The following is a 137,724-nucleotide window of genomic DNA, read 5'->3' on the forward strand; positions in this document are numbered from 1 at the left end:
GGATAGGCTAATTTATACTTAGTATATAGTGTTATATAGTATATAGTGTATATAGCATATAGGTAACATTATATCATTGCCTTTGAAAAAAGAGAATTAGAACTTTCAGTTTCTAATCATTTGAGTCCCACCACAGTTTATATAACCACCTCTTCCATAAAAACCTTATATGCCACCCCCCTGGACATAAGTTACAATCTTTCCCCACACGTATATTAAATCTGAGTAGTTTGTCATCTGATTACCTTAATTAATTAATTACCTTAATTTGCACTTCAGAGCAAATTAAGATCTGTAGATCTGTTGAATGCTCCTGAGTTGAGTCGGTGATGTCTCATAGCAGGTATGAGCAGGACGGAATGTCCCACTCATACTTCCAGTCTTTCGTGGCCCACTCTTTATCCAGTGCCTTCTTGAATGCTTCGGGGGTGGGGTCTGAGACTGTTGCTTCACACAGTTCATTCCAGGGGTTGACGACTCTGTTGGTGAAGAAACTTTTTCTGGCCCTGGTTCTGACTGACTGCTTGAACAGCTTCTTTGAGTGTCCTCTGGTGCACTGTGGGGGGCCTGGGTGGATGGGCAGGATCTTGGCATATGATGAGTTCAGCAATTTGCGGGTCATCATCATATCGCTACGGTTGCGCCTGTACACGAGGGTAGGGAGGTTGAGAGCCCGTAAACGATCTTGATAAGGTTTGTCTCCAAGGTTTGTGATGGCCTTGGTTGCTCTCCTCTGGACTCCCTCAATTAGCCTGACATCTCCTTTGTATGTTGGGAAGGCAGCGCACATGCCAAAATCCAAAACGGGTCTGACTAGTGCCTTGTAAAGTTTCAGGAAAACTAGTGGGGATCTGCTGGTAACTGTTCTTTTGATCAGGCCTAAGTTTGTGTTGGCCTGGGACACGCTCTTTGTTCTAACGCTCGATTGTTAGAATATATTAAAGTTAATGGTTATCTAAAATTTTGATTGGGTGCATTTGGGTAAAAAAGGGTTTGGGGGGAGATGCCCTCTGATCACTTTTGATGATTCTTTAAAAGGTAACTAGAACTTTCAATTTCCAATCTGAAGTTTAGATGACCACCCATTATGTAAAACTTTACATGACCCTGGGGCATAACTTACAACACTTGTCTCCAGGCTCTCAGCAGGGGGGGGGGGGAGAGGGGTTTTGACCCCAAAGTTTTTGTCATTTGATCCTTAAACTATTTTGAACAAAATGTTTATATAAAACTGATTAGATTCATTTAATAGAATAGGGTACTGGAAGGGTGGGGGGGGGGGGGTTAGTTGCCCTCTGATCACTCTTGACTCTTAATAAGGATGCTAGAAATTCAGATTTATAATTGGATAATTCCCTCCAAGGTTTACATGACAATATCTTCCATAAAAACCTTATATGCCCATGGGGTATAATTTACAACACTTCCCCTTGGGTTCTGGGGGGCTGTGTTATCCCTTGAGTTTTCATTACATGATATTTGGTCTACTTTTGATAAAATTGCTACATAAAAAAAATTCAATTGAACATATTTGGAGAAAAGAGGGTAGAGGGAGGGGCTAGTTGCCACTGAATCACTTTTGGCTCTTAAAAAGGGAATTAGAAGTTTCAATTTCAAATCATTTAAATCCCCTTCAAAGTCTATGTGACCATCTCTTCCATAAAAACTCTATATGCCCCCAGGGCATAAGTTACAACCCTTGCCCAGGCTCTGGGAAGGGGGTATATTTACCCTGGTTTTTGTTATCTGATCATTGGACTCTTTCAAACAAACTGGCTATCTCAAAATTTTCATTGGATGCATTTGGGGAAAAGAGGGTGTGTGGTAGGTATCCTCATATAACTTTTGACTAAAGAAAAATAGCTAGAACTGTCCATTTCCAATAAAACAAGTCAACTCTGAAATCAACAAAAACACCCTTTACATAAAAACTTATATGCTCCCAGGGCATAGCTTAAACCATATGCCCTGGGGCTCTGGGGGGTTGTGTTGACCCTGAAGTTTTTGTTATCTGACCCTTCAAATAAGAACCATAAATGCCCTCAGGGCATACCTTACAAAGCCTGCCTCATGGGGGTTGTGTCAACCCTGGAATTTTTGCTTTCTGACACATCAACTACTTTTAACAAAATGGCTATCTCAAAATTTTTATTGGATGCATTAGGGGGAAAAGGCATGGGCAAGGTGCTAGTTGTCCTCTGATCACTTTTGATTCTTAAAGAGAGCACTAGAACTTCCAATTTCCAATCAAATGAGCCTCCCTCCAAAGCTTATATGACCATTCCTTTGATATAAAGTGCCTCTGGAAAGAAAAGAGAATAAAAAATAAAACATTGGAGACTTATGGCCTTTACTATAGACAATGCTGTAGTGTTGCCTCTGATATCTTTCATCATATAAGGTAAACAATTGCTTTTCTCATCAACTTTTTTTGTAGTTTAAAAGAGTTAAACAGATGGAACTTTCAGGGTTATTCAGGGTTTGATATTTGAGCTAATTCCTAAAAGTTTTATTCTCCTGTCTGCTACCTTTTATAAAATAACAAATAAAGCTTATCTGGAAAGCAGCTGTTTACATGGCAGACTATTAGATGAGGGGTTCTTTTCCTATCCTAGAAACTAGTTGAATTAGAAGAATTCAACTTTCAGGAAGGAAATTCAGACTAAATTGTATCAAAGGAAGGTTTTTTTAAGCTCATATCTTTACTCCTTCCCTGTTTCTGAAGCTTAGGAAATATCATAGAAGACATATCTAACAAAGCAATACCAGTCCTAACCTTAGAAAGTACCACATTTCCCTTAATTTTAGTTTTATTTGACTTTTCTTTGACTCTAGGTTTTGAAAAGATCATTCAATTGATTTGATTAGGATTTTCTGCTATAATTTTTTTTTTTTTTAATCGTAGACATGTTTTTCTATTTTTCAGAAATTCCTTTAAACCTTATATATTCAGGGTTTAAAAAGACATGAGGCACAAACTTTGTGTGTCCTTTGTGCATTATATTTGGTGCAAAAAGTTTCACTATTAGCCTACATCATTCAGTTTGCCAAACTAAGGTCAATGCCCGTTGGAGGGCTCAGTTAGAGGTAGATACTTCTCAAGACTTTCTCTTCATATGATTTAGGCTTTAGACCCATTTCAAAAACTTTCATTTACCTAGCTATGGTGCTTACCAAGACAACAAAAATCCCATCATCACAAATTTTGAACATCTCTGAAAGCCTTATTCATTTAGATGTGTGTGGTCAGCAAAGTTTGGATCTCAGTCCACATGCAACTCTTTAGCCCCTTAAACACAGTTCTGGGAGACAGATCCACAAGCAGACATTCAAGTAATGATGAGGATATCCATTGGTTTTCAAGTTTGGCTAGTGCTGGTGAGCAGCAGTGTTTCTTTGTCCCCAAATTTTTTGATTTTCTCTGAAAGACAAATTAGATACCTAATCCTCCCAAAAGTAACAGTATTTCTTAATATCTTCTGAAAATTAGATTTTGACCTTCCTTGAAATAATCCCTCTATAAGTATGCCTATTCATAGAACTGTTTTTGAGTTTGTTTTCTTACATCTGGTAATGATTTTATTTGTCCTGATATTTGGGCCTTGCTTGTGCTGCAGACCTATTTCTGAAATTTCATTTTTTTTTTTACTATAGGTTTTGGCTATCTTAAGCTTATTTTTTATATGGCCTAGTGGTCTTGTTTTCACCAAGCTTCTTCATCCTTTTGAGGACATTTTCCATGATTATAGGAGGGGAGATATAGATGTAAGAATCAGAGGTGATGATGCTGTGGGGGAATTTGGCATAGATAATTATAAAGACTACACTTTCTTTCCATAATAATACATAAAATTTCAGGTAGGCATAAATCCTTTTAATAGACAGTAATATTTTACAAAAATACTAGAAATTTTGGCCACATGTGTAGTGATCTTAATCAGCAGAAATACTAAAATAAAACAATTAAAAACAATAACTTATAAACAAAGTATAATAACTAGCCTATTGATTAATAGCCTTACTTTTTTCAAAGCAATACTGGAAGCAAGTCTCCTTGCCTTTCCTGGTTCTGGTTCATCTGTATTATTAGAACTAAGAATTGTACAGGGATTAATCACAGTGGGTGAAATGAATCTTCATTTATCTCACTTTAATAGATTATTCTAAAAAGAGGTCAACCTAAATTCACCTATGTCTCTATTGAAAGCCATGTTCTTGAACATATTTTCTTAATTTCAATTGTTTGCCAAAAATTTTGCTTTAAACCCTGGTTGCTAGAAATCAAAAGGACATTATTGAACAAGATAAAACAGTCTGAGAAATCAGAAATATGTTCTGAAGAGCTAAAGTGAAATATTCAGGTTTGTAATTTTGCTTTAAAGCCAACAAAATGAAGTTTTGATGCTGTAGCAGTCTCATTTCCTTTTTTTTTTTTTTTTTTTTTTTTTACTAAATCTTACACATGAGTATGTGCAAGTACATATGATCTGATAGATCCTATGCCCTAATGAAGTTAGATCTATCCCAGTCCTGCTTAAACTTAGTACAAGAAAAATGTTTTCAGCTTCAAAATTTGCTTAATAAATTTAGAAGGTTTCTAAAATCTCAAAATATATTTTCTGAACTGAGAGAAAATATATTGATATTGCTAACAACTCTACTCAAAGAACAGGAATTGCTACCTTGTCATAGTTGCATACTGATAGTTTGCTTTTATTTTTTCTCTTTGTAGGCTAATTCATAAAAACATGTAAATATAAGAGATATGACCTCTAAAACACATAGCCTAGGATACCAAAGGGCATAGCAAAACTTAGGCCCTGTATTCATTGCCATAGTAGGCTACAACTAGGCTAATCCAAAAAATGGTAAAAATTTTTGGAAAAATTCTAGTTAATTGACTTCTTGCTATCTGAGAAAGGGTTTAGGTTAGGAAAATGAAGCTTTCAGGGATGGGTCTACAGGCTAGAGTTTGTCTCGGGAAGGTATTTTAAAGTACACACCTCTACTCCTTCTCCCTCTAGAGGGCCCTGAAATATGCCTACATGACAGGTCTATACCTATTTAAATTTTGGCAAAACAACATTTTACCTTAATTTTCAGTTATTAGTTGCTTTTCCTCTGCCTTTAGTTCTGAAAATGCAATTCCTGTTATTCAAGTAGAATTTTGAGCCATATCAATATTTTTTTTTCAAAATTTAGGAAATGCATTTGCATATCTTTAAAACCTTATAAAATGGAATTGAGCAAAGTTATGAAGCTGAAAACAATTTTGTTGTACTTCAATTAAGCAGAAGATCTATTTTGCAGGGTTTCACTTTTATAACACTAATATTTTTAAAGATCATCAAAGGTCAGGGCCCTCTAGAGGGACATGGAGTGGAGGTAGTTGCTTCAAAATACCTTCCTGGGACATATTTTAGTCAGTAGATTCATCCCTGAAAGTTTCATTTTCCTAACCTAAACCCTTTCTGAGATAGCAAGAAGTCAATTAACTAGAATTTTACCAAATTTTCTCTTATCTAGAAGTTTATCCTTAGACGCAACATACCAGCAGGAAAAATAACCCTGACTTACTTTATCCTGACTTTAGTTATGCTCTAGAATTGCCTATCTTTAAGTTGAAAATGTTCTTCAGTTTCTTCAATAAAAACGTTGATTATTCCGTAGCCATAAAAAGGACTTGATCCAATCGTAGAAATAGTTCTCATTGCCTCGCATTGCTATGGTAACTTATTTGTTTATTATATGTTATATTGATGTAACACTGAATGTTAGTTGCTCTTAATCTTTCTAGCATATCTGCAGAATTGACTAGTGACCTTTCCACTAAGGTAATAGAGCTTTCAAACTGTAACTTAAAAATGGGATATGCTGAAGAAGATTCTAATAAGATTAGCTCACGTGAAAGGCGGCGGCAAAGAAAAAACAGACACGATAGTGAAGACGAAGTAAGTGAAATAGAAAGTGAAAGAGAAGAGAGAAGGTACAAAAAAAGCAAAAGAAAGAATGATGAAGACAAAGAATATTCTTCCCCTGATCGCAGGAAAGACAAAAGTAAAAGAGACAAAAAAAGAGATACAATTTATGGTGAAGAAAGAAAAAAGGCATATGATAATGACGGTTATGACGAAAACGATCGAGGAAAACCAAGAAAAAAGAAAAGACGAAGGCGTGATGAAGGAAAAGTGTCAACGATTGAGCTGAAGCATTTTAACGATTCTTCACTTAAATATGACGCTACAAAACAAGAAATGAATGGAGATTTGAGTCACTATTTTAAATCCTTCTTTGAACCTGAATACAGTGACGATGTGGCAGATCGCATTGCATATATAAAAAGAAGAGTCTCAACATCACATCAATGTTACAAATTCTTCTTAAAATTTTGTCGAGTTATCCAAGGTCTGCTTGCTGGGATATGTCTATGGGAAGTAGTTGTGGTAAGATAATAGTTTTATCATAAACCAAGGGAATTATTACTGAAACCAATTGGAAATGCAGAAATTAGAATGCGTTTTATGCACATTAACTATTAGTTGATAAATAGAGTTCTAAAATAAGACCCACGAATAGTTTAGCATAATTAAAAGAACAAACTTTACAGTATGATTTAAAATTAAAGCAAGCAGAAGATGGGCTTGTAACTATTCTACAGTAAATTTCATAACAAACTGTGCTGTTATTGTACTTTCAGAACATTTTAAAAACAACGTGAGATATCACAGTAAAGTCTCCAAATTTTAGAAACGAACAGTTGCGCGCAACATTCCCCTGACCCACTTTCACAGTTATATTTTTGGGTTATATGCATCAGCATAATTTGTATTTTTATTTTTGGAATCAGAGCCAATTTCATTCTCAGATTTCTATTCATCGGAAAGAGAGACAAAAAAATATTTTGGAAAAGAATTTTTTTTTTTTATTTCTAAGGTAATATTAAAATATAACAGTTAAGGTTTATCAGTGCTTTCTGTATTGACGAAAAAGATACCAAGCCACGAATAGATTTGTCCCTAGGGTTTATTTTCGGCTACCAGTGGCCCTTTTCTTTGGAATGTATATTAAGGTATAAATATAAGAGCTCTCCCCTTCAGAAGGTACTTAAGAGAAGCTACAGTACTAAGAGAAGAAAAATATTTTATGACGTCTTATAAAAACATTTAATGCTGTTTTTTTTGCAAGAAATTTAGCTTAGTAATGTGTGCGACAATAAGTATCAACTGTTTTTATCCCTTATGAATCTGTCCCTTGGAAAGTATTGAAAGTTGATAGCCAAAGAAATCGATCTGAAACATCAGTTATTAATACTTGAAATAACAAATTTAATTTTCAGTAAAGAACAAATGATGTTTTCTCCGCTAAAAGATTAAAAGAGGGCAATAGCCCTTTTGTGATTTGTGGTCATTCTTATTCATTTGATATCTTACATGCACTATTTTCAACCATATAAGTATTTTCAACCATAAGACAATAAGTATCAACTGTGTTTTATTCCTTACGAATCTGTACCTTGGAAAGTATTATTCAAAGTTGATAGCCAAAGAAATCGATCTGAAACATCAGTTATTAATACTTGAAATAACAAATTTAATTTTCAGTGAAGCTCAAATGATGCTTTTTCCGCTAAAAGATTGAAAGAGGGCAGTAGCCCTTTTGGGATTTGTGGTCATTCTTACTCATTTGATATCTTACATGCACTATTTTCAACCCGTTCTAAGGTTTTATTCCACCTTGAACTTTTTTGAACAGTTTTTTAATTTACTTTTAAAAAACAGATTATTACTTGAAAACATTCAAGTACTTCAAAAACCGAGTATTCTGAATTACTACATAGTTAAACATAATGCTGCATTTTTTACCAGATAATCATAAAAGTCCTCTACTATTTAAAGTCAGTGTAGTAAAAAGTCAAGTCTTTTGTAGTCAAAGTGCTTAAAGAATAGGACTATTATGCCAAAATAGTTTATGCTATGCATTTAGTTTTTGGTTTAACTTCAGTGTGTGATCAAGGAAAGCACCAGTGCTTAATGAAGGCTCATATCATTGACTGACGGAAAATTCAAAATAATGTTCTGTTCCTCTGAAGACTGACCACTGATCTGTTGACCAGAGACAAATATTTCTATCATAAAATTATTTTATCTGTAAGAAAATTCCCATTTATTAAAAAACTCTTGCTTTTTTTATGTTTTCACTGTGTTTACCGTCTTTACTGTAAATACAACCTAGGTAAGTATACACACACACACACACACACACACACACACACACACACACATATATGTGTGTGCATTAAGTCAAAATACTTATTACCATCCGTCACATGTTCACCCATATTTATAGCAATCGTCCTTGTCCCCAATTTAAGCGACATAGTTTTCTTTTTAGCAATGTTCAAGTTCCACTACATTGATCCATACAAGTGGAGACAAATCAAACCCTATTTAAATCCTGACTGAATAGCCTACCGAACCAAATACTAACCTCAACTTTTATGTAGCTACAGCACTATTATTTTCACAAATAGTCCTAATTACTTTAACGTACTCTTCTGGCTACTATATAAGAAATAAATAAAAAAAAACTATTTTCTTAACTGAAAGTAAGGAGCGACATTAAAACTTAAAACGAACAAAAATTACTCCATATATGAAAGGGGTTCTCCCCTCCGCATCGCCTCGCTCTTCACGATAAAGTTTGACTCTGTCACGACTCTACTTTTTTAAACAATAAAAAAAATTTAACGTAAAGAGCGAGGGGTTGCGGAACGGACAACCCCTTTCACATACGGAGTAATTTTTGTTCCTTTTAAGTTTTAATGTCGCTCCCTACTTTCAGTTAAAAAACCTTGTTTTTTTATTTTATTTCTGAACGTTTTTGAATTAATACATGTTCTGATTTCGGCTCACCGCACATGAATAATTAAAACGAAATTTGCATATTAATTTTTGTTTGCTAAATGGCTTTCTCATAGTTTTGGTCGGATGATTTTGATAAAAAAGGGTTGGGGGAGGAGGTCTATTTGCCCTCCAAATTTTTGTTACTTAAAATGCAACTAGATTTTTTATTTTTTTGCAAGAACATTTTTGTTAGTATAAACATACGTACCTTACGAATTAACTTACGTAACGAGCTTCTATATTTGAGTATTTTTATTACGTATATGAGGGGGTTTGCCCCCTTGTCAATGCCTCGCTCTTTACACTAAAGCTTGAATTTTATTCCAAATCTTTAAGAATTGCCTCTGAATCACATAGGCTGTAATATAAATAGATGAAATTGCTAAAAGTCCTTTAGCGTGAAGAGCAAGGTAGAGTGGAGCAGACGAACCCCCTTATAAACGTAATATTTTATGTTTGTTTTAAGTTTAAATGCTACTCATTACTTCCAGGAGAAAAAAAAATTATTTAGTTTTTCATTTTTTTAAATAATGCTAGAAAAAATTCTGCTTCATGGAAATTCTCTTCCCTCGTAATAAATGTCTCCATGGAAAGATCCTCCCACGCAACCCCCTCCTCCGACCCACTCCCACCCCAACACGAAAAAGTCCCCCTGAAAATGTCTGTACACTTCATAAGAACCATTACTATATGTAAACAATGGATACAATTTGTAACTTAAAGCCCCTCCCCTGGGGACTGTGGGGGATTAAGTCGCCCCCCAAGATATAATTATTTGGTTTTCGACTAATTTGAAAAGAATGGCAATCTCAAAATTTTGATCCGATGACGTTGGGGAAAAAATGTGCGTTGGAGGGGGCCTAGGTGCCCTCCAATTCTTTGGTCAATTAAAAGGGCACTAGAACTTTTAATTTCCGCTTGAATGAGCCCTCTCACAACATTCTAGGACGAATGGATCGATACGATCACCCATGGGAAAAAAACAACAAAAACAATAAATAAACACGCATCCGTGATCTGGCTTCTGGCAAAACTACAAAATTCCACATTTTTAAGGACAGGAGCTTGAGATTTTAACAATAGAGTTCTCTGATACGCTGGATCCTGCCTGAGGCTCTATGAGGCCGTAAGCCTAGGCCGCTTGTTTGGCTGCGAGTCCAAACAATCACGTGTCAACCCGAAAATCCGATCTTTCATCCCTTAGTCCTAAGACTATCTACCTTAGTTCTGCCTTAGGAATGATGCATGGACGGGTGGATGATAGGCTAAAAAGAGCTTATGCTCGATTTGCCTCTCGCCCTGACTACCTGTCTTGACTTTTTTTTTACAATTAGCCATGGTTTGATGCCCGCAGTTGCTGGATTTTAATAGGAAACCTATTAGGCTTAGGTTGCTTGTTCGCCTGTGATTCCAAGCAAATTCAGTCCCCCGCTTTGCATGAAAGTCCAGTGTACATCCCTTGTCATGAGTCAACCCACAAATTTTGGTCATCCCCATTGCATCTCCAGTAGACTTTCCCAGTAGACAAAGCTAATATAAAATGAACTATCTCAGTTGCCGAACTGCCTGCAAATCCTGTTGACATACTCAATCTTAGATTTTTTTTTTTTTAATGGGGACTCCAATTGCCCTCAAATGGCGCACAGAACTGATAGACTATCTAAATTATCCTTAATACATGCCTACGAACCTTTGTCTACCGTAGGATGGATAGACTCTGTATCAACAAGTGAAATGACATATTTTTATATAATTCTGAATAAGGTTTATGTCAGTTTTGCCTCTCACTCAGACTATCTGTCTTGGCTTTTTCCCCAATTTGCCATGGCTCTCAACTTTTTCATCAGAGTCCAATAAGTTAAATTTAACTCAACATATTTTAAATGAAAATGCCAAAAAGCGCCATTCTTTAATGAAACCATGAAAAGAGGATTTTTCGAAATCTAGGGATGTGCGTGTGAAAAATTCTTGGCAGGGGAGAGGGATTGCTCCCTTTAATTGATACCACTCTTCCATTTCCTCAGACTTTGACATTTTGAAAAAAAATTATAACAGGTTTGGTGTAATAAATACAATTCTGCTAATTATTTTTGCTTCATGCCAAAATCAATCTAATGCCTCTATACTTTGTAGAGGCATACTATAGTCTAGATATAGAGGAGTCATACTATAGACTCCTCTATAATCTTTCTATACTATACTCTATACTATTTCTATACTTTATAAACAAATTTATAAAGTTTACTAAGATATATTTGTTTAAAAATATACAGAGCTTGAAACAGAAATTTAGATTGAAAAAAACACAAAAGAAAAGTTAAACTAGGAATAATAAAACAGAAGTTCAGATTAGTCTACTTTTACCTTATTTCTAGAATCTTAATTATCCATTTCAAGATGGATGCTGACTAGATTACTATATCTTATTTTCATGGATTATTTTTAATTTTCTTTGAAGCAGGGAAAAAGAAGGTAGGTGTAAAAAATTTGACGTTGACTATTGACATTGTATTTTTAAGCTAAAACAGGTTTTTTTTTTTATAAAATAAGTTTCGTTTTGCTTATCAAACAGTTCGTGGTAACGAACTGTAATAAGGAGTTCTAAAAAACTCTAAGAAACGGAACTTTGATACTAATTGATAGATCAAAAGAATCAGATTTTTAGGCTGATTTTAGAAATATAAGTTACATCAAACTTAATCTTAACTATCAAAAGTGACGAGCCAGAAAAAATTTGCCTTATTTTGGAAAATAGGGGGAAACGCCCCCTAAAAGTCATAGAATCTTAACGAAAACCACACAATCGCGTTAAGCGTATCAGAGAATCCTACTGTAGAAGTTTCAAGCTCCTATCTACACAAATGTGGAATTTTGTAATTTTTGCCAGAAGACCGATCATGGATCCGTGTTTATTTTTTTATTATTTTATTTTTTTCCAGGGGTGATCGTATCGACCCAGCGGTCCTAAAATTTTGCTAGAGGGCTCATTCTAACGGAAATTAAAAGTTCTAGTGCCGTTTTTAAGTGACCAAAAAATTGGAGGCACCTAGGCCCCCTCCCACGCTCATTTTTTCCCAAAGTCAACGAGTCAAAATTTTGAGATAAAGATTTCGTTCAACATAGCCGAAAAACCTAAAAAATATGTATTTGGGGACGACTTACTCCATCACAGTCCCCGGGGGAGGGGATGCAAGTTACAAACTTTGACCGGTGTTTACCATATAGTAATCGTTATTGGGAAGTGTACAGACATTTTCAGGGGATTTTTTTTTGCTTTTTCGGGGGGGGGGGGGGGGTTGAGGAAGGGGATTATGTGGGAGGATCTTTCTATGGAGGAATTTTTCATGGGGAAAGAGAATTTCCATGAAAGGGGTCTAGGATTTTCTAGCATTATTTAAAGCAAAAACAGTGAAAAAATAAACATGAAAAGTTTTTTCAACTGAAAGTAAAAAAGTTATAACAAACAGAAATTATTACGCATATGAGGGGTTCATCTCTTCCTAAGAACCTCGCTCTTTACACTAAAGTATTTTTTAGTAATTTCAACTATTTATTCAGCTACCTTTATGATTCAAGGGTCATTATTAGGGAATTGGGACAAAATTTATCTTTAGTCTAAAGAGCGAGGTATTAACGAGGGAGCAAACCCTCTCATATAAGTAAAAAAATATACGAACATAGAAGTTCGTTACATAAGTTAATTCGCACGTTATATATACTTTTAACTAATGAAAACGTTCGTAAAAATTAAAAGTTCTAGTTGCCTTTTTAAGTAACCAAAAGATTGGAGGGTGACTAGTTCTCCTCCCCCTCCCCTTTTTTCGGAAAATTGTCAGATCGAAACTAAATGAAAGCCATTGAGCCACAAAAAAGATTAGTATGCAAATTTCGTTTTAGTTATTCATGTGTGGAGAGCCGAAATCAAAACATTCATTAATTCAAAAACGTTCAGAAATTAAATTAAAAAAACAAGTTTTTTTAACTGAAAGTAAGGAGCCACATTAAAACTTAAAACGAACGGAAATCACTCCGTATAAGAAAGGGGCTGTTCCATCCTCAGGGGCCCGCTCTTTACGCAAAATTTTTTACTATTTTAAAAAGTAGAGATGAGAGAAAGAGTCAAACTTTAACGTAAGGAGTGGGCCGTTGAGGAGGGAGCAGCCCCTTTCATATACGGAGTAATTTCTGTTCGTTTTATGTTTTATTGTGGCTCCTTACTTTCGGTTAAAAAACTTGTTTTTCATTTAATAAAAGCTAAAGAAGGACTGATAAGGCTGAAGTTGCGCTATTATCCCAAGATAATCTTTCAGCGATAGTCTTAGACTCCAAACTAATAATCTTGACTTTAAAAGTCGGCATTATGCTGCCAATTTGATTAGCAAAAGACTGTTAAAGTGGCAATTAAAAGTGTCTGTACGCTATGACAATATTCCTTCTGGTTTTTATCTTCGGAATCAAGATTGTGGTGTTTTATGATGGATATCCACCAATCTCATTGATTGGTGGATATCCCAGTTTTTATATACCGGGAAAATCAGTGTAAATACCTTCATTTTCATGAAATATCGATTTGGCGCAGACATTAAAAGTTGAGTATTGGTTAAATTTTGGGAAGATTTTGGCTTTTTCTGTATTTACGACAAAAATTTTTATGACGTATCATATTTTTTTACTCAACGGGAGCAAAACATGATTGAGCTCTAAAAATGATGTCTTTAAGAAATTTCAACTACTTTTAATCAATTTCCATCGTCGAGTAGAAATTTTTCATTTTTCATCGTATGTGACCTTAAAAATGAGGACATATTTGTAATAAACTCATATTCTCACTGGGAAAATTTAATAGATACTTCATACAAAGCCACTGTTTCCACGTCTTATCCTAACTTATAGTCTTGAACTTTATAATTTTATCAGAAATACCGAAATTTCTATATTTTAAGCTAGTTGGAATTTCTAAATTTTCTTGCCAAATAGAACTAATTTCAAAATTCAAGTAGAAAATACTGATTTTCTTTTATTGATTTATGGAGTTGAAATATTTCTTTTTTAGATTTATGGAGGAGGAATGCCCAGCCTTGAAAACTTTATAACGTTCTACAGCCCCATAGCCGTGGCTTTTCAAGCAACATACAGTGTTTTTATAGCACTCTGTTTGGTCTTTGTTGGAGATAGGTATTGTATTCTCAGTGCTATTCTTAGTACAAATTTCTCAGTACATATTGTATTCTCAGTACATACAATCTCAGTCAGATTGTATTCTCAGTACTATTCTCAGTACATATTTCTCAGTACATATTGTATTCTCAGTACATACAATCTCAGTCAGATTGTATTCTCAGTACATATTCTTAGTACATATTTCTCAGTACATATTGTATTCTCAGTACATACAATCTCAGTCAGATTGTATTCTCAGTACATACAATCTCAGTCAGATTGTATTCTCAGTACATATTTCCGATGGCTGGGGTTATCGGGTTCCGTTCAATCGAAAGCAAGTGCCCCCTTCTAGTCAATAAGAGAGGGTATTTGGCTGATCCTTCTGTATACTAAACATTTTATATAAGAATATAGCTTTACATATTTACATTTAAGACTGTGTGTACGTAAGAAAAGGATTTATCCAAGATTCTGTTCCAGGGGGGGGGGAGGACGTAAAAATCTAAAAAAAAAACATTAAAGTATGTTTATATTCATGTATAGTACGTTTTTACAAGTCGGACGAAAAATTCAGGGTGGGGGGGGGGTGATAATTCCGGAACCATCCTACTTGGATACCACCTTCATGTAAGGCCATTGGAGCGAATGAATTTAAGCATGTTGAATCAATATGCATTTTAGTTGGTAGCTACCGAGGCATACTTTTAACCATTCTTAAATGGGTAGCATATTTGTTAGAAAAAACACGCTTTCTACCTTGAAAAAAAAAATGCGTTTGGAGGTATTTTCATTCACATAAAAAGCAACATAATACAAAAAATATTCGTTTTAGTAAATTTATAGGTTCTACGGCGTTCATATCTTTATCTTTAAAATTATTATTGCTTGAGGCTCTAATCGTTCTGAAAGAGTTAGTACGTATTTGCTATTCAATTTTCTTTATTTTTTCTGTTTGAGGTAACCTTTAGAAAGTCCCCACCCACGGATTGAAATTAACTTGTTTTCTCCTCCAATCGCGCTCTTTAACATGTGATTCTAAGTTTCAGGCTTTTAAGACAGATTTAATTTGGCCAAATAAACACCCCATATGGTTGTTGAGCCCTTTCTACTTTTTATCTCGTATTTTATATACCGGACAATACTGCACACATTCAATGGATTTCAAGGCTTAATTTTTAAGTTCTGACATTCAGTATTTTTTTTTTGTCATTTAGGTTAACTACAAGTACGCTTCAACTCCCTCTTCTGTACGTTCCTATTTCCTATTTTTGATTTTTTAATTAGTGAGACTTCTTATTTCATAGTGGAAAGTTTTTTTGTGTCAGGAATCTTTATTTTTGACCTTTAATCTCGTAAAATTTCCAAATGAAAGTATTTTTAAGTCTTTTAAATTTTGCTTCTAGTGTGTTTTTTTAAACCAGGTTTTCTCGCGTTATAATTTTCTGATCTGTTTATACTTGTATTTTGACGCGGTCCTTTAATACAATATTTCTATGGATCCAGAAGGAGGGCTATGTGACACCAGGAGTGTTGGGATAAGACAAGAACAAGACTTGAGCCAGAAAACAGAAGACGTAAGAGACGAAAAAATGGTTTGACCTTCAAACCGTCAAGACAACCCCAAAAACAGCATAACAGAATATAACAAATCATAACTTTCAAACAACGCAGGATCGGAATAGCCAAAGTAAACACAAACAAGTCAAACCATGAAACTGTATATCTAAATATCGGATGTTTTTTTAAGGACATTTGCTTTTGCTTTGTTTTCATTTTCCCCTCTTCTATACGATTTAATTTTGAATCTTCTTGACTATTTTAAAAAGCTTGACCAAAAGGTCATTGTGGTTTTTCGTGCTCATAAGAAGGCGTGTTTCTTTTATATTTACTTCTTAGACTTAGACATTTTGGGTGAACTGACAATTAAATTCATAAAATTTAGAATATTACATTAATTACGTACGTTACATAAGTTTAAAAAAATTTCTGCAGATTCAGAGAGCAATGGCTTCCCCCCAGCCCAACATGACAGATGTATGTTAATTTAAAACCGATGAACAATCCATAAACACCTTGATGAGGAGGTAAATTAAATAACAAATTGCGACATTTCGCCTGGCTACTAAATTTGACACTTCTAAGGATGTCTCAATGGCCTGCTAGTGCGGCAAAAAGAATAGCAACTTGCAAAATCAGGATTTCAAGCTCTTTTCGTGAAAAGTTCTTGAAAATATTGTGTTTTTTTTTAATTTACTTTTACAGCTCAGATAAAAAACAAATAGTATTTATCACATATCTTGTATAAAATTTGAATTTGGGTGAAACATTTTTCACTAGACAGTTTATTTTCAAAATATTTTTATTTTTGTTTTCAATTACTAGAAGATTGAGGGAGGAAGTGTTCTAGAGGAAAATTTTTAGCAGCCATTTAAGGATATATGAACATTGAGATCTCAAGTATACAAGACAAAAAAGTCCTGTTTTTAGTGCTTTATGCCACTTTACGACGTTGTTTTCAATTCAAATCTATATTAGCTACATAGATGTAAAGCATTAGCTTTGAAATAAGCCTTAAGATGACTTTTTGCGATGTGTCAATGTTCTTATATTTTTGGGAAATCAAATAAAGGAGTGGGAGCGAGAGTATACAATTAGAGAGCGTTAAACCTCTACTTAGACGTTTTCGACGATGAATATTATAATAGTTGCTTTCTCATGCTTATTAGAAATGACACCGAAAGGCACTAATACCTAGTGCTAGAAAATTAAACAATAATTTAATGGGATTTGCTGGTACTTTCTTGACTACCGAGGAATACTTTTTAACAGTTCTTTAGTAGGTAGCATATTACTAAGAAAAGAGACATATTACTTATAAATTTACAATGAAAAAAAAGCGTGCGTAGATCTTTTAAATTCATATAAAAAACGGCATAGAACGAAAATATTTGTTTTGGCAAATTTATATGGTCTAAGGCTTCTAAACCTTTGTTTAAAAATTATTGTTGCTTAACGCTGTAACAGCCCCGAAAAAATTAGTCCATATTTGCCATTAAGTGAAAAAGTGGTTTTTCAAAGGGAAGTTAATAATGACATTGAAACTGAAAACGAATAAAAATTATTTTGCACATGAGGAGACCTGCACCCTCCAACTCGACCCAATCTTTAAGCTAAAATATAAAATTGTGCCTCCAATACCTTAAAAAAGACTACCATTGCACAAGGGAAATTAAAATGGAATAGACAATAGCTTTACTGATGTCAAAAGAATAAAAGAGCTTTTTGATAAGCATTCGCTTTAAGCAATAGAAAGTTTAAATATTAAAAGAGGAATAATATATATATATATATATATATATATATATATATATATATATATATATATATATATATATATATATATATATATATATATACATATATATAATAAATAATATACAATGTATATGACATCTTATATAATAGAAATAAGATATAAATATTTAATATATAAAGAAATGAATATATAAGGTATAATTTCAACTATGTAATAATCTAATTATGATACAAAAAAAACTCAAAACCTGAGTCATACATGTGATATGTCACATTGCCAAGGTCCATTTACAATACCATTTTTCAAAGACTTTATGGGATATTTAGTTTTTTGAAAAGGAAAATTGATTAAGTGTTTGCTGGAAAATATTATGTTAAAAAATAAAGTGAAGGGGCTGAAAGTAGGCATTGAACTTCCTCAGGCACAACAGCTGGTGGGGCACCATGGCTATGGGTTTGCCCGCTTTAATCAAAATTTTTGCTTTGATTCGCCTTATTGTGCTTATATTTGAGCTGTTTCATAATTAATTTTGCACCAGCTATAATTGGGGAAAGTGTTTCAGTTTCTCTATGTCAAAGACTGTCTAACAGTAACAAATATTGAAATTGTATTCAATCAACGCTGTCTAAAGAAGCACATTAGGAAGGTTTTTTAAGGATTAAATTTAAGGATATTGGTGTATTTCAGGCAAGCCCTTTAATATATACATATATTTCTTAGATTGGTTTGTAGATTTATGACCAAATCAGACATTGACCCGTTGCCTTTAGTATGGAGAATTTTTAGCTGGACCACATTAGCTGGACTGGTTTACTTTATTGGTTTCGTGCTGTCTCTTGTCCAAGCCCCTGTTGACTTGTCAATTCATCTCGCCGTAGAAAATGTTACTCACTGGCTAGAATATACGGTAAGTTTGGTAATTTAAAATTAGAAACAAATATAAATTTGGTAGAGCGACATGTTGCCTACTAATGTTGTCAAACTATTGTTGTCAAACTCACTGTTATGTTAATGTTACTCATTATGAAAGTGCTACTCAAAGGTTAGATTATACGGTAAGTTTGGTAATTTAAAGTTAGAAACAAATATAATTTGGTCGGTTTGAAATGTTGTCACTAATGTTGTCAAACAAATATATTTTGCTAGAGCGAAATGAAAAAATAATACTCTAGGTTTCTGCCCCTCCGAAGTTTTTCTGATTTGTTTACTAATTTTTCATTTACATTTCCCCTCTTCATTCATGTTAATTTGAGTTCGTTTTAGGCTTTATTTTCGCTCTATACTTTCTATGCGAAAATTTCGTTTTAGATTTTATTTTCTGTTGGTTCTTTTTATGTATATTAATATACCTTTGGTTTCTAATAAGAAATTATCAATCTTTTTTTCATTTTAATATCAGAATCACGGTTTCTTTAGTTGCATTAAGATTTGGCTATTAAAATAGTAGTTCCAGTAGGATAGTCGTCGTTGGAACTTTTGATAATAGCTGCAGATTCTTCATCAGGAGCCCCATAAATCCATTAATTAAATAAAGATTTATTTGTCGAATACGTACTTAATGAGTTTTGAATTTGGATATTTCAACTTCAGTTTGAAGTCAACTTCAGTTATAAGTTTTGATGAGAAGTTTTTAAAGATTTATGGCCATTCCCTTGACAATTTTCGAATGATTGTCAGCCGAAATACATTCAGCATGTACGCATATGTCATTTTCGAGCCGAAGAAGCTGGATTAGCCACAGACCCATGAGTCTCACGTTGTGGGCTTCCATCAATACCTTGGATATCCCTGTATGATACTGATTTTTGAAGCCTTTGTTTTACACGGGCCGTCTCTGCAGTTTGGAGCCCTTGTCTTCGGGGCTGCATAGATTAATGTCGAATGGAAAGCCCATTTCCATATATTTATATCTATTTTTATTAATGTGGCATCTTTGCAGGTGACTGGGATAAAAAGGGTGTTAAAAAGTGGCTGGATGCTTTCTGATCTGTTCTACCACTCAAAAAGGCACCAAAAGTCTTCATTTGAGATCGAATGAGTCTTGTCAATTGATGCAACGCTCTTTAGCAATTTAATGCTACTGGGCTGATTATGATCTGAAAATGTAGACTATTTGGAAAGCAAAGAAAACTTATCAGAAATCATTTCTGACCAAATGGATTTTTTGTTGTAACAACTTAAAATAGTGTAATGGATTTCTTGCATTAATAAATATCTATAAAGTTATGCTAGAAGTAAAAGTGTTCTGATGACACGGGTTGACTCGCAGTTCGGGAGTCTGTGTTCTAGACCGGCCACGAAAGCAGGATAATATTTCGAGATGGGAGGAATATCTCCCGGTGAGACGGGGTTTTGAAAGAAAACAAAAAATAGTTGATACACATGGAAAGTACAAGTAGTCCAATAGACAATTATAGAAACCTTAATGTTTTGGGAGAAGCAAGCGGTATTTTTCTGATGTAGTTGTTCCAGACTACCACGATTCAAAAAAAATCCCCACCCCATTAACAAAATTATTATACAACCTAAGAAAGGTTAGGTTGTAAGTTTATTACAACCCAAGAAAAAAGATAATGTTTTAAAATGATATAAACACTCACACGTTCACGCTCATATTATCAACACTCATTGCCCGTAATTTCAAAAATTAAAGGTGCGGGATTATGAGAAATCACTACATTCTTGTTTTTTTCCCAGGGATACTTCCAAAAAAACCCCAGGGCTAGCCCCTATTCACTCTTTGCGCGTAAAAACTTTGTTGGGTGTTTCACCCCTTAGGCGTTTTAAAATCCCTTCAGTAAAAAAAAAGGGAAAAATACGATGTTACATTGAGCTACCCTTGGTATAGGAGAAGTTCTGACAGCAGAATGTTTCAATTTTTTAATATTATTTTCTTTCACCTTATGTTTCTAATTAATGAAAACTCCTTTGGATGTTTTACTGAGGTCAGTGCTGCTATCTATTAGTAAAATGTTTCCACAAGCAGAGCCTTACCTGTTGAAAATACGCATCCACAGAGAGTCTTCTTTTTCTGTTTTCTTTTCTGTTCGCTCTTTTAACTCTGAGGCCTATAGTTAAATGTTAAAAAAGAAACAGAAATAAATAAATCTATTTTCACTCATCAAACAGTTCGTGGTAACGAACTGTAGTAAGGAGCGATCCGGCTCAATAGTAACCAAAACTCTAAAAAATGGAATTTTGATACCAATAGCTACATCAAAAGAATTGCATTTTAATGCTGATTTTAAATAAATAGGTTTCATCAAGTTTAGTCTTACCCATCAAAAGTTACAAGCCTGAGAATATTTGCCTTATTTAAAAACATAGGGGGAAACACCCCCTAAAAGTCATAGAATCTTAACGAGAATCACACCATCAGATTCAACGTATCAGAGAACCCTGTTGTAGAAATTTTAAGCCCCTTTCTACAAAAATGTGGAATTTTGTATTTTTGCCAGAAGGCAGATCACGGATGCGTATTTTTTTTTTTTTTTTCAAGGGGTGATCGTATCGACCCGGTAGTCCTAGAATATTGCGAGCGGGCTTATTCTAACGGAAATGAACAGTTCTAGTGCCCTTTTTAAGTGACCAAAAAATTGGAGGGCACCTAGGCCCCCTCCCACGCTAATTATTTTCCCAAAGTCGACAGATCAAAATTCTGAGATAGCCATTTTATTCAGCGTAGACGGAAAACCTTATAACTATGTCTTTGGGGACAACTTACTCCCTCACAGTCCCCGTGGGAGGGGCTACAAGTTACAAACTTTGACCAGTGCTTACATATAGTAATGGTTATTGGGAAGTATACAGACGTTTTCAGGGGGATTTTTTGATAGGGGGGAGGGACTGAGAAGAGGGGGATATTTAGGGAGAACTTTCCATCGAGGAATTTGCATGGGAGAAGAAAATTTTCATGAAGGGAGCGCAGGATTTTCTAACATCATTAAAAAAATGGAAAAACAAATATGAAGAAGTTTTCAACTGGAAGTAAGGATTAAAACTGCATTAAAAGCAGCATTAAAACTTAAAACGAACAGAAATTATTACGCTTATGAGGGGGTCACCTCCTCTTAATACCTCGGTCTTTACGCTTAAGTATTTTTAGTAATTTCAACTATTTATTCTATGGCTTTTGTGGTTCAGGGGTCATTCTTGATGAATTGGGACAAAATTCAAGCTTTAGTGTAAAGAGAGAGGTACTGACGAGGGGTTGAACCCCCTCATATCTATATATATATATATATAAATAAGTTGTCTGTGTCTGTCGAGTGACGTCATGTTTGTGTGTCGACTGACGTCATGTTTGTCGACTGACAAAATTACAGACCGGGACATCGGGACACAAATGACGACCGGGACACCGGGACATAGGGAATATAAATGACGACTGGGACACTCAAAGAGAAAGCGACCGGGACACAAGGAATGTTCGATTAGCAATCATCATCAACAAAGCACCGGGACACAAATGACTACCGGGACACAGGGAATATAAACGACGACCAGGACACTCAAAGAGAAATTACAGACCGGGACACCGGAACACAAATGACGACCGGGACAAAAATGACGACCGGGACACCGGGACACAGGGAATATAAATGACGACCGCGACACTCAAAGAGAAATTACAGCCTGGGACACCGGGACACAAATGACGACCGGGACATAGGGAAACAACTACAACGGGGACGCCGGGGGGCACAGGGGGATATATAAATGACGACGGGGACACAGGGAATGTTCGATTAGCAATCACCATCAACAAAGCTCAAGGGCAATCATTAGAATAATGAGGTATAGATCTGAATACAGATTGTTTTTCCCATGGACAATTATATGTTGCATGTTCAAGAGTCGGTAAACCTGACAATTTATTTATATGCACAGACAATGGGACAGCCAAGAATGTTGTATATTCGCAAGTTTTACGTAGTTAAAAAATATATATATATATATATATATATATATATATATATATATATATATATATATATATATATATATTCACAGGTGGGACACAGGGACACAACTACAATGGCGCGTAACTAATATGACGCGTAACGACTTACGCGCGCGGGGGGCTTGGGGGGGGGGCGAAGCGCCCCCACCAACTAGGTGTTGGGGTGGCGTGAAGCACCACCCCAACAGCTAGTATGTAATAAAACATGAGAATACAAAAGTTCTTTACGTAAGCTAATTTATAAGTTACGTATATCTTTTACTAATAAAAACATTCGTAAAAAATTAAATGCTCTAGTTGCCTTTTTAAGTAACCAAAAAATCGGAGGGCAACTAGGCTTCCTCCCCTGCTCTTTTTTTCTCAAAATCATTTGATCAAAACTATGAGAAAGCCATTTAGCCAAAAAAAAAAAAAAAAAAAAAAAAAAAAAAAAAAAAAAAATATGCAAGTTTCACTTTAATTATTCCTCTGCGGAGAGCCAAAATCAAAACATGCATTGATTCAAAAACGCTCAGAAACTAAATAAAAAAAAACAAATTTTTTAAGTGAAAGTATGGAGCGACATTAAAACTTAAAAATAACAGAAATTACTTCGTATATGAAAGGGGCTGCTTCCTCATCAACGCCCTGCTCTTTACACTAAAGGTTTCTACTGTTTTAGAAAGAAGAGTTTAGAGAGAGAGTCAATCAAAATTTCGTTTTAATTATTCATCTGCGGAAAGCCAAAATCAAAACATGCATTGATTCAAAAACGTTCAGAAATTAAATATAAAAAAAACAAGTTTTTTTTTAACGGAAAGTAAGGAGCGGCATTAAAACGAACAGAAATTACTTCGTATATGAAAGGGGCTGCTTCCTAATCAACAATTAAACTTTAGCGTAAAGAGCGGCGCGTTGATGAGGAAGCAGCCCCTTTCATATACGAAGTAATTTCTGTTCGTTTTAAGTTTTAATGTCGCTCCTTACTTTCACTTAAAAAAAACTTTTTTTTTTATTTAATCAAAGAAAAAAGAGACAGGAAAATAGTTCGAGGAAAAATTCGTATTTTTCAGTCTTCGCGATACATAAGACATTCTAATAAATTAGCAAAATTTAAACTTTTCCTTTCTTTATTTGTAACTTGAGAAAACAAGAAACTGGAAGCCATGTTTTTTTCTGGGAAAACGCCTTTCGGAGAGTTCCAAATGTGAAAAAATTCGGACTAAAGAGTTACATTTATTATTGCAGATTTTTTATTCCTTTGACGATGCAGAAACAAAAAAGAGGTCCCACAATCAAAAGTTTCATCGTAGCAATAAATCTACTGACAGGCAATCAAGCAATCCTTTCGAATCAGATAGTTCCTTGGGTATTGTCTGCTTTTTAGCACAACAGCGACTTACAAACCTTTCAAGAATCTTTTTTTAAATGTCGCCTGTGTTTTTTTTCATATTTTTCTAGAAAATGCATCAAAGTATTAGGAATGAATTCCTAAACTTGTGTGGATACCACAAAAAACTTGCACCATATTAAACTTATTTAAATCGTGCTTCAGAATTTAAAAAAAATGTCTTCAGTTAGAATATTCAATTTTGAAACGACGGATCTAAATTTCTTTGAATGAGATTGAGAAAATTAGACACCCTTTTATCGTCTAAATTAAATAAAAAAAACAAGTTTTTTGAAATGAAAGTAAGGAGCGACATTAAAACTTAAAACGAACAGAAATTACTCCGTATATGAAAGGGGTTTTTCTTCCTCGAGGCCCCGCTCCTTACGCTAAAGTTTTTTTTATTGTTTTAAAAAGTAGAGTTGCGTGAAAGAATCAAACTTTAGCGCAAGGAGCGGGGCGTCGAGGAGGAAAAACCCCTTTCATATACGGAGTAATTTCTGTTCGTTTTAAGTTTTAATGTCGCTCCTTACTTTCATTTCAAAAAACTTGTTTTTTTATTTAATTTCTGAAAGATTTTGAATTAATGCATGTCTGATTTTGGCTCTCCGTACATAAATTATTAAAATGAAATTTGCATATTAATTCTTTTTTTGGCTAAATGGCTTTCTCTTAGTTTTAATCAGACGATTTTGAAAAATAAGGGGTGGGGAAGGAGGCCTAATTGCCCTCCAATTTTTCGGTTACTTAAAAAGGCAACTAGATCTTTAAATTTTTAACGAACGTTTTAATTAGTAAAAAAAATACGTAACTTAAGAATTAACTTACGTAACAAACTTTTATATTCTTATATTATTGATTATATATATATGAGGGGGTTGGTCCCCTTGTTAATACCTCGCTCTTCACACTAAATCTTGTTTTGTCCCAATTCTTTAGGAATGACCCCTGAATCAGAAAGGCCGTAGAATAAATAGTTGAAATTACTTTAAAAATTTTTAGCATAAAGAGCGAAGTATTTATCTCCTCCTAAATACCTCGCTCTTTATGCTAAAGTGTTTTTAGAACCCCTCATATACGTAATAATCTCTGTTCGTTTTAAGTTTCAATGCTTCTCGTTACTTTCAATTGAAAAAACTTTTTCATGTTTATATTTTCATTGTTTTTTTTTTATAGTAATGCTAGAAAGTCCTGCGCCCTTTTCATTGAATTTCTCTTCCTCCATGAAATATTCCTCCAAGGAAAGATCCTCCCATTTAGCCCCCTCCCCTGAACTCCACACTCAAACCAAAAAATCCCCCTGATAACGTCGGTACACTCCCCAGTAACCATTGCTGTATGTAAACATTGGCCAAATTTTGTAACTTGCAGCCACTCCCCCAGGGACTGTGGGGGGATAAGTCATCCCCAAAGACATAGTTATTATGGTTTTCGACTATGCGGAACAAAATGGCTATCTCAAAATTTTGATCAGTTGACTTTGGGAAAAAAATGAGCATGCGAGGGGGCCTAGGTGCCCTCCAATTTTTTTGGTCACTTGAAAAGGGCACTAGAACTTTTCATTTCCGTTAAAATGAGCCCTCTTGCAACACTCTAGGACCAGTTGGTCGATACGATGACCCCTGGGAAAAAGAAAAAAGAAAAAAAAAAAAAACAAACAAACAAATAAACACGCACCCGTGATTTGTCTTCTGGCAAAAAATACAAAATTCCACATTTTTGTAGATAGGAGATTGAAACTTCTACAGTAGGGTTCTCTGATACGTTGAATGCGATGGTGCGATTTTCGTTAAAGATCCTATGACTTTTAGGGGGTGTTACCATATAAAAAACATATATAATATGTTTACATGTAACATACCATATAAAAAAACATATAAAAAAAGAAATACGTAAATCTGGTTCTGCATTAGTAGTTGCAATTGCAAACGCAGAACGCAATGCGATGGTGTGATTTTCTTTAAGATTTTATGACTTTTAGGGGGTGTTTCTCCCTATTTTCCAAAATAAGGTAAATTTTCTCAGGCTCGTATCTTTTGATGACAAAGACTAAATTTGATGAAACTTATATATTTAAAATCAGCATAAAAATCCAATTCTTTTGATATATCTTTTAGCATCGAAATTCCGTTTTTTAGAGTTTCGTTTACTATTGAGCCGGGTCGCTCCTTACTACAGTTCGTTACCACGAACTGTTTGACAAGTGGATCTCAAGCTGTGGTGCGTGTACCCCTGGGATTACGCAAAATTTTTTATTGGGTATCGGGCCGGCCAACAAAAAATAATTAACCCTTCAACTCTAAGAGTGCCATTGTATACTTAGTACCGGTTACTAAGAAGGGGCCCTAAAACGTTTTCTGGGTAAAAAGGGATATAGTGCCGAAATAAGTTTGAGAACCGCTATTCTAAACCACAAAACACTGAAAAACTAAATATTAATTCGGAAAGTCTACAAGAAGTTGTTCTTGTATTGACTCCGAAGTTAAGGATATTTATTAAAGAAAAACTTTTCCGGGTTTAAAGGTTCATTAGGGAAAATCTTCTCTTTTCAAGTGTTCTCTATATAATTTGTATTAGCTTCAAAATTATCAGTCTAAACAAATTGCGTTAGAAAATATTTTTGAAAAGCTAATTTCAGAAATTTTTCTGTAATTTAAATTTTTTTAGAGAAGTAAGAATCAAAAGCTGAAACTTAAACTATTTCCTTTATTCAGAAAAAAATAGTCAAAATATTTTTTTTAATATTTTTAAACCTGAAACCTGCTTTCGCAAAAGCAAACCCTATCCTAAGCTAAATATTTTAAATTCTCATATTCTTTCAGGTCGGATCAAACGGCATGCGAAAAATCGCAAAGGAGCATTACTTTTCCCTTTATCTCAAAATAAAGCTTTTTCGATACACCCTAGTGAGGGCTCATGACGTCAAAGTTGACATGATCTACCAAAGGAATTGGCATTTTATGCTGATTCCAAATATAAACAATTCATTATGTTTACCCATCAAAAGCTAGGAATCTCAAAAAAATTGTCTGATTTTTCAAAAGGGGGAAAATACCCCCAAAAGGCAATTGATCTTAATAAAAATGATACCGTCAGTTTCAACATATCTGAGAACCCTACTCTGGAGGTTTCAAGCTCATACCTACAAAAATGTGAAATTATGTACTTTCTGCCAGAAAAAAGATCATGGATGCGTGTTTGTTTGTTTCCTTTTTTCAGGGGTCATCCAAATAAACCCATAGTCCTAAAAGGTCGGGAAAGGGCTTATTCCAGCAGAGATTCTAGTGCCCTTTTAAAGTGACCATAAAGAATGGAGGGTAATTAGTACCCTCCCAGACCCTTCTTTTCCCCATTTGGTTCAACATAGTTGAAAGGTCTAGTAGCTATGCCGTTTTGGATGATATGATCCCATGTAGCCCTTGGGAAATGGCTTTAGGTTATGCAAATTGACCTCTGTTTACAAGTATATTTTGCTTGGAGTGGAGGGGGAATTTTATGAGGGGATATTTTATACAGGGAGTATTTTCCGTAGGAGCAAGGAGTTAAAGAGGCATTTTCACGGGGATTTCACATAGGGGAAGGGGGGACTTCTTCGCATGATTTAAACACGTTCAGAAATAAACTATAGGATTTTTTTTCTTCAACTAAACGTAAGGAGCAAAACTAAAATGAATGCGAACAGGAGCTCTTCCACACATGAGGAAGGGCGTTTCCCTCCTTCGTCCCTAGCCCTTTCCGCTATAGTTTGGGCTTTTGATCCAATTCTTTAAGAACAACTCCTGAAACAAAACGGCCGTAGTATTTGAATGAGAAGTATTTATAAAGAACTTTAAGACTTTAGTATAAAGAGTGAGGGATGAGGCAGGGGCAGCCCCCCTCACATACGGAATATTTTCAATAAATTTTAACGTTGCTCCATGCTTTCACTTGGTGAAACTAGAGAGTCTAAACTTTAAAAATGTAGGAGCTGGGTGGATTAATTTTATGAAAAGAGCTTGTGAAGTCACTGATGGGTGTCTTAGGGACGAAAGTTCGTAACACGAATAAGAATTTTTTTGAAAATGCTTTATGTTCGAAAGAGAGGAAGAAGGATTTTACAAAAATCATTTGAATGATAGATCATATGAAAATAAGAGGAACGTAAAGAAAGTGGAGAAAACATTAAAATATGAACTATGGAGATGTGAGATGGGGGCTATGGATAAAATTGCTAAATATCTGAAAGATGCAGCCAAATGGTAAAACAATAAAATATTGTACTGGCATGTTAATAAACGGACAGAAAGAAAGGAACGTGGCCACCGTTGACCCCCCCTCCCCTACTGCGGTTCTTGGGGAATATCCATAAAGAAAAGATTTACTCGAAAGGTTTACCAAGAAAAGCATGGAGGGATCGGCCCTATAGGTACATTTTCGTATTTCGGATCTATTTCCTAATAAGCATTTCGACCGTGGAATTTTTTTTCATGTTCTAAGAATTTCAAGTTCATTTTTTTCAATTCTAGAAGCATCTTTTACAAATATTAAACTTCAATACAAAACACGGCCTTAGGGTGAGATTAGTAGTCCTTCAACACATTTACGAGAGCAAGGGATCAAACAGTCCTTAGTAAAAAAAACAACAACTTGACATTCCTCAAAGATGAATTCAAATTCAAAGAAAAATTCCAAAGAAAAGGATTTTTTTGCTCGATTTCCATTTGATTTTAACTTCTTTAGTTTTTTGGTATGATTTTTTCGATTCATTTTCAGTTTTCTAAGATATGCACCTGCTTACTACGTAATAGAACCTGTTAAATTCCACTAGTCAAGCTGGAAATCCCCAGTTGTAACTGAAGAGGACACAAACGTGGATGTTATGTAATGACGGTGCACACGTTGGTGTGACGCAATCTTGAATGACATGATAGATTTATTTGGGGGTAACTTAATGCACAGAAAAAGTAATTAAAGCATTACAAATGAAAAAAAGTGAAAAAACTTATAAAGGATAAAATAAAAACAAAAAGAACCATGAATTAAAGAAAGGTAGGAACCCTAACAACCAACTCTAGAGGGGAGGTTTGATACTAGAGATACATTTAAGCCATGTTAAGAGAAACCCTGTGGAGGTCTAAATGAAAATGCACTACTTCTATTGCTCTATTAGACGCACCAGCAAGAAAAAGAAACACATTTTTCCATTCAGTTATTTCTGAGAGGTTATTTCTGTGAGGACATGCAACTTGTTTCACGAAGAAAAAATATCATGGTAAACTAAGTTTCACAAAAGAATAAATTAATATGCAGCAGATTTCAAAAAGAAAAATATTGAGATAAATTGAGCTTCACTAAGAATAATCACCACGCAACAATCTCCACGAATAAAACCGATTTCTCGAAGAGAAAAATCATTCATGAAGAGAAAAATCAACATGAAACAAGTTCCATGAAGAAGAAATGAAAAAAACAAGTTTCTCAGAGACATAAATCAAATAGATTAAGTTTTGGAAAAAATTACCCACATGTAGCAAGTTTCACGAACGAAAATCAGCACGCATCATGTTTTGATAAGAAAAGAAGAACATGCAACAAGTTTGACGAAGGAAAAATTTCATGGTGAATCATTTTTCACAAAAGAATAAATCAACATAGAATAAGTTTCACGAAGAAAAATATAAAGATAAATTAAGTTTCGCAGATAAAAACCAGCACGCAAAGACCCGCGAACAAACCCGATTTTACAAGGAGAAAAATCAATTTTAAAGTTTCACGAAGAAAATAATCATCGTGCAACAAGTTACAGGACGAAGGAATAAAATTATAACAAGTTTTTCGAAGATATTAATCAAGACACATTAAGTTTCTTGTGGGAATAATCCACGCGCAACATTTTTTCACAAACAAAAGTCAACATACGTCTTGTTTCACAAAATAAAATAATATGCGACACGTTTCAGGTCACTCCCCTCTTAATATTCAGTGTATCTAATAAATTCATTGCGTAGCATTCAGTGTGGTCTAAGAAATTATTTACAACAAATTTCATGACAAAAATTAACATGCAACAGGTTTCACGAAGAAATAATTAACATACCACATGTTTCAGGGGCAAGAAAAATCAATATGCAACTAGTTTCACGAAGGGAAAAACAAAATAACATGTAAAAAGTTTCCCGAAGAAAAAAAATCAATATGCAACATGTTTTGCATGTTTCATGTTTCACATATAAAAACTTTCATGAGTATAAATTAAAAATACAATCGGTTTCAAGAAAAATTAACACAATAAGTTTCACGAAGAAAAAATTGACATATATTGACCTTGTTTGAAAATTCTGGGTTAGTGAATTCATTCTAAAAAGTATAAGTATATTTTGCCTCCTGTTCCCGAGGCAGTAATGATGTACGGCAGGATATTCGTTTCTAAAGGTGTAGGTAGTCTTAAAAAATAAATGGTTCAAATAGTTAAAATTCTGATATAACTAATTGATTTAAAATTATCGAAAACTATACGCATATTTAGCCTCGAGCTTTAGAGGCAGTAACTCTCTATGGTAGCGTATCCGTGTCTAAGTCCTACAAAATAACGGTTAACGCAGATATTTATTTTCGAAAAAAAAGTCCCACAACGAAGCGGTGTGCTTACCCATTGTATGGTGCAAAACAACAATTCTTGAAGGCATAAAAAAGAAGGAAAAATGCTATTATGTGGAAATTTTAAGATAGTTAATTGATTCAGAATTACTGAAAATGTATACGCATATTAAGTTTTGGGTTTCAGAGGCAGTAATGCAACAAGGTTGCACATTTTTCCAAAGGTGCCGGTGTGCCTACAAAATAAATGGTTAACATAGACATCTATTTTAGCAAAAAGACTCTCCCCTAGCAAAGTGATGTTTTCAGCCATTTTGTGGTGCAAAACAACAATTATAGCCAAAAGGAGGCAAAAATACGATTGTGTAAAAATTCTGAGATAGTTAATTGATATAGAATTAACAAAAAACTATACGCATATTGAGCCTCAGGTTACAAAGGCAGCAATGCCATACGATAGTACATTCGTATCTAAAGGTTCAGGTAGTCCTACAAAATAAATGGTTAACATAGACATTTATTTTAGCCAAAATGACTGTACCACAGCCAAACGGCATTTTCAGCCATCTTCTGGTGTATGACAACAGTTAAATTATAAAAAAAAAGGCCAAAAAGCGATCGTATGAAAATTCTGAGATAGCAGAATGATTTAGAATCATCGAAAAACTATATGCATTTTTAGCCTCGGATTTCAGGTCCGGTAATACCGTACAGTAGTGCACTCGTATACTAAGTTCCAGGTAGTCCTGCAAAATAAATAGTTAATATAGACATTTATTTTAGCCAAAAAGACTGTCCCACAGCCAAGCGGTGTTTTCAGCCATTTTCTGGTGCAAAACAACAATTATATTCAAAAAAGGCCAAAAATCTATTGTATGAAATTTCTTAGATAGTCAAATGATTTAGAATTATCGCCAAACTATACGCATATTGAGCCTTGTGTTTCACACACAGTAATGCCGTACGGTAGCGAATTTGTTTCTAAATTTCCAGGTAGTACTACAAAATAAATGGTTATTAAAGACCTTCATTTTAACCATAAAGACTGTCCCACAGTAAACAGACATTTTAAGCCATCTTGTGGAGCAAAACAATAATTTTAGCCGAAAAATGCCAAAGACATATTGTGTGAAAATTCTGAGATAGTTAAATGATTTAAAATTGTGTAAAACTATGCGGCATATTAAGCCCCAGATTTCAAAGGCTGTAATACAATACGGTAGGACATTTGTTTCTATAGCTGCAGGTAATCTTACAAATAAACGGTTAACGGAGATATTTATTTTAGCCAAAACGACTGCCTTAAAGCAAAGCGGTGTTTTCACCCAGTTTTTGGTGCAAGACAATTTTAGTCAAAAGAAGGCCTAAAAGCTATTTTGTGACAAATCTAAGATATTTAATTGATTCAGAATTATCAAAAAAACTATACGCACATTAAGTTTGGGTTTCAGAGGCAGTAATGCCGCACAGTAGCACATTTATTTCTGGAGGTGTAGATGGTCCTACAAAATAAATGGTTAATTAAGACATCTATTTTAGCAAAAAGACTGTCCCCCAGCAAAGTGGCATTTTCAGCCATTTTGCGGCGTAAAACAACAATTCTAGCAAAAAAAGGCTAAAAAACCATTATGTGAAAATTGTGAGATAGTCAAAACATTTAGAATTATCATAAAACTATATGCATATTAAGTCCAGTTTTCAGAGGTGATGTCGTACGGCAGTGCATTCATTTCTAAGGGTAATCACACAATATTCTTGTTTAACATAGACAAACACTTTAGCCAAAAAACTAACCCACAGCAAAGCTTCGTTTTCAGCCGTTTTATGGTGCAAAATAACAATTCTAGCCAAAGAAGGCCAAAATGTTCTTTTCTCAAATTCTGAGATAGTTAATTGATTCGGAATTAACATAGCTTTGGGGGTAAAAGACGGTAATACCGTACGGAGCGCATTCTTTTTTGAAGGTACAGGTAGTCCCCACAGAACAAATGGTTAACATGCCCATATATTTTAGCCAAAGAGATTTCTCCCAAACAAAGTGGTGTTTTCAGCCATTTTTTGGTGCAAAACAACAATTCTGGTTAAAAAAAGTAGGCCAAAAAGCTGTTGTGTGAAAAGTTTGAGATAGTCAAATGATTTCAAATTATTGAAAAACTACAAGCATATTGAACGGCAGGTTTTAGAGGCAGTAATGCCGTATGGTAGCGCATTGATTTCTAAAGGTGTAGGTAATCCTACAAAATAATTAGTAGACAGAGACATCTATTTTAACGCAAAAGACTGTCCCACAGCAAAATAGCGTTTACTGCAATTTTGTGGTATTGAGTCTCCGGTCTCAGAGGCAGTAAGGCCGTATGGTAGTGTATTCAGTTTTAAAGGTGTAAGTAGTCCTAAAAAATAAAAACATATCATAGACATTTATTTTAGCCAAAAAAGACCGTCCCGCGTCAAAGTGGTCTTTTCAGCCATTTTGTGGTGCAAAACCACAATTCTAGCCATAAAGTCAAAAATGCTATTGTGCGAAAATTCTGAGGCTGTAAGCTCATTTAAAATCATCAAAATCTATACGCATATCGAGCTTCGAGTTTCAGAGGCAGTAATACCGTATGGTAGTGCATTCGTTTCTAAATATTTGGACAGTCCTACAAAATAATTGTTAACATACCCGTTTATTGTAGCCAAAAAGATATGTCCGAAGTAAAAATACATCTGTGATCTTTCTTCTAGTAAAACTCTTTATTTTTCCTTATAGGAGCTATGTATAACGTGAACTAAAGCGTAAATATTACTGTACCTCTAATAACAGCTCTCCCCCTCTGGAATTACTTGTTAAGATGGGCCAGCCCCTTATTATCACGGTGGTCTAAAATATGCATAGGTCTAAATAGGACCTATTTTTGGATTGAACCTGTAACTAATATTTGGTAAAGGATTATCGTCACTACCTGACCCGTAGCCAATATATTCATAATAACTAATTCAGTGACCAAATGAATTATAAATAAGCGGATTATTTTGAAACTTGAGTAAAAATTCCCTTGGGAACTGTGAATTCTCTTATTGATATTTTCATGGCTTATGTATCATATAGGTCAGGATTAATCAGTTGCGAAAATAATTATAATTTCTGATATTATAGACAATTATATTACGATAAAGGTGAGAGGTGAATAGAAAGGTGCTAAGAAGTAAAGAAGTCAAGATTATCTTGATCAGATCCATATCTACAACCAGCAATGTTTTTACTCTGATAGAGGAAAGTCTTGTCTTGTCTATTTTATAAAACCAAGAAACAAAGGCTAGTTTACTGTACTCATTATATTGTCCTTTTTCTTGTTAAACTCTCACAAAGTAAATTATAAAAATGACCCGAACAACCAGAATCAGGCAAGCAACAAATTCTTACAGTCCAGCCTTCAGTGCTACAAACAGGGGCAAAAATCCCTCAAATAGCACCACATCACACCAGACAGTGGATGGGAACCCAGTTGATTCGAGAAAGGACCCAGACCCCCCATCTACTTCACCTGGTAGACCGATACCCAAACTCTCTGCTGAGTCCCAGGTGCTGTATGATTTGATTACAAGAATTGATATTTCAGTCCGACAGATTTCATCTGAAATAGCTCTGCTACGAACTGAGCTTGCCCAGAAGCCTAGCTATGAAGAAATGCATAAATATGTAGATGGTGCATTTCTGGACCTTAACTCTCGGTTGCAGAAAATTGAAGAAAAATACACCCAGACTTCCCAGCAGACTGATGAGATACGAGAAATTGTAAGGGAAGAAACCTTCTGCCATCATGAAGCACAACGGAGAAAAATGAATATTATTGTAAAAAATTTACCGGAACAAGAAGGAGTTGATGATGTAACTCAAGTGAAGCAAATAATTCAAAAGCAGCTTCAACTTCCAGTACCAACAATATTAAAGGCAACCAGGCTGGGGGAGAAATTACCAACCACTCAGAACTCTGTTTCAAGATACCAGCCCCTTCTAATTCAGCTGCCAGAATCAGAAATTGCTCTGAAAAGACAGATTGTGCAAATGTCTTATGTGAAAAGAAAAAGCCTTCAAACATTCTTTCGCAATGATGTACCCAAACGGTTTAGAACAGCTGGCAGTATTAGTGAACCTCTCTCAAGATGACCAAAAAACTAATTGAGCATAAGACCATGAGCAGCAGCTCTATTGCTGACAAAGATAAAGTAAACCCGGCTAGGAAAGTGTTTGCCAATAACCCTGGTACGATACGTCACTCTTACTCATTTCCTAGAATCCTTCTTGCGAATGTAAGGTCACTAGTAAATAAAATGGAGGAACTACAAATTATTCTTGGCAAAAACCAGATTGATATTGCTTGCCTTACAGAAACATGGTCTGCTACAGAAGATTCTTGCTCGATTCCTAATTATGACTCCCATTTTAAGCCCAGATTGGACAAAGATGGTATTCCTCTATCTCATGGTGGAGGAGTTGCTTTTTTTTGTAAGTGTACCCTCCCAAATCGGATTCTATCATTTTCTGAAATAGAGAACAACTCCAAAACTGAAGTTTTATGGCTCTGGAACAGACCCAAAAACCTCCCAAAAGACGTATCTTGCATGATTTTTTGTATTATTTATTACCCTCCCCGTAGTGGATTTAAGAAGGAGCTGACGGCATATCTGCAACTTTATACTGACAGAATTCGCCACAAGTACCCCTATGCTGCAATTACATTATGTGGTGATTTTAATGAGCTAGACCAAAAGTGGCTTAGCGCTGCTCTTAGTCTTGACCAGGTAGTCAAGTCACCTACACGCAGTGATAAAACCCTAGACTTGATTTTTACCAACATTGAAGATTACTACTGTGCCCCGAAAATAGCCCTTCCATTAGGGGCAAGTGACCATCTATGCATCTTTTGGACCCCTTTATCATCCTTTCCCCCTAAACCATTGATAAGTTATTCATATAGACCCATTACTGACGAGAAGATTGTCCATTTCAAAGTAAAACTTAGCTCCAAATCCTGGGCCAATATCCTATGTCTTACCAATGGTGATGAAATGGCTTCTAAGTTTTCAGCTGGACTTTTCCAGTTATACTGTGACACCTTTCCAGTGAAAAAAGTCAATTACAAATCCAATTGTAAACCATGGATAAATAAAAAAAATTTTGTGCCTAATAAATGAACGTGATAGACTCTTTAAGGAAGGATTTTTCCAGGAATCTCGAAAACTTCGAAACATTGTTATTAGCACGTGAGCATGGTGCTCACGTGCTCAATAAGTTACTGTATTCTAACCCTAAGAATTTCTACAAATGTATCCAAGATCTCATGGGAAAGGTCTCTTCTAAGTTTCTCTTACTGGATAGTAATGGCAACCCAGTGAGTGCAGACATCATAAACGATTATTTTACTTCAACTTGTAAAACTAAACCGCCACTCCAAAATATGCCGGCCAACAGTGCAGTGAGTGACATTCCTGTGATTGGAATACATCAGACCCAGCTTAAACTCGAAAATCTTGATACAAATAAGTCAGTTTACCCAGGTGATATCCCTACCAAATTGATTGTGAAATGTGCCCATTATTTAAGTGTACCTCTAACTGCAATTTTTAACCAATGTTTTGTAGATGGTATTTTTCCAGTGTGTTTTAAACGAGCTATTATATCACCTATACCGAAAAACAAGACCCCAAAAGTCCCCTCTGACTTAAGACCAATATCAAAAACCTCTATTTTCTCTAAAATTTTTGAAAGTTTTATTTACAATTTCCTCTTTGATGATATTCAAGATAAAATTAACCCAAATCAGTTTGGCTTTAGGCCGAATCATAGCACCACCCATTGTTTATGTTATATACTTGACACTGTTTTCAAACATCTTGAGTTAAGTAGTTCCTACGTTGAGGCTGTTTTTGCTGATATTAGTAAAGCCTTTGACAACTTGGATCATCAGACAGTTATTGATAATGCAAGGGCTTTAGGTGTCAGAGATTTTGTTTTACGTATAGTAGCTAGTTTTTTATCTGGTCGTGAGCAATGTGTAGTCCTCCCTAACGGAGATTCATCAGGTTTTACCTCGATTTCCTGTGGAGCACCCCAAGGGACTAAATTGGGTCCTTTAGCATTCTTAATTGTTTTTAAAAATGTTTTACAAAACTTTGACAACACTTTTAAATTTGCGGATGATTTGACATTACTTAACCTTTGTCAAACCTCAAACACTTTGGGCGTTAAACTTGACTTACTCATTAAAAACTTAAAGAATGATCTTGCCAATGTTAAACTCAATCTGAGCATACCGAAAAGCAGTTTAATGCTATTCTCATTTTTAAAAAATATACCCCCAATCAATAATTACCTTTGTATCCCAAATTTAAACATGGTTAAGCTACTTGGTGTTCACTTGGACAATGACCTTAAATGGAAATCTCGCTCTTTTCACTTATTTAAAACAGATGGTTTTCTCCTTAGATCTTTCTCCCTTCTTAAACGGTTCTCCATATCAATCCAGAACCTTAAAATAATTTATTGTTCTTATATAAGACCTTGTCTTGAATATGCTTGCCCTGTCTGGCACCCTGGACTGACCAAATCCCAATGTTCTAAAATTGAAAGCATTAAAAAAAGAGCTATAAAAATTATACTGGGGACGTCCTATACTACTTATGATGAAGGTTTGGCTAGACTTGAACTCACTACATTGGAATCACGACGTCACTTCCTTACCATGAACTTCGGGCACAAGTGCCTTAGTTCTGACTATCATCGACGTCTTCTTCCCCCCTTCAAAGAAAACCCCCCCCCCCAATCCTTCCCAATACAAGACTTAATGCTCGTAGAGCTCCAAATACTCAACTTGACTTGTATCCCCAAAATGTTGACAATGAGGTACAAAAACTCTTTCGTTCCCTATTTTGTTTCGCATTTTAATAATTGATTTAACTTTTTAACTATGTTTATCCCTTAACATTTATTTTATCATTGAAATTATAATTGTTCTGACGTGCTTATGCTAGCTTGTGTGCTATTTTAGCCAATAAATCATATTCTATTCTATTCTTTCTCTCTGGAATTGATGACTAGAGTTCCCAACTTTCTTTAATCCATGGTTCTTTTTTCTTATATCTTATCTTTTATACGTTTTTCTCATATTTTGTTTTTTGTTTGTTTTGTTTTAATTGCTTTTTCTGTGTTTTAACAATGCTCGTAAATTTGTTCTTATTAATAAAAGCTGTATGTTCCATAAAAGTTAGCATCTTTAGGATTTCTTGTTCCAGTATAAAACTTCAATACGTAGTTATTTACTTCACGAAATATCTAGCTTCAATGCTATGTAACATCTGCTGTTTAACTTAACCTGTCTAGGCAACGATAGAAAATTCATATCACTGTAACATGCAGGTGCATCTAACAGTGTGAAAATGAATAGTATTGGGATTTTTTTGCGGTTTCACGTGGAAAAGATTGGAAACATGCAAACCATTTAATGGTTTTAGAAGATGGGCAAGGAATTCCCCATTGCGTGCAATTGGTTTTCATGTAGAAAGTATTCCTCGAATCAGAAATACTATGGATAGTTTGCTGGTCCAGATGGCTAATGCACTTGTTTGGTCATTGGGAAAATCTTTGGTGTTATATTCCAATCCTAAAGCGGACAAAAATATTTAGATTATGAAGGTTCCCTGAAGAAGCTGTCATGAAAGAAAGTGAATTCTCAAGACACACAGTAAAGGAAAATGAAATTCCAAAAAAAACGCCTTGAAAGAAGAAAAAAACACATTGAAAGAAAAATGAATCATTAAGAAAAAATTCTTAAAGTATTTTGTAACACCCATTTATGTAATGACTTAACCTAATAGCTCAAGTGCTCATTGCTGATTCGTCGCCCCCAATAAGTCTTTCAAGTCACACAAGATTTCGTCAAATCCCACACTGTCATTGCGTAGCAACCACATTTGTGCCTTTCTCAGTTACAACAGGGGATTCTCAGCCTGACTAGCAGACTCTAATAAGTCATATTAAGGAACAATTATCTTCAGCTCTTAGAAAAAAATTCCCTATTAAGTAGCAATAAAAAATAAACAAACCCTATTACGTAATTAACTCATACATCCATTAGAAAACATTCCCTATTACGTAACATGCACCTGCACCTTGTTTGAGGGGATCGCAGTAAAAGCTTCTTCGTCATCTTCAATCACTATAGCAAGAAAAGACTAGTGGCTATGGGTCCACTTGAATCCAAAGGGCGGTCACTACTTGCAGATTTGAGGGAGTAGTACTCTTCTATGAATTTATTTTAACTCTGTATATAGGCTACTATTAAAATCAAATCGATGGTGAACAAAAAAAGAATTCATGTATATGAAAATAAAGAACAGCCTTAAAATAAAAACTTAAAATAAACAGAGCTGATTCTATATGCTAGGAAATTTTCTATATATTTACTAATCTTTTAGTACCGTCTAAAGTTTGAAAGAAAGAAGAATAAAAATGTTTTTGCTATTTGCTCATTATATATTCTCACTTTCTTTTTTATCTTCCAGGATAATGCCCAAACAATACGGTCCTGGAAAATCGGAACGCTGTTCCGATGTCTATGTGGAATTTTGGCATTTATTTTCATTACCTTTGAACCAGCGATCACATTTTCTTAAGTTTCACACATATACAAATACATAATATATATGTATATATATATATATATATATATATATATATATATATATATATATATATATATATATATATATATATATATATATATATATATATATATATATATATATATATATATATATATATATATATATATATATATATATATATATATATATATATATATATATATATATATATATATATATAGGTTGCTATGAAAGCGGCTTGATATATAGTTACTCTACCTTAAATTTTTAAATTGGGGATAATGTTTTACTATTAGTTCTAAATTGTAACTTGCAATTAACTGTTTCTTAAATTGGTTATTGCTTGTTTATAGGAATCAAAAAAGGGTTTGCCAAAAGCTTACTTCTGAAATTGAGTTAAAATAACAAATTTGTGTTTACTTAAAGATAATGTTTACACAGTTTTATGTATCCCTGGTTAAGCAACTCTATTCAAGTTATTTGTTTCTCACTTCCAGCTATGGTTCACTGGACCCATAAAAGCTGATGATTATGCTAGTTAAAGGACTAGTGGTATCCTGATCTCAAGATGTGACTTGGTTTATTAACCTAAGAGGAGAAATGACAGTAAACCTTTCCCACAGAGACGGGGGGGGGGTAAAAAGAAATTTTTTAATGAAAATTTCTAGTGGTTATTTTCAAATTGTGTCTTTTTAACACAAATCTGGTGTTCTAAGGTAGGAGGGGTGTATGTCTATCCTTTCTTCCTCATTAGGCTTCTGTTTGAACAATTGTTTAAAAAGTGTACGATCTAGTCATGTGAAGTTCAGTAGTATCAAATGTGTAGTTTTATGCGTCAACATTTTTAGCTAATTATATCAATGTGAAATAAATGTTTTTAGACAATGAGCTTCGTTTTGCAACTTATTGTAGCTTATTAATTATTAAGTTGAGAATTTTTTTACATCAAAAGGTACATATTTGCAGTTTAATTGGGTTACTTGAATACATCTCTTACCCACGATTCAATAAAAAACGTGTTTTTCCCATGATAATAAGGAGTAGTGTCGTAACCTAAAACTCTAGGTTAACAAATTGTAATAGATGAGTAAAAAAAGCTGGCAATCATTAATATCTTCACTTTTTAAATTACAATCAATTTCAGAAATTTTTTCGGCAAAAAAGTTTTTCAAGGAAAATTAAAAAGCTATATCAAACAGTTCGTGGTAACGAACTGTAGTAAGGAGTGACCCAGCTCAATAGTAACCGAAACTCTAAAAACTGGAATTTTGATACCAAGAGCTACATAAAAAAAGTTGCATTTTAATGCTGATTTTAAATATATACCTTTCATCAAGATTGGTTTTACCTGTCAAAAGCTACGAGCCTGTGAAAATTTGCCTCATGTTAGAAAATGGGGGAAAACACCCTCTAAAAGTAATACAATCTTAACAAAAATTACACCATCAGATTCAGCGTATCAGAGAACCATATTGTAGAAGTTTCAAGCTCCTATCTACAAAAATGTAGAATTTTGCATTTTTTTTTTCCAGAAGACAAATCACGGATGCGTGTTTATTTGTTTGTTTTTTTGTTTGTTTTTTCCCCCCAGGGGTATTGTATCGACCCAGTGGTCCTAGAATGTCGCGAGAGGGCTCATTCTAACGGAAATTAAAAGTTCTAGTGCTCTTTTTAAGTCACCAAGAAATTGGAGGGTATCTAGGCCCCCTCCCATGCTCATTTTCCCCCAAAGTCACCAGATAAAAATTCTGAGATAGCCATTTTATTCACCATAGTCGAAAAACCTAATAGCTATGTCTTTAGGGACGACTTACTCCCCCGCAGTCCCCATGGGAAGGGTTGCAAGTTACAAACTTTGACCTGTGTTTACATAAATTAATGGTTACTGGGAAGTGTACGGATGTTTTCAGGGGGATTTTTCTGGTTTGGGAGGGAGAGTTGAGATGGAGGGGGAGTTACGTGGGAAGATCTTTCCATGGAAAAACTTCTCAATTGGGAAGAGACTTTCAGTGAAGGGGGCGCATGATTTTTTAGCATTATTTAAAAAAAAAAAACAATGCAAAAATACGTATGAAAATTTTTTTTCTACTGAAAGTGAGGAGCTGCATTAGAACCTAAAACAAGCAGAAATTATAACGCATATGAGGGGTTCACCTCCTCGTAATACCTCGCTCTTTACGCTAAAGTATTTTTAGTAATTTCAACTATTTATTCTACGGCCTTTTTGATTCCAGGATCATTCTTAAGGAATTGGGAAAGAATTTAAGCTTTAGTGTAAAGAGCGAGGTATCGACGAGGGGTGAACCCTCTCATATCTATATATATAAAAATAAGTTGTCTGTGTGTCCGTCGAGTGACGTCATGTTTGTGTGTCGACTGACATCATGTTTGTCGACTGACGAAATTACAGACCGGGACATCGGGACACAAATGACGACCGGGACACCGGGACATCTATATATATAAAAATAAGTTCTATGTGTGTCTGTCGAGTGACGTCATGTTTATGTGTCGACTGACGTCATGTTTGTCGACTGACGAAATTACAGACCTGGACATCGGGACACAAATGACGACCGGGACACCGGGACATAGGGAATATAAATGACGACCGGGACACAGGGAAACAACAACAACGGGGACGCCGGGGGGCATAGGGAGATATATAAATGACGATGGGTACACAGGGAATGTTCGATTAGCAATCACCATCAACAAAGCTCAAGGGCAATCATTAGAATAATGAGGTATAGATCTGAATACAGATTGTTTTTCCCATGGACAATTATATGTTGCATTTTCAAGAGTCGGTAAACCTGACAATCTATTTATATGCACAGACAATGGGACAGCCAAGAATGTTGTATATTCGCAAGCTTTACGTAGGTAAATATATATATATATATATATATATATATATATATATATATATATACTAGCTGTTGGGGTGGCGCTTCGCGCCACCCCAACACCTAGTTGGTGGGGGCGCTTCGCGCCCCCCCCAAGCCCCCCCGCGCGCGTAAGTCGTTACGCGCCATAATAGTTACGCGCCATTGTAGTTGTGTCCCTATGTCCCACCTGTGAATATAGATAGATATATGATTGCTAATCGACCATTCCCTGTCCCGGTGTCCCGGTCGTCATTTACATCCCCCTGTTTCCCCCGGTGTCCCCGTTGTAGTTGTGTCCCTGTGTCCCGGTCGTCATTTATATTCCCTGTGTCCCGGTCGTCATTTGTATCCCGGTGTCCCGGTCTGTATATACATTCGTTTTTTAGTTTTGTTTTTCTCCTTTATTTTTTTCCTTTTTTTTTCTTTTTTAGCTTATTTAGATTTTTAGATTTTTTAGTTTTTTATTAGTTTTTAGTTTTTTTTTCTTTTTAGTTTTTTTGTCCCGGTCGTCATTTATATCCCCCTGTTTCCCCCGGTGTCCCCGTTGTAGTTGTGTCCCTGTGTCCCGGTCGTCATTTATATTCCCTGTGTCCCGGTCGTCATTTGTATCCCGGTGTACCGGTCTGTATATACATTCGTTTTTTAGTTTTGTTTTTCTCCTTTATTTTTTTCCTTTTTTTATCTTTTTTAGTTTATTTAGATTTTTAGATTTTTTAGTTTCTTATTAGTTTTTAGTTTTTTTTTCTTTTTAGTTTTTTTGTAGTTTTTACCTTCTTTTTAGTTTTGTTAATTTTTTTTTTTACTTATGTCCTGGTCGTCATTTATACTCCCTGTGTCCCGGTGCTTTGTTGATTGCTAATCGAACATTCCTTTTGTCCTGGTCGCTTTCTCTTTGAGTGTCGTCATTTATTTTTTTCTTTTTTAGTTCTTTTAGTTTTTACCTTTTTTAGTTTTTTTTAGTTTTTAGCTTTTTTATTTTTTTTATTAGTTTTTAGTTTTTTTTGTAGTTTTTGCCTTTTTTTAGTTTTTTTAGTTTTTTAGCTTTTTTATTAGTTTTTAGTTTTTTTTGTAGTTTTTGCCTTTTTTTAGTTTTTTTTTAGTTTTTTAGCTTTTTTATTTTTTTTATTAGTTTTTAGTTTTTTTTGTAGTTTTTGCCTTTTTTTAGTTTTTTCAGTTTTGACGTCACCTGATCCAGTTTTTTCAGGTGACTTCACCTGACACATCCATCCATCCATCCACAGACAGACAACTTATTTTTATATATATAGATATATATATATATATATATATATATATATATATATATATATATATATATATATATATATATATATATATATATATATATATATATATCTATATTAACAGGTGGGACACAGGGACACAACTACAATGGCGCGTAACTAATATGGCGCGTAACGACTTACGCGCGCGGGGGGGCTTGGGAGGGGGCGCAAAGTGCCCCCACCAACTAGGTGTTGGGGTGGCGCGAAGCGCCGCCACAACAGCTAGTATGGAATATAAATGACGACCGGGACACTCAAAGGGAAAGCGACCGGGACACAAGGAATGTTCGATTAGCAATCACTATCAACAAAGCACCGGGACACAAATGACGACCGGGACACAGGGAATATAAATGACGACCAGGACACTCAAAGAGAAATTACAGACCGGGACACCGGAACACAAATGTCGACCAGGACAAAAATGACGACCAGGACACTATGCAATAAATATTGCACAGCCAATTATAAATAATATTATAATAATAAATATTGCACACTATGCAATAAAACATACGAATATAGAAGTTCGTTACGTAAGTTAATTCGTTTAATTATATATATTTTTTACTAATGAAAATGTTCGTAAAAAATTAAAAGTTTTAGTTGCCCTTTTAAGTAATCAAAAAATTGGAGGGCAACTAGGCTTCCTCGCTCGCTCCTTTTTTCTCAAAATCTTCCGATTAACACTATGAGAAAGCCATTTAGCCAAAACAAAATTAATATGCAAATTTCGTTTTAATTATTTATGTGCGGAGAGCCAAGATCAAAACATGCATAAATTAAAAAACGTCCAGAAATTAAATTAAAAAAAATAAGTTTTGTTAAATGAAAGCAAGGAGTGACATTAAAACTTAAAACGAACAGAAGTTACTCCGTATATGAAAGGAGCTTTTCCTCCTCAACGCCCCGCTCTTTACGCTAAAGTTTTTTACTGTTTTAAGAGGTAGAGTTAAGAGGAAGAGTCAAACTTTAGCGCAAAGAGCGAGGCGTTGAGGAGGAAAAGCCCCTTTCATAGACGGAGTAATTTCTGCTCATTTTAAGTTTTAATGTCGCTCCTTACTTTCATTTAAAAAAACTTGTTTTTTTATTTAATTATACCAGAAACAAGCAGAAACGATAAACAAACTTAGTTTAAGCTTACAAGTTTAAGCTTAAGTTTTAGTTTCAGCTTAAGCTTAGTTAAACCCATCCTTTAAATGCCATAGCGTTATTTTCACTTTACTGAAAACAATTTCTGCTTCGACTGTTTATTTGTCTATTTCTGTGTTTTATTTGTTTTATTAGCAGCAAAAAAAGAGAAGAAAGATCATCGACAAAACAACCAAGATTACTAACAAGCGCAAATAAATGTAGACTAGTACTTTTATGTATAGTGGTATTCATTTCTGAAAAACTCAGCCATTTTCTATTTATTAATGTTATAAAAGAGAAAGATTTAAAATGTGTTGTGATATCAATAAAGTATAAATTACGATTGTTATTATATGGCTTAGGGGGTGTTAGCCCTGCTCCTGTTTGTGCCAGTTTCTGTTCATCTAAAGTTTAACTTGATTATTTGTTGCATTATCTGTTTGTTTCGGGTTTATTTATTTGCTGATAATGCTTTATATTCGTTTGAAAGTTGAATTATTATGTGACTTTATTTCTTCTCGGATTTGGCCTAATTAAGCACATTAATTTTCTCTTAAAAATATATTTTTTTCGGAATGTTTTCTCTAATTAATTCAAGTAAATAATAATGCTACTACTACATCTGCAAACAACTCACTGAATCCCCAAGCCGGCTGAGGCCAACAGAGCTACACACTCATTTTCCATCCCAATCTATTCAAAGCCTTGCTCCCTTCAAGGAAGCTCAAATCTTCCTTAAACGTTTTCCTACGGCCTCCACTCATCCAATCGGGGACAACCCGCTTTTTCTTTGGCCCTAGATGGTTATCCGACAAGGACAATTTTTGGGAATCTGTCATGTTCTATCCACAGAACGTGTCAAAGCTATCTAAATCTTTCTCTAGTTATAATCTTAGAATGTGCCATTGGACTAGCTTTTGATTTAAAATAACCAGTTTATGGCTCGGTTTTAGTTTAAAAGCCTTCTTAGATAATTGTTTCCTCAAGCACTGTATCAAACAGTTCGTAGTAACGAACTGTAGTATGGAGAGACCCGGCTCAATAGTAACCGAAACTCTAACAAACTGAATTCTGATACCAATAGTTACATCAAAAGAATCGTATTTTATAATGATTTAAATTTTTTTAGTTTCACGAAGTTTAGTCTTACTCATCAAAAGTTACGAGCTTGAGAAGATTTTACTTATTTTAGAAAATAGGGGGAAAAATACCCCAAAAGTCATAGAATCTTATCAAAAATCACATCATCCGGTTCAAAGTATCAGAGAACCCTATTGTAGAAATTTCAAGCTCCTATCTATAAAACTTGGAATTTTGTATTTTTTTGCCAGAAGACAGATCACGGTTGCGTGTTTATTTGATTTTTTCCGCCAGAGGTGTTCGTATCAACCCAGTGGTCCTAGAATGTCACGAGAGGGCTCAATCTAACGGAAATAAAAACTTTTAGTGACCTTTTGAAGTGACCAAAAAAATTGGGGGGCACCTAGGCCCTCTCCCACGCTCATTTTTCTCCAAAGTCACCGAATCAAAATTTTGAGATAGCCATTTTGTTCAGCATTGTCGGAAAATCTAATAACTATGTCTTTGTGGACCCTCAAAGTCCCCGGGGGAGGCGCTGCAAGCTACAAACTTTGACCATTGTTTACATATAGTAATGGTTTCTGGGAAGTGTACAGGCGTTTTCAGGGGGATTGTATTGGAGGGGGTAGGGGGAGGAGATTAGGTGAGAGGATCTTTCGATGGAGGAATCTGTCACGAGGGAAAAAAATTTCCATGAATGAGGCGCAGGATTTTCTAGCATTATTTAAACAAAAAACGAGAAAATAATTAAAAAAAATGGTTGTTTCAGCTGGAAGTATGGAGCAGCATTAAAACTTAAAACGAACAGAAATTATTATGTATATAAGGGCGTTCGTCTCCTCCTCAATACCTCGCTCATTACGCTAAAGTTTTTTTTTAGTAATTTCAGCTATTTATTCTACGGCCTTTGTGATTCAAGGGTCATTCTTAAGGAATTGGGACAAAATTCAAGCTTTAGTGTAAGGAGCAAGGTAAACACGAGGGGGTAAACCCCCTTATATACTTAGTAAAAATATAAAAAGTTCTAGTTGTCTATTTAAGTAGCCCATAATTGGGGGCAACTAGGCCTCCTCCCCCATCCTTTTATTTACCAAAATCACCCGATAAAAATTATGGGAAAGCCATTTAGCCAAAAAAAAATTAATATCCAAATTTCGTTTTAATTATTCATGTGCGGTGAGCCAAAATCAAAACATGCATTAATTTAAAAACGTTCAGAAGTTAAATAAACGAAACAAATTTTTTCTACTGAAAGTAAGGAACAACATTAAATCTGAAAACTAAAAGATATTATTCCGGATATGAAAGGGGCTGTCCAACCCTCAACTTCCCGCTCTTTACGTTAAAGTTTTTTTATTATTATTTTAAAAAGTAGAACTGTGACAAAGAGTCAAACATATTCTTAAAACGATAAAAAACTTTAGCGTAAAGAGCGAGGCATTGATGAGGGGACTGCCCCTTTCATATACTGAATAATTTCTGTTTTTCTTCAGTTTTAATGTCGCTCCTTACTTTTAGCTGAAATTTTTTTTTTCTGTTTAATTTTCCCAAGGGCCGTGTTATGCCCGACAAGAGAAGAAGTTAAGAAATTTCTTTACCCAAGAAAGCTACCAAAGTGAAATTAACAATTAGGCGTAAAAGTTTATTTTTTTCAAAACTTCAACTCTTTTTATTTTATTCGTACCAAGAAGTTGTTCTTTTAGCAAAGTTTTTTTAGTTTAAGTTGAGGGACAGAGTCAAACTTACATTATTTGTAAAAAAAAAAATAATAGCAAAAAAACGACACCATATACAAAAACTCGATGAATTTCAATAAAATAGAAAAAAAAATTAGTGCGTAGAAAAGTATTAGGACATACTAATCTATATCTAGCAAGAAACAGTATCCATATTCAAAGATTTCCTTGGGCAAGATTATAAACGTTATTAGGGACACAAGGAATGCTTTAGAGGAAATGAAAATTCCATGGGAAGAAGTAAAATGTGAGACTTTGAATAGATTGGGTGGAGGAGCAGTGTGCGCAGCTGTAGTGGACTAAGAGCCTCCCGAGACGAAACTTAACTGCAAGGGCCGAAATCCAGGGACTCACAAGAATTGGTATGGTGAAGAATTTGTACACCAATAAGGTAGCAATTTTTCCAGGGTGGCTAATAAATTATATTTCTACGGTTCTGAGTTTCTTCTGATAAAATAAAAAGTGTGATGAAATATTATTTTCAACAACGTGTTTCCTATATTCAGACATTTTTATTTTCTATGTATTTAAATTTCTTTTAACATATGAAATTTAATTTGAAAATCCAAGCACCATCATCCTTCATGTGTGGAATTGTGGTGCTAAAAGAAGTGCCAATATTTGCTTTTCACTACGAGGTAAAATTAAGATTATTCTGCAACTTTAGCAGGGTCAACAAACTTTAAACTTGAAGTTGAGGATATTACTTCATACAAATCATATTTTTTATAGAGTTGCAAATATTAGTCCAAAACACCGGCTACAAAAAAGTTGGCAGCTGAAAAGAAAAGAATGGCAGCTTTTAATAAAAAGCCTAAGCATATACATATATATACAGTTACTTTTACTAGGTTGTTCAGTGCTTGAGCTAACTGTTCAAAATGAGGTGTATCTTTGTATTGACTGTTGTCCTGAGTAGCTCGGTGGCTTATAAGGATACTAGTGAGACTTTAAAAACCATCAAAGGTGAAGAATCTATTTTAGAGGCCAGTGCAAGGGAAGAACAGGATGAGAAAATGTTGGACTATTTTTCACCGATGTATCCTAGGTATTATCCGACACCGTATCCCTACTACCAAGCACCTACGTTTCGATTTGAAAGACCTTATTCATATGTGTCACCATTTTTGCATTATCAGTATATTTCTCGACCAAACAATTTACAAAGAAGAAGGCAACCAATGAAGAAGAAGATGACAAGTGAACAATCAGAAATAACAAGCAGAGCAGCGACGAAAGGAAGGTTTTTGTTCATTATTCCCATTTTCACTTCACAGGGCACAGTTGGTAATGCAGGATCAAGCAATAGTGGAGAAAATACCTTTATCTTGGCTCCTGAATCATCAGGAAGTTTTGGCAATACGGGAAGTAACTTCATTTTGGTACCGAATCCTTTATTGTAGTCAGTTTTTCTCATTTTCAGATGTTTTAGTGTTATTGTTATGTAACTTATATCTATTAAATTATTCATTAAGCTACCTCTAATTCATTAATGTTTATAATGGTAAGGAACCTAACTCGGTAATTTTAAGCACTAGGGAGCTGTAGGACATATTCCAACATTTTTGCAAATATTCCAACATTATTCCAACATATTCCAACATTTTTGCAAATATGTTTATAATGGTAAGGAACCTAACTCGGTAATTTTAAGCACTAGGGAGCTGTAGGACATTTTCCAACATTTTTTAATAAGGACAAAGGTAGGCTACATCAACGTTTTGTCCTACAGAAACTTGTGTTTAAAGAAATACTGATTATTAAATAGCAGCTTTTCAATAAAAATTAACAAATAGCATCAACAAAGTGGAGGGAATGACAAAAAATTAAAGCCTATAAGAGGTGGAAATAAAAATTAACGAAAATTGAAATGAACATAAAAATGAAGCCCAAAGCGAGCGTTAAAAATATCAAATGATGAACTCAAATTTAAATTGGTATAAATTAACTCAAATAAATATACAGTTGCTAGTCGTCTTAAATTCCCTAAAGGCTAGCTTATTATGTGTGCTATAATGAAAATCTAATAGTTCCTTAAATTGTAAATAATTTTTTTCTAATAATTTTTGCAAACTTGATAGAAACTTAACTTGAAAAAAGCTTAAACAACAAGAACATATCAAAGAAAATGATTCTAAACTAACATTGAAAAAAAAAACTTTCAAGGTAGTTTGAGTAACATTTTAATTTTTCCCTTCATATGATAGTAAAAAATCACACTATTTAAAATTGATTTTTTTGTCTACTGTTCGTAATAATAAATGGAAGGTGCAAATTTTAGAAGCCAGAATTAGGAAAGGAAAACAACTTTCAAAAGAATGCTCTATTAGTTCTGATGACATGGATCTAAACATGTTTGAGTTATAAGTTACTTATAAAAAGCAATTTGTATAAGTAGTTATATAAGATTGTAAATAAAGATGGAAACCATTCGAAAAAGGGTCGTGATCTTTATGAAAACTATGAGATGAAATTTAATGTGTACGAGACTCCTCAACCCAATATCCGAAAAAAGTATGAATTTTTTTCATTTTTTAGAAATGGGCGGCCACACGTGCTTTTTGTTTCCCCGCAGATGTGATCCTTTCAAACCAATAGTCTTAGATTTTTGAATTTGAGTTCACCTGAATCAAGATTTAAAGGTGTAAGGTTCTTTTTAAGTAATAAAAAGAGAACATTACAAGAATGTGCCACTTTCTAGCATTTTAACCCGCAAAACAGCAATTTTGGCATGATCAGGACTGATAATCTATTGAGAAAAAACTATTGAAAGAGTTTTCATACACCCGATAAAATGCTGATCAAATGTTTTGCGGGCCAATGAAGGGCTAGGTACAAACAAGAGGGGCTGAATATCCTCAAGTCACTTACGAATCCTGAAAATGTAACTCTAACTATTAATTTTCAATAGATTAAGCACCCTCCTGTCCTAATACCAATATTGGAGATTCCATCTAAAAGTATTTCTCTGAATGAAGGAAAATCCTCAACCGAAATAAACCTACCCCTCTTCTGGTAAATTCATCTGAAAGTTAGAAATATGAGTCTAATACAAAAATAGATTTTTGAGGCTTTGGTCACCCCCTTCAACCACAACACAAGGTTTGAATGAGCTTTCTACTGAACCTGTATAGCCACTGCTAAATTCTTAACTGCTGAATATGATTTAGCGAAGGCTCAAATGAAGAAACTCCCTCAAACAAACCCAAAATTAAGCCTATATTTTCGCTGTTTCTTTTCTATGGAATGTCCTTATCTTTGAGATTAAACATCTACCACCCAATAAAATAGCCACTGACCTTCAAAGATACAGCTTATGGGTAATTTTAGGGTAAATTCATAGGCCTATATAAAAATTTTCCCTCGATACTTTTTTTTTTACCTTTTTTAGGTGGAAAACATTATTTTTAGTCATAAGGTTATAGAAAAATCTACTTCCCTGCTCTTCAACCTGTTTACCACTTATAAGTTCACTAGAACTTTTGATTTTGGTTTTGATCCTGATATTCAAGGATTATTAGTTTTATTCTTGGATAAAGCAGAAGAAGCAGAAAATATCACATGCATCCATGACCATCCTTCTTCGAATCAAATAAAAAAAAAAAAAAAAGTTTTTTTAACGGAAAGTAAGGAGCGACATTAAAACTTAAAACGAACAGAAATTACTTCGTATATGAAAGGAGATGCTTCCTCATCAACGCCCCACTCTTTACGCTAAAGTTTGACTCTTTTTCTTAACTCTACTTTTTGAAACAGTAAAATACTTTAGCGTAAAGAGCGGGGCGTTGATGAGGAAGTATCTCCTTTCATATACGAAGTAATTTCTGTTCGTTTTAAGTTTTAATGTCGACCCTTAATTTCCGTTAAAAAAAACTAGTTTTTTTATATTTAATTTCTGAACGTTTTTAAATCAATGCATGTTTTGATTTTGGCTCTCCGCAGATGAATAATTAAAACGAAATTTGCATTTTTTTTTTGCTAAATGGCTTTCTCATAGTTTTGATCGAATGATTTTGAAAAAAAAGAGCGGGGGAGGAGGCCTAGATGCCCTCCGACTTTTGGTTACTTAAAAGGCAACTAGAACTTTTAATTTTTTTACGAAGGTTTTTATTAGTAAAAGATATACGTAACTTACAAATTAGCTTACTTAGCGAACTTCTGTATTGTCATGTTTTTATTACGTATACGAAGGGGTTCACCCCTTCGTCATAACCTCGCTCTTTACACTAAAGCTTAATTTTTTTCCAATTTCTTAAGAATGACTCCTGAATCACATAAGCCGTAGAATAAATAGTTGAAATTATTAAAAATACTTTAGCTTTAAAAAGAGTGATGTATTAGGAGGAGGTGAGCCCATCATATGCGTAATAATTTCTGTTCGTTTCAAATTTTAATACTTCTCCTTAATTTCAGGTGAAGAAACTTTTTCATATTTATTTTTTCATTGTATTTTTTTAAATAATGCTTGCGCTCCCTTCATGAAAATTTCCTTCTCCCATGACAAATTCCTCCAAGGAAAGTTCCCCCAACATATCCCCTTCTTGTCAACCCCCCTCCAACCTGAAAATCCCCCTGAAAATGTCTGTACACTTCCAAACAACCATTACTATATATAAGCACTGGTCAAAGTTTGTAACTTGTGGCCCCTCCCACGGGGACTGTGGGGGAGTACGATGACCCCAAAGACATAGATATAAAGTTTTTTGACTACGCTGAATAATAATAGCTATCTCAGAACTTTGATCTGGTGACTTTGGGAAAATAATTAGCGTGGGAGGGGGCCTAGGTGCCCTCCAATTTTTGGTAACTGAAAAAGGGCACTAGAACTTTTCATTTCCGTTAGAATGAGCCCTCTCTCAAGACTCTAGGTCCACTGGGTCGATATGATCACCCCTGGGAAAAAAAAACAAAAAAACAAACAAACAAATAAACACGCATCCGTGATCTGCCTTCTGGCAAAAAATACAAAATTCCACATTTTGTAGATAAGAGCTAGAAACTTCTACAATAGGGTTCTCTGATACGCTGAATCTGATGATGTGATTTTCGTTAATCAAAATTCCTATTGATAATTCCTATTGGCATTTCGTTAATCAAAATTCCTATTCGAATCAAAATTCCATTTTTTTATAGTTTTGGTTACTATTGAGCCGGGTCGCTCCTTACTACAGTTCGTTACCACGAACTGTTTGAAAATAAGAAAATGGACTTTCTCCAAATGAAAAGAGTGACATTGAAACATCAAACACAAAGAAACTATTTCGCATATGCCATCCCAGGAGCTCATTCAGGTGATCTTTAGGGTTAAGGTATGGTTTGTTTCACCACAACCACTCCATGACAAGAGTAGTAGTACCATTTTTTTTCTTTTTATCACCGCAGTACAAGAGTGAGAGAGTTATTTGTTTGCATCTACGTCTCACAATAAATGGTTAAGAAGAGACGTGGAGATATTAGTTGATTGTCCATAATGCTGCTAAGCCTATTCCCCACAGGAAATTCCCCCTCACCCTTAAAATCCCCTCCGGATAATCCCTCTAGAAAATACCCCTCCCCGCACATAATGAAAAATTTTCCCCGCGTGCAAAATTGAGTAGCCAAAGAGAAAAACAAATATAAACTATAAAGAAAAGAAGGAACTATGTACAAATCAAACTAATTATAAAAATTAGGAAAGATTGATCATAATAATTAGAAAAGAATAGCTCATTAGAATTTTTTAAAATAATTAAATACATTAGGTGTTTTCCTTCTGACGTACATTTAAGGTACATGCTGTTATAAAATTTCATTTAACTTAAATAGTCTTTTTCTTTTATTTGGTATCTTTAAACGAGCAATAAGTCTGTATGTTTGTGTGTATGTATTTTTTCCTTGAAAAAGGCCCTATAATTTCTTCTTGAAATAGGGACTCTAAAATTTTCTGGCCTAAAAAAAATCTAGATAGGTAATAACTTAGTAAAAATTTGTCTCGCCCTACCAGTGCCCTTAGTATTTATTTTTCTTACATTCTTTGCTAAGTAAAATTAAGAGACCAAAATACTGGAAAAAAGGTTAATAGGAGGGGTGTTGCTCCAGTATTTTATTGGGGGCAAGAGCGGTCTAAATCCGGAGATTCAAGGGCATGGGACATATAATTGTTTTTCTCTCCAAATTATGGGGGGTAGCTGCCCTCTCTTGCCTTCTCCCCCAAATAAAAAATGACACCACTGGTCAAAAGGAAGCTTTACAATTAGACTAGGGGGACTGAATATACATCATGTCATTACTGTAGTAATAGGGTCGAATCTGAGTTAATTTGGCATTGTATTAATTTCGCCCGATAGAACAAAACTATTCAAGTGAACTTGGAAAATTGAACTTTAGTCTCATAAGTTTGTGAAAAAAAGTGGCCAAACTCAAACAAATTTCTATACAAATGATTCTTTCAGTAGTCGACCAAAAAATATAAAGTGATTCATAATCTGAAAGTCTTCCACTCTCTCTCTTTAACAAGTTTACAAATTTTTAAGTCGATTTTGAGGTTGTGGTAAAAAGAATGTTGGCTGAGTAAATACCAGCAAATATGATAAGGTAAATTATTTCTACATATTTTTTGGCTGAAGAATATCAATTTAAATATTTCAAGTGAAGGGAATTGTTTGGGCTCAAACCTCTGAGAAAGAGTGATGTTGAGAGAGAGGAAACGCGTCAAAAAATTAACCAGCTTCAAACATATTACTATACAAATAACTCTTTCACTAATTGGCCAAAAATATATGCTAATTCCGAATCCAAAAAGTTTTCTGCTCTAGATGATTCACGAATTGATTGGGCCAAAAAATTAAATAAATATCAATACAACTAAATGTAGAAAAATTATAGTTGGAAAAAAGCTTGTAGTTTTAAATATCTTAAACTATATTTACGCTTAAAAGTTATAGTTTTAGGTAAGAAATGAAGTTTTTGTCGTACAATTTCGGGTACACATGTTGGATGGCAATGAATCCTGAGCCAAGCTGCTGAGAGTGGCAGTACAGACAATGACCAGAGATGGAATGAAGGACGGCTAATTGATATTTTGAAGTTGATTTTTAGTGATTTTGTGTTTTATGCTCGCCAGTTGGGCATATATATATATATATATATATATATATATATATATATATATATATATATATATATATATATATATATATATATATATATATATATATATATATTCATCCATTACTTTAATAATTATCAAGCTGGGGAATAATCAGGCTCTACTGATCCAATTGAGCAATGTCTATATAAACTCAAACGACCAGTTTATTTTACCCTGTTATTTCTAATTTGACAGTCAGACGTCTTTAAATATCCTCATTAGCGTGCATATGCAAGGAAACATGTTATTTATATTAGTTTATTTACAATTAAATAATTCTTCGGGAATGTGGCCTAGCCTAGAAACAGCAGTAAATAATATTAATAAATAGCCTAATCCCGATCGGAAATCAAAGTACAAAACTACTGATAAAAAATACATACATACTATCTCCATCATTTCTTAAGTCAGTCATATACGTTTTCAAGAGATGAAGATGCTTTTTATTCTAGCACTATTTGGGGCAGCTGCAGCACAATACGCTCAGGGCCCTGAATGTGGCGGAAAGCAAGCATGTGTTCATCTTTTTGAATGGAAATGGAAAGACATTGCTGAAGAATGTGAAAGGTTTCTTGCACCAGCTGGGTATTGCTGTGTCCAGGTAATGGAAGTTAACGCTAGACAATAAAATGTTCTATATTCCGTTTCCTTTGTCAATGCCATAGCTTGATACACCGGCCTCAAAGGGAAAGGCAGTCTGGTCGAAGACTTTAATTGACCATACAATATTGAATAGATAACCAAATAATGTTAGGGAACTACGCAGTTAATCTAGTACCCATTTGATCTAATAAATTTATAAATCTAGTACCCTTTCTAAAGTCCAAAACCAATCAGAGGTTTACCAACCATCTTTAACACTCTTTATATTTCCGAGCTTTTCTACAGCCCAGATAGCCTCTGGCTAAAAATTCAAGATGGCAAATACACTAAAATCAAACATAAGGTCTTACATGTTTACCATCGAGGTGACACTAGCTGTGCAGCCTCAGAGACAAGGTCCGCAAATGACACAAATATCAATTTGAACATATCTTTCATAGAATCATTTTAGAAAGCCCTTCTGAAAAAAAGAAAAAAAAATTAAATGGGTTTTGATGAAAGAGAGAAACCAGAGATTTAAGAAAATAGGATCTACCCTGTATAAATAAAGGACTGTCACAACCCTTCAAAAAACTTTTACTAGTTTTTCCCTGGGAACATTTCAGATGATAGCAGCTTGCATTTTCCAAAAAAAAATTCCAAAAAAAGTAATGGGAGGCTTTATCATTCAAAATCAAAAAGCCTAAGTTACACATGTCCCCTTTTCAAAATTGCCAAAAAAGTTTTACCTTTTATTGATTTCTTTAAGGGTAAAACAATATTTTTTGAAGTTGTAAATTTTTAAAAAGGTAACCCTTAGCAAATTATTCGGTGGAAGGGGAAAGCATCACTGCATCTCCTTCTCTTATGTATGTTATGTAGGCTAATTTCCGGTCTTTTTGACTTATCGTCATTTCTTAAATCTATTTGATAGACATTTTTTTTGTTAGTTCTATTTCTGGTATATTTTAACATTTAAATCAGAGCTATTCAAAATATTCTGCAACCCTCTCACTTACACCCCTCTTAATTTTACTGAACCCTCTTAGAAAAAAACTCGAACGGAGGGTTTAACAACGCCTGCTTTTAATTTAATTGCTCTCGAAAGGAGTTTCAGAGTTTGTTCAATCTTAATCAAAGTTCTTGCATAAATCTGTCAAAAAAAATATATCCATGAATAAGGTTTAACTGCATTGCATTATGGTATGGGGACTACCGCCCTGCCCTTCTACTAAAATATGGAAAAACTGAATTTTTTCAATGAAAATACCAGAATTTTTATTTGAAAAAATAGAAATCCCAAAATCTCGCCAAGAAGAAGAACTAATAGCTTGTTCCCTTAGTTATACTTCTTATTTTGTTGCTCCTTTACTTATGTACATTTTGAATAAGGATACCTTTTATAAATCATTCGATACAGAGGTGAAACATGTATTCTGACAATTTAAAATACTTTGAGGTTTGGTAAAAAAAAGAAACAAGTATGTTCTTTAAAAGAGCACTAACCCCCTCCATAGTTTCAAAATTTCATAAAAGACTGTCCACGCAAGTTTCAACAGATTAGCATGTCGAGTTCTTTTGCGAGCGTAGAGCAGGAATGTAACCTAATATTATTGCATAGAAAAACAAGTAGGCAAGAAATCTGTATTTAATTTAAGTATTTTACTTCTTCCCAGAACTTTAACTCTAGCATAAAAAGTACGGGGCTTAAAAAAGCCAAAACCCCCCTAAGGCTAATATTTAGCTTTGTTCTCCACTTTCATGGGAAGAGCTAGAGCTTTACGAATCTTAACAGGTAACACGTTAGATAATTACCAAAAGACTATTGCTAGTAAATCATTTGACTACAATGTAAAATTTCTTACCGTGCCTTTGTTTCTGAGGCCAAACTAATATTAGAGAAAATTTTGCCTAAAAGTCTTGTCTTCGAAAACGAGATGATATGAGATTCCGAATTTAGTATTTGAAAATACCTGAAAAAATGTTAGCCATAATAGAGAAATTGCTACAAAAGGTCTGATGATTTCCGTGTACAAGTGAGTGATTAAAAGTTATTCTACATGGCCAAAAGAAACTCCGAATTGCAGAAAAATGGGCACAGCAAAAGTAGCAAGTGGTACAACACTGACTCTTGTTCTTAACTGTAAACAATGCTTATAAATCTTAAAGTACTTTTCAGATATGGAAATATGCACATGCTACTACCACTACTAACTCACTGAACCACTAACCTGCCTGAGACCATCTCAGTTACGCAAGCTGCTCCTCCACCCCAATTTATTCCATGCTTCCCTCTTTACACCCTCCCAAGAAGTTCCTATTTCCCTTAAAACTTTCCTTACGACATCATTTCACCCCATTCTCGGATGACCTGCTTTTCTTTTGGCACTAGACAGTTGTTCGACAAGAACAATCTTTGGCATTTGTCATCCTTCATCCGTATGCCCTAGCCATCTATTCCTTTCTCGCAATATAGGCTTAGAACACATATGTATGTATGTTTACACATATGCGCAAACACGTATATATGTTTCTGATAATTATACATTTCAATATTAAATGAAAAAAAAATTGCCATAAGTTGGTATAGAAGAAAAAGAATGAGAATTTTCGGCATATTGAAAACCGAAAAACAACGGCTTAATATTTATTGCCCCTATTAGGGGAAATATTGCAGCACCTGGATTCTAATTCCTTGACAAACTGCCATGTATCATTGATTTAAAATTTACTCCCTTAATAGTATTATTGACCCGGCCCAATCTTTGACATGCAGCAATATTATCAATAAGGTTAGCCGTATTATCATCATGTGAGCATCAAATAAACTTAGTCCACTCAAGTAGAGTCCCATTGTGCAGGAACTTAGTTTGTTTCAAGCAAGAAGTAGTACAGTTTTGTCTTAGGACTATAGCTATGGCAGCCAGGTGTTTCCAGTAGTCTGAACCTGTTGTTTTATTTATAGTATACGCGGCTACTATTGACCCTGAATTGCTATACTAAATCATAATTACTGCTGCAGTTGTAACTCACTAAGTTGCAAATATGTTCTTGCAACCATGATAATATATATACTATATCTGTCTCATTGCTTACCAAGTCTCGCCGAAATATCAATACCTGTATTACTTCTATGAATTTCGAGACGTACACATGTATTTTTGTCTTTGTTTTTTCTTTTGGGGGGGGGGAGAGAGGCACTTCTAAAAACATATTATCAATTGATTATCTAAAAAAAAGCCCGCAAATTTGGAAGAGTCTAGGATTTTGGGGGGCCAAGACCTACTCCAACGCAGGCTTCTTCTCTGACTAGCTTTCAAAAAAATTAATACGTACAGGCTTAGGTTTAATTTATGTCTAGTCCCTCGGTACATTAGTTGAACGATCAAAATTGTGCGCTTCAGTTCAAGATTAATCAAGTCTGTGTCTCAATCTCAGGTGTCCCCTCCGACAGAACACGTCATTTTGCCAGACGACAACTACCCATGGTGGCAAAGATATCAACCTGCTTCCCACAGATTTTACTCAAGATCAGGAACAGAGGAAGAATTCATAAACATGGTTCATCGGTGTAATGCAGTACAAGTTAGGTAACTAAAAAATTTTGATTATAAACCCCAACTCAAGTAAACTTTGTTTCCTTCCAAGGGGTATAGATATTTTTCTCTTGTGCAAATTGTATTTCTTAAATATCAAAGCATTAAAACAAAATAACATGAAATGAAGTAAAGTGCCCCTTTTAAGGGATTAATTTAGAAAAAAATTTCCACAAGATAAGTTTTTCAGAGAAAAGTAAGGAGCTCCATTAAGCCAAGAATAAGCAGAAATAAATTAAAACAATCTTCCAAGCATAAAAATACCACAGATCACTATCATTAATAAATTAAACTCAAAAAGAACAGAAATTACAACAAATAGCCGAGTCAAATTCAAAACGAGCAAAAATTAATATTAGTAGGGCTGATAACCCATATTCCTTCTCAAGATCAGAACACAATTTACGCTTTACTGAAAAAAAAACAACAAATTATCGTGGATTGTCAGTTAAATTGACATATACTGACATATCTTCGTTAAGGTTTTGATGATTGTTCATTTATGAAAGTAACAAAGGTGAAAATATTTCAAGCGTATTTTGTTTTCAGCAAAGCGCAAATTGTGTTCCGGTCTGGAGAAGGCATACGGGTTATAAGCCCTACTCATTTTAATTTTTTGCTCGTTTTGAGTTTGACTCGGCTATTTAGTGTAATTTCTGTTCATTTTGAGTTTCATTTCATTATTGATTAAATAAAAAAAACTAATTTTTGTAGCTGCAAGTAAGGAGCGACATTAAAACTTAAAACGAATAGAAGTTATTCCGTATATGAAATGGGTTGTCCCCTCCGCAATCCCTCGCTCTTTACGCTAAAGTTTGATTCTTTGCCACAATTCTACTTTTTAAAACAATTAAAAGCTTTAGCGTAAAGAGCGAGGGATTGCGGAGGGGACAACCCATTTCATATACGGAGTAATTTCTGTTCGTTTTAAGTTTTAATGTCGCTCCTTCTTTTCAGCTAAAAAAATAAGTTTTTTTTATTTAATTTCTGAATGTTTTTGAATTAATGCATGTTTGGTTTTGGCTCTCCGCACATAAATTATTAAAATGAAATTTGTATATTAATTCTTTTTTGGCTAAATGGCTTTCTCTTAGTTTTGATCAGACGATTTTGAGGAATAAGGGGTGGAGAAGGAGGCCTAGTTGCCCTCCAATTTTTCGGTTTCTTAAAAAGGCAACTAGAACTTTTAATTTTTAACGAACGTTTTTATTAGTAAAAAATATACGTAACTTAAGAATTAACTTGCGTAACAAACTTTCATAACCTTATATTTTAATTATGTATACGAGGGGGTTTGTACCCTCGTTAATACCTCGCTCTTTACACTAAATCGTAAGTTTTGTCCCAATTCTTTAAGAATGACCCCTGAATCAGAAAGGCCGTAGAATAAATAGTTGAAATTCCTAAAAATACTTTAGCATAAAGAGCGAGGTATTCATCTCCTCCTAAATACCTCGCTCTTTATGCTAAAGTATTATTAGAACCCCTCATATTCGTAATAATATCTGTTCGTTTTAAGTTTCAATGCTACTCCTTCCTTTCATTTGAAAAAAGTTTTTATGTTTATTTTTCATTGTTTTCTTATAGTATTGCTAGAAAATCTTGCGCCCTTTTCATTGAATTTTTCTTCCCCCATGACAGATTCCTCCAAGGAAAGATCCTCCAACATAGCCCCCTCTCCTCAGCCCCACCCCCAAACAAAATAAAATCCCCCTAAAAACGTCTGTACACTTCCCAATAACCATTACTATATGTAAACACTGGTCAAAGTTTGTAACTTGCAGCCCCTCCCCCAGGGATTGTGGGGAGTAAGTCATCCCCAAAGACATAGTTATTATGGTTTTTGACTATGTTGAACAAAATGGCTATCTCAAAATTTTGATCCGTTGACTTTGTAAAAAAATTAGCGTGGGAGGGGGCCTAGATGCCCTCCAATTTTTTTGGTCACTTAAAAAGGGCACTAGAGCTTTTCATTTCCTTTAGAATGAGCCCTCTTGCGACATTCTAGGACCACTTGGTCGATACGATGTCTCCTGGGAAAAAGAAAAAAAAACAAACAAAAAAACAAACAAATAAACACGCACCCGTGATTTGTCTTCTGGCAAAAAATACAAAATTCCACATTTTTGTAGATAGGAGATTTAAAAGTTTTTTATTGTTTTAAAAAGTAGAGTTGCGAGAAAGAATCAAACTTTAGCGCAAGGAGCGGGTGTCGAGGAGGAAAAGCCCCTTTCATATACGGAGTAATTTCTGTTCGTTTTAAGTTTTAATGTCGCTCCTTACTTTCATTTCAAAAAACTTGTTTTTTTTATTTAATTTCTGAAAGTTTTTGAATTAATGCGTGTCTGATTTTGGCTCTCCGTACATAAATTATTAAAATGAAATTTGCATATTAATTCTTTTTTTGGCTAAATGGCTTTCTCTTAGTTTCGATCAGACGATTTTGAGAAATAAGGGGTGGGGAAGGAGGCCTAGTTGCCCTCCAATTTTTCGGTTACTTAAAAAGGCAACTAGATATTTTAATTTTTAACAAATGTTTTTATTAGTAAAAAAATACGTAACTTATGAATTAACTTACGTAACAAACTTTTATATTCTTATATTTTTGATTATATATATGAGAGGGTTGGCCCCCTCGTTAATACCTTGCTCTTCACACTAAATCTTGTTTTGTCCCAATTCTTTAAGAATGATCCCTGAATCAGAAAGGCCGTAGAATAAATGGTTGAAATTACTTAAAAATTTTTTAGCATAAAGAGCGAAGTATTTATCTCCTCCTAAATACCTCGCTCTTTATGCTAAAGTATTTTTAGGACCCCTCATATGCGTAATAATCTCTGTTCGTTTTAAGTTTTAATGCTTCTCCTTACTTTCAATTGAAAAAAAACTTTTTCATGTTTATATTTTCATTGTTTTTTTATAGTAATGCTAGAAAGTTCTGCGCCCTTTTCATTGAATTTCTCTTCCCCCATGAAATATTCCTCCAAGGAAAGATCCTCCCATATAGCCCCCTCCCCTGAACCCCACACCCAAACCAAAAAAATCCCCCTGATAACGTCGGTACACTTCCCAGTAACTATTACTGTATGTAAACATTGGTCAAAGTTTGTAACTTGCAGCCCCTCCCCCAGGGACTGTGGGGGGTAAGTCATCCCCAAAGACATAGTTATTATGGTTTTCGACTATGCGGAACAAAATGGCTATCACAAAATTGTGATCCGTTGACTTTGGGAAAAATGAGCGTGGGAGGGGGCCTAGATGCCCTCCAATATTTTTGGTCACTTAAAAAGGGCACTAGAACTTTTTATTTCCGTTAGAATGAGCCCTCTTGTAACACTCTAGGACCACTTGGTCGATGCGATGACCCCTGGGAAAAAAAACAAATAAACACGCACCTGTGATTTGTCTTCTGGCAAAAAATACGAAACTACACATTTTTGTAGATTGGACCTTGAAATTTTTTCTATAGGGTTCTCTGATACGCTGAATGCGATGGTGGGATTGTCGTTAAGGTTCTATAACTTTTAGGGGGTTTTACCCCCTATTTTCCAAAATAAAGCAAATTTTCTCAGGCTCGTAACTTTTGATGACAAAGACTAAATTTGATGAAACTTATATATTTAAAATCAGCATAAAAATCCGATTCTTTTGATATATCTTTTAGCATCGAAATTCCGTTTTTTAGAGTTTCGTTTACTATTGAGCCGGGTCGCTCCTTACTACAGTTCGTTACCACGAACTGTTTGATTCAAGTGGTAAAAACAGAAGTAGTAATAGTAGCATCCCCGAAAGCGTCAACTTAATACCCCCAGTCATTCTCAATATTTTGCTGAGGTGTCTCATTGGCAACCGTTTAACACAATGCCTTTTGCTTTATTTTTACAGCAACATTTAGTTTTAAAGTATAATGGACCAATTGCGCGATTGGGGGAGGGGGGTTTAACATCTCTAATATCCTGAAACGTAGTTGCTGAACCATTCTATTATGTTGAACAAAAAGGCTGTCTCAAAATTTTGACTGGATGCTTTTCGGAAATGATTGGGCTTGAGAGAAGGGCTTCTTGCTCTTCAGTCTTTTGTTATTCTTAAAAAAGACACCAGACACTTGCGCTGTAATTGGAGTGCAAGGGGGAGGGTTTTCCCCTTGATATATCAAGTAAAAACATTTTAAACAAGTAAAAAACAAAGTGAAAACATTTTAAATATATTTTAGTTTTCAGTAAAGTGCAAGTTATGCCCTAGTGTTGAGAAGGCAAATGGGTTGTCGTCGGTCCTATTCATGTTAATTTTGGCTTGTTTTGATTTTGAATCGGTATGTATTATATGATTTAAGTGGACAAAATACGTTTAAATGTTTTAAATTTTTAACTTTAATAAACTAAAAATTATTAAAACTTCAAGAAATATATGTCAGTATATGTATACGAAACTGACAATCCACAGCAATTTTTTTAAAATTAAAGTGCAAAGCATGCTCTGGTCTTGAGAAGGTATGAGGGACGTCAAAGACATAATTTCCAGACATTTCAATTTCAATTACAATGAACAAAATGGCTATCTCAAAATTTTGATTAGATGTGTTCCGGGAATTGATGGGCGTGGGGGGATTGTTGCCCTTCAATCATTTTTCACTAATAAATGGCACTAGTCCTTTAAATTTTGAATCGAATGAGCCCTTTTCCAAATTCCTACGACAGAAAATGGCCGTATAAAAATTTCTATCAGCTACGTCACGGGAAAATACACGGGTTTGGGTTAATGGGGGTTATCCACCCTCCGATCACTCTGAATCTTAAAAAGGGAACTAGAACTTGATTTCCAATCCATCGAGCCTCTTCCGAAGTTTATACGATCATATTTTCTATATATATACCTTATATGCCCCAGGGCATAGCTTACCTTGCCCTGAGGGCTGTAGGAGGGAGCTTGTCATCCTCAAAGACATAATTTCCGGTCCTTTCAGTTATGTTAAACGAAATGGATTTATCAAAATTTTGATTGGATGGGCTTGGGGAAATTGTAGACAAGGGAGGGGGTTAGTTGCCCTCCAATCACTTTCGAATATTACAAAGAGCACTGGCTCTTTCAATTTTCAGTCGAATGAGCTGTTTCCGAAGTTTCTACAACAACAAATGACCATCTCAGAATTTCTATCTGATGCATTTCGATAAAATACGAGGTGTAGTGGTGGGGGGTATCCACCCTCTGATCATTCTGAATCTTATAAAGGACACTAAAACTTATGATTACAAATCCAATGGGCCCCCTCCGATGCTTATACGATTACCCTTTCCATATATAACTTTTATGCCTCCAGGGCATAACGTACAACTCTTGCCCTGAGCGCTCTGAGGGGGGGAGGGTTTGCCATAGTCAAAGACACAATTTAAAGACCTTTCAATAACGTTAAACAAAATGGATATCTCAACATTTTTATTGGATGTGTTTGGGGAAATGTTGGGCGTGGAAGGAGGGTTAGCTGTCCTACAATCATTTTTGACCATTAAGAAGGACAATGGCTCTTCCCCATCGAATAGGCTGTTTTCAAAGTTTCTTATACATCAAATTACCATCCCAAAATATTTATCAGACGCATTTCGGGAAAATACGATGGGGTGGTGTCTGACCTTTAGTAACTCTGAATCTTAAGATGGGGCTAGAGCTTCTGGTCAACAATCCAATCAGCCCCCTCCGAAGTTTATACAATCATCCCTTCTATGCATACGGTATGTGCCCCCTAGGGCATAGCTTACAACCCCTGACCTGAGGGCTTTGGGGGGAGGGGTTCCATCCTAAAAGACAGGATTTCTACACTTTTCAATTACGTTGAGTAAAATGGCTATCTAAAAATTTCGATTGGATGGGTTTGGGGAAATGGTTGGCGTAGGGAGGGGGAATAGTTGTCCTCCAATCACTTTCGACTGTTAAAAGGGCACTAGCCCTTTCAATTTCCAATCGAATGGGCTCTTTTTGAAGTTTTTAAGACAGCAAATGTCCCTCTCAAGACTTCTATCGATGCTTGTCTGGAAAATATAAGGTATGGGAAAGGGTATCCACCCTTCGATCACTCTTAATCTTAAGAAGGACACTAGAACTTTTGATTACCAACCCTTTGATCCTCCTCCTTAGTTTTTAAAGTCACCCTTTCTATATATATATCTTATACATCCCCAGGGCATAACTTACAACCCTCGCTCTGAGAGCTGTAGGGGGGTTTTAATCCTTGAATACATAATTCCCGGCCCATTCAACTACGTTGAACAAAATGGCTATCTCAAAGTTTGATTGGATGTGTTTGAGAAAATAGTGGGTGTCGGAGGGGGGTCATTTGCCCTTCAGTCTCTTTCGACTTTTAAAATGAGCACCAGCCCTTTCAATTTCGAATCGAATGAGCTCTTTTCAAAGTTTCTACGACAACAAATGGTCGTTTCAGAATACATTACGGGAAAATACGAAGGGGGATTTATCCACCCTCTAATCATACTGAGTCCTAAAAAGGGCTCTAAAAGATCTGATTTCCAATCCTATGATCCCATTCCGAAGTTTCTACGACCACCTTTTCTATATTAACTTTATATACCCCCAGGGTATAACTTACAACTCTTGCCCGGCGGGTTGTGGGGGTTCTCATCCTCAAAGACACAACTTTCAGACCTTTGAACTATGCTGAATAAAATGGCTATCTCAAAGTTTCGATTGGATGTGCTTGGGGAAATACGGGGTGTGTGGGGTCTTTGATGACACTGAGTATTAAAAAGGGCACTAGAGTATCTGATTTTCAATCCAATGAGCCCATTCCTAAGTTTTTCTGACCACCCTCTCTATACAAACCTTATAATTCCCCAGGGCATAATTTACAACCCTTGCCCTGAGGGCTGTGGGGGTTGTCATCCTCAAAGACACAACTTCCGGGCCTTTTAACTACGCTAAACAAAATGGATATCTCAAAATTTTGATTGGGTGTATTTGGGGATATAGTGTGCCTAAGAGGGCGGTAAGTTTCCCTCTAATCCCTTTCGACTATAAAAAGGGGTACTAGCCACTCCAATTAATACTGCTGCCGTTAAGGTAGGAAATGAGGTTAGCAACTGGTTTTGTATTAAATCAGGAGTTAAGCAGGGTTGTGTTCTATCCCCCTTTATATGGATCATTTTGACGGACTTCGTCTTAAGGAGCACAGGAAAGGCAATTGGAGACCATGGAATCAAATGGGGAGGAAGAACGCTCCTGGACTTAGATTATGCTGATGATTTAAGCATATTAGATGAAAGTGTGAGCAAAATGAATGAATTTTTAGAGGTTTTACGAGTTCAGGGTGCTAAAATAGGCTTGAAAATTAATGTTAAGAAGACTAAGTCACTAAGGCTAGGAATAAGTGAAGATGAACAGGTGACATTAGGTAACGAAAAGATTGATCAGGTTGGGAGCTTCAGTTACCTTGGTAGTATTATTAGTAAAGATGGTGGGAGCAGTGAAGATGTTAAAAGTAGAATAGCTAAGGCCCAGGGTGTTTTTTCACAGTTAAAAAAAGTTTGGAAGAATAGAAAGATAAGTCTACAAACCAAGATTAGAATATTGGAAGCTACAGTGATGACAGTGGTCAAATATGGCTCTGAAGCATGGGCACTCCGTAAAGCAGATGAAAATTTACTAGATGTTTTCCGGAGAAATTGCCTAAGGATTGTTCTGGGTACCCGGCTGACTGACCGTATTTCAAACAGTAGGCTGTACGAAAAGTGTGGTTCAATCCCGCTTTCTGGGGCTATAATGAAAGAAAGGTTGAGATGGCTAGGCCACGTTCTACGGATGAAGGATGACAGATTAACGAAGTGGCCAACCGTTTGGGGCTACACGGAAAGCAGGTCGTCCTTGTCTGAGTTGGGAGGATGTCATAAATATAGATTTAAAGGAAATAGGAACTTCCTGGGAGGGTGTAAAGAGGGAGGCTTTAAATAGATTAGGTTGGAGGAGGAGCGTGCGTAGCTGTGTTGGCCTCAGGCGGCTTGGTGCTGCAGTGAGTTATTAGTAGTAGTAGTAGTAGTAGTAGTAGCCACTCCAATTTGCAGTTGAAAAGGCCCTTATAAGCCCTTAATATATAAGCAGTCTAATAAGCCCTTAATGCAACAATAAATGGCCATCTCAAAATTTGTATCAGATGCATTTCAGGAAAATACGACGTGTGGAGGAGACGTTTCCACCCTTTGATCACTCCAAATCTTAAAGAGGACTCTAGAACTTTTGATTACCAATCCAATGAGCCTCTTCCGAAGTTTATGCGATGATATTTTCTATATAAACCTTAAATGCCCTCAGCGTATAACATACAACCCTTGCCCTGAAGGCTGGGGGGGGGTCTTGTTATCCTCAAAGATGAAATTTCCGGATCTTTCATCTATTTTTAATAAAATGGCAATCGTTAAAAATTGATTGGATGTGTTTGGAGGAATGGTGGGCGTGGGGGGGGGGCTAGTTGCCCACCAATCACTTTTGCCTATTAAAAAGGGCACTAACCCTTTTAATTTCTAATCGAATGTGCCCTTTTTCGAAGTTTCTATGACAAATCCTTCGATACGAAGTGCCCTGGTCTATTAAAAAGAAAAAAAAAAAGAAAAAAAAAACCTGAAATATTTGTTGATGAATTTAGAACTATTTTAGTAAAGTATATTATTTACTTTTGATATTACATTTGTCAATATATATATATATATATATATATATATATATATATATATATATATATATATATATATATATATATATATATATATATATATATATATATATATATATATATATATATATATATATATATATATATTAATATATATGTAAAGAAACTACACAATAAGGGCCAACGAAAGATAAAGACCTGTCTTATTAAAATAAAGGAGCAACCTTCAGTTCAGAAAATAAAAAGCAAACCCATAACCAAATGATGGTAGAAAATTTTCTGAGAGCATCGTTTCAAAAAAGTTTAAAGAAAAATTAATATCTAAAAATTATGATGAGAATAACAGCCAAAAGTGCAATAACTAAAATATACTAAATTATTGAAGAAGAAAACTATAATGCTTCAGAACTAAGCTAGAAGTAGGATTAAGAAAAAAATAACACATGGGTGTTGATTGATTTAATTATTATAGAATAATTGTGGATGCTGTTGTAAATCATATGACTGGTCTCGGTAGACTTGGAACTGGTCACGGAGGGTCTACATACGATGGTGATGCTCATGATTTTCCAGGTGTACCATTTAGTCGAGAACATTTCACTCCAAGAGACATGTGTCCCTCTGGTGATGGTATGTAAGAATGCCCTTCTAATATATTGTAAAATATGTGTAATTAGATTTCTAAAATTATTTCGAGCACTGTTATTCCTTAACGCCGTGCTCTTTCCGCTTAAGTTTGATCAACGCCTCACTGAAAGAATCTTAGAGTGCAACAAACTTAGCCAGTTAGAAGTTGCAAATGTTTTATTTATTAATTTCTTCTTAAAAAGGTTTGGGCAGAAAATTGTTTTATTTATTCATTTTTAACTTACAAGTAGTAAAAACAGAAAACATAGCACAACCCACCGTGGAAAAACAAAAGGGAAAAGAAGAAAAGCAAAGGAAGATAGATACAATATAAGAACAAATCAATAGGAACAAAACAGACTAAGGATTATTAAAGCAGAAACACCTATACGCAGACTCAGTAAAACTAAGCGTAAAGATCGTTTTTTTTATTAAAGTATACAAGTCATGCATAATATAAATTCTTACAAATATTTCCTTGTAAGAAATCTCTAGCCCCTCCCATAACGGACCCTACATGCTACACCATTTTTGGGTAAACTGAAACCAGTACATTGCAAGTCACACGTGGCCTCCTTTAAATGTGGAGGCTATTTAAGCAGATATTCTATAAATATAAACCAATTGGAAATCTAAAATTATCGTTCAATAGCATTTAGTCGCTCTGGGCCAAAAAGGTTATTTTACGTTACGAAATCGTAGAAATTACAAATTTTACAGCAGCACGGTGTTTTAATGCTTAATATTTTTTTTAATATTTAAAAAGGTCACTTTCATAGTCAACTTGCTTTTGAGTGATAACTTGTCCAATATCCTGTGACCACTGGCTAAATACGACCATCCTTGAACAAAAAGATGTATTGAATGAATGAATGACTGTATTTAAAGCCATTTTTCAGGCCGTATACATATATATAACAACAAACAAACTAAATTATGTAACAATCGACTTTCGAATAACAAGACCCTTCCGGACAAAATTTGCCACTGCTACTATATTTATTTTCAACGTCGACTTCAAAGTTCCAAGAAGGGGCTCACGACCATCCACCCAAGAAAGCTCCCTCTTAACTCATTTAGCCCCTGACACCTGAAAAGAAAATGGCTTAGCCCATCAGGATTACCGCAAATTGGACAAGTATACCACATTTCCGGGTGACACCTATTTTTCCAAATACTCTGAAGAGGGAGACAGTTTGCTCGCACCTGCATCCAAGACCTCAGGGATTCTTTTGGAATACCTAATTTAAAATATAATTCTTCACCATAATTTTCTTTCACCTTATAGTAAGAACTTAAGCTTTCCGACTGAATAAGGTCGTTCCACCATTTCTGAATTTCTTGGTCTTCCAACCTTGTTTGGATCTCTGACAGAAAGGCTTTTTGATGTGAGATTGGGCCCTCTCCTCCATTCCATGCATACGATAGACATGTGCTGTCCAGTAGTTTTTTGACATGGAAGGGCCATGACGATTTTTGTCCCAGGGTAAGTAAATCATCATACGCTGCTCTGATGAGTCTTGAGGAGGGACATTGCAGTATTTTCAGCCAAAACTTAATTAATTGGATCTGTCTATGTTTTCTCATGGAGAAAAGTCCCAAATCTCCCTTGATGAAAAGTGTGTGAGTTGTAGCGTACAGACCTAGCATTCGTTTATAATATTGTGGCTGTAGAGTTTCTAATGAATTTGCCACTTCTAGACCCCATACTTCCCCTCCATAGTGGAGGATTGGCCTTATTTTTGAGTTGAACACGTTTTTGTGCATCTTTAAGTCACCTATTCCCGTCAAATTACTGTTCCTGAACAGCGTTGCCATTGCTGCTTTTCCTCGATTTGCCATCTTCGAAATATGATTGCTCCATCTTCCGTGCGATGTTTGATGGAATCCTAAATATATTGCCTGAGACAAAACCTTCATAGCTTCACCATTCAAATTAAAACTTTCTTCATCTTTATTTCCTGTTGATTGTCTACGGCAAAAAATCATCACCTTTGTCTTTTTTGTGTTAATTTCCAGTTTCTTTTCCTCTAAATATTCAGCTGTTAAATCTAACACAGTTTGTAGCTCCGAATTGGATCTGGCGAACAAAGCAATATCATCGGCAAATAATAGTAATGATAATACTTTATTTCCAAGGTGTACAACTGGCGCCCACCTTTTTTCAAGGTATTCGGCAAGATCATTTATAAAAATAGCAAAAAGTTTCGGTGATAGTGTACTACCCTGTTTTGCTCCTTTTACGTTAAAAAAAAAACTCTAGATATACCGCATCCTGATATCTTTACCACATTTCTGGTCAAACAATACATCGAGAGAAGAACCCTTAAAAAGGGTGACGGAATTCTTGTTCCTAAAAGCGTTCTAAACAGAATTATACGGTCAACATTGTCAAATGCTCTACTTAAATCAAGAAAAGCCACGTACAACTTTCCGTTTCCCTTGCAATTACTAATCAATGCATTTAGAACAAACATTCGATCAGATGGTGAGTATCCTTTACGAAAACCGGCTTGCTCTTCTCTCAGAATTTGCCTCTCATCCAGCCATAATTCCAGCCTTTTGTTTAAGATTTTGTCCAAAATTTTTCCAAGACAGTTTCCTAAGCTGATTGGTCGGTAATTCTCGCACAAACTTGAATCACCTTTCTTAAATAGGATGATAACTACAGATATATTCCAAGGATCAGGCCACTTTTTTTGTTTCATAACCAAGTTATACAACCCCAGAAGCAGAGGTAATAAAACTACTTGTAGTACATTCAAAGCCTTTGCTGGAATTCCATCTGGTCCTGTCGCAGACCCACCTCTAGTTTGTTTTATGGCATCTTCTACTTCTTCCCGCTGGATTTGGCGGCAAAGGTGATAATTTTCTTCCAGTAGGGGGTATTCAGTGTGGTCACAAGAGGGGGTTCCGACTTCTTCTGCCAGTTTTTCGAAATCGGGTGGGGGCTGTTGTGTGCCAGATGCTCTACCTGCTTCTAGTTTCTCAAAGAAGGGGGGCCACTCGTCTTCCTGCGGAATACATTTGGGAGCAGTCATTTTTTTTTGATGAAACTCTTTTCCAGAATTCCCGGAAATCATTTGTGTTATAGAAATGCACAAGTTCATTGTGTTCCCGCCGTCGAAACTCTAGTTTCTTCATTTTTATCATTAGTTTTTCTTTTCTTTTACTTCTATACTGTCGGAGCAATTCCAGTTTCTCAGTTTCCTTTTTGGATTTTTTAACATATTCTAGCATGTGATTTAATTCTTCTTTTTTCCGTTCACATTCATTGTCGAAGAACGTGCTTTTTTGTTTCCCCTTTTTTTCATTTTTTCAAGTAAAGGACTCCGTATCAGCTCGGCAAATTTTGAAGAAACTTCATTTACATTTCCCGTATTTTCCTCAATCTCACATGCTAGGGCATTCAACTGTTGAACCATCGACTCCGAGCAAAAATAATCTTTTATTCGGGTTACATCTTTCTCCGCCCACTCACATTGTATTCTTGATTTTACCAAGCCAGTGCTACTCATTCCTGTCCCAAATGTCTGATACTTTAGTTTTTCTTTTTTCCGCTGATTTTTACTAATATTTGTCGACTGAAAATAAAAAATTAATGGAAAATCGTCAGAACCAGCAAAATGCACTACCTCAAGGTTTAGGGAAATAGGTGCGAGCCTACTGTCCACCAAAACATAATCAATGACACTAAAATTCGTTCCGGAAGTGCAAGTACACTCACCGCGTCCCGCATCATTTCCAAACCTTCCATTTCCAATGACTAGACCAAATTCTCTGCAAATGCCCAACAGCTTCTTTCCCCATTGGTTAACTTTTATTTTCACATCTTGGCTCCTCCTTGGAATTTTGTAGCTCTCTGGAATCCTCAGTGACGTCAAATTCTTTCCTGAAAGAGAAACAAGGGGAATTTCTGGTTCTTCTGACGTATAAGCATTAAAGTCACCCATCAAAACAAAAAACTCTTCACTATATTTTCTCTGTAAATATTCCAACTCATTTTCAATCAAAGTTCACGTATCTTCTTTCATATAACTACTATTCTGTGGAGCAACATATATGCAACCCAGGACAATCTTTGATCCATCATGACACTTAAGGTTTAACCAAATAATGTTCTCAGATTTACTTTTTATTCTATGACAAACTTCGAAACTCTGCTTTTTCACAAAAACCGCGACTCCGCCGTAAAAACGTGCATTACAGGAAATTTGCCGGTCAGCACGGAAAACTGTGTAATCTTTAACCGACAGATCCTCCAAAGGCGGGGTCCATGTCTCAATTAAACATGTTACATCACACTTCAGAAAAGACTCATTTAGACACTGTTGTTTTTTACTCATTAGGCCTTGGACGTTCCATGTCATAAACTGAATTTGTTGTACACGGCCTACTTCCTATTCCTCGAAATTGAAAGGGCTCCTTCGTCTATTTCTGAGTGAGCGGCGTGGGGGGTTCTCGACCAAGGCCTTGATTTGGTGGATCACGAGTTACGTTCCGACGATCCTGCCTGTGACGATCTTCGGCGCTGATTATCTCTTCTAAACCTCGTTTACTCGTGGCTCCGCTCACTCCGGTTTTTTTACCGTCTGCCTGGCTAATAGCCTGGTCGTGTGTGAGACTACCGCTACGAATATCCGAGTTTACCTCGGACATTTGATCCCCACATTCGCTTTCCATTTCCGCGCTAGATCCAGTGTACTCTTGCACTTGAGATCGCGCTAGTTCTTTTGCTTTATTTCTTCCATTATTTCTAATTTTTCCTGATTCATGTTCAAACGTGAACAATTCACCGTCTACAAATAAACGAGGGCCCCTGAATTTCACCTCACGGTCCTCTTTGATTGCTTTCTGCAAAAGTGGTTTCAGAGCGTTGCGAGCAATTCTCTCGGCCCGTGTATAATCCGGAGCTAGGGAGATACCGCAACTCTGGAAGCGAACTGAGTTTCGCAAAATCAAATCTCGCAAATATTTGGTTGTGAACTTCACTAAAACTGGACGGATTTCTCCTTGTTTTTTAGTGTTCAAGCGGAATGCGTCATTAATGTCCCATCTCCTGATCTCAGTCTGTGGCAAACAGCCGGAAATGACCTCACTGATTTCCTCCGCAAGTGATCCCCTAGGTGGGTTTAGGGGGTTTAAAATTATAAATAATCAGGCTTGACTGTTTTGCTTCTTTTTCTAACCAGTCTCCGCGCCTCTGCGATTCGTCTATCCTTTCTTTTATTTTCTGGATGTCCTCCGTGGTTTTCGATTGCGACGCCTCATTTTTCTTTATTTGGGAGGATATGGTTTGCAGTTCTTCCGCTATCGACGCGAGCTTAGAAAGGCCCCCAAGCTGGTTTTCTATATTTTTCAGACGCTCTAAAATATCCAGATTTGTTTCCTGTTGAACAGACATTTTCGTTATTTAAAATTAATTAAAATTTACTTATCTCAAATAGGGACAGGCCCACGCAAGCAGTGGCAATCACTTTGTGGTCAGTGGCCCGATGGGACGTGGGACCTGCCTGGCTTATTTCCCACCGTACTCCGACATCCAACAAATGATCCGACAATCCAAGCCTTCCTTATTGCGTATATATTTCACTTATTGCGAAACTTCAATAATCACTGACAGTCACTGTATTTCAAACTTAATTTATTCCAAACTTTAATCCTGCTTCAAAATTTTATCGATGCTCAAAGGTCAAATGCCAAACGACAACGTTTGGCATTTGTGACCATTTTTCTTTTTAAAAATGTAAAATTTCTTACTTTATTAGAAAAAGGGCTTAAAACTTCTGTTCAAGGATTATTAGGTATGCTGAAATGATGATATAATTTCCATTAATATTGCCCCCTGTTTTGGTCCCCCTATATCTGAAACGACGCAAGTTTTCTCTAGTAACTTTTGCAGGGTAATTTTAATCTTCCTAAATTTTAAATTTTTGGATGTTTATTTTGGAAGCTTTTGAGTATTCATATACAAATTTAAATCCACACGTATTATTAAACAAAGACTGGTGATAAGGATAATCAAACATCAATATTGTGAAATTGCGTCGTAGCTTGAAGTTTCCATTAGATATATTAGTTGTTGAAAATATACATAAAAAGTACTTATATCTCTTAAATTATTTTGTTGAACTTCAGTCGAGTTTCTTCAAAAAAGAAAGAAAAAAGAGAAGGGCGTCCAGTCCAGACTAAACGAATCGACTATTCTATTTTTAGTACGACTGGATTCCGGCCATGCTCCTGTTTCTCTCGTCCCTTGATTCAAAATATAAGGAATGTCAATGCATTAATTTTCATTCATCGCTATCATTTCAATCTTTAACTACCTTTCCTTCCTTGCTTATTGCAAACGTAAGTCACAATTGGCTTCCTATTAGAATATGCCTTTTAGAGATATTTGAATATTGAAAATATATATTTATGTTTTTTTACTGCAAAGCCCCATTATTGAAATTAATATTTAATCCATAGGTAATGTCAGCAACTGTTGAACTATCCCTAAAAATTGCCCTCCCTAGTGCATGCGACGATCTCCGTCCGATCTTACTTACACCTTGTTTGGCGAAAGTAACGCAGGCTTTCAAACTCAAGCTTCTTCTGAAACAAATTCATGGGTGTATTGATAAATTCTAGTACGGTGGGCTCCCCAAGTGTACAACTACAGTCTACCTAGTACGAATGTTTGACTGCGTCCTCCAATGGCTCGAAATAGGTATCTGTTTAGTCGACATTGGCGCAGTGGATTTCAGAAAGGCCTTTTACCTAATCCGCCACCTGACTGCAGGCATGAGTCTCCAGGAAATGGTTGCCAAACGACGCACCCTTGGCCTTGTATTGGACTTCTTAACTAACTGAAAACGAAAAGTTTTTGCACTCCACGAAAACGATTCGGATTCATCATGGTCAGATATTTCTTGTGGGACCCCAAAAGGCACGAAATTAGCAGGAATAATTTTCCTGGCTTTGATTAATTTCCTGCTTAGTTAGCACGACAACAAGTTTGTAGATGATCTGTCCATAGTGCTCGCTTACCTAGTCAAAAACACTATTATAACAAAGCAGTTTTCAGACCAGTTATTTGATCAGCTAAAGACCGAATGCTCAAGTCATGACCTTACCATCAACTTAGCCAAGTCGAAGATAATTCGTTTCAATCGTCTGAAGCGGAATATAGATATACCTCTAGTCTCTTTCCCGATTGGGAACGTAATGAAAATCATAGGAGTAACTTTCAATAGTGACTATGGTTTCAGGGCTCATATTAATTCAACCGTCCACAAGGCTAATGCAAGCCTTCAGACACTTACCAAAATGAGACGTTTAGGATGTGATACTGAAAGTTTTCTCCCTGCCTACATGTGTTATGTTCGCCCGTTGCTCGAGTACGCGTACCCAGTGTGGGATCCATCTGCTATCCACACGGCGTACCTATTACGCGACATAGAGTCCTTCCAGAAAGGAGCAACAAGGACTATACTCCGAAACTGCGACATACTCTATGATCAAGCTGTCGTGAAACTGAATTAATCTCCACTTAAAGTCCGGCTTGAAGGCCTGGTTCTGCAATTTGGAAAATCCGTCATAGCTAATGCGAGTCACCGATCAGTACTATCCGAGCCAGCCCCTCCGAATAGTCAAAATCGCTTACAAAATAAACTTTTACCCCCTAAATTACGAACTAATCGTTACGCCAACTCATTTGCGCCTTTTTTCACATCGATTTTCAATGCTGATCCGTAGTACGTGATTTTTGTTTAAATGTAAGAATTTGGAAAAAAACTAATGCTACCATAGTTTTAAAATATACCAATCTCTCTCTCTCTCTCTCTCTCTCTCTCTCTCTCTCTCTCTCTCTCTCTCTCTCTCTCTCTCTCTCTCTCTCTCTCTCTCTCTCTCTCTCTCTCTCTCTCTCTCTCTCTCTCTCTCTCTATCTGAACAACCATTGTTGTCAACAACCATTATTGAAATTAGTGTTTAATCCTTAGGAAATGTCAACAACTATTGAACAACCATTATTGTCAACAATCATTATTGAAATTAATATTTAATCGATAGGAAATGTCAACAATACTGAACAACCATTATTGTCGAAAACCATTATTGAAATTATTATTTAATCCATAGAAAATGTCAACAAGTATTGAGCAACCATTATTGTCAACAACCATTATTGAATTTATTATTTGATCCATAGGAAATGTCAACAACTATGGCGACCCAAATAACGTCAGGAACTGCTATCTTGTCGGTCTTACTGATCTTTATGGATCACTTCCTTACGTCAGGCAAAAGATCACTGACTATTTTAATCATATGGTTGAAATTGGAGTAGCAGGAGTCCGTATTGATGCTGCTAAGCACATGTGGCCTGAGGTAAATCCAATTTTTTATTTTAACATGAACGAGTACAAAAATATGTTCTGGGTGAGGGGAGATAAGGGAGCAAAAATTTTATTCTTAAATTATTGTATTAATAGAGCATCGCAAAATTTTCCTTGGGGATATTATTTCCAGTTTTTACAAAATACTCATACACACTTACATTCTGGTCGGAGCAACCACACAAGGTTCAAGCTAGAAGGGCTCATCACCATTATTCCCTTAAAATATCTTGAGATCATGAGCCCATGGAAGGTTTGAACGCATTGAGAGGACACACCTCAGTAAATACTCTCCCGCTTTACCTCTGCCTCTTCCGCCTCACCACCATTGGTGTTTCTCATGTTCCACCCTCAGAAGCCAATAGCAGTAGAGAAACTTCTAATCGTCTGGGGTGGTTCTTCATTGCAGTAGCATGAGATCATGCAAAAATACGCATTGTTTGGTTACTGATAGCGCAACTTTCAAATTCTTTCATTCGTTCTTACTTTTATTAAATAAATTAACGATTCAGCGTTTAATACTATGAAGTAAGTCTTTTAAATAATAATTGGCATACTTTCGCAGTATACTTATTGAATTCATTAATCAACCAGTTGACCAAATTAACGGCTTAATCTGGATCTAAGGAGGGAAAAAATGTAGAGGACCCATAAAAACCTGTACATTTCATTAGTAGTTTCGTTGTTATGATATTTGTTTTTAATAAAATATGCTTGACTTCAAACATACTTTGCAACATAAAAGCAAAAAGAGAAAACTTCCGATTTCACCTACTATTAATTGAACCTGAAAAAAAATAACTAAAAAATTATGAATATTTGTTTATTTTTGAAAAATTCTGAAGCAAAGTAACACCCATGACCATGTTACATCTGAAGTAACACCCATGACCATGTTACATCTGAAGTAACACCCATGACCAAAGTTGTGTCTTGTTCGGTGCTTTTAAAAAGTAGTAAAGTAGGCTATCGAAGCAGCTGATACTCTTTTAGTCTGAAGCATGTCCCTCTCATTTTATGAGTAGTAGAGGCTATAACATGGGAAAAAAGGCTAATTACCCTTCGTCACCTCCCTGGGTCTAGCTAAAATACTATTATACATTTATTTGTAGCACAAAATTATTTTTTTTGGCTATTTTGCTTTTTGCTAAGAAATATATTTTTGAATTAAAAAAAGGGAATAGTTGTGGGAAAAGTCAAAGTCATGGCCAATTGTTGAAAAAGCCAAGACAGATGTTTTCAACTAAATATAATAAACCTATTTTCATTTCAGGATATAAATGTTATGCTCTCTGGGGTAAATCCATTACCAACTGATCAAAATTTCCCACCTGGTTCCAAATTTTGGGTGTTTACAGAAGTTATTGATAGGAACGATGGAGCTATTAAAGTAGACGAGTACTACGATATGGGTAAGTGAATCCTTCGACAAGGGGAGCTCTATATTAGGGCCTCTTACTAACTATACATTCGCTGTGTTATTAGGTTCCAAAGTTTTCAAATTCTCTCAACTATTTTAGTGGTAAAATTACACCACAAAAAAATTTACTATGTCTATATCGATGGGGCATTAGGTGTGCCGGTGGGTGTCACTTCTGATTGCTCGGTTGGACGAAAGCTTTTCTGAAAGTGTTGTCATCGTTCGGCGATAGAAAGGATGAAATAGAGCCAAATACAGCAGAGGTCATGATATATTCCTTATTATATTATGAATATATGGAATATATTATATTACTATATTATATTATGAATATATATAATGGAATATATCCATTCATAGGATATATTCCTATGAATATTAATGATATATTCCATTATATATTCCTTATCAAACAGTTCGTGGTAACGAACTGTAGTAAGGAGCGACCCGGCTCAATAGTAACCAAAACTCTAAAAAATCGAATTTTGATACCAATAGCTACATCAAAAGAATCGCATTTTAATGCTGGTTTTAAATATATAAGTTTCATCAAGTTTAGTCTTACCCATCAAAAGTTACGAGCCTGAGAAAATTTGTGTTATTTTAGAAAATAGGGGGAAACGCCCCCTAAAAGTCATAGAATTTTAACGAAAATCACACCACCAGATTCAGCGTATCAGAGAACCCTGCTGTAGAAGTTTCGAGCTCCTATCTACAAAAATGTGGAATTTTGCATTTTTTGCCAGAAGGCAGATCACGGATGCGTGTTTATTTGTTTTTTTGTTTTTTTGTTTTTTTTGTTTTTTTCCCCAGAGGTGATCGTATCGACCCAGTTGTCCTAGAATGTTGCAAGAGGGCTCATTCTAACGGAAATGAAAAGTTCTAGTGCCCTTTTTAAGTGACCAAAAAAATTGGAGGGCACCTAGGCCCCCTCCCACGCTAATTATTTTCCCAAAGTCAACGGATCAAAATTCTGAGATAGCCATTTTATTGAGCGTAGTCGAAAAACCTTATAACTATGTCTTTGGGGACGACTTACTCCCCCACAGTCCCCGTGGGAGGGGCAACAAGTTACAAACTTTGACCTTTGCTTACATATAGTAATGGTTATTGGGAAGTATACAGGCGTTTTCAGGAGGATTTTTTTGGTTTGGGGGAGGGGTTGAGGAGAGGGGGATATGCTGGGGGAACTTTCCTTCGAGAATTTGTAATGGGAGAAGAAAATTTCCATGAAGGGAGAGCAGGATTTACTAGCATTATTTAAAAAAAAAACAATTAAAAAATAAAAGTGAAAAAGCTTTTTCAGCTGGAAGTAAGGAACAGCAATAAAACTTAAAACAAACAGAAATTATTACCCATATGAGGGGCTCACCTCCTTCTAATACCTCGCTCTTTACGCTAAAGTATTTTCGGTAATTTCAACTACTTATTCTACGGCTTTTGTGATTCAGGGGGTCATATTAATGAATTGGGATAAAATTTAAGCTTTAGTGTAAAGAGCGAGGTACTGACGATGGGGCGAATCCCCTCATATATGTAATAAAAACATGAGAATACAAAAGTTCTTTACGTAAGCTAATTTATAAGTTACGTAAATCTTTTACCAATAAAAAGATTCGTAAGAAATTAAAAGTTCTAGTTGCCTTTTTAATTAACCAAAAAATCGGGGGGCAACTAGGCTTCGTCCCCAGCTCTTTTTTTCTCAAAATCATTCGATCAAAATTATGAGAAAGCCATTGAGCCAAAAAAAAATATGCAAATTTCGTTTTGATTATTCCTCTGCGGAGAGCCAAAATCAAAACATGCATTGATTCAAAAACGTTCAGAAATTAAATAAAAAAAACAAGTTTTTTCAACTGAAAGTAAGGAGTGACATCAAAACTTAAAACGCACAGAAATTACTTCGTATATGAAAGAGGCTGCTTCCTCATCAACGTCCCGCTCTTTACGCTAAAGTTTTTTACTGTTTTAGAAAGAAGAATTGAGAGAAAGAGTCAAACTTTAGCGTAAAGAGCGGGGCGTTGATGAGGAAGCAGTCTCTTTCATATACGAAGTAATTTCTGTGCGTTTTAAGTTTTGATGTCACTCCTTACTTTCAGTTGAAAAAACTTGTTTTTTTTATTTAATTATATAAGGAACCGGAATTGTCCAACTTGACGGAACATCAGAAATATCAAGAGAGCTGAATAGCAAAGAAACAGACATAGTCAGGTGCATCCCATTACTTGATCAGTTGATGATGACCACGTCGCTTTTGGACATTTTCCTGTAAAAATAGTATTTTTATAAAGGTTTATTGGTAAACTTGGTAAGTCTGCTCTGAATTTGCATTTACACACTCTATATTTAAAATCCTAGCAATCCATGTTATCATGTTACCCCTAGTTTCTGATTTTCGATTTTGCTTTCTAATTCAGATAATGTTTACTATTTTAAAGATTGTTCGATTGCATAATATTTTCAAAATTTGCTTATAAATATAATATCATAAAATAAATTTTACACTAATTAAATCTTAGAATATAATATTCTATAAATGTAAAAGAATATTAAACCTTTTCTTAAACTTTAGTTACACTTTTGGTAGGATAATTTTTCAGAAATGGCTCAAAATTTATTTTGATATCCTTTGCATGATATTTTGGCGTAGAAACTTCTGTTCTTTTCACATTGTAATTTGTCAATTATTCATAAACGATTTTAAAATATTTCAGCAGCAAGAGGGGATATTGAGTTAGAAATATAAAATAAGACTGGTTCAAATTGCTCCCTCCAGCACAATTAGGAGAAGTATGGAGTTGAATATGCTCTTGCTATTCGAAGGGTAGTACACTTTTTCGTTTTTAGAAGGTAAATGCTTTGTGAAGAAATTCATTTTAAAGAACCATAATAATCCTGCATCCAATGTAATTTTAGGAAATTATCCTTTTAAGGTCTTGTCACTGAATTCCGCTACTGCTCAAAAATTGCTTGGGGAGCAAGAGATTTTGGCCAATTAGGAGGGCTTGTTGACTATGGATGGGGAATGGCAAGACAAGACAAGGCTATGGTTTTCACTGACAACCATGACAACCAAAGAGGACATGGCGGTAAGTTTGTACTTTAACCATAAATAGGAGATATATGATCAGTTCTTAGAAAAGGCTTTGTTCATATACCACATATAACAATAATGCCTTAAATGTCAAAGTAGTAACACAGGAAAGACTATATAGACCACGTAGGATGACCTCTGTCGGTTATGTTTTGCAAAAATTATGTTGAATATGCTGAACCAATCATAAATCATGCTTTCCAGTTTTTTAGTGATTAAAATGCCTCTAGGCACACATATTTTACTTGTTTTTCTTCTTTTATCTGCAGAATCGTATATACAAAGTGTAAATATGACTAAATAGGCTGTTCGGATATGATTAGTAAATAATGTATAACAAATTTAATTTTCTGCTCCTCATTTATAGCCATTTAGACACCTTTTACTCTTTACAAGGGTCTATACCCCTTCTCCCCAATCTTACTTAATATAGATTGGGTCGATATTTACTTCTCATCCCCTGTTTCTTTGGAATGGCATACTGTAAAGGAGCATAAAGTATCTACAGAAGAATTTAGAATCAGGAAACTTATTTAAATGGAGTTTAATTTTAAAAAAAATGCAAAAACCTTATCTTGTGAAAGCTTATAATACCCCATCACTTTTATATTCTTTTTCTAAATTATGGTAGATTTCCAAAATCGAACCTCGAAACATTCCATCTTGAAAGTTTTATTAGTCTCTTTGTTCAGTGCAAAATTCAGACAGATCCACTGGCCCAAATCACAGTTTACTTGTGTGAGCCAATTTTTTATATGTTCCGTCCTTCAAGCTGATGTAGATTCCTTCACCTGAATTCTGGAAGAATACATGTCCAAGGTTCCAGCAGAGTCTTAGAATAATAATCTGGTAGATTACCAGGAAATCATCAGTTTTGGCACATTTGAAAAATTCCATGGGTGCGTCCTTGCCACACTAATCAAACTTTACCATACCGTTTTCCACTGAATATTTAGAATATAGGAAGTAATTAGTTTTCCAATAATGTGTCCCCTTCCAAAGTCTTTCCGTTTCCAAAATAGTCTATAGATCAACTGAGTAAAATTAAAATCATGTTTCTTCAGGTAAAATATGCTTATAATCTATCGAATAATTTTTTAGTGGAAAACCAAGTCAAAGCTTTGGATTAGTTCAACCACATGGGCTATTTTTTCAGAGTTAGTTCCAGAAAATACAATATTCTTGTCTGTTCAGTCAAAGCCCTTTCTCTTCTTTGGTGGCTAAGTGCCATCTGAATAACTTCGGAATAGCTCTATGCGTTTCATCACATTGTATCAAACAGTTCGCGGTAGCGAACTGTAAGGAAGGAGCGACCCGGCTCAATAGTAACCAAAACTCTAAAAAACAGAACTTTGATATTAATAGATACATCAAAAGATTCAGATTAATATGATGATTTCAAATATATCAGTTCGATCAAGTTTAGTCTTACCTATCAAAACTAACGAGCCTGGTAAAATTTGCCCTATTTTCAGAAAAAAAGGAAAAAAACCCTAACTAAAAGCCATAGAATGTTGATGAAAATCACACCATCAGATTCAGCGCATCAGAAAACGCTACGGTATGGGTTTAAAGCTCCTATCTTCAAAAATGTGGAATTTTTTACTTTTTTGCCACAAGAAAGGTCACGGAAGCGTGTTTATTTGTTTTTTTTTTGTTTTTTTTCGAAGGGGTGATCTTATTAACTCGGTGGTCCTAGAATATTGCGGAAGGGCTCATTCCAAGGGAAATTAAAAGTTCTAGTGTTCCTTTTAAGTGACCAAAAATTAGATGGCAACTATGCCCCCTCCCACGTTCATTTTTCCCTTAAGTCACTTGATAGAAATTTTGAGATAGCCATTTTGTTCAGCATAGTCGAAAAATCTAATAACCATGTTATTAGATTGTAAAAATCTAATAACCAATACTATAGTATTGGTTAATGCTAAGCATACAGATGTTTTCAGTTTTTTTTCTGGTGGTGGATCGGGGGGGGGGGGTTGTTGGAAGATCTTTTCAATAACTCGCGTAACGAGGAATTTTTCATGGGGGAAGGGAATTTTCCATGAAGGGGTGCCGGATTTCCCAGCATTGCTTAAAAACAATCTTAAATTAAATAAAAGAAGTTTTTTCAACTGAAAGTATGGAGCAACTATTAAAACTTAAAACAAATAGAAATTATTACTCATATAAGGAGTTTTACCCCCTCGGCAATACCTCACTCATTTCGCTAAAGCTTTTTTTTAAGTACCTTCAAAAGAGCTAATTGTTCTAATTGGACGGCCTTCGTGATTGAAGTGTCATTCTTACAGAATTGGAACAAACTTCAAACTTTCGCGTAAAGAGTAAGGTAATGACGAGGGGGCCCGCATATACGCAGTGATTTTTTTTCGTCTTATGTTTAAATGTTACTCCCTACTTTCAGTTGAAAAAAATTGTTTTTTTTATTTTAAACGTAAAAAATTGGCTTTCATGCATGGCAATCTCGAACCACCTGAACATTTTCTTGACTAAGTGCCGCTTATGAGTGGCGAGTCTCTAATAGTTTGAATTTATCAGAAGCGCCGCATTGGGAACTTTAAGCTACATTCATCGCATTCCCTGAAAATTGATCTGTGGAGCTTTCATTTTACTAAAACCAAGTCGTAAAGATAGTCCTGGGCCCATAGTCACCAAGGTATTGAGGTATGAAATTTTCAAAAATGTATTAGACCTTCTATTCTCCAAAAGTACAATCCTGGTCATCTTCCTAGGCACTACATTATATAAGACATTGGCAATAGAAATAAGTTATTCTTGTAAAAGGGTAATGCATTCATTTGATTTTATTGTTGGTAGTTATTTTCGAAGAATAAAAGTAATGCACAAATGCTAAAGGTGTCTTTTTCTTAGGTGCTGGAGATGTTGTTACACACAAGGATCCAAGAGACTATATTTTTGCAAATGCTTACATGTTGGCCCATCCTTACGGCTTTCCAAAGGTCATGAGCTCATACGAGTTTACAAATTCAGACCAAGGACCCCCAACAAGTGGAGGTGGAAGGTAAAAAAAGTTCAAAATTCTCAGCACTAACCAACTCTAACTTTTGTCATTGGTAAAAGGCTATGTCTTTGTTAAAGCGAAAGGGGCAACCTAGTAAATAGGGTAGCCCACTTGCCCCTAGTAGCCAAGAGCTTAAAAATAAGTTTAAGTTAAACTGCATAGTATAAAATTGCCCTTTTTTGATGACTAATGATTTGCAGCTATTATTTTTATTAATTTTATTAGCAAATAACCTTTCGAAAACAAATTGCAGGAATTTCAAAATTGAGTATGAAACCCCTTAAAATGGTGTCGAAATAAAAAGATCATCCTTATAATCCCCCTGGTTGAAAATTTTTAACTGGAAAATACAGGCCATCACCGTGAAAAATTTGGAAAATTACATCTTTGGTTGGGTTGATGTGCCCTTTTTTTCTTCTTCTTTTTAATCTTTGCCGCTGGAGGGTGACTGGAACATCAAAAACAGATGTTCAAGGGCTCATTTGAAAGCCAATTTTACATATTATAATTTTGGATCAATTCAAATTGATAACGCCATCATGAAGTGTCATATGCACCATGAACCCTAAAATGAAATTTTTGTGCCATTTTTGGAATGGAGAGGCTGGAAAGAATGAAGGATAATATCATATCCTCCATGGTGGCCAACCCTTGCATACAGTCTTGATTCTCTCTAGATTTTAAGCAAGATAAGTTTTCAGTAAAACCGATTTTTTGCTCATTTTATGTTTTATCTTAGCTCTTAACTGGCATCAGAAAAAAAAATTGTAATGGTAACTTTGTAATGTGTAATGTTAATAGAATATCGAAAAAAAACTTCCCTATGGTAACTGTAGGCTACAGTATAAAAAGAGCTTAAAGAACCACAGATAGGATTTTCAAATACTAATTGCTGTGATGAACCAAAAAGTATTTGAAATTTTAAATAGCTTAATGTTTTCCTTATGAATCCTTTGTTATGTCAGCGATTTCTTAAATGAGGAAATTTGTCAGTCTTGTTTTATTTTTCTCTGTTTTTTTCTCATGGCTCTGTATAAATTAAAATACTATCCAACATCTTGTCGAGTATCTCAATAACATTACTTGGTACTATTTGTAACATTTTCTACTTGGCCCACATAAATACAATTGTTAGTGAAGTTGCAACCATTATTTTCGGTTCGGACAGTGGAAACAGACCTTAAAGTACGACGAAATATTATATTTTTGAATTGTTTATCTGGAAATTTTACTGAAAACATACATCTTAAAAGATTAGGAAAGATTCAGAAGCCATATGTAATGAAAAAAAGCTTTATAGGCATTTATGCAGTTTTTGGTGGTAGCGGTCACCAAATAAACAAAAAAAAAATTAAGCTCGAGTGAAAAACCAGCAAACAAAATAAGCTAAAAACAATATTAGACAACAAACTGTTTTACAAGGTGTTGTTCCTTTGAATGAGTAGTTGTCTTCGGGAATCAGCAGGTTGTCGACATTTGAGTTTTTTTTAGACAAAAAGCGTTTTCAGGTTCTGCTGATTAGTTTTGACTTCTTTCTGTTTCATCATGGTGACGCTGCCAAAATATTTTTCTTCCCTAAAAACTTCATAAATTTCAAATAATCGGAAGAAAATATGAGAAAATCAGGGTTTTCAGACATGACAAGACCTATGGGACAGAAAATGTTTTTATTTTGATCAACATGGTAATTTAAACAGAATTGTACACAGCATCATCAGATGTGTAATCTCTTTTGTAAAGTTGATAAAGCAAATGCGTTGGAATTACTCACTCTGATTACTTGAAGAAGCGAATGCCTCAAAAATTATCTTTGGAAATAGCTTCGGTTGGTAGTCTCAACATCCATTCGGAGTTAAATTCTTCTCTAGAAGTCCCCTGCTGTCCCTTTCAGTAGAATAATCAACGAATGTATAAAACTTATCGATTAAACTACCTTTTCCCCAGTTAATTTTCAACCCTCTAACCGCGCTTCCCTCATTTTGTTTCAGCAAAAATCCCCCTCCTTACACCAACAAAATTTTCACTGGAATTCTCCATCTAGAACTTTCGTCCCAAAGTTTTTTTCCTAACTTTTTCCTAGTTTAATTTTTCCTAACTAGACCTATTATTATATGTACGTTTTTTCGGTTGTTGTCTATTTTTGTGCTTTATTGACTTAAGTATGCCAATACAGTCTATCTAGGCCAGTGATAGACAGTTTCAAGAGGTATATTTGTCTTATCTTTTCTCACATATTAATAAATGCACTGATCACGCAGTTGGTTGCATCAGCTGTTTCTTTTATGAAGTCTCTTGATATGAAATGGCTGTATTTTAATCTATTTTGATTTATTTTATGTTTCAAAGCAAAGTTTTTGCGTTCTTGCACCGAAAAATCTTCTTCAGTTAAAAATAAAACATAACCTTAAAGAACGGGAGAAGGGAATAAGTAAGGAAATTGTCAATTTTCACACAAAAATTACCCGCCTCCCGCAAATTCATTTATTAAGTGTTCCTATAGTTTTATTTTTTCATTTTTAAGGACAGGGAATAAAAGATCTCTTTAGCAAAATTGAACGTCATATGTCCAAAATAGAAAATCTCACCATGAAAATTTCATCTTTAATATGAAAAGGGGCTCCCAATTGAAGTTTTTCTTAATAAAAAATTCTTTTACCCTGTCAAAAAAGTAGGACCCTCAAATCCCTATAGTCCTCTAGAGGCGTACTTAATCGATAGTCAAATTTAATTTATTGAACGGACTTCCATATCGAACCTTTACGACCACACGTAATAGGTTTGGAAATGATTTTTATTAGACAAATTTTCTACTCAGTCAGCAAAAGTAAAACCACCAATCTCTTCCATTATTTACTTGATCACTTACTTGAATAACCCTCACTTAATAACTTTCTGTTACTTCAATACTTTCCTTACAAATACCTTACTTGAGTACTTGTCTGATAGTCGAAGTTATAATGCTGAAAATGTGGAAATGTCAGTCATTGTGCCAATGCTGGAGTTGCATGTGACTATCCGGTGCCTTCGACTAGTAATCGAACAGTTTGTAGTAACGAACTGTAACTAAAGAGTGACTAGGCCCAAAAGTAACCAAAACTCTAAAAAAAGGAATTTTACAGCAATTAACGCATCAAAAGAATCAGCTTTTTATTTTGATTCTAAATATGTAAAACTCATTGAGTTTTAATATTATCCATCAAAGACTGCAAGCCTGAGAGAATTTGCCTGATTTTGGAAAAAGAAGGAAACATCCTCAAAAAGTTAAGCATTCTTAATGAAAATCACAGCATCAGCTGCAGCATATCAGAGAAGTCTTGTGAACATGTTTCATGCTCTTATCTACAAAAAGGTGAAATTTTGTATATTGTCGCGTGAAAAAGGTCATAGATACGTATTTATTTGCTTTTCCCCCCAGGGATAATTGTATCGAACCAATGCTCCTGTAAGACCGGGAGAGGACTCCCTCAAATGGAAATTAAAAGTTCTAGTGTTTCTTTTAAGTGTGGAAAAACGTTGGAGGAGCACTAGCCCCCCTTTTAATCCCCATGTTTCCTCTCCAACACCCGATGAAAGTTTTGAGGTAGCCTTTTAATTCAACATAGTTTAAAGGTATCCATTAACAATGCCTCTGGGAAAGACATTACCCCCAAAGCTCTGGTGAAAGGGCTGTAAGTTATAAAATTTGCCCGTTGTTTACCTATGGCATCTTTTAAAGGTTAGGATACGGAAATTTTTTTTGAGAGTGATTTCTGCGGTGGTGGCGAGAGAAATTTTCCGGCCTGATTTGAAAAAAAAAATTGAATAAAAACATATTTTTCAACTAAAAATAAGAAGTAACATTAAAACTTAAAGCGACCAGAAATTCTTCCGTATCGGGGTTGCTTACTTGCTTTTTACGCTGAAATTGATTTTTTTTCCTATCCCTTAAAAAGGACCGCTGAAGCACACCCTCCTCCCCCACCCTTTTTCTCAAAATCGTCTGATCAAAACTAAGAGAAAGTCATTTAGCCAAAAAAAGAATTAATATGCAAATTTCATTTTAATAATTTATGTGCGGAGAGCCAAAATCAAACATACATTAATTAAAAAACACTCAGAAGTTAATTAAAAAATACAAGTTTTTTAGCTGCAAGTTAGTAGCGACATTAAAACTTAAAACGAACAGAAATTACTCCGTGTATGAAAGGGGCTGTTCCCTTCTCAACGTCTCGCTCTTTACGCTAAAGTTTTTTTCTGTTTAACAAAGTAGAATTGAGAGAAAGAGTCAAACTTTAGTGTAAAGAGCGGGGCGTTGAGGAGGGAACAGCCCCTTTCATATACGGAGTAATTTCTATTCGTTTCAAGTTTTAATGTCGCTCCTTACTTTCAGTTAAAAAAAACTTCTCTTATGCTTGCAGTCTTTAATGGATAACATTAAAACTTAATGAATTTTACATATTTAGAATCAAACAGTTCGTGGTAACGAACTGTAGTAGAGAGCGACCCGGCTCAATAGTAAACGAAACTCTAAAAAAAGGAATTTTGATACTAAAACATATATCAAAAGAATTGGATTTTTATGCTGATTTTAAATATATTAGTTTCATTAAATTTAGTCTTTGTCATCAAAAGTTACGAGCCTGAGAAAATTTGCCTTGTTTTGAAAAATAGGGGGGAACACCCCCTAAAATTCATAGAATCTTAACGAATCACACCACCGCATTCAGAGTATCAGAGAACCCTATTGAAAACTTTCAAGCTCCTATCTTCAAAAATGTGGAACTTAGTATTTTTTGCCAGAAGACTGATCACGGATGCGTGTTTATTTGTTTGTTTGTTTTTTTCCCAGGGGTCATCGTATCGAACGAGTGGTCCTAGAATGTCGCAAGAGGGCTCTTTCTATTGGAAATGAAAAGTTCTAGTGCCCTTTTTATGTGACCAAAAAATTGGAGGGCACCTAGGCCCCCTCCCACGCTCATTTTTCACAAAGTCAACGGATCAAAATTTTGAGATAGCCATTTTGTTCATCATAGTAGAAAACCGTAATTACTATGTCTTTGGGATGACTTACTCTCCCACAGTCCCCAGGGAAGTGGCTTCAAGTTACAAACTTTGACCAGTGTTCACATACAGTAATGGCTATTGGGAAGAGTGCAGATGTTTTTCAGGGGGATTATTTTGGTTTGAGAGGATGAGGGGAAGGGGATATGTGGGAGAGGATCTTTCCTTTGAGGAATATGTCATGGGTGAATAAAAATTAAATGAAGGGGGTGCAGGATTTTCTAGCGTTATCATAAGAAAAACAATGAAAAATAAATATGAAAAAGTTTTTTCAACTGAAAGTAAGGAGCAGCATTAAAACTTAAAACGAGCAGAGATCATTACGCATATAAGGGGTTCATCTCTTCCTGAATATCTCTCTCTTTACGCTAAAGTTTATTTAGTAATTTCAATTATGTATTCTATGGCCTTTCTGATTCAGGGGTCATTCTTAAAGAGTTGGGACAAAATTTAAGCTTTAGTGTAAAGAGTGAGGTATTAACGAGGGAACAAACCCCCTCATATACATAATAAAAATATAAGAATATAAAAGATCGTCACGTAAGTTAATTCTTAAGTTACGTATATTTTTTACTAATAAAAACGTTCGTTAAAAATTAGAAGTTCTAGTGGCCTTTTCAAGTAACTGAAAAATTGGAGGACAATTAGGCCTCCTCCCCCACCCCTTTTTCTCAACATCGTCTGATAAAAGCTAAGAGAAAGTCATTTAGCCACAAATAGAATTAATATGCAAATTTCATTTTAATAATTTATGTGCGGAGAGCCAAAATCAAAGATGCATTAATTCAAAAACGTTCAGAAATTAAACAAAAAAAACTAGTTGTTTAACTGAAAGTAAGGAGCGACATTAAAACTCAAAACGAACAGAAATTACTCCGTGTATAAAAGGGGCTGTTCCCTCCTCAACGCTCCACTCTTTACGCTAAAGTTTTTTTTACTGTTCAATAAAAGTAGAACTGAGAGAAAGAGTCAAACATTAGCGTAAAGAGCGGAGCGTTGAGAAGGGAACAGCCCGTTTCGTACACGGAGTAATCAAACAGTTCGTGGTAACGAACTGTAGTAAGGAGCGACCCGGCTCAATAGCAACCGAAACTCTAAAAATACCAATATAACAATATAGCTACAGCATTTATAATAATAGCTACATCAAAAGAATCATATTTTAATGCTGATTTTAAATGTAAAATTTTCATTATCTTTAGACTTACCCATCAAAAGTTATGAGCCTGAGAAAATTTGCCTTATTTTATAAAATAGGAGGAAACACCCCTTAAAAGTGATAGAATCTTAACGAAAATCACACCGTCAGATTCAGCGTATTAGAAAACTCTACTGTAGAAGTTTCAAGCTCCTATCTACAAAAATGTGGATTTTGCATTTTACGCCACAAGACAGATCACGAGTGCGTTTTTATTTATTTATTTTTTTTTCCCTGGGGGTAGTCGTATCGACCCAGTTGTCCTAGAATGTCGTAAGAGGGCTCATTCTAACAGAAATTAAAATTTATAGTGCCCTTTTTAAATGACCAAAAAAATTGGAGGGCACCTAGGCCCCCTCCCACACTCATCTTTTCCCAAAGTCACCGGATCAAAATTCCGAGATAGCCATTTTGTTCAACATAGTCGAAAAACCTAATAAATATTTCTTTGGGGACGACTAACTCCCCCACAGTCGCCGTGGGAGGGGCCACAATTTACAAACTTTGACCAGTGTTTCCACATAGTAATGGTTATTGGGAAGTGTACATACGCTTTCAGGGGGATTTTTTGGTTGGGGGAAGGCTTGAGGGGACGGGGTTACGCGGGGGGAACTTTCCATGGAGGCAATTGTTAAGGGGGAAAAAATTTCCATGAAGGGGGCATGGGATTTTTAGCATTTTTTTAAAGAACAATGAAAAATAGAATATGAAAAAGTTTTTTCAGCTGAAAGTAAGGAGCAGCATTAAAACTTAAAATGAACAGAAATTATTATGCATATGAGAAGTTCACCTCCTCTCAATACCTCGCTCTTTACGCTAAAGTAATTTTATTAATTTCAACTATTTATTCTACGGCCTTTGTGATTCAGCGGTCATTCTTAAGTAATTGGGACAAAATTTAAGCTTTAGTGTAAAGAGCGAGGTATTGACAAGGGGGAGAACCCCCTCATATGCGTAATGAGGGGTATACGTATATAGGGGTATTCGTATATACGTATCAAACATACGAATATAGAAGTTTGTTACGTAAGTTAATTCGTAAGTTACGTATTATTTTTACTAATTAAAACGTTCGTAAAAAATTAAAAGTTCTAGTTGCCTTTTTAAATAACCGAAAAATTGAAGGGTAACTAGGCCTACTCTCCGCTCCTTTTTTCCCAAAATCGTCCGATCAAAACTATGAGGAAGCCATTTAGCCAAAACAAAAATTAATTTGCAAATTAAGTTTTAATTATTCAGGTGCGAAGAGCCAAAATCAAAACATGTATTAATTCAAAAACGTTCAGCAATTAAATAAGAAAAACCAGTTTTTTCAACGGAAAGTAAGGAGCGATATTAAAACTTAAAACGAACAGAAATTACTGCGTATATGAAAGGGACTGTTCCCTCCACAGCGCCCCGCTCTTTACGCTAAATCTTTTTACCCTTTTAAAAAGTATAGTTCAGAGAAAGAGTCAAACTTTAGCGTAAAGAGCGGGGTGTTGAGGAGGGAACAGTTCCTTTCATATACGGAGTAATTTCTGTTTGTTTTAAGTTTTAATATTGCTCCTTACTTTCAGTTAAAAAACTTGTTTTTTTATTTAATCAAAATAAAAAGCTGATTCTTTTGATGTGTTAGTTGCTGTAAAATTCCTTTGTTAGAATTTCGGTTACTTTTGGGCCTAGTCACATTTTAATTACAGTTCGTTACTACAAACTGTTTAATTACTAGTCGAAGGCATCGGATGGGCACATGCAACTCCAGCATTGACACAATGACTGACATTTCCAAATTTTCAGCGTTGTAACTTCGACTATCAGACAAGCACTCAAGTAAGGTATTAAATAAAAAAAAAAAATTTTAACTGCAAGTAAGCAATTAAGCCTTAAAACGAACAGAAATTACTCCGTATATGAAAGGGGCTGTTCCTTCCTCAAAGCCCCATGCTTTGCGCTAAAATTTGACTTTTTCTCTCAAATCTACTTTTTAAAACAGTGAAAAACTTTATCGTAAAGAGCGGGGCGTTCAGGAGGGAACAGCCCCTTTCAAATACGGAGTAATTTCTGTTCGTTTTAAGTTTTAATGTCACTCCTTATTTACAGTTAAAAATTATTTTTTTTTTTATTATTTAATTCCTTAAAAGCTTCATCTTGATACCATTAGCTTGTGCAGTAGCAATAGTTATAGCGGCATTAGTAACAGTTTGCATATATCACATACCATCAACCATTCCCGAAGCATTTCTGAGGCGTCCGCTTGACAACCTGTGTGGGCATAGAGTGTTTCGAATAAATTCCATAGAGTTTCTATATATCCCAAATTTTTTGCCTTGATATTCTTAGTTTTAATAGCAGCAGCAGTAATAGTAGCTATACAATTAATTCTAGTAGCCTAAGCTTTAGTGGCTGTAGTAGTAATAGAAGTTGTAAAAATAGCAACAGTAGCAGTAGTATAAATAGAACCGGTAATATTAGGTTGCAAATGTTTTCCTTTGGTAAGTTCAACATTCCTCGCAACAAGCCCTGTTAGTTTCAACTTCACACACCAAACTGTTCTTAAGATATTGCTGTTGCATCCTTTTGACAACCTGCATACATAGGGTGGGTTCTTATTCAGTTTATCTCCCCCCCCTGAAAATTTCTTGAAAATTTCACCTTCATACCCTTAGGCATAGTTGTAATAGTAGTCATAGTAGTAGTATTGATATTACTAGCAATATTATTAAATAGCTTCAGCAGTGTCATTAACCTGTTCCCTTTTGGTCACTAGAACATTCCTCTCATAAAGTCCTGGAAGTTTCAACTTAATGCAATTAGCCATTGTTATGACACTGCTGATATGTCCTTTCGATAACTTGAATGTTTGTATACTTCTTGAAAGTTTCATCTCAATGCTCTTAGCCGTACAACTAGTTTCAATATAAGTAGTAGTTGTAGCAATGGTAGATGTAAAAGTAACAGTAGTATTAATAGTGGTATGTATATATTTTGCTTTTAGTGAGAAGATCTTCCACTTTAAGTATTCTCTGATAATTCCAACTTGTTACCCAAATCAATTATTGAGATACGCTATTTATACAACATGCTTGAACATAAAGTCTTTTTTTACTTCAAATTTCCCTGAATGCCGTATATAGAGCTGTGTGGTGGTAGTAGTGGTGGTAATTGTAGTAGCATTGGTAGCATACAAATATTGCCTTTTTGATCATCTCCCTTATCATTTTCTGAATTTTCCAAATTAAAATACTTAGTTATTCCTTTGTTGCATCCTTTTGACAATCCATATACGCATAACGTGTTTTGCTTTTGTTCAGCACTCCTCTCAACATTCTCTGAAAGGATCACCTGAATACCCTTTGTCTTCTTGGAAATTAAAGTTCAAACATGCATACCTTTCTCAACAACACATATTATGTGTAAAAAATGAACGATTTGCCTAACTTACAGCCCTTTTCCTGAGGACTGCAGGGAGGTTGACATCTGCAAAGACATAATTACTGGACCTTTCAACAAGGCTGAACAAAATAGCTCTCTTAAATTTAGATCGGTAATGTTTTGGGGAACAATAGGCTTGGGGAGGGGGGCTGATTGACCTCCATTCACGTTTGCCTCTTAAAAAGGGCACTACGACTTCCGACTTTCAATCAAATGAACTTCATCCATCCAAAATTCATACGACTACCACTTCCAAAAAATGTTATCTGCCCTGGGCATAACTTAAAACCCTTGCCCATGGACTCTGGGGGATTATGCTCACCCTAAAGACATTGTTCTATAATTTTTGGACTATTGGTAACAAAATGGCTATCTCATAATTTCAATTGAATGCGTTTTGGGAAAAGAGGTTATCCGGGAGGGGGGCACGCGACCACCCCTTCTGTAAAAACCTTATATGCCCTCAGGGCATAATTACAACCCTTGCACTGAGGATTGTGGGGGGGGGGGTACTGTCATCCTCGAAGACATAATTCCCAGACCTTTAAACTGCGCTTAATAAAATCGCGATCTCAAAATTCTGGATAGATATGTTTTGGGAATTTATTGGCATGGGGTGGGGGCTTGTTGTCCTCCAATGACTTTTGACTATTAAAAAGGCCTTTGAATTTCTAATCGAATAAGCCTTTTTGGAAGTTTCTAAGACAACAAACGGTTATCTCAAAATGTTTATCTGATACATTTCGGGAAAATAGGGAAAATACGAGGCTTGGGGGGGGATATATGCCATCTGAACAATTTGAGCCTAGGGTGCTAAAACTTCTGATTACCAATACAATGAGCCCCCTCTAAAGATTATGCGACCACCTTTTCTATAAAAACCTTATATGCCCCCAGGGCATAATTTACAACGCTTGCCCTGAGGGCTGCAGGGGGTTGTCATCCTCAAAGACATAATTTTCGGACATTTTAACTGCGTGGAATAAAATAGCTGCCTCAAAGTTTTGATTGGATGTGTTTGGGAAAGTTTTGGACGTGGGTAGGGGTTAGTTGCCCTCCAATCTCTTTTGACTGTTAAAAGAGGCACTTGCCCTTTCAATTTCCAATCGAATGAGCCCTTTTCAAAGTTCCTATAACAACAAAATGTCATCTCAAAAGAAAATTTGTATCAGATGTGTTTCGGTAAAATACGAGGTGTGGGGGTATCTACCCTCTTATCACTCTGAATCTTAAAAAGGGTACTAAAACTCCTCATTACCAATCCAAAGAGCCCCCTCCGAAGTTTATAAGATCACTTTTTCTATATAAACAACACATGCCCCCACGGCATATCTTACATCCCTTGCCCCGAGGGCTGTGGAGGATTTGTCAGCCTCAAAGACATAATTTCCGGACCTTTTAACTTCGCTGGACTTTTCAGCTCCTTTTGAAGTTTCTATGACAACACCTCCGATACGAAGTACCCTGGTCACCCCCCCCCCCCTCCAAAAAAAAATACATTGCGCTAACATTGCTCTTTACTTAGGCAGCGCTATTGCACTGCCTCTGATGGGAAGAAACCGAAGACGACAGTGACGGCAATGTTCTTCAGTTCTGGAAACACAATCGCGATAAAATTCCGTACGGCATCGCACTTGGCAGCAGTTTATTGTCTTTTTTAGCTACTAGTTAGACTATTTTTGGTGGTAGGTCTGATATTGACTATTATAGGGACGTAGAAGAGAAACGGCCTCAAGTCACATAGAGTGGATTAGTTGGTTTTGATCATGGATGACTATAGCCACATCCCGCAGTTCTAATATACTTCTGAATTTTGCCTGAAGGAGGTTCTTTTTTACTTGCACTAATATTCGATGATGAATTTTGATGAATAATAATGAATTTTATGATACGGTATTCGAAGTTTTGTATACGGTAATTTTTGACGAATAAAAATTCTACTCGAAATTCTACAAAGAATAAAAAGTTCTAAAATCAATTCTGTTAGAAATACACAGCTGTTAGATATTTCAACTATTCTGCAAGGGTTCTGAAACACCACAACCATTTCGTTTCTATCAGATTTCTACTTCTTTTGATGAATACCCAAGAAGACCAACGTCCAGCAAGCGGTTCGCAAAATTTTCACCTCATGAATAGGCCCAAATCTGCTGCAAATTAAAGATAGGATTGAGAAAGACTGATCAAAAACTAAATATTTCTGGTCAACAACGATCGCGCCGGTCTTCCCTTATAGGTGCGACACCATAGAGTAGTTGTAATTGTAGTAGCAGTGGTAACAATAAAATATCCTCGTTCTGATCATGTCCCTTATTATTTCTTGAAACAAAGTTTCAAATTGATACACCTAGTCATTCATGAGTTATGCCCTTTTAACAATCCGTTAATATTCTCTTAAAGCATCACCGGTTTTCCCTTCGTCTTTCTTGAAAACGAAACATAAACACCTTTCTCAGTGACATGTACTATGTGTAAGCAATGAACGAATAGCCAGACTTATAAGCCTTAACCTGAGGACTGCGGGATGAGGTTGACATCCCCAAAGACATAATTACTGGACCTTTCAATAATACTGAACAAAGTAGTTCTCTTAAAATTTGGTTGGATGTGTTTTCGGGAATAATAGGATTGTGAGGGGGAGGCTGATTATCCTCCTTTCACTTTTAGCTCTTATAAAGGGTACTAGATATTCCAAATTCCAGTCCAATAATTCCCATCCAATCCAAAATTTATACGACCATCTGTTCCATAAGAAGCTTATATGCCTGGGGCATTACTTGCAGCCCTTGCACCTGGGCTCTGGAGGATTTTGTCCACCTTGAAGCCATTGTTATATGCTATTTGGACTATTGTGAACAAAATGGCTACGTTTTGGGAAAACAGGGTGTCAGGGGGGGGGGGATAGTTACCCTACATAAATTTTGACTCCTAAAAATGAATTGGAAGTATACATTTTCAATCAAATGAGCTTGCTCTGAAGCTCAAACAATCACACCTTCTATAAAAAGTTTATATGCACCCAGGATATAACTTACAACCCTGGCCCCCAGACTTTGGGGGGTTGTGTCAATCCCAAAGGCCTTGCTATGTGATCTTTGATCTGCCTTTGAACAAATGGCTATCTTAAAATATCAGTAATATAGCACATCAAAAACTTAAATATCTTAATATAATAGCTTAATAGCTATAGTATATAGTTTTCAGTTACAAATCTTATTGTGGAACAAAATTATCTTGTCTTATTTTTTTTTTTTTCTTACAGAACTACCTGTTTTGCGTTCACTTTCTTGTTGATGAGTCAAAAGCCATTCCAAGCCTTTCATCCTACAACATTAAATGACAAAATATGTTTAAAATGTTTCAACTTTTTAACTTTAATGAATAAAAATTATTAAAACTTTAAGTAATATATATACCAATATATGTATACGAAACTGATAATCCACAGGTATTTTTTTTCAATAACGTGCAAATTATGTTCTGGTATTGAGAAGGTACGGGGGTATTTAGAAAACTGGCAAATAGCCAATCAATTTTGACTATTAAAACGGGTACTAGACCTTTCATTGCAATCGAATGAGCCCTTCTGAAGTTTCTACAACAAGTCATTCGGTACGAAGTGCCCTGGTCTAAAAAAAAAAACAAAAAATAGTAATAAATTGTGCCCACATTGCTCTTTACTTAGGCAGCGCTATTTTGCTGCCTGTGATTACACCCATGATATGGTTACCAACTATTCCTTTAGGCCATATTCATGGTTTGAGAACACTTCTTATTTTACTTACTGTTCTTTCACTTCATGAAACGAAGTCATTTCAATAATTATTTTCTAATTTCAAGTCTTTTTGCTTACAGTACAAATGATGTAACTATAAATGGGGACAACTCATGTGGTGGTGGATGGATCTGTGAGCATCGATGGAACGCTATTTACAAAATGGTAACTCTTCCAGAAATTACTTGAATATTCACTAGGCAGAATTGATCTTAAGTTCAGGAGTTTGATTTTACCGCAGACGGGATTTAACAACCATCAGGGAAACATGATAGATTTGAAGGTCTCTTTTCTGAGCTGATAAACCAATCTTCAGCAGTCATGACCTTCCCAAAATAGTAGGCTCCAATAAAATAAATGCAGAATCACGTTTACTAAGTAACAAAACTGGTAAATTATAAAAACTGGTAATATTATAAATGTAAAAGATAATGGAACGAATCCTAAGAATTGTAAAATTTGGAGGGATCAATCTTTGAATCCTTCACCATTTACACGTAAACTAAAACCCAACCCCTTTTGTGGAAAAGCTGAAATATACTAACATTAAAAAAGAAAAGCATTACTATGTTCAAACGTTCTGATTTGTTACATTTTTTCCAAAAATACTAAATTGAGTGTTATTCTTCCAAAATAGCCCAAAGGCGGATGATGGGCGTGTCAGCTTAAGGTTTATATAAAACTCAACTTCCATTTAGAACTACAACAAATGGCATAAACAACATTATTCTACTTTTGTTGCACTATAACCTAATGTTTATTTTGTGTAAGGACAGCAATAAATTATCGAAGAAGCCCAGAAAGGCTTCAAACCCATTGTGAACTCTTAAGAGCAACTGATATTCCAAGTAACCATAAGAGGGTGGTGCGGTCAAATAACTCAGACTGTTGCCTAAACGTATGTTTTGTTTCTTTTTCAAGCCTTTTTATATTTGGGGAATATTTCATAGAACTTCTTGCAGCAATAAAACTTTTATTTTTTTATTTTTATTACATTCAGGAGAAACCCATCTAGGCTATGAAATCTATATGGGCAGGGGAGAAGAAATATTACCAGACCCTCCATAGTTTCGTTTTTTTAAAGGATGATAATATACAGGGTGGCCGAGATATAAGAGTGGCAGTGCGAATACAAAAATGTAAATATTTAAAGAAAAATTATGACATTTCCTAATGTTTTGTAACTTCTGGTCAAAAATAATAACACATATAACATTATGAATAACAGCATATATTAAGAATATTTACTGGTTCAAAAGGGGTATTGAAACTGCTGACCAGGAAACATTGACATATAAAATAGCAAGTCTCAACATATTTTCAAAAAGGTTTATCGGTTCAATTCGAGTGATATCTGCAATCGCATATTTACTCTTAAGGATTATAAGGTACGCTAAGTTACTATATTCCATAAGAGTAAAACTGTAAAATGAATAACCCTTTCTTAAACACAGGAAAATCATAAAACATGACCCAAGCAAAATAAAATAAATAAATAAAGCACTTGGCAGGTCTACTGACTTAAACTATGTACTTTATCAATGACATGATTAGAACAGTAAATAAAATTCGTGAGTTGAAAAATTAGTAAAGGAGTAAGTTTGTCAGCGGCTACATATCAGGTTTCCTACCCAATGAAGCTCTAGTAAAAACACTAGACGTTGCTTAATTGCTTAGCTTAACGTGGGTATTCCTAATTACAAGAGATAAAACTCAATTTCATTCTTTAAGAAGTTTCGAGGTTGTCATGCATAATATTGATTTTACAAGTCTTTCATACAACTAGCATTTCTGACCACCTAATGTGAGTTGTTATAATAGAAGATTGACATTTATTTTGCGATATCAGTTGAAACAGGTCTCTATTTGGGTTATTTTAATATTTAGATTATTATTTTATTAATTAAATAAGTCTAATTGTTAAAATATTGATTTATCTCTTTAATTAGAATCGTCGAGTTCTTTTCTCAGGAAGTTGTTGAGAAATTATCAAATAAAACAGATTATTCAGCTCAGCAGTAATATTGAGCTGCATGGACAATACAAATTTATACTGGAGGGGGCAGTAAAACTTAGCATCACCATTGGTAATCCTGCACGTCCATGTACTTAGGACACCTTTTTACCCTTTGAGGGGGAACCTGCCCTTGAATCTTTCCTGGATCTTTCCCACTGAACTGAACACAGCTTGATTGATAGATCACATATACTTTGAATATAAAAGAAGCGTTGAAATACGATGATAAGAAAAAATACTGATAAAAAAGTTGTATTTTATAATAAATCAATAAAAAAAAAATTTCGGTTTAACATTTCCTTTTTTTTAGAAATCTTTTAAGAAAACCGTAAATAGAAAATAATCTAGATATTATATGATAACTTATTTGAGGTTCTCTTCTTCAACTGTGGTCATTAACTTATTTGCAAACAGGGTTAAAGCAAAAGAACAGAAAACTAAATATGCCCTTATTTCTCTCTAGACTGTTATTACTGGATTCATTCTTTTGTTGGAACAATCGTTTCGGTCCTTGACACAGCCGATAGATAAAAATTTTCAGCTTAGTAGTAGTAGTAGTAGTAGAACAATTTTATTAGAAATAAATATTTCTTAATCAATAGCACAACATAAGCGAAGCTTGCGAGGCTGTGCTAGAGGCTGGAGTTGAAATCATGGAAAGATTGTATCAGCCCTGAGACTTTACAAGAAATGAATTTAATACCTTGACTTGTTGATTGTCAAGTAAATAACATTGTTGATACAATTTTAGGTTAGCTTTAGAAACGCTGTGCATGGTACTGACATTGAAAATTATTATAATGACGGCAATCTTGTTGGATTTTCTCGAGGGAATAAGGGCTTCTTTGCAATGGTAAAATCAGGATCAGCATCTATGACCATGCAAACAGGTAATATTATTTACTTACTAAGATTTAGTCCGTTCATGGTTATATTTTCTCATATGTTGTTTCTTTTTTAAACCAGAAAATAAAAATAACGGTTGTTATATCGTCCTCGTAAAATTAACTTGTGTTTATTATGCATAATATTCTACTTGTCTGAAAATCAATTCAGATTGGTGTTGTGTGTTACTCTAAGATGGGTTCTAATAGCTTGTGCTGTTTTTTCTTTAATATATTTAAAAATGGAAGTAAGGTATTGAATAGTTTAGATGCTGCTTGGATATTTTAAGACTACACTATTTGAACTTTTTTTCATGTTGCTAGCATTAATTTTTTTAAACCAAAGCACTTTATAGAGCAAATTGTATGAAAACTACGAAGTCAATATTGATTCTTAAAAACTGGTACTTGGGCGTATTGTTACTGCTATAGCCAAATAGCCTTATATGTTTAGCTATTCCAAACTAAATGTCCACCTTTAAAAGATCTCCAGAATGATAACTGACATGCGTGTTTTAGTCACAAAAGTATACCCGCTTAGCTTTGAAGGAGATGGCAACTATTTTAGGTTCACCAGGCCCTTTCATGACACTATGATCCAGCCTTACTGCTCCATCAATATCCCTGTGAATTTTTATTCAAAGTTACATCTGCGTACCTTTCTCCATTGAACGTCTAGGGAATAGATGCTGTTAGGGAACAGTTCATGTATTCACTTAGGAAGTTAGACACGCTCCATATTGGAGGTTCGAGGGGCATTCTTCTTAAGGTTTACCTTCCGTTTAGATGTACCAACTTTAATCTACCCTTCGCTTCGATAGGAAACCCAGTGAGGCCCTTCTGACTCAACATTGAGGGTTCATACTGTGAGTCTCAGTATTGGCGACCATTGGTGGTGTTTGAAATTACAAATTTTTAAAGTTTTTAGGCTGTATAATTTTTATCCAACACAATAGCCTAGGTGTATTGCAAATACGGCCAAGCGTCAAGGATTATTTGACCTAGCCAATAAATTGATTCTTGTTCTTAGTAAAGTTTCCCCTATTTTCAAATAGGCCTATCTGATAGTTTTATTGTAATTTCAGTATTTTTTTTTTTATGCTTGGCCATCATATTATATCTTGTAAGAAAAAGGTGTTAAATTCTCAAGGGAGAAAAACATAGCCTCCTGATAAAGAGTGTTTTTTTGGTGCAAATATTTGCAGTTGGGTCACGGATTTTTTGAGTACATTACAATAAAAAGTGTTTTTACTTTGATATTCGTAAAAAAACATCCTATTCTTTGCTACAGAAATTAGTGAATATTGGTAGACATTTTTGTAGTCTGAGTTTACTGAAGTTGTACCTTCAGTACACTTACCTTCATTACAAAGTTGAATAAATTTTAAAAATAAGACTTATTTGAATTGAATCTTAACTCCATTTCTCTCTGGTAGGGCGTCAAGCAGGACCCCTTAGCCTGAGAACCTTAAATTAGGTATCAGGTAACACTGTGAAATTTTAAACTTAGATTTAATTACATAAATTTTGCCTTGGCTAGGAGCCATTTAATCTTCAATGGTATTTGTTTTAGGCTTCACTGTGTCTCCGACTTCTACTCATCGTTTGGATTTGATAAAACCGTTAAGAAAAACACGTGTGATATATTGTTTTCATTTTTCAAGGTGTTAAGAAGCCAAATCATAAAATTTCAAACCTGACTTCCTTTTTATTTCTCGTCAATTCTTAACAATTTTTATTTTCTCAGGAATGCCTGCCGGAAGTTACTGTGAAATTATTAGCGGATGCGCCACCCAAATTACTGTTGGCTCAGATGGAAATGCTTTGATTGAAATAAACACTGACGAATCCATCATTGCTTTCTGTCAAGGTTGCAATGGTGATGGACCCGGTGTCATCACTCGTACACCAGGACCAAGTAAGTTGCTTTACCTTTGCTTCACTAGCATACTCAACTAGTACTACTACTAATCACTCACTAAGACCCCAAGGCAATGGCTACACCTCCACCCCAAAACATTCAAAAAATTCACTCTGTACATCCTCATAGGAATTCTCAATTTCCTTTCAATCCTTCCTTATGACCTATTTCCGACCCATTTGGGACAGCATTCTTTTCGTTTGACCCTAGATGGATCGTTAAAAAGCACTATTTTTGGCAGTCTGCCATCGTTATTCCTAAAAATATCGCCTAGCCATCATAATGTTTCCTTCATTGTGGCTCTAAAAATTATGATTGGACCATATTTTTCGAACAACTTACAATTTGAAATACGGTTAGTCAACCGAGCACTTAAGACTTTTTTGGACAATTTTTCTGGAAAACACTAAGAAATTGTTCTCTGCCTTTCAAAACATTAACGCTTCAAAGCCATACTGACCAATATAAAACCATGTTATCGGTAAATAACGACGAAGACCACACTGCCTTTCCATCAAAAACACCAAAAACAAGAAGAACAATAGGGAATTTCTCAAGACAGTAGGAAACAAATTAGAATGAATATTTCCGCCCTATAACCAAGGGCCGTCCTCAGCAATACAAAAATATATAAGAAAAAACAACTTACAAGAGGATAAAATGAATAAAACTAAAATGAACAGTTTTTCAAAACAGAGCATCCTTACCTCAGCGAAGTTCAACCAGGACTGATAAATAAATTGTGGTGAAACGAGGCAATTCATTGAAATGAAAGAAAATCATTTAAAAACACGTTTTTAATACAAGCCTAGCTTTTTCAAAAACGTGTTTTTAAATCATTTTCTTTCATTTCAAAGACTCTTTGCGTGTGGGCATGTATAGAATTTGAAGTATTTTATCTAGTCAGTGAATATCAAAGCTTTGGTTCAGTATCTTTTGCAAACTCCAGAGGGAAAAGTTTCCAAGCGTGTTCCCATTGTTACTCTGGGTTGTCTCCTTTTCTCTATGAAAAATCAGAACTGGAGGATTCTGTTTCAAAGAGCAGATAGAGTTTCCATGTGGCGGTACTTCGGAAATTTCCTAAGTATAAATCCACATACATGTTGACACAAAAAATACTGCATAGTAGGTATTCACAGTAGATTTTGCAGGTACTCTTGGCTACGTATCACCTCCCTGTCCATCATCAGCACAGAGGCAATTTTTTCTGTAATCACAACCAGTCCCACTCACAGCCAATTCCACAAACATCAGAAATCTTAAAAACTGTGCTTACAAAGTGTTCACCAATCTTTACTGAAATGGAAATCATGCAAACAAATTCCATTAGAAAATTTATAAAAAGCGTAAAATACCATTGCACAGTGTACATAGCATCCTTTATATATACGTGCTGGCCCGAGTGCTCCAAGTTTTACCTAATGAGAAACTATCATGCTATCTGCTAGAATCAAAAGCTTGAAAGAATATGGCAGTGTAAAATCCCAATTCCACTCTTTGCAAGAACACCCAAAATCTTCTACCTCTTTGAATTGACCATAGAACAATAGCTAAAAATAAGCTAAAAATATAATTTTCAATATATGACATAAAAAATGTTTTAGCGGCTAATTTTTCAACTGAGAAAAATTGGTGATACACAAAAACGACAAAAAAAGAACTAAAGACGAATAAACTGACGGTTAGTATTGGAATATAATAATCTTTTTTTGTTGGGGTTGGCTGGGTATGAATCACAAAAAATGTGACACCTACTTTTATTAGATGTCTTAAATGAAGAAATGTATACCCTCCACACCTTCTTCTATGACCTGATCCGGGGCCTATTTAGCAGAAACAGGACACTAGCTTTTCTTTCCTGGCAAATTTTACTTAGAAACTTCTTGAAGATGTCATGATGATTCAAATTTGGTGCCTATCTTTATTCTCCCCCTTCCCCTCCTAGAAAGTTCAACCTAGGTATGGATCCTAGAAAAGCATATCTAGGACACAAATTATTAATTTTAAGCAATTGTTGGTAAGACACTACGGCTATTTTGGTAAATATCTCAGTGGCAGGAGTCCCTGGGATCCTTGGAATCCAAGAAACCCAAGGGATCCCTGACTAACATCCAAGGAATCTAGAATTTTCTCAAACCCTAAGACAGGCAATATAAGGAAATTACTTCTCACTTTCCAATAAACTGTGTTGAAATCTATTAAAAACTCTGGTGAATCTTGTATTTAGGCACAATTATGCCTCCTCCTAACAATATTTTCTCCCACAATAATATTTAATTTCTCAAATAGACGAAGGTTTGCACAAATGAGTTATAAAAAAATCAATCATAAAAACTAAAATCGTTATCTAGAATTTTCTGACTCACCCTCCCAGAATTATTTCCTTGAAATTTAAAAAAGTTACCCCTAGGTCTAGGAAAGATATTTCGTATCCTACGTGAAATCAAAATTACAACATCTTTAAGAAGTTTATGTTCAGAGCTAGGACATTCTTGTTATCTTTCTTATTTTACTTTTTAGTACACCACAAAAAAAAAACTGATTTCTGTTTGATTGGGAAATATATTGGAATTTTCAAACCTTCAGAGTGATTTCAGGAAATTTTGATCTATTTTTTGGCTATTTTTAGCTATTCAGGGTTTATCTATTGCTTTATCCGAGCAACTGATACTTAAAAAAAATCTACGAATTTATTAGGGTGGCTTTGTAACACAACGGGCTTTCTAATATATGCATCTCGAAATGTAAAAATGAAAACATTTTTAGCTAGTCTGTATCTAAAGCTAATATATTGTGATAATTGAAGAATTTCAATTGTATTTTTTTTGAAGCTATTCCCCTTAAACCTGACAATATAGTGCTGGATTCAGGGCCGCTAAATAATTTTCTCTGCCAAACATATCCAAAACCTCTCGATTATCATTTGTTGTTATTAAATTTAGAGCATGCACACTAAGAAGCAAGAATGCTTTGGTTTTTTTTTCGATATTAATCGGTTTTATTATACGCTCTATATTTTTTCACTCAACAGTTAACATTCTATATTTTTTACACTCTATATTATGCACACTCTACACACTATACACACTTTATTTTCTACACTCTACATTTCAGTCTATACTTTAAACAGTTTTTTGGTTTTGTTTCACTCACTAGGACCTATTTGTATCACTCATACAGTTCGTTATCAAAAACTGTTAGTAAGGAGTGACGCGGGTCAACAATAATCGAAACTGTAAGAAACAGATTTTAGATATTAATTAATATATTGAAAGAATTGACTTATCATGCTGATTCCAAATATATAGTATTCATCAAATTTAAAGTTACCCATCAAAGGCTAAGAGCTTGAGAAAATTTGCTGGATTTTCAAAAGGGGGAGAAACACCCCCTAAAAGTCAAAGGGTCTTAATTAAAATCACACCATTAGATTCAGCGTATTAGCGAATCCTATTGTAGAGTTTCCAAGCTCTTATCTGCAAAAACCTGGAATTTCTTTTATTTTTGCCAGAAGAAAATCACGGATTTGTGTTTATTTGTTTATTTTTATTCCCTGGGGTGGTCGTACCAAATTAAACGTCCTAAAATATCTTCAGAAAGCACATTTGGACGAAAATAAAAAAGTTATTGCACCCTTTTTAAGTGACCCAAAAAATTGGAGGGCAACTGTTCCCCCTCCAGTGGCTTTCTTCCCATAACTCGTCTGAAAATTTTTTTTAGGTAGCCATTCTGTTCACCATGATTTAAATTTACAATAGCCATGTCTTTGAAAATGGCATGACCCCCCTCCCCAGAACCACTCGGGGAAGGCCGCAAGTTTCAAAATTTGGCCATTGTTTACATATAGTATTTGCTGGGAAATATACAGACCTTCTTCAGGTGAAGTGAGATTATCTTTGATGGATTTCTTACGGAGACAATTTTCCATTGGGATGGAAGCTTCTGGAAGTGAACTTTCTAGGGGAAATTTTACATGTGTTAAATTTTTAGAATTTGTGTACAAAATTCGTGTTTTATTTTTTTGTTGGCGACCCCATTTTACATCTGAACATTTTACATGCCTCGGAGGAATTACTGGGGGGGGGATTTTCAGCGGAGTTGGAATTCTATCCGGAATTTTTACATGGCTCGGGGGATTTCCCATGGGAGAAAATCACCATGGAGGAATTATCACCAGAAGATATTCTCCAAGGGGAAATTTTCTGTGGGATAAACTTTCTATTAGGGGAGGGGAGTTCTGGAAAATATCTTCCACAAAAAGGAGATACCTCCATGACCTTAAAAAGGATAAGAAATTATATGAAAACATGTATTTCTTTGAATGAAAGTATGCTAAGGAGTATTTTTCAGGCGGAATTTTAAGCAAGAAATTTTCTGGGGGGAATTAGCAGCGAGGACAGAATTGTCTGGCGGTAATCTACCGACAGAATAATTTTACGTAAGGGTATTTTTCTATGGAGTAATTTTCTGTGGGGGGATTTCCGATGAAAGGGGGTGGATTTCCTGTGCTCCTTTAAAAAGCGATCCGAAAACAAACTCTCCTGAAAGTAAGTTGCAACATTAAAAATTAATAACACACGGAAATTATTCCGTATAATATTATTTGGTATAATATACAGCCCTCTTCATATTATGAAGAGGGCTGTCTTCTCCTCAATGCTGCTCTTTACGCCAAAGTTTAGTCTTTTATCTCAACTCCTTAAGAACGATTCCTGAAGGACAAGGGTAGTGTAATTAGAGTCGGAACCTTTGTTAAGAGTTCTTAAAAAACTAGCGTAAAGAGAAGGGTATTAAGGAGGGCCCTCCCCATATACGGAATAATTTTTGTCCGTCTAAGGTTTTAATGTTACTCCTTACTTTTAGTAGAAAAACTAGTTTTTTTATTTAATAAAGTAAAGATTCACTTTTAATTTGAAAAAACAAATAGGCAAATAGATAAGCTAATAAAGTTCGCTATCAGCAGCGATTTCAGCAACTACATTCTTTTAGCAACTTCGACCACGTCAGGACCTACTTTACCACCAATTACTGAAGGCAATCATAGAACAGTCGTTTTTGTGTTTGCACAGACAAATCCAGGACAGGACTTGTTTATTAGAGGAGGAATCGATCACCTTATTCGGCCAGGATGTGTGGAAGATGCAGAAACTTCGGAATGCGCTATAGATATCAGTGTAAGCTTTTTTTTTTTTTTACAGTTTTTCAAACCTTTCGAATTTCTTTTGATAACAAAAGCACAATTTCATCTTCATGTACAATAGAAGAAATATTTAATAGAGAGAAAGCAATATATTTGTAGGTTGACTACTCTTCTCGTATCTCCCCCCTTCCCGCAGGAGCGACTCTCAAAGCTCTGAAAAAAAAGATTTTATAATTGATCCATCAAATGAATTAGCCTTTCATGCTAATTTACAATATAAAATTCATTAAGTTTAATGTTATCCATCAAAAGTTATAAGCCTCAGAAAATTTGTCTGATTTGCGAAAAAAAGGAAACACCCTTAAAAGGCAAGTGATCTTGTTGAAAATTCCACAATTAGGGTCAGAGCATCTAAGAATCCTGTCGCAGAAGTTTCAAGCTCCTATCTATAAAAACGTGGGATTTTTCACTTTTTTCCCCAGAACAAAGATCACGGATGCATGTTTTTTCCCCAAGATTATTGCACCAAAATAACAACTCTAAAAGATAAAGATAAGCCTCATTAGAGCAAAATTAAAAGTTATAGTGCAATTTTAAATAACCAAAAAAATTGTGCCCTGGGGAAGTAGTGTCTTCTGCCATTTTGCGACATGAAACTAATATACACAAAGTTATGCAGAACTAATAAAATCTTGAAAGATTCACTAAATCTTGCATTTTTGATATTGGGGCTGGGAGATTACTTTAAAAAAATAATATGAAAAAAACTTCGTTTTCTTAAAGAGTTAAAGAGGCTGCGTCCCAAAGTCGAACCTTAAAACGTACAGGAATTAGAAGAGGCAGTTGGGGGCTGCCGCCCCCCAAACCCCCAGCTTTTAAAGACTCTTTTGTACAGTTTTTTTTTGTGGGGGGACTTCATTGTTACTAATTACTAGTTTCGGCGCAATGGTTCTCCTGTCCTCTTGTGTTTAACATTTTTCGAAGTTATTCCATTATTCATTCATTTCAATGTTTTGTTAATTAAAAGAGGGCCTTTCCGAAGCCAAGAGCGGGGGGTTAGCAAAAAAACAAAAAACCTGTACAAAAGAGTCTTTAAAAGCTGGGGGTTTGGGGGGCGGCAGCCCCCAACTGCCTCTTCTAATTCCTGTACGTTTTAAGGTTCGACTTTGGGACGCAGCCTCTTTAACTCTTTAAGAAAACGAAGTTTTTTTCATATTATTTCTGTACGTTTTTCTACAATCCATGGTGGATGTAATTTAATAATTCCTGTACTCCTCGTACAGGAATTAGGAGAGGACCCCCCCCCCCCCCCCGCTTTTAAATCATTGTATAAAATAGAAAAAAAATAGATAGAATGACCGAAATGTTTCTTTTGCTCATAAGAAGCTAATATTCTGTTATCTCTCAAATGATAAGCTGTCCAGGTGTTATCAAAATTTTTTTGATGTTGTGAAAAAAAACCGCCCGTAAGGGACTTGAACCCTTGACCCGAGGATTAAAAGTCTCACGCTCTACCAACTGAGCTAATAACTTGCATGTGTGTAAATATAACTTCTCAATAGCTTTTAAAAATTTCAAATTAACATGGGCTCTTATGGAGAGAAATCCGTTAATTAAATAGCTAATGGGTGGTTTCTGGAAAACAGGGAAGGAGCTATCGGATCGAGCTGAAATTTCGCGGATGAGCTCCTGGGCCGTAGGGGACCTTAACTTGTGAATTTCAGCCCGATCGGACAACGTTAAAAGGGGGGGGGGGGTTGGAGGGTCGAAACTTTCGGGGGGTTAAGATTTTCCTACGAAACTTTCATGGGCACTTACTCGGAGAATTCCGCATCGAATGAGTCTTCGTACACCCAGATCCGATGTCGGATGTGACCTGTAGGCGTCTAGGAAAAAAAAGTAAATGAATTTTAAGTGGCTATGCGTGGTTTCTGGAAAACAGGGAAGGAGTTATCGGATCAAGCTGAAATTTCGCGGATAAGCTCCTGGGCCCTAGGGGACCTTAACTTGTGAATTTCAGCCCGATCGGACAACGTTAAAAGGGGGGGGGGTTGGAGGGTCGAAACTTTCGGGGGGTTAAGATTTTCCTACGAAACTTTCATGGGCACTTACTCGGAGAATTCCGCATCGAATGAGTCTTCGTACACCCAGATCCGATGTGGGCTTGGGTTGACAGGTCGAAACTTTCGGCCAGATTTTCCCCATGAAGAAAAAGTTGGAGGGGGATGAAATTTTGCAGGTTTCTTAGTTGGAGCTCGGGCTACGAAATGCATCCCTCCCCATCCGTCTGCAACCACTGGAACCGAAGATCGCTTAACATTGTCGTGTGTCGCCTCTTTATAGAGGCACGAGTGTGCCTCCTTGATATTTCTTCAAGCATGCCTAATACTTTAATGAGTTTCATTTTTTAAAAATTTTCAAGACTAAATTGCTTGCTATATTCCAAAACTCAAATATTCCTTTACCCTCATTGTGAGAATACCAAAAAGTCCCATATGTTTCAAATAGTTAAACTGTAACCTGCACCTACCCCTCCTCTTCTCTCCTTATGCTCTAATTGGACCTTTACTCTTTTTTGAAGTTTAAATAAAAGTATTACTAACAACTACTGCTTGGAGGTAACTTTTCCAAATTCCCCCCAAAATGTTCAAATTCAGTAGCCTCTATACAGAATTACAAATTTCATATTTTTACAACAGATCTCCTCATGTTTCAAGAATCTCACCTTTTCCGTTTTTGTAGAGTTCCACATTTGTTCAGCCTAATTTTTAGAATTTAACAGTACAATGGGTTCATATTTAAAGATTATCAATAAATTTTACAGCTCATGTTTCAATGATTTACCCTGCATCTCTACCCTGACGATTTCGAATATAAAGCTTTTACTAAGTATGTCTCCTCCAAATGGCGCTCCTTTCCCACCCGCACATCTTTTAGTTCACTGAGTGTGATTTTCTTTTTCAAGTCTATTTTATGATTCAGTCAAATCTAGTTTCATTTAAATAGTAATGGAAGCGAATCTCAGCAACAAGCGCTATTGATCTGCAGACAGTCCGGCTATAATCTAATAGCCTTTTATTTATTTTGTATTTTATTTCAAGCCCAATTTTCACTTTTTTTAGACTAATTTCGCTTAGATACTAATAAAAGCAATCATTGTGACAACCTGAAAGATCTGCCTGTACCCCTACTATGATCCAATCCCCCTTTTATTATACATTTACTTTCAAGTCTTATTTTACCTTTCTCACGAGGGTGATTTTATTCAAATACTAATGAAAGCTAATCCCCCCTCTAAAAAAGATTGATTATATATGCTCACTACTCACTTCAAAATCTTTGACTAGCTGACAAATACAGCACAGAAATCCTTAAACCCATTATGGCAAAATTGATTTTGTTCAAAACATTATGAAAAAATTCAACCCTCTTGAGACAATACGATAAACTCGCAACGGTAAAGTCACCATATATGTACAAAAAATAATTACAAAACAATTTATTGAAAAAGTAAATTAAACTTAACCAAAATGAAACATATTCAAAAAACTGAAATGTGTAAATTCAATCACAGAAAGTTCGATTTTCTCCTTAGATTTAAGAAGACCTGTAATGTTAAGATATTGAAAATTAGGTTTTCTGTTTATTATCTCCTTACTAACAATATACTTACTCTATACTTACTCTAACAATAACTTACTCTAACAATAAACAACTTAAAATCAAAGGGGAGAAATGGAGGAGAAAATACTAAAAACGAAAGGTAAATTAAGATTGTTTGAAAATAAAGTCATAGTGTTTTCAAATAGTGAAATTAGACTAAAAATATGGAATTTTGAAAAAAAGGTAAAGGTATAACTCTTAAAATATAAAAAGATTTGTTATAAAAACCTGAAATCTGCAATTTTTTTTATATAGGCTACTGAATTTGCGTTGTTTTTTTTTTTTTTGGGGGGGGGGGGGTTCAAAAATGAAGCTTGAAGCTGGATTTGCTATTATCTCTTTAAATGAAACCCAAACAAAGATAAAGATTGTACTAGCGCTTAAGGAAAGAGGGGCGGGTAATTTCAGGTTACGGTGTAACTAGACGAAAAATATGGGAAATGTAGTCTTTCTTACACCAAGGTATTAATAATAAAAGTGTGTGAAAATTAGTTTTGTAATGAGGTGTCTTAAGTTTTGGACGTGAAAATAAAGAGGAAAACAGTTTAAGTAAAAATTTCAAATTTACCGGTTGCAATTAATTGAAAATAATTTCATAGGATAAATTTGAGCAAAAATTAAAATGAAGGCATTTTTGAGGGAGGAAATATAGAATAATGTTTCGTCTTGAAAATTGTCATAAAATCAAACTTACTGAAGTATTAAAAAAAAGGTAAAAAAGGTAAAGGATACGGCATTAGACTTTACAGTCCCTACCGGCGGTGCTGATCTCCGTTTCTTGGCCCTTCAGACAGGAAGTGCAATGGGGGACTGGGGGCCAACCATCCTGTGCTTTTGCACACCCTTCCTGTTTACCTTCCCCAGATTTCTCCTGGTACCCATTTAGAGCTGGGTCGACTCTGGCCAAGCTTACAGAGTCATGCCACTGAACCCCGTACCAAACTGTCTTTACTTAAATAAAAAAAAAACAATTATCAAAAAAGCCCGAATATCGAAAATGCACGATTTAGTAAATCTTCGAAGATTCTTATAAAGTTTCCATAATTTCACATATACTGTGAATTTGCATGTTTTTTGGAATTCTTAAAAAGTAAGGCTCAAGCCCGAGTTTTTATGCTTACTTCAAATTGAAGAAACAGATAACAGTTATATTAGATCTTAAAGAGAGAGAGAGAGAGAAAGGGTGAGTGAAAGGGAGTGGGGAAAAATTGAGGGTTTGATGTAACTAGGTGTATTAATTTGAAAATATAGCCATTATGAAGGCTAGGTTCTTTTACCAAAAAGATGAAAGTATATGACTTTGTTACAAATATTCTTGAATATTAAACGTAAAATGAATTAGCATAAATAAAAACTCCATAATTTATTCTTTTAAACTAAGTGAAAAGCAATTATAGGGAGCAAATTTAAGAAAAGATGGAGATGAGAATATTTTTTAAGGAGGGATATAGCATGTAATTTTAGCTGAAGAAATATCAAAGAACATGAAAATATAAGCATTTTTGCCTCCCTGCTAAAAAGTACCCGTTCCCAGCTTTTATCCAGCGTGGGGGCCATTATCTTTGATTTTTTGAATAGAGTCATAAGGAAAAAAAGTTTAAAAGGTTAGTTATAAAATTCTAAAAAAAGGCCTTAGGAGGGAAATATGAAGATAAAAATAGAGTTAAAAGTAAGAATAGAAAAAATCAATAAAAGGAAGGCTTTAACCCAGTCTTGGGGAAGTGGCAAGGCATCACTTATTTAAAAAGATAAAAGAAATGTAAAGAAAAAAGATCTATGGTAGTACATAATATTTTTGAGTGGAAGTGGCCTCCCTAATACTGTCAGCAGTTCCGAAGATATTACTCCGAAAATCAACTTCCAAAGATACTCTAGATGCGCCCCTTTTTAACTTACATAATGACTTGTATTTTAGTTCAGGAGACTTCTAAATATTCTCTGAAAATTTCAACTTACAACCCTAGCCCGTTCTTGTTTTCCCTGAAAATTTTTAACTTAACACCCTTAGCCATTGCTAGCATTTTGCAGACACGCCCTTTTGACAACCTAGATGCAGAAATTGTCTTTTGACTTAGTTAAACGTTTGGCTGATAGTTTCAACTTAATCCCTTAGTTATTCTTGGTACATCATAGATACGCTGTTTTGAAAACTCGGATGTACATGGTGTCTATTGTTTTAATTCAAAATCCCCTTCAATTTTCTCCAAAAATTTCTAGGAATGCAAATAATTTCTTTTGATAGCTGTTTCTTAAATCTTACAGATATGTCTTTTTGACAAACTAGAATCATACAATGTGTTCTGAGTGAGATCAATATCCTCCTCGGCATTCCATGAAAGTTTTAACTTGACGCCCCCGCTGTTTCCCAGATATTTTCGATACAGCCTTTTGACAGACTGAATGCACACAGTGTCTTTTGATTTAATTAAACGTACCCTTAATATCAATTCTTAATTTAATACCCTTTGAGGGAACTTCACATCCAACATTTTGACAACTTAGATTCTCATAGTGCCTCGTGATTTTGCCATTCCTGAAATCGAGTGACATCACCTTTTCATCTTCTAATATTCCAAGTCTAAGGAACCTTGTCCTCTTAACATTTATTTTTAAGTCTATTCTTGGACCCTAAACCCTCGAGATATTCAGAAATTAATTAATTTTTTTGCATATCATTGCGCATCATTTCTTGTCTTGAAAATAAACATAAGGTTATGATGAAGTTTTCTTTTATTTTGCAAACACAATTTAATGGCAGAACCTTTCTGAAAAATGTTTCAATTTACTATTGATTCAAAATTTTCGGGAATATGATAAGAATTTGAGTTTTATTAAGTGAATAAACTAAGGTCTGAATACACACTCAAAAACTGATTCGACATATTGACACATTGAATCATTACAAAAATAGCTACTTACCAGCAGGACTGGTCAAGTCAGTTTGCAAAATTCATTTTGCTGTGTTTCGAATGATCCCATTTTGTTTGTTTTTAATTAGGTCAACTCACTTGGTACCACAGAACATTATGCTAAATACAACGCTTGGAATACGGGGGAAACAAAACTTGATTGGTATGGCGTTCAAGCAGGCCAAGGACTTTATAATGGTGCTCCTGCAGAGGGAACAGCTCTTGCATGGACTTCCAAGTCCTCCACCGATCCAGGATTTCAACCACTCAACGTGTGAGTAACATTATTAGTCGCTTTCAATATCTTTACCTTAATTAATCATTACTTAGATGGTTGCATTTAAAGAAGGTATTATTCAAACTTAGTCCCATGTATTTCTAGCACATAATTATCCACCCTTTATCCACCATTTATCCCTTTATCCACCACCCTTTATCCAATTATCCACCATGGCTTACATCTTCACTGCTTTGCTTCTCTGCCTTTTTTCGATACCTTGTGTGCATCCTTCTCATTGAATTTCTATACAAGTTGACTTTTTGTGTATAGAGATAAAAAAAAAGTATGACACCGTCATTCATTCTCCACTAATTCTATAGCAGAAATAATGACGGTTCTTGACTGATTTCCTTAAAATTAATTGACAAATTGAAAAATTGTTGTCTTTAACAGACATGCAGAAACAAAATTTCGACAGAGGCAAAATTTCAAAAATTCGAATTTTATTGTACAGATTGTACATTGTACAATTGTAAATTGTAAATTTTTTTATTCAGCAAAGCATATTCGCGGACTTTGAATTGGAAGGTCAAAAACAAGTTTTAACTATGAGCTTAATCAGATTGCACAACAAGTTCAGTAAGTGATTGCAAAATAATTCAAAAAGGATTATGGATTGAGGAAATCAATTAGTGAAAAATATATGCCTTAAAGAGAGATTTATGATGTATTGTTCAAATCCGTTTTATTCAGCTTGAGATTTTACTAAGGAGAGTTTGGCTGACTTTAAGTCTACGGTTCAACCAAAAGGTACGAACTTTTTTGTGCTATCGAAGTTATTTTACTAACTGATTGCTGGCAAGTAAAGCAATTGGCTAAATTTACTGTTCATAAGCTGGTATTGGCTTTATTTCGAGGTTACCCTGAATGGCCTGTACATATTGTTGAAGAGAAAGATCTGAAAGGAAGTGAAAAAACTAGAAATTACAAGTATCTAGTTTTCTTCTATGGTACACATGATACCCAGTTCGTTAATGAGTCCTAAATTTCAGATTTTGAATGCAATAAAGCTGAGGCTATGAAAATCTCTAGAAAAGGTGTAAAGGGAGCGTTTGAATATTTTGTGCTGAAACCAACGATTTACAAAGAAGTTTGCAAAGACAAGCTTAAAGGACAAGCGTCGGAAAATATCAATTTAAAGAACTATTCGGCATCAACCGCTCTTATAACCATAATTACAGCGACGGAATAAGAAATTCGGTCTATCATGGAAAACCTTCCTCAGGAAATAAATAAGAGATAAGATGAAAAATGGGCAGCTGTTGGAGGCAAACAGTCATTTTCTAGGGACGTAGTCAGTGCAATCAAAGCTCGTCGATTTCAAGCGAAATTTAGAAAGCACTAGTTGTTGAATTCGAACCGAAATTTATTGTTTTATCCAAAAAATTTAAAACATTTTAAACATCAATGGTCATTTATCAAGGAACGGATTAAAGTTGCAGAGCAAAAGCTTGATGAGTATGAGCAAGAAAAGAGATTAAATAGTCTCGTGTTCAATGGGGTTGAGCAACCTCCCAATAGTGACTGGAAGTCGGTAGTTCTTGGTATGGTGTCAAACAAAATGGAGCTTGAAATATCAAATCAGGATATGATCGAAGTTAAAAGATTAAATATAAGCAAAGGTAGTAGTAAACAGGCTGCAATTGCTTCTGTAGTTGTAATATTCAAGTCTAAAGACCTTGCTTCTAAATTTTACAAAGAAAAGTCAAAATTAGCTAGCACTGGTATTTTTGTGACAGAAAATCTGACGAAAGGAAGATGTGATGTTCTTAACCTAGCACGGGATAAATATGGGAAATTCGTCTTAAAAACACGGCGAATTTTTTTTAGAATTGGAACTCCCATTATTTTAAATAATGAAATATGTCTGGAATGGTTTATTCTTAAAACAATCTTTTAATGTAAAATATTTGGGTTTTTTATATTGATTGTAATTTGGGTAGGAAATTACACTGTGATCAGTAGCAGCAAAAGTGGCAAGGGGATTGGGTCTTATAAGAAGGCTAAGAAATGAGCTCCCATAAAGAATTCTAATGATCCTCTGTCATTCACTTGTCAGTTCATATCCACCTCTTGGTTGTTAGATGTGGACTAGTTCTTTTCTGTCAAATTTTGAAAGAGTTCAAATTTTACAAAATAAAGTTGTTCGTGTCTTAGGAAATTATGTGAGATTTGAAAATAGTACTTTGAGGTACTTCACTAAAACGAAAATTCCAAATGTTTTTAAGTTAAGAGATTGTCAACTAGCTATTTTGCTTATCAATGTTTGAGCCGTTATTCACCGGAGTGCTTTTGGGAAATTTTTAAGTCTAACTCGTTTTATCATTGTTATGAAACTAGGCACTCTTCAGTGATAGTGTCTGAGGCTCGGAGTACTCAACACGGATCTTTATTTCCGCCTTTTGCAGGACCACAGCTTTGGAATTCACTTCTTGAGGGTAATAAGCTCACAGATAATGTTAGTCAGTTCAAGATTGCGTTGAAACGTTACCTTCTGGGAAGTTGTTAATGATTTAAGTCGATTTAAGTATGTCTCACTAGTGATTCGTTTTCACGTGGTTTATGATCTATCGATGATATTGTTTAATAGTGTGTACTAATAGTTAAATATTGTTATATTTTCGATATTTGTTTGCTTTTTTTATTTTGATCTATAGGTAAAATGTAAATATATATTAGTAGATTATAACGAGGGAAACAACCATCATATGCAACCCAATGGGTTTCCCCAATGATTGTTGAAAGATTATGCAAGAGTTATTTTGGTTAACAAATTACTTCTCTCTCTCTCTCTCTCTCTCTCTCTCCCTCTCTCTCTCTCTCTCTCTCTCTCTCTCCCTCTCTCTCTCTCTCTCTCTCTCTCTCTCTCTCTCTCTCTCTCTCTCTCTCTCTCCCTCCCCTCTCTCTCTCTCTCTCTCTCTCTCTCTCTCTCTCTCTCTCTCTCTCTCTCTCTCTCTCTCTCTCTCTCTCTCTCTCTCTCTCTCTCTCTCTCTCTCTCTCTCTCTCTCTTTCAATCTCTAAAAAATTAAATATTACGCATATAGATTTGTTTCTTATGTGTTAATTTTAGATATGGGGACCACTACTGGATGGTAGACACCGTAATGGACTGCTCAGATTCTGAAGATGGATGGTTCGAGCTAAAGTCTTATGGAACAAACGGTAAACATATATTATTGCCGTCAATTCATCATGTTGAAAGAAATTTCTTTAATTTTAGAATATTTTAAAATAGGCTTTGAGGAAGAGTGTATTTTTTCGCTTCCTGTAAGCCAGGACAGTTCTAGCGAAGAACCATTTAGTCTATATGGACCTTCTTCTCCCTCTTTTGACTTTCTATGGTCTGTTTTGGTCCCGACCTTGAATTCCATGACTAAAGCTTGAAAACATCACATATTCATTAAAATTAAATATATATTTAAGTAGGTGCCGATTTGAGTGTGAACAACCAATGGTTATTAGATCGTTGAACAAAATTCAACTTAATAAACTAGGTAGATGTTGCATGCTTTGTATTTAACTAAAGTACAAATATTCTTATGAGCATGGTTATGCATTTCAACATATGCATAAATACCCACTTCTTGCACAGTTTTACCTTCTTAGGCAAAACTTCTCTTTATGCTAAAGTTTTTCAGCGCTTTAGAAAAGCTCTTATTTCATAGCCTTTGTGATTCATGAGTTGTTTTTAAAGGATTGGGGGAAAAAATCAAACTTTAAGTAAAGACCTAGGGATTGAGGAAGGATACCTCCCTCATGTACAGAATAACTTCCTGTTAGTTTTAAGTTCTAATATTGCTCCTTACTTTCGGTTGGAAAACTAATTTTTTAATTTCATTTCTGATTGCTTTTCAAAAATTCCAAGAATTTCACCTCTCTCCTCTGTGGAAAATTCCACTGGGAAATCTCCCCTTAAAATTCCTCCAATAAGGAATTCCCCATGAAAAATTTTCTTCCATACAATTTTCACCTCCCCCAAAAATACCCCTAGACAATTCCCTTATCGCTGACCTCCTCTCTCCTAAAAGAATTTCACAAGAAAAATCTGGCCTGAAAAATTTCCCCTGGAAAATTCGCCTTACTTCCATTTGATAAAACTTGACTTTTTGTTTAATTTCTAATAGCTTTTCAAATCATACCAGAAATTCCTTTCCCTCCTCCGTGGAAAATTTTCTAGAAGATCCCCTCTGGAAATGGCCTCCCTCAGAAATTCCAACCCAAGGAAAAACCCCTCTGACAATTCCCTCCCGCTGACAAATTCACCCGAACAATTCACCCGGAACATTCTCTCCACATGTAAAGTTTAACAGCCAAAGAGAAAACAAGACAAATAAACAGAACTTAATCTATAAATTCTGGAATTTTATCCCTAAAAGATCCTCCCCGCGGAAAACCCTCCCACTACAATTCCACCAAAAACTTACCTATGTTTCTAAGTAATATAAACTATATTTAACCAATGGGGTAATTGCATAGCTTACAGCCCTTTCCCAAATGGCTGTAGAAGTCATGGTATCCTCAAAGACATAGTTATGGGATCTTTCAAGTATGATAAAAAGAAATGATCATTTGAAAATTTTGATCAGATGTCTTTGGGGGAAAGGGTACTAGAACCAATCCTTTTGTCACTTAAAAAGGGTACTAGAACTTTTAGTTTCTGTTCTAAAGAGCTCTCTTCAGATCTTCTATGACCACCGGTTCAACACGCTCATCCCTGGGAAAAACAGGAATAAACTTGCATTCGTGATCTTTCTTCTGGAAAAAATCCCAATTCTTCATTTTTATGGCACTTGGTATTTACCAAGTGACATATAGCGATCGCAAATTCTGTCGGTCTGTCTGTCGGTCTGTCTGTCGGTCTGTCTGTCCCGGTTTTGCTAGTTTAGGCAGGCGTATCAGGGACCATACGGGATTAAATTAAAAAATAGTTGTTTCTCCAATTCGACCACCTGGTGGGGGGGGGGCGGTTAATTTGGAAAAATTAGAAAAATGAAGTATTTTTAACTTACTAATTGGTGATCAGATCCTAATGGAATTTGATATTTAGAAGGATATCGTGTCTCAAAGCTCTTATTTTCAATCCCGACTAGATCTGGTGACATTGGAGGGAGTTGGAAGGGGAAACCTTAAATCTAGGCAAACGCTTAGAGTGGAGGGATCGAAATGAAACTTGGTGGGATAAATGAGCACAAGTCCTAGATAAGTGATTGACATTAACGGAATGGATCCGCTCTCTTTGGGGGAGTTGGGGGGAGGGTTAATTCTAAAAAAAATAGAAAAATTAAGATATTTTTAACTTGCGAAGGAGTGATCAGATCTTAATGAAATTTTATATTTAGAAGGACCTCGTAACTCAAATCTCTTATTTTAGATACCTACCGGATCCAGTGTCATTGGGGGAGTTTGGGGGATCGGAAACCTTGGAAACGCTTAGAGTAGAGAGATCAGGATGAAACTTGGTGGGAAGAATAAGCACAAGTCCTAGATACATGATTGACATGTCCGGACCGGATCCGCTCTCTTTCGGGGAGCTGGGGGGAACCTTATTCGGTAATTCGGAAAAATTTGAAAAAATGAGGTATTTTCAACTGACGAACGGGTGATTGGATCTCAATGAAATTTGATATTTAGAAGGACATCGTGTCTCAGAGCTCTTTTCTTAAATCCTGACCGAATCCGGTGACATTGGGGGGAGTTGGAGGAGGAAACCGGAAATCTTGGAACACACTTAGAGTGGAGAGATCGTGATGATGCTTGGTGATAAGAAAAAAACACAAGTCCTAGATACGTGGTTGACATAGACAGACTGGATTGGCTCTCTTTGAGAGATTTTTTTTTTGGGGGGGGGTTAATTCGGAAAAATTAGAAAAAAATGAGGTATTTGCAACTTACTGATCAGATCTTATTGAAATTTAATATTTAAAAGGATATTGTGCTTCAGAGCTCTTTTTTAAATCCCAGCCAGATCCGGTGACATTGGGGGAGCTGGAGGGGGCAACCGAAAATCTTGGAAAATGTGAAAATTGAAGCATCTTTATCTTACGAATGGGTGATCGGATCTTAATGAAACTTGATATACAGAAAGATCTTATGTCTCAGATGCTCCATTTCCAATTCTAATTGAGTCTGGGGACATAGGGGGCTGGAGGGGGGAAAGAGAAATCATGGAAACCGGAAATCTTGGAAACCGGAAATCTTGGAAAACGCTTAGAGTGGAGAGATCGGGATGAAACTTAAAAGTGATTATGCATAAAAGGTCCGAAGAAGCAAGGTATGAGGGAACACGTGAAAATCAGTGCGGGTTTCGAAGAGGGAGAGGGTGCACTGACCAGATCTTCACTCTTCGCCTTATTCTTAAACAGCGCAAACGTTACAACCTCCTCATAATTAACATGTTCCTTGATTCTGTGGCTGCGTTCGGCTCAGTAATCCGTGAAAACCATTGGCGAATCATGGTGGAACACGGTATGTCAGTTGAATTCGCGGAGCTGTTGAAAGCCTACTATGAGTATTGCAGATCGATCGTAAGAGTGCTGGGCGAAGAGTGCTGGGCAATGAGACTTCTAGCTGCCCCGTTGCCAGATTGGCGCCGTGCGACCTGGTGGTAAATTAAAGAATTGGTGGGGAACTGTCAAAGCGACCTCAACCCCGTTGGCGAATTTCGAAGATTTGGCAGAAAGTGGGAGAGCTGCTGGCTCCGGTTTGCTGAAGAGTTGGCACAAGATCGCGACAAATGGGAGTCAACCATACGTAGTCTTCTAGATGCCGGTTGAGGCGTCTTCGTCTTGTCCAACACGTCTCGTCTGGTCCAGCTACAAGTACAAGTAAGTAAGTATTTGATTCAACAGATTTGTTATTGGGAAATATACGGAATTTTTTTTAGAGGTATTTTATTCAGGGAGGGTTTTTTTCTAGGGCATCATTTTCTGTCGAGAGGAAAGTTTCCGGGAGGATTTTTTTATCAGGAATTTTACATAGCAGAGAGGGGAGGGCTCCTGGCGTGATTTCAAAAAAGGGTCAGAAATCAAATAAAAAAATTTTCAACTGAAAGTGAAGAGCAACATTAAAACTTAAAGTAAACAGATATTATTCTATATATCAGGGTAGCCGCTCCCTCTTCAGCCTTCGCTCTTTACGCTAAATTCTAAATTTTTGTCACAGTTATTTAAGAAAAACTGCTCTTTGAATTGGGAAGAGAAGTGTTTCTAAAGAGCTTTAAGACTTTAACCTAAAGAGTGGGGGTTCAGGAAGGGACAGCCCTCCTCATAAAGAATAATTTCTATTCATTTCAATTGTTAATATTGGTCCTCACTTTCAGTTGAAAAAACTTTTTATTTTTATGTAATTTTAGTTTATTGAATTGAGCTTCTTCCAACTCCTTCATTTTCTGTTATTTTAGGACTTGGGTGGGAGACTGATGTGACACAAGGAGGTTGCACCGGGACAGCTGGAGGCTCTGCACCTTATACATCCACAAATCATCTGGCAAAGTGTGGCTATATCAATGTTTTCAAATTTGGAATTCCTTCATGTGAGATAAACCAATTTCCGATAAGAGAATGATGAGACGGTCCCAACCTGACACATTGCACATAACATAAAGTTGAACTGGTTTCATTTTTTAAAGATAGAATTATTATTTAAAGTTTTTTGTTTTTTATTTAGACGGAATAAATTCAAGTTACTTTACTAAGTAAGAAAGAATAGTAATATAACAAAAGGATAGGATTTTTTTCTATTGAACACATCACTTGTTCCAAAATTAGACCATGATAGCATCAAGCAACTCTACTTAGAATTTGCAAATCTAGAAACGAGTGCGGTATATCCTTTATTCAAAAGTTTTTGTCACAACTCCTTTATTGAAAGGGGTTGAGTGAATCGAGAATGGTAATTTCTTGTGCTGGTATTAAAGGTTAAAAGAGAATGGAGGACTTTCACCTTAGCCTGACCCCAGGCACTTTTCCTCCTGGCCACCCCCTTAACCTCACATACTGCAATTAACAAAAGGAAAAACAAGGAGGAATTATTCTAAGACAGTGAAAAACATTTTAATGAATATTTGGCTCTATATATAAGAGCCGTCAGTAGTGAGGGGTCAATCCATTTAAAATGGCCCATAGCCACTACTTGTTTCTTCCCTAATGGTTTAAGATCACGAAGACGTTAAACGACGATTCCCTCAAGACACAGATGTTATCAATTTTCTTCAAAATGCAGGTCTTTGTTACGTAATGGGGAGTGTTTTCCTCCAGATACAGGTATTTGTTACATAATTTGTTACATTTTGTTTTGTTTCAATTAATATATCAATAAATTGAATAAATTCATCTGGGCCACGACTTAAAAGTTTCGCACATATGTCCAAAGATGGAGACTCATTTCCCATTATTTCGTTAGGCATTCTTTAAGAAATTATTTTCCTTTGAAGAGATAACTCTAGAAAATCATCATCTAGAATCAAACATTTTTCCAAAGTCACTAGATTTCGCATGATTTTTGGCTTCTCAAATCCAGTCATTTTCCCGTCGGTGGACGCTCTCACTACCGATTATAGACTAACTAAGAATCTTGCTAGTAACAAACTAACAAAAATTAATCCTTTTTTATAGATTGGTTCAGATCGTTGTCTTCAATATATTTCAATAATGCATTTAATCCGTCTTGTAATCTTTGTATTTACACTTCATTCACCTTTCTGCAAAGCATATCTGTTCTTCCGATTTGAATTTACTTAAGGATATTACATATCGCACCAATATATAGTTCATTCTAGGGTTAGCAGGGAACCCCTTGTAATTTCTACTGCAGCTTTAGAAACTCTAGGCTCCATTTCGCTATTGTTAGCGCCTTCAATGTTCAATAGAGTAAAAGCATCCATTACTAGATAATATATCCTCAATTTTGACACAAAAAACTCTTTTTAAAATACTGAAGCAAATATATCAACTCACACAAGATTGCTTCACTATCGCCTGTAAATATTGGACCATGATCAATTGTTTTACATCTGGGACTTCCCCTTGACTAACGGACTGTTACATTTCCTATTACGTAACATCCAAAGAAATACTGATTTGGTGGGGGCCTGAAGGTTTTTAAAACACTCTCCATTAGGTAACTTGCAAACCCTATGACGCAACAATCTTAGAAATCCTGGAGTAAAAAAGCCCAGAAGGTGTTTTTTTTAAGAAGCTATTATGTAAATGCAACTTAAATTACGTAGCTTGCACCTGCTTCTCTTAGAAAACATTTCCTATGACGTAACACGCACCTGCTGACTGACTCTCATGGGAATGAAATCATAAGGCTGTCAGGCAATGGCAGGATAGGGCTCTCATAGGGTCCAGGGATAGGGCTCTCATAGAAGTCATTATGGAAATACTTCTATAATTGATACACAGGGGTCAGATCTGATTATTTTTGTATTAAAATATCGTTAATTAGTTTTTTGTGGAGGTGGGGTCTGGCCAATTAGGCCCGAGGGTCAGCTCACTTAAGTTCTGGAACGATATATTGTTAATACAGGGATCAGGCTGTGGAGATTCAGGTGTCAGTTCCCATTAGTTTTGGAATAAAATATCATTAACAATCATCTGTGAGAGGTTTGGGCCACGGAGAACCATTGTCCAGTTCCCATAGATTTTAAAATAAAATATTGTTAGCAATTTATTTTCGGAGGAGAGGTTTGGACCAGTATTTGGCCCTTGTACAATATTTGACGACATTATACGATATTTTATTACAAAAATCATGGGACCTGACCCTGTGTATCGATTTTATATATAAAAAATTTCGTTTGATTTATTGGATCATGCCAAGAGTGCTTCCACAAACATTTGGATTTTTGAAGCTTTTTTTTTTAAGTTTTCTTTTGGATTTTTTTTTTTTTTTTGAATAAAAGATTGCTTTGAAATAGAAAATTTCGAAGGTCTTTAAACTCTGTCTATCAAAAAAGAACAAAAATCAATTTGAAAACTTTCCGAAAAAGAAGTTTTCGAAAGAAAAAATAAACACCCTATTAAACTTGAAGTCAGTAGATGTAAATACCTATTGAAATTCAAACTCGAAACGGTCAGAAAATACTATTATTGAATAAATGAAACCCAAAACGAACAGAAATTAAATAAACAATCATAGCAAAAAAAACATACAACATTCAAATAATTGAATAATGGAAGGAGAAGTGGTTTTGACGTATTCTCTGTGTATTTGGTCTATTTAATTAGTCCCAAGATCTTATCTATACCTAAATCCTTTGTGGACAGTTTGTTAGTTAAATATTGATAAACGCATTGAAAAAGAAAGACATAAACCTAACTTGAAAATAAATAGTATATATATATATATATATATATATATATATATATATATATATATATATATATATATATATATATATATATATATATATATATATATATATATATATATATATATATATATATTATATATATATATATATATATATATATATATATATATATATATATATATATATATATATATATACGTATATCTTTGCTATGATTGTTTATTTAATTTCTGCTGTGATTGTTTATTTAATTTCGGTTCATTTTGGGTTTCATTTATTCAATAATAGTAATTTCTGGTCATTTTAAGCTTGAATTTCAATAGGTAATTGTATCTGCTTATTTCAAGTTTCATAGGGTCTTTTCTTTCAGAAACTTCTTTTTCGGACAGTTTTTAAATTAATTTCTGTTCACTTTTAATGAACCAAGTTTGAAGTCCCTCAAAATTTTCAATCTCTTATTCCGAAATAAATTCCAAAAAAAGCCTATTTGCGTCTGGAAACAGTCTTGGCAAGAACTTATAAATTAAAGTGAATATTCAATATATAATTGATACACAGAGTCAGTTCCTATGATTTTCGTAATAAATATATTGTTATGTTTTTTGTGGAGTTGGGGTCGGGCCATTTAGGCCCAGGGGTCAGCCCCTCTAAGCTCTGGAATAAAATACCATTAATGCTTTTTTGGGGGAGGGGGATTAGGCTGTGGAGGGTAAGGTGTCAGCTCTCATAAGTTTTCGAATAAAATTTCGTTAACAATCTTTTTTTAGAGGGACGGGCCACGGAGAGCCATTGCCTAGCTCCCCTAAGTTTAAAAATTAAATATAGTTAAAAATTTATTTTCAGGGGAGAGGTCAAGCAAGGTATCAGCTTTCAGGGGGATCAGTTGCCCTGTGATCATATAAACTCTCTCTGAAACGATTTAAAAAGTAGGAAAACTGAAGCTTGGAATGTTGCAACGCTAAAAGGCAACTATTGAATCGAAATTTTGATTGACAAATTCAAACGCTTTGAACTGAACATATTAGGAGTTTCAGGAACTCATATTCCCAGGGGCAGGAAATATAAATTAGATGATATAGAGTTGACTTACTCAGACAGAAAGAAGTTGGTGTATTGGCATTGAGACGGACTTACGATGAGTAAGGAAGCTGCAAAGTCGTGTTTAGGTTGGGAAGATATCAATAATAGGAATCTAGCCCCTCAATTTATGAAAAAAAAATATAGGGTATCAGTCATATTAGTATATGCTTCTGCAGAACCGACTGATGGAGATAAGAGTTACTAAGTTGAATATTAATTAAAACTACAGGAACAAACAGACTGTGTCCCACGTAAAATCATTGTGTGTCATTTTAAGTAAAGACGGTCATCTAGTAGTGTCTAGGGCTAATTTAAAGCTACTATTTAAAAAGGGAACAGTCTCCCGAAAAGCTATGACGTCGGCAGACTCCAAGATGAGAATTTAAATAGAAGCCTTTTGATAAACTTGATTTACTTAGTATGTTTTGATTTAATTAAACATTGTCCGGGGTCTCTCTTGAGAGTTTCAACTTAATGCCCTAAGCTGTTCCAGAGACGTTGCCAAAGGGCTCTTTTCACAACCTGGCTGCACATAGTATCTTTTGAATTAGTTCAGGATTCCCTGAAAGTTTCAACTTAGTACCCCTAACCTTTTCTTAGATCGTACAAGCCTCCCTTTTATTTAATAAAAACAATGTTAGGCAACTACCAATTCAAATTATTTAAGGCCCTCGTCCCAGAAATTGTGGGGTTTATGTCACCACTGCAGTCATATCTATTGGAAACTTCAGCTATTTGAAGAGAAAGTATATCTTAAAGTTTAAAAAAAAATTCCTAGAGGGTACAGGGGGAAATCAGAAGAAAGAATAAGGGGAATCTGGCTGCTCTCTGGTCACTTCTGATTCTTAAAAGAGGGTAGAGAATTTGCAACTTTCAATAGAATTTCCCTCCGAAGCTTTTACGACCAACCCTTCCATATGGAGTGGCTCTGAGAGAGAAAAAATAAATAATAAATTGAAGGCTTTTAACTGGCTCTTTATGACTATTACAAATATTTTATCTTTGATGATAGAATAGCTATAAGCCAATTTCTGACAAAGAAATGTAGCTGGAATCTTTTTTTCATTTCATAGGTACTAAGGAACTAGAATGATTTTTTTATCGAACTCTAATTGCCTCTCCCCCCCCCTCAAATTTTTTTGTCAAATGGGCTTTTTCTTAAACTTTAAAATGATGAATAGTTTCGAGAAACATCAGTATTTCTATTAATTTACCTTTAGCATCAAATTCATTATTATTTAGTCGAGGACCAACGTTATTAAATTGCTGCTTTATTTGTGATTTCAAGGATCTTTCATCTGTGATAAGAATAGCATTACTTATCATTTGACTAAAGTTTTTATTTTGAAAGTTTGAATTCTACGTTTTGTTTGGGAAATTTTGTCTGTAAACAAATAATAGACATTGATGCGATAAAAGTCGACAAACTTCAAAAAATCTATTCAATCTAAATATAAGTTTTTTATTATACAATTTAAAAAAAAAATTAAAATCGCAAATTTTAACTTAGTGAAGTGTTGAGGGTGGTATGACACTCTTCAACATGCTAAGATACTGTACAATTTCAGCATTAATAAAAAAAATTTATAATATGACCACAAGGGCTAGGAAGAAGATGTTTATGACAATACTGGCAAAATTGCTGGAGGAGGGAAATAAAGATATTGCACTTTCTTAACCTGAAACGTGAGGACAAAAATTTTAGAGTGGACATGTAAACAAAATCTCTGAGGGAGGAGATAAATATTTCTAGAAAGCGTCCATTCTTGCAAAAAGTCATTGAAATTTTGAAGTATTTGCTGACAAGCAGAATCCTTGCATCTTGTCACGACTGGGCTCGTTTTAGCACTCTCTCAGGAGTCATCACATTCTCCACTTAGGCAGAAACTACCTTTCTTCTACACTTTGTCATAAAATTTCTTTAACTCTTTATTGTATACTGAATCAATAATGAGTATTTGCACCGATTTAAAAATTAAAGTAAATTCTCCCTTTTTCCTATTGTTCTATTTAGGTATGTGCAAGGAATTATTCTTTGGAACAACTAAAGAGGGGTGGGAGCATTTTTTTATATAATTTTCTTTACATTTCAGTCCAGATATTTGTATTTGATGGGATTTTAGGGAGGAGACCTTTAGTGGGAGCTAATTTCCAAAAACGAAAAAAGGACGAACAATATAAGAAATATTGAAAATCGTCAATTAATTAAGACTTTGGACGGAAAGTGGTTCTTCCGTAATCACTGTATATATGTATATATATATATATATATATATATATATATATATATATATATATATATATATATATATATATATATATATATATATATATACATACATATATATATATATATATATCTATACTAGCTGTTGGGGTGGCGCTTCGCGCCACCCCAACACCTAGTTGGTGGGGGCGCTTCGCCCCCCCCCAAGCCCCCCCGCGCGCGTAAGTCGTTACGCGCCATAATAGTTACGCGCCATTGTAGTTGTGTCCCTATGTCCCACCTGTGAATATAGATAGATATATATATATATATATATATATATATATATATATATATATATATATATATATATATATATATATATATATATATGGTTTTAACTACGTAAAACTTGCGAATATACAACATTCTTTGCTGTTCCATTGTCTTTGCATATAAATAGATTGTCAGGTTTACCGACTCTTGAACATGCAACATATAATGGTCCATGGGAAAACAATCTGTATTCAGATCTATACCTCATGATTCTAATGATTGCCCTTGAGCTTTGTTGATGGTGATTGCTAATCGACCATTCCCTGTCCCGGTGTCCCGGTCGTCATTTATATCCCCCTGTTTCCCCCGGTGTCCCCGTTGTAGTTGTGTCCCTGTGTCCCGGTCGTCATTTATATTCCCTGTGTCCCGGTCGTCATTTGTATCCCGGTGTCCCGGTCTGTATATACATTCGTTTTTTAGTTTTGTTTTTCTCCTTTATTTTTTTCCTTTTTTTTTTTCTTTTTTAGCTTATTTAGATTTTTAGATTTTTTAGTTTTTTTATTAGTTTTTAGTTTTTTTTTCTTTTTAGTTTTTTTTGTCCCGGTCGTCATTTATATCCCCCTGTTTCCCCCGGTGTCCCCGTTGTAGTTGTGTCCCTGTGTCCCGGTCGTCATTTATATTCCCTGTGTCCCGGTCGTCATTTGTATCCCGGTGTACCGGTCTGTATATACATTCGTTTTTTAGTTTTGTTTTTCTCCTTTATTTTTTTCCTTTTTTTTTCTTTTTTAGTTTATTTAGATTTTTAGATTTTTTAGTTTTTTTATTAGTTTTTAGTTTTTTTTTCTTTTTAGTTTTTTTGTAGTTTTTACCTTCTTTTTAGTTTTGTTAGTTTTTTTTTACTTATGTCCTGGTCGTCATTTATACTCCCTGTGTCCCGGTGCTTTGTTGATTGCTAATCGAACATTCCTTTTGTCCTGGTCGCTTTCTCTTTGAGTGTCGTCATTTATTTTTTTCTTTTTTAGTTCTTTTAGTTTTTACCTTTTTTAGTTTTTTTTAGTTTTTTAGATGAAAATTTTTTTTAGTTTTTTCCTTTTTTTCTTTTTAGTTTTTTATTGGTTTTTACCTTTATTTTAGCTTATTTTTCAGTTTTTTCCTTTTTTTTTATTTTTTTTTTATTTTTTATTTTTTTTAGTTTTTTACCTTTTTTTAGTTTTTTAGTTTTTTTAGTTTTTTTAGTTTTTTAGCTTTTTTACTTTTTTTTATTAGTTTTTAGTTTTTTTGTAGTTTTTGCCTTTTTTTAGTTTTTTCAGTTTTTTTTTTAGTTTTTTATTGGTTTTTACCTTTATTTTAGCTTATTTTTCAGTTTTTTCCTTTTTTTTAGTTTTTTTTAGTTTTTAGTTTTTTAGTTTTTTAGCTTTTTTATTTTTTTTATTAGTTTTTAGTTTTTTTTGTAGTTTTTGCCTTTTTTTAGTTTTTTCAGTTTTGACGTCACCTGATCCAGTTTTTTCAGGTGACGTCACCTGATCCACGATCCACAGATCCACAGACAACTTATTTTTATATATATAGATAGTTTTTTTTTTTACTTATGTCCTGGTCGTCATTTATACTCCCTGTGTCCCGGTGCTTTGTTGATTGCTAATCGAACATTCCTTTTGTCCTGGTCGCTTTCTCTTTGAGTGTCGTCATTTATTTTTTTCTTTTTTTAGTTCTTTTAGTTTTTACCTTTTTTAGTTTTTTTAGTTTTTTAGATGAAAATTTTTTTTAGTTTTTTCCTTTTTTTTTTTTAGTTTTTTATTGGTTTTTACCTTTATTTTAGCTTATTTTTCAGTTTTTTCCTCTTTTTTAGTTTTTTTTTATTTTTTATCTTTTTTAGTTTTTTACCTTTTTTTAGTTTTTTTAGTTTTTTAGTTTTTTAGCTTTTTTACTTTTTTTATTAGTTTTTAGTTTTTTTGTAGTTTTTGCCTTTTTTTAGTTTTTTCAGTTTTTTTTTTAGTTTTTTATTGGGTTTTACCTTTATTTTAGCTTATTTTTCAGTTTTTTCCTTTTTTTTAGTTTTTTTTAGTTTTTAGTTTTTTTTTAGTTTTTTACCTTTTTTTAGTTTTTTTAGTTTTTTTAGTTTTTTAGCTTTTTTATTTTTTTTATTAGTTTTTAGTTTTTTTTGTAGTTTTTGCCTTTTTTAGTTTTTTTAGTTTTTTAGCTTTTTTATTAGTTTTTAGTTTTTTTGTAGTTTTTGCCTTTTTTTAGTTTTTTTAGTTTTTTTGCTTTTTTATTTTTTTTATTAGTTTTTAGTTTTTTTTGTAGTTTTTGCCTTTTTTTTAGTTTTTTCAGTTTTGACGTCACCTGATCCAGTTTTTTCAGGTGACGTCACCTGATCCACGATCCACAGATCCACAGACAACTTATTTTTATACATATAGATAGATATATAAAAATAAGTTGTCTGTGTGTGGATCTGTGGATCTGTGGATCAGGTGACGTCACACTAAATTATTTCACACTAATACAAAAGAAGAAAAAAACTAAAAAGGTAAAAACTACAAAAAAAAACTAAAAAGAAAAAAAAACTAAAAAACTAAAAAAACTAAAAAAAACTAAAAAAAGGTAAAAAACTAAAAAAAAACTAAAAACTAAAAAAGAAAAAAACTAAAAAAAAAGGAAAAAACTGAAAAATAAAAGAGAAAAAGAAAACTAAAAAAATATGAATAAATATATATAAAAATAAGTTGTTTGTGGGTTATGTCTGTCTGTCTGTCTGTCGAGTGACGTCGTGTTTGTCCGCATATGACGTCTGAATTATTTCACACTAATACAAAAGAAGAAAAAAAACTAAAAAAGGTAAAAACTACAAAAAGAACTAAAAGAAAAAAAAACTAAAAAAGCTAAAAAACTAAAACAACTAAAAAAAGGTAAAAAACTAAAAACTAAAAAAAAACTGAAAAAACTAAAAAAAGGCAAAAACTAAAAAAAAAAACTAAAAACTAATAAAAAAACTAAAAAAGCTAAAAAACTAAACCGGGACACAGGGAGTATAAATGACGACCAGGACATAAGTAAAAAAAAAACTAAAAAAACTAAAAAAATGGTAAAAACTACAAAAAACTAAAAACTAATAAAAAAACTAAAAAATCTAAAAATCTAAATAAACTAAAAAAGAAAAAAAAGAAAAAAGGAAAAAAATAAAGTAGAAAAACAAAACTAAAAAAACGAATGTATATACAGACCGGGACACCGGGATACAAATGACGACCGGGACACAGGGAATATAAATGACGACCGGGACACAGGGACACAACTACAATGGGGACACCGGGGGGCACAGGGGGATATAAATGACGACAGGGACACCGGGACACAAGGAATATAAATGACGCCCGGGACACTCAAAGAGAAATCACAGACTGGAACACCGGGACACAAATGACGACCGGGACACAGGGAATATAAATGACGATGGCGACTCAGGGAATGGTCGATTAGCAATCACCATCAACAAAGCTCAAGGGCAATCATTAGAATCATGAGGTATAGATCTGAATACGGATTGTTTTCCCATGGACCATTATATGTTGCATGTTCAAGAGTCGGTAAACCTGAAAATCTATTTATATGCACAGACAATGGGACAGCAAAGAATGTTGTATATTCGCAAGTTTTACTTAGTTAAAAACATATCTATATATATATATATATATATATATATATATATATATATCTATATTCACAGGTGGGACACAGGGACACAGCTACAATGGTGCATAACTAATATGGCGCGTAACGACTTACGCGCGCGGGGGGGCTTGGGGGGGCGCGAAGCGCCCCACCAACTAGGTGTTGGGGTGGCGCGAAGCGCCACCCCAACAGCTAGTATATATATATATATATATATATATATATATATATATATATATATATATATATATATATATATATATATATATATATATGAATAAGTTGTCTGTCTGTCTGTGGATCAGGTGACGTCATGTTTTCAACTGACGAAATTACAGACCGGGACGCGCCACCCCAACAGCAAGTATATATATATATATATATATATATAAAGGAGTGGTGTTTTTCTAACCTCTTATCACTCTGAATCTTAAAAAGAGCACTATTACATCTAACTACCTATCCAATGAGCCCATTCAGACGTTTACAATCACCCTTTCTATAAAAACTTCATATACCCCCAAGCCATAATTTACAACCCTTTCCCTGAGGGCTGTGGGGGGGGTGTCATCTTCAAAGCAATTATTTCCAAAATTTTTAACTACGCTGAACAAAATGGATGTCTAAAAATTTTAATTGAATGTGTTTCGGGAAATGGTGAACGTAAGAGGGGGCTTAGTTGCCCTCTAATCACTTTTGACTATTAAAAGGAGCACTAGCCACTTCAATTTGAAAGCTAATAAGCCCTTTTAGAAGTATCTACGACAAAAAATGACCATCTCAAAATTTTATCAGATGTATTTCTGGAAAATACGAGGTGTGGGGGATATTCACCCTCTGATAATACTGAATCTTAAAGAGGACACTAAAACTTTTCATTATTTGTATAACAATTTGTTTGAGGTTGACCCCTTCTTTTCACGGATTATTGTGACCTATACAAATGATATCGTGACTTTTCGTGAACATTGTATCAGTTATACCGTTTTTAAACGGTTTTGAATTCTGATCCAGGGATTGCATTGTCAATTCATACAGGGCCCTATAGGAGTTATCAAAGGATATATTGTAGAGAGGAATTCCATTTTCTTTTCACACAAGAGAGGAAAGTCCAAACATTTCAAATCCTTGTGGAGAAAATGTCCAGGTTTCTACGGCACTGGCACTTTTTACAAATACCAAAGCAAGTTTGGAAGAAATTCACCATTGATAAATGAGGAGTCGGTTTAGGTACTGGAACCTGTGGCAATATATCGTTGATTGGTGATTGTGAGAGGAACAAACGGTCTTATATTATTTCCAGTGGTTCTTAATTTTTAATTGCCAAAGCAACAGAACTCATAACCTGTGGTTTTTGTACATATAATATGGCTGAGGTAAGATTGATCTATGCATCAGGTGCTGCACCAAGTGTTTTTCTCAAAATTAAATTGGACGGGAAGAGTTGTTACTTTGTGTCAATCTTGACTTTGGGGGGGGGGCATCCATTGAGGCATATTTGTAGTGGCGGAGCCTTGATTGTCCGACTTTTTCCTCACCACAACTTTTAAATCAATAAATGTTGAAGAAAAATCTGTGAAGTAGTTTTCATTAGAATAAATTTGAAAATGCATGTTTTCAGAGAGTGGTGGTTGTGTGTAGAATTGTTCATAGTAGCCATATGTTACACTTGCATCTATACTTTCTGCATTGAAAAGATTTAGAGATTAGGTTACTGTTGGATGGGGTTCCTTATGGGGTAGATACAGATTTCTGTTTAAGAGAGGAAATCGTTTTTCGACTTAACAAATTTTTTCTTGTTTTTCCTTCTTTGAAAAGAGTGTTGTACTTCGTTTTCTGCCCAAAGTAGAAACTGATGAGATGTTTCTTGACTTTTTAAACCTTTTTTACTTTGTCATGATTTCAATCGCTCGCCAAGGGATTGTGCGCTTGACCTGATCTTTTGTGAGACACTTTCTTTAAAATATTTGCCAGCCATCAAACGTGTATTGTAGAGGATTCAAAACCTGCGTTACCCGGAGCAATATATTTTTTAGCCAGGGGTAGTGCAGGGCGAAACAACTTAGCAAACCAACTGCCAAGACCATAGCCCGACATTGACAAACGACATTTGTAACATTCCTTTCTGTAACAAAGCTGCCGGGGCTTAAGGGTAGTAAATATAACAATCAATATCAGGACAAACAAATGTATTTTTTGTATTACCCATCTAATTGTTTAATGGGTCAAAAATGACATTTCATCACAGACAAAGCTTTTGTTATTGTTAAAGGATTACTGAATTCGCTATTTAATGTTAACAGGTAGAGTTGCAAATACAAGGTGCTAACAGGAACATAGCGAAGATACTTTATATTATAGTGACGAAGACAATTCTCGCTGTCTCAACAAAGGATGCATGCAGAAATATAAAACTGTCTGAGGAGAAGTCGGCTGTGTAGTCTACAAAATTAACACGATCCATCCCACAGACATTTTCAAAAATTAAATTTAATCACAGACAAAGCTTTTGTTATTGCTAAAAGGTCATCTAATTCACTAATTAATGTTAACCGGATGAGTTGCAAATACAAGGTGTTAGCAGGAACATAGTGAAGATTCTCAATATTATAGTGATGAAGACAACTCTCGATGTCTCAACAAAGGCAGCATGAACAAATACAAGTGTCTCAGGAGAAGTCGGGTGTGTAGTCTACAAAATTAACACGATCCATCCCACAGACATTTTCAAAAATTAAATTTAATTACAGACAAAGCTTTTGTTATTGCTAAAAGATCATCTAATTCACTAATTAATGTTAACCGGATGAGTTGCAAATACAAGGTGTTAGCAGGAACATAGTGAAGATTCTCAATATTATAGTGATGAAGACAACTCTCGATGTCTCAACAAAGGCAGCATGAACAAATACAAGTGTCTCAGGAGAAGCCAAGTGGGTAGTCTCCAAAATTAACGTGGCCCATCCCATTGACAGTTTCAGAATTTTTACCTTTGATTATTTTCTGTTTAGAGCCAAGAACACTTCTCAGGTTATCATTAAGATGGATCATTTTATTATCGATCGGTGAGCTAATGCAAATCTTGCCATGTTCTATTGAATAATTAAACTGGAATGCACCATTCTTGCGAGCAGAGATTCCTCTATTGATTGCTTGACGCAAATCATTCATACTACCAAATTCTTTGTATTTAATTGTGACATATAATTCACTAAGGTTATACTCTTCTATCCATTCATAGTTGAAAAGGAGTGGCCAATCAAGTGATCTAATTTTTATCTCATATGTACGGTATTTTTTCGAGATATCATATGTATTTTTGAGAATACAATCGATAACAGCAATTTCAAACTTTCCTCGTTAAATCTGAAGGTAGGGGATATTTTTTGTCCAAGAATCATTAGGTCTGTTCAAATCGTTGTAGAGGAGGTCAGACACATTGGAAATAAACGTCAGATAGAAATCATTGGGCATTGTGTACGTCTTCTGCAGATATCCAAAAATCAAAATCAGAGTTTTATCCTAGCCAAAAAACAAGTAACAGTCTCTTTGTCCTAGGAATATGAATACTTAACATCTTTTCAATTTGATACTTTCCGCTGTTTTTAACTTTTTTGTGATTCATTATCATAAAACAACAAATAATTTCTTCATCTTTCATTTCATGTAGACGATGCGTTACGGGGCTAGTGTCGAAGACTCTGGACACTTTAAAAAACTAAGTGGACCATACGTAGTTCACATTTTCAAATCATAAGTAGTTCGATTGATTTTAAAAAAATCACCAACATTGCATTTCTTCTTTTTCACTTCCTCCCTTTTGTTGGAATATTGTTTTAAAGAAATATCAAGTACTTTATCGTCTCCTCGACGAACCTCCAGATGGGTAGAGTTGGACGTGGATCGATGAGGACGTTGATTATGAATCAACATAATTTATCCAAAACATTAACAAAAGCAGCACTATTTTTCAATGTACAATATCTTAAAATTCAAATTCAGATAGTTTTTATCAATCGTTCATCCGATGCTGCCTTTATTGGACTATGACTATGGCATAGCATTGTATTATATTCCAATAAAACCTTCTTTACATGTTGATGTAACAATTTGCCGCCTGGATCCGTATGCATCTTCCTATAACCACCTTGTTAAAGGATGGATTCAAGAGCCTTAGCGACTTCGTCACCTCTATTGGACTGCCATGGACTGGATTATGCATAGCGACTAAAAACACTAATTGTAAGCAGTGTGTCATTGTAAGGCTCAGTGTGACGCCATTGAATCTCATCTAGAGTCAAAAGATCTGCTTGTAATAGTTGCAATGAAAAAAAAAGCTTTAGTTGTTCGATATTGACTACTGCGAACAATATGATTACGACGCAGGGTGTAACTCGATTCATTCTGTAATTACACTGCCACTAGCTTCTTTTCAAGTCCAGTGACATGAGCAAGTGTAGTGTTTGAACTTAAACTATCCAATTCACCAATATTTCCATAAACATGTTTCAAAACTTCAACCATCTTGAACGTAAACACGTACTGAGGTATCCTCTTTCCTTTTGCATAGTAACAGGTGAGGGTGATACGGTGATATTGATGCCTTCGTATGAGTCTCCCTACTCTTGTCTTCAAATCTTTACCACTTGGCGTGTTGGTATTTCCCAAAAATGATTTTAAATTATCTTTTAATATTTGACTAAATTTCATTAATTGTTTTAAAATATGCTTACGGGTAATAAGAATTTTTAGGAAGTTTGACGATTTTAAAAATTTATACTAGTGGCTGTCAAATGAAACAATTTGTTATCGATTTACGATAACTTTTACGATATGTTATCAAATCTCTGCCTCTGGCAGAGATTGGCCGAAGGCCAGATCCCCTTGGGTTGGCAGAAGGCGACAGGGCAAGTAAATAATTAAAAGAATAATTTATTTAATTTTTATATAAACAAAAAAAAAACACTCACATACATCAACAACAACTCTAACTTGCTAAAAACATAAAAACCACTGCCGTGATGGAGAAAGGGCCCCCTCCCTTCTAAGGATAAAATTTTAATAGTCCCCCTCCCACCCGTCATCTACTGAATTTCCTCCAGACAAAGGCGGTGTCTATATTCTACACATAGGTCTTGGTCCTGAGTTAGATAGGGTCTACGGGGTAGCACGGCACTAGGTACATTTTAGAGTAGAGAACTAGACTTCATCCGAAACGGGTGATATGGCACTTTTTTTCACTCTAACTATGTATTTTTTAAATCTTAAAAGAGTAAATCGCCATAACTTTTGCAATCTGACTCTGTTTATTGAAATTTAAGCCCTGTCCGGTACAAATAAAATACCTATCTGGCCAAGTTAAATTTGAGATATATCTAAAGCAGTTCTGTAAAAGCCAAAATGATAAATCTATAGGAGCATCTGCATCCAAGGGTGTATGCAAGATTTTGTTTGTGGAGTGGGGACTGCAAAAAACTTTTAAAACTCATCAAAAATTCGTTTATATGGGTTTTAGTTACATTTTTACAAGTTGGACAAAATCTTCAAGAGTTCTCAAATCCTGAGCCCCCTCCCCCTGCATACAGCCTTGACTGCACCCATCCTTCTAAATTTTTAACAACAAGATTATGAATTGAAAGAATTTTCTTGTGGCACTATAATTGGATTGGTTAAAAGTTTCAAAAGACATAAATGACAAATAAGACTACAAGATTAAACTGTCTTTCGTTAGTTTGACTTCTTCTAAAACTGCGCACTTTCAACCTTATAGATTAGACTCTTTTTTTGTTTTACACAAACAGTATTTTTATCCAATGTCATGTAAATATGGATAAGTATTTGCTTAGAGCCTGATAAAAATTAAAATATATAAATTCGTAGTTATTTTAGTGTCAATCAGTATTCAGAATGAAGCTCTTTCTTGCACTCTTATTAACGGTCCTCGTGGCTTCGGTGAGATTTTTCTTCTCCATTTTTTTGTTTTAATCTGTGCTTCTGTATTTAACTGTAATTCCTTAAAATAATTAAATAAAAAAACAAGTCATTTTAATTGAAAAAGTTTTAAAACTTAAAATGAACAGAATAACTCCGTATGAGGGGGAGGGGGCTTCCCATTCATCAACTCTCATTTTTCATGTTGAAGTCTTAAGGTTCTTTAAAAATAAATTTAAGTTTTTTAAGGTTCGTCAAACTTTGGTGTTAAGAGCAAGCATTGAAAAATCGGAAGCCTCCTTCATACACGAAATAATTTTTGTTCACTTTAAGTTTTAACGTTGTTCCTTACTTTAAATTGAAAAAACAGCCTTTTCAATTCAATCTGTAGTTCAATTGTTTTTTTTTTCAATTTTTC

General features: G+C 34.9%; 4 protein-coding genes across 5 annotated transcripts in view; 3 read left to right on the forward strand and 1 right to left on the reverse strand.

Annotated features, from left to right (window-relative positions):
- LOC136025195 (very long chain fatty acid elongase 4-like) overlaps positions 1 to 5,708 on the reverse strand; it is a 55,240-nt gene extending 49,532 nt beyond the window's left edge. The window contains exon 1 of one of the 2 annotated variants that reach the window (XM_065700995.1): positions 5,578 to 5,708. The gene's annotated coding sequence lies outside the window, so the exon portion shown is untranslated. The remainder of the gene's footprint in view (positions 1 to 5,577) is intronic. The other variant, XM_065700993.1, reaches the window with a different exon arrangement.
- A 63-nt stretch (positions 5,709 to 5,771) lies between these two features.
- Positions 5,772 to 39,006, forward strand: LOC136025194 (transmembrane protein 237-like). Its single transcript, XM_065700992.1, has 4 exons — positions 5,772 to 6,443; positions 13,957 to 14,078; positions 18,103 to 18,289; positions 38,835 to 39,006. Exons 1-4 carry the CDS (start codon positions 5,772 to 5,774, stop codon positions 38,943 to 38,945), a joined length of 1,092 nt encoding a protein of 363 aa, XP_065557064.1. The 3' UTR covers positions 38,946 to 39,006.
- Positions 39,007 to 54,592: 15,586 nt separating this feature from the next.
- LOC136025196 (alpha-amylase 1-like) lies at positions 54,593 to 121,519 on the forward strand. Its single transcript, XM_065700996.1, has 14 exons — positions 54,593 to 54,793; positions 58,213 to 58,364; positions 67,514 to 67,671; positions 75,863 to 76,041; positions 77,323 to 77,461; positions 80,403 to 80,558; positions 83,435 to 83,585; positions 97,093 to 97,177; positions 99,781 to 99,919; positions 101,661 to 101,831; positions 106,824 to 107,008; positions 113,636 to 113,820; positions 116,897 to 116,988; positions 121,226 to 121,519. The coding sequence occupies exons 1-14, from the start codon at positions 54,623 to 54,625 to the stop codon at positions 121,387 to 121,389; spliced, it is 2,127 nt and encodes a 708-aa protein (XP_065557068.1). The 5' UTR covers positions 54,593 to 54,622; the 3' UTR covers positions 121,390 to 121,519.
- Positions 121,520 to 137,171: 15,652 nt separating this feature from the next.
- LOC136025197 (brachyurin-like) overlaps positions 137,172 to 137,724 on the forward strand; it is a 17,797-nt gene continuing 17,244 nt past the window's right edge. Inside the window, exon 1 of the mRNA XM_065700997.1 lies at positions 137,172 to 137,327. Coding sequence (XP_065557069.1) covers positions 137,283 to 137,327 — 45 coding nt within the window. The 5' untranslated portion in view covers positions 137,172 to 137,282. The remainder of the gene's footprint in view (positions 137,328 to 137,724) is intronic.

The sequence above is a fragment of the Artemia franciscana genome, chromosome 3 (assembly GCF_032884065.1).
Source record: "Artemia franciscana chromosome 3, ASM3288406v1, whole genome shotgun sequence".
Lineage (NCBI taxonomy): Eukaryota > Metazoa > Arthropoda > Branchiopoda > Anostraca > Artemiidae > Artemia > Artemia franciscana.

Bases quoted from the DNA above. Each gene is read 5' to 3' on its own strand.
- LOC136025194 (XM_065700992.1), top strand. From the start codon at position 5,772: ATGTTAGTTGCTCTTAATCTTTCTAGCATATCTGCAGAATTGACTAGT. The intron at 6,444-13,956 runs GTAAGATAATAG...TTTCTTTTTTAG, and splicing joins GTCTATGGGAAGTAGTTGTG to ATTTATGGAGGAGGAATGCC. The intron at 18,290-38,834 runs GTAAGTTTGGTA...TTTATCTTCCAG, and splicing joins CTCACTGGCTAGAATATACG to GATAATGCCCAAACAATACG.
- LOC136025196 (XM_065700996.1), top strand. From the start codon at position 54,623: ATGAAGATGCTTTTTATTCTAGCACTATTTGGGGCAGCTGCAGCACAA. The intron at 101,832-106,823 runs GTAAGTTGCTTT...ACATTCTTTTAG, and splicing joins CACTCGTACACCAGGACCAA to CAACTTCGACCACGTCAGGA. The intron at 107,009-113,635 runs GTAAGCTTTTTT...GTTTTTAATTAG, and splicing joins AATGCGCTATAGATATCAGT to GTCAACTCACTTGGTACCAC.